We start from the raw sequence: 144,179 nt of genomic DNA, 5'->3' as shown, positions 1-144,179 counted from the left end.
CATAGTAAAAACAGGAAATCTCCATCTTAAAGATAAGATTGCATTTTAAAACCCAAGAGGTCAAAAAAATAGTTTTATTAACATAATAGACAATAACTCAGCCCACCTGGGGAGCAGGACTGGCAGTCTTGATTGATATGCTCCCAGACCAAAAAGCTGCTATTTTGGGGAAAAAAATCAAAGCAATAAATTTCTTGTGTTAAATTAACTCTGCAAAATAATCTGGAAAACTAATAAGAAATTTAGTGTCTCTTCAAACATAAGCATTTGGGGACCATTTAGTGGGTCTGCATCCCTAGCCCTTTGTCCGTTAACCACCTATAAATCCCCTAGATAATGAACCACTATGGACTCTCTTGTCCCCTCTGGGCACAAGCCAGGAGCTCTGTCCTCTCAGTTGATCTCTAAATAAAAGCCTCTCACTGGCTCTCCCATTTTGAGTGTTGGCAAAGTTCATTCTTTGACTCCATGAGCAAGAACCCCAGCATCACTTTGACTGATTTTGGTTTTAGAGGTATTCTGTCCCAGGATTTTCTCTCCCTAGAGTTACACTTGGTAAATATGACATGGTGATGATGCTCACATTAATGATGAAGGTAAATTTGATCATGATGGTGATGACAAAAGAAATGCAGTCTGTGAAATAAGTGTATTCCTGAGAGTTTTTGTTACGTGTAAGCAAAATATCATTTTTCTGTCCTAAGCCATTTGTTTACACACATTAATTCACTTAATCCTCACAACAGTACTGAGTTCTGTGATTATGTTAGCCCTGTCTGACACAAGAGTACTCTGAACACAAGAGAAATTAATGACTTACTTTAAGATCAAACCAGAATTCTATTGAGATAATATTTAGTTCTTTATATGTACTACCAATGAGAGATCATTTTCAATAATTTAATAAAACACTTAAGATAACCTCCTTAAATGGAAATAATCATTACTTTATGAAAACCATTCTTAGATGTTTGCCTGAGTATCATGTAATTTAGTGACATTTCTGCATGTCATTGACTAATGAATACCCAAGAAAAGGGGGTTCAGGAGGGCCTGCAAAGGAGACAGTAATCCAGTGTGTCTTCAGGTTCTGAATTGAGCAGATAGTGATGCTATTCACTGAGTTGAAATCAACAGTGGTTTGGTGAATGGAGAGCTAAGGAATGGATACATTGTAAGCTAAGATGAGGGTGCAACCCTTGATTGATTAAATCTAAGAACCCCAGCATCACTTTCACAGTCAAACGAACTACTCTTAAGCTCGTAAAACAGGTATAGATTTTATATGTTGACCAAGGAGCTATGTAGTCAAGAAACGTCTGTGCATACACAATATTCTATTATAGATACTGAAGAGATAGCAGTGGGCAAGATGGCAGGGTTATCTTGTATACATTGAAGTAAGAATTAGAAGGGCACAGGAAAAACGATGGCGGCATGACAGGTGAGACAGAGGCTTCCTCCTAAAACTGCATATAATAGGAAAATACAGTTAATACAACTAATCCTGAAAGAGCAACAGGAAAGAGGACTGTGCCAGACTGCATACACCTGGAGAAAAGAGCAGACCTCAGGGAACAGGGTAATGTACCAAAGCTGTGGCCTGGTGGGACCCAAGCCCTTCCCCCACCCCAGCTCACCAGCAGGAGGAACAGAAACTGAGCAGAGAGGGAGTGGAAGCCTGGAACTGCTGAAGTTCTGGAGATCTGCTTTGGGATCACAAACCTACATTTCACTGTGCTTTCATCACACTCTCGCAATAACATGGTTGGAAAGCTGAGACAGGCAGAGTTACTGGGGAGACTTGGATTCCAGCTACTTGTGGAAAGCAGGCATCCAAAACCAGCTGCTCTGGGACAAAAGCTTATACCTGTGTATTCGACCCACTGGTTCAGGCAGTGGAGGCAGGCATAGCAGCCAGGAAGCAGGAAACAGCTCTTTCCTCCCCCAAGGCAGCAATACCACTCCCCTATGACCCCTCACATTGCTTCAGGGGTTGAGCAACTACAGAGAGTAGAGCTTCTGGACATTAGAGAGCGCTATATACAAATATGAAACACCAAAGGAAGCTGGTCCAGAGTAAAATTATTAATACAACTCCTAAGAAAGATTTAAATGATATGGACCTCATGACTTTTTCTGAAAGGGAGTTCAAAATAAAAATCATTAACATGCTAATGGACCAAGATTACTTTATCCTGCAAGATTATCATTTAAATTTGAAGGAGGGATTAAACAATTTCCAGAAAAGCAAAAGCTGAGAATTTACCCCCCACAAACCATCTCTACAGTCTATTTTGGAGGGACTGCTATATATGGAAGTGTTCCTAAGGTTGAATAGCTGTCACCAGAGGTAATAAAACCACAGTAAAGAAAGTAGAACAGTTAATTACAAAGCAAATACAAAATTAAATTAACTGTCCCCAAAGTAAAACATGCCAAACGAGGTATGGAAAGATATGCAAGAACTCAGGAATGAATTCTGGTCAGAGATCCAATCATTGAAGAACACGAAGGAGGGTATTAAAAGTAGGTTGGATGCAGTGGAGGAGACAATAAATGAAATAAAAATCAGAGAAGAGGAATACAAAGAAGCTGAGGCACAGAGAGAACAAAGGATCTCCAAAAATGAAAGAATATTGAGAGAACTATGTGACAATCCAAATGGAACAATATTCGCATTATAGGGATACCAGATGATGAAGAGAGAAAGGGATAGAAAATGTCTTTGAGGAGGTAGTTGCTGAAAACTTCCCCAATCTGGGGAAGAAGATAGTCTCTCAGGCCATGGAGATCCACAGATCTCCCAACACAAGGGACCCAAGGAAGACAACACCAAGACATACAGTAATTAAAATATCAAAGATCAAGGATAAGACAGACTATTAAAAGCAGCAAGAGAGAGAAATAAGATCACATACAAAGGAAAGTCCATCAGGCTAACATCAGACTTCTCAGCAGAAACCTTACAGGCCAGAAGGGAGTGGCATGATATATTTTATGCAATGAAGCAGAAGGGCCTGGAACCAAGATTACTTTATCCAGCAAGATTATCATTTAAATTTGAAGGAGTGATTAAACAATTTACATATAAGCAAAAGCTGAGAGAATTTACCTCCCACAAACCATCTCTACAATCTGTTTTGGAGGGACTGGTATAGATGGAAGAGCTCCTAAGGTTTAATAACTGTCACAGGAGGAAATAAACCACAGTAAAGAAAGTAGAACAGCTAATTACCAAGCAAATGCAAAACTAAATAAACTATCCCCAAAGTCAATCAAGGGATAGACAAAGAGCACAGAATGTGATACCTAATATACAAAGAATGGAGGAGGAAGAAAAAGAAGGGGAAAAAGAAACCTTTAGATCATGTTTGTAATAGCATATTAAGTGAATTAAGTTAGACTCTTAGAGAGTAAGGAAGTTAACCTTGAACCTTTGGTAACCACAAATCTAAAGCTTGCAATGGAAATAAGTACATAAATATCAATAATCACCCTAAGTGTAAATGGACTGAATGCACCAATCAAAAGACATAGAGTAACTGAATGGATAAAAATACAAGACCTGAGGGCGGAGCCAGGATGGCGGCATGAGTAGAGCAGTGGAAATCTCCTCCCAAAAACACATAGAGCTATGAAAATATAACAAAGAAAAATCTTCCTAAAATAGAGACCACAGGACACAGGACAACATCCAGACCACAATCACACCTGCAAGAACCCAGCGCCTTGCGAAGGGGGTAAGATACAAGCCCCAGCCCAGCGGGACCCGAGCGCCCTTCCCCCCGGCTTCCGGCGGGTGGAGAGAAACCGGAGCGGTTTTTTTTTTGGCGAGTGCTTTTTGGAAGCCTTAAAGGGACAGGGCCCCCGTTGCTAGGGAGGCAGAGTGGCGGACCGGTGAGTGGGTGCCTGGGACCGGCGCCTGAGGACAAAGAATATCCCGCATTTTTCCCTGCAGGACCGGTGGGTGGGTGCCTGAGACCGGCGCCTGAGGATGGAGGAAATCACGCGTTTTTCCCCTTTTTTTTTTCCTTTTCGGCGAGCACTTTTTGGAAGCCTTAAAGGGACAGGGACCCCGGTGCTAGGGAGGCAGGGCGGCGGGACTGGTGAGTGGATGCCTGGGACCGGCACCTGAAGACAAAGAATATCCTGTGTTTTTCCCTGCGGGACCGGTGAGCGGGTGCCTGAGACCGGCACCTGAGGATGGAGGAAATTACGCGTTTTTCCCCTTTTTTTTTTCTTTTTGGCGAGCGCTTTTTGGAAGGATTAAAGGGACAGGGACCGCAGTGCTAGGGAGGCAGGGCAGTGGGACTGGTGAGCGGGTGCCTGGGACCGGCGCCTGAGGACAAAGAATACCCCTCATTTTTCCCTGTGGGACCGGTGGGCGGTTGCCTGAGACCGGGACCTGAGGACGGAAGAAATCGCGTGTATTTCCCCCCCTTTTTTTTTCTTTTTGGCGAGTGCTTTTTGGAAGCCTTAAAGGGACAGGGACCCTGGTGCTAGGGAGGCAGAGCAGCAGGACCGGTGAGCAGGACAAAGAATATCGTGCGTTTTTCCCTGTGGGACAGGTGGGCGGGTGCCTGAGACTGGCACCTGAGGACGGAGGAAATTGTGTGTTTTCCCCCTTTTTTTTCTCTTTTTGGCGAGTGCTTTTTGGAAGCCTTAAAGGGACAGGGACCCTGGTGCTAGGGAGGCAGGGCGGCGGGACTGGTGAGCAGATCCCTGGGACCGGCGCCTGAGGACAAAGAATATCACACGTTTTTCCCTGCAGGACCAGTGGACAGGTGCTTTTTGGAAGCCTTGAAGGAACAGGGACCCTGGTGCTAGGGAGACAGGGCAGCAGGACCAGTGAGTGGGTGCCTGGGACCAGCGCCTGAGGACAAAAAAAAATCGCGAGTTTTTACCTTTTTTTTTTTTCGGTTCCCTCTCTCCTTGCTGCTGTTGTTGTTTTGGTTTAGAGAGTGCTTTTTGAAAGTCTTAAAAGGGCAGGACAGGTCACTTAGACCAGAGGCAGGGAATCTGGGGATCTCTGGGCACTCCAACCCTCTGGGCAACAGGGAGCACAGAGGCCCCTTACGGAGATAAATAGCATCCCGGCCACTCCCCCTCCAACGGGGCTCCACCATTTTGGAGGAGCAGCCCCAGCCAGGCCACACCCACAGCAACAGTGGAGATCAACCGGGCAGGAAGCAGAAGCCCTGTCTGCACACAGCTGCCCAGCACAAGCCACTAGAGGTCGCTATTCTCCCAGGAGAGGAAGGCCACAAACCAACAAGAAGGGAAGCTCTTCCAGCGGTCACTTGTACCAGCTCTGCAAACTATCTCTATCACCATGAAAAGGCTAAACTACAGGCAGACAAAGATCACAGAGACAACACCTGAGAAGGAGACAGACCTAACCAGTCCTCCTGAAAAAGAATTCAAAATAAAAATCATGAACATGCTGACAGAGATGCAGAGAAAAATGCAAGAGCAATGGGATGAGATGCAGAGATAAATGCAAGAGCAGGGGGATGAAGTCTGGAAGGAGATCACAGATGTCAGGAAGGAGATCACAGAAGTGAAACAATCCCTGGAAGGATTTATAAGCAGAATGGATAAGATGCAAGAGGCCATTGAAGGAATAGAAGCCATAGAACAGGAACGTATAGCAGCTGACATAGAGAGAGATAAAAGGATCTCCAGGAATGAAACAACACTAAGAGTACTATGTGACCAAGCCAAAAGGAATAATATTCGTATTATAGGGACACCAGAAGAAGAAGAAAGAGGAAAAGGGATAGAAAGTCTCTTTGAAGAAATAATTGCTGAAAACTTCCCCAAACTGGGGGAGGAAATAATCGAACAGACCATGGAATTACACAGAACCCCCAACAGAAAGGATCCAAGGAGGACAACACCAAGACACATAGTAATTAAAATGGCAAGGATCAAGGACAAGGAAAGAGTTTTAAAGGCAGCTAGAGAGAAAAAGGTCACCTATAAAGGAAAACCCATCAGGCTAACATCAGACTTCTCAACAGAAACCCTACAGGCCAGAAGAGAATGGCATGATATACTTAATGCAATGAAACAGAAGGGCCTTGAACCAAGGATACTGTATCCAGCACGACTATCATTTAAATATGATGGCGCGATTAAACAATTCCCAGACAAGCAAAAGCTGAGGGAATTTGCTTCCCACAAACCACCTCTACAGGGCATCCTACAGGGACTGCTCTAGATGGGAGCACCTCTAAAAAGAGCACAGAACAAAACACACAACATATGAAGAATGGAGGAGGAGGAATAAGAAGGGAGAGAAGAAAAGAATCTCCAGACAGTGTATATAATAGCTCAATAAGCAAGCTAAGTTAGGCAGTAAGATACTAAAGAAGCTAACCTTGAACCTTTGGTAACCACGAATCTAAAGCCTGCAATGGCAATAAGTACATATCTCTCAATAGTCACCCTAAATGTAAATGGACTTAATGCACCAATCAAAAGACACAGAGTAATAGAATGGATAAAAAAGCAAGACCCATCTATATGCTGCTTACAAGAAACTCACCTTAAACCCAAAGATAAGCATAGACTAAAAGTCAAGGGATGGGAAAACATATTTCAGGCAAACAACAATGAGAAGAAAGCAGGGGTTGCAGTACTAATATCAGACAAAATAGACTTCAAAACAAAGAAAGTAACAAGAGATAAAGAAGGATACTACATAATGATAAAGGGCTCAGTCCAACAAGAGGATATAACCATTCTAAATATATATGCACCCAATAGAGGAGCACCAGCATATGTGAAGCAAATACTAACAGAACTAAAGAGGGAAATAGACTGCAATGCATTCATTGGAGGAGATTTCAACACACCACTCACCCCAAAGGATAGATCCACTGGGCAGAAAATAAGTAAGGACACACGGGCACTGAACAACACACTAGAACAGATGGACCTAATAAACATATATAGAACTCTACATCCAAAAGCAACAGGATATACATTCTTCTCAAGTGCACATGGAACATTCTCCAGAATAGACCACATACTAGCTCACAAAAAGAGCCTCAGTAAATTCCAAAATATTGAAATTCTACCAACCAATTTTTCAGACCACAAAGGTATAAAAGTAGAAATAAATTCTACAAAGAAAACAAAAAGGCTCACAAACACATGGAGGCTAAACAACATGCTACTAAATAATCAATGGATCAATGAGCAAATCAAAATAGAGATCAAGGAATATATAGAAACAAATGACAACAACAACAGTAAGCCCCAACTTCTGTGGGACGCAGCGAAAGCAGTGTTAAAAGGAAAGTATATAGCAATCCAGGCACACTTGAAGAAGGAAGAACAATCCCAAATGAATAGTCTAACATCACAATTATCAAAACTGGAAAAAGAAGAACAAATGAGGCCTAAAGTCAGCAGAAGGAGGGACATAATAAAGATCAGAGAAGAAATAAACAAAATTGAGAGGAATAAAACAATAGCAAAAATCAATGAAACCAAGAGGTGGTTCTTCGAGAAAATAAACAAAATAGATAAGCCTATAGCCCAACTTATTAAGAGAAAAAGAGAATCAACACAAATCAACATAATCAGAAATGAGAATGTAAAAATCACAACAGACTCCACAGAAATACAAAGAATTATTAAAGACTACTATGAAAACCTATATACCAACAAGCTGGAAAACCTAGAAGAAATGGACAACTTCCTAGAAAAATACAACCTCCCAAGACTGTCCAAGGAAGAAACACAAAAGTTAAACAAACCAATTACGAGCAAAGAAATTGAAACGGTAATCAAAAAACTACCTAAGAACAAAACCCCGGGGCCGGACGGATTTACCTCGGAATTTTATCAGACACACAGAGAAGTCATAATACCCATTCTCCTTAATGTGTTCCACAAAATAGAAGAAGAGGCAATACTCCCAAACTCATTCTATGAAGCCAACATCACCCTAATGCCAAAACCAGGCAAAGACCCCACCAAAAAAGAAAATTACAGACCAATATCCCTGATGAATGTAGATGCAAAAATACTCAATAAAATATTAGCAAACAGAATTCAACAGTATATCAAAAGGATCATACACCATGACCAAGTGGGGTTCATCCCAGGGATGCAAGGATGGTAGAACATTTGAAAATCCATCAACATCATCCACCACATCAACAAAAAGAAAGACAAAAACCACATGATCATCTCCATATATGCTGAAAAAGCACTTGACAAAATTCAACATCCATTCATGATAAAAACTCTCAGCAAAATGGGAATAGAGGGCAAATACCTCAACATAATAAAGGCCATATATGATAAACCCACAGCCAGCATTGTACTGAAGAGCGAGAAGCTCAAAGCTTTTCCTCTGAGATGGGGAACTAGGCAGGGATGCCCACTCTCCCCACTGCTGTTTAACATAGTACTGGAGGTCCTAGCCACGGCAATCAGACAAAACAAAGAAATACAAGGAATCCAGATTGGTAAAGGAGAAGTTAAACTGTCACTATTTTCAGACAACATGATATTGTACATAAAAAACCCTGAAGACTCCACCCCAAAACTACTAGAACTGATATCAGAATACAGCAAAGCTGCAGGATATAAAATTAACACACAGAAATCTATAGCTTTCCTATACACTAACAATGAACCAATAGAAAGAGAAATCAGGAAAACAATTCCATTCACCATTGCATCAAAAAGAATAAAATACCTAGGAATAAACCTAACCAAAGAAGTGAAAGACTTTTACTCTGAAAACTACAAGTCACTCTTAAGAGAAATTAAAGGGGACACTAACAAATGGAAACTCATCCCATGCTCATGGATAGGAAGAATCAATATTGTCAAAATGGCCATTCTGCCCAAAGCAATATACAGATTTGATGCAATCCCTATCAAATTACCAGCAACATTATTCAATGAACTGGAACAAATAATTCAAAAATTCATATGGAAACACCAAAGACCCCGAATAGCCAAAGACATAAGGAGAAAGAAGAAAAAAGTAGGGGGGATCTCACTCCCCAACTTCAAGTTCTACTATAAAGCCATAGTAATCAAGACAATGTGGTACTGGAACAAGAACAGAGCCACAGACCAGTGGAACAGATTAGAGACTCCAGAAATTAGCCCAAACATATATGGTCAATTAATATTTGATAAAGGAGCCATGGACATACAATGGCAAAATGACAGTCTCTTCAACAGATGGTGCTGGCAAAACTGGACAGCTACATGTAGGAGAATGAAACTGGACCATTGGCTAACCCCATATACAAAGGTAAACTCAAAATGGATCAAAGACCTGAATGTAAGTCATGAAACCATTAAACTCTTGGAAAGAAACATAGGCAAAAACCTCTTAGACATAAACATGAGTGACCTCTTCTTGAACATATCTCCCCGGGCAAGGAAAACAACAGCAAAAATGAGCAAGTGGGACTACATTAAGCTGAAAAGCTTCTGTAGAGCAAAAGACACCATCAATAGAACAAAAGGGAACCCTACAGTATGGGAGAATATATTTGAAAATGACAGATCTGATAAAGGCTTGACGTCCAGAATATATAAAGAGCTCACATGCCTCAACAAACAAAAAACAAATAACCCAATTAAAAAATGGGCAGAGGAACTGAACAGACAGTTCTCTAAAAAAGAAATACAGAGGGCCAACAGACACATGAAAAGATGCTCCACCTCGCTAATTATCAGAGAAATGCAAATTAAATCTACAATGAGGTGTCACCTCACACCAGTAAGGATAGCTGCCATCCAAAAGACAAACAACAACAAATGTTGGCGAGGCTGTGGAGAAAGGGGAACCCTCCTACACTGCTGGTGGGAATGTAAATTAGTTCAACCATTGTGGAAAGCAGTATGGAGGTTCATCAAAATGCTCAAAACAGACCTACCATTTGACCCAGGAATTCCACTCCTAGGAATTTACCCTAAGAACACAGCAATCAAGTTTGAGAAAGACAGATGCACCCCTATGTTTATTGCAGCACTATTTACAATAGCCAAGAATTGGAAGCAACCTAAATATCCATCGGTAGATGAATGGATAAAGAAGATGTGGTACATATACACAATGGAATACTACTCAGTCATAAGAAGTGGAAAAATCCAACCATTTGCAGCAACATGGATGGAGCTGGAGAGTATTATGCTCAGTGAAATAAGTCAAGCGGAGAAAGAGAAATACCAAATGATTTCACTCATCTGAGGAGTATAGGAACAAAGGAAAAACTGAAGGAACAAAACAGCAGTGGAATTACAGAACTCAAAAATGGACTAACAGGTACCAAAGGGAAAGGAACTGGGTAGGATAGGTGGGCAGGGAGGGATAAGGGGGGGGAAGAAGAAGGGGGATATTAAGATTAGCATGCATGGGGGGGAGGGAGAAAGGGGAGGGTGGGCTGCACAACACAGAGAGGACAAGTAGTGACTCTACAACATTTTGCTAAGCTGATGGACAGTAACCGTAATGTGGTTGTTAGGGGGGACCTGATATAGGGGAGAGCATAGTAAACATAGTATTCTTCATGTAAGTGTAGATTAAAAATTAAAAAAAAAAAAGAAAAAAAGAAAGAAAGAAAAGGGGGATTACTCCTTGATAGAATAAAACTATTGGTAAATCAAAGATCAACGCATGCTTTAAATATCTTTAATGTTGATCACTTAAAGGGTGTCAGATGATCAGCTATGGAGGTACTCTTTTCTGATAATATTCCTTTCTTTTAAAAAAAAAAAAAGCAGTTACTGTGTGCTGACCTCCAATGAGTTCTGCACAGTGGTATAGAGGGCATGTCAAAGTGTGGGCAAAGGGTCTGTTTGTTTCTATGCAGAAGATCAAGGCCTAGCTTGAATACCCAGAAAATGAACTAAGATACGATAGGAGTAGGAGCTTCCGGCATCAGCACTCCCTGGAGGACTCCACAGGGATCCGGATGATGCTGCGGTTGTGGCTGCATCCAGCCCACTGTCTCCTGGATTTGCCATAGGAATGAGGAAGGAGATGTCTAGGCTGGCATGTGCATACAGTGAGACAACGAATTTGACCGGATCTGTACTGTTGGAACTCAACCAGGAGTTGGGAGGAGTGCAAGTTGTAGCACTCCAAAATCTCATAACTATAGACTATCTACAGTTAAAAGAACATATGGGATGTGAACAGATCCCAGAAATGGGCTGCTTTAATTTGTCTGCTTGTTCAAGTACAGTTGGACAATATCCATCATATCATAGATAAATTTTCACAAATGCCTAGGGTGCCTAAATGGTTTTCTTGGCTTCACTGGAGATGGATGGTAATTATAGATTTGCTTTGTTTATGTCACCGTATTCCTATTATGTTAATATGTGTGTGCAACTTAGTTAGTAGTTTAAAACCTACACATACTTAAGGTACTCTACAAGAAGATATGTCAAAGAAATAATCAATCCTCCCATGTTTCCTTCCATATGCTACATCTATAGCTTTTCTTCTTCCTTCCTAATTACAACCCTTAAATAGAATATGTGCCTCATATCGAAGTTACCGAGTATCATAATTCCTCCAGGTGGTAAAGATACCTTGAGACAAGTGCTGGGCATAGAAGCCACAGGGCATAAATCTGCAAAGAAGTAAAAAGCTAACCTTTTCAAACAATATGGCTTCTCTCTCACTTACCAACTTTGCATTTCCCTGTATGGCCCCGGAAGATGACTGGTTAGCCAGAGACGGGTAAGATTCCTCAAGGGAGGAACAACCTAAGACAGGCACAGTCGCAGGGGGGCCATCAGGTGAGAATTTGGGGATCAACAGAGGTGAGGCTCAGAACCTCACCCCCACTGCTTTGAGAGAAATCTTCTGCATCTGTGGATGTCTTGCTGCCCTTGTCTAGCCTGGATTAATACTTAGTCCATAGGCACACACCTGATCATCTGATCATCTACATTTGCCCTCTTATAGCACTAAACTATGTTTTCTACCTTTATCTTGCATCTACCTACCACTTCAGCATTTTATTAAAAATGAAAATAATAATAATAATAGAGGGAGAAATGTGGGATCAACATATAAATCAAGTACAAAAATCAAACGAATATTCATATTTGACCTGATTGTTTATAGGTCATAATGCGTGATCAAAACCGAAAGTTTCTGTGATGAATGCCCTTGTACTGTTCACCATGTAAGAATTTATTCACTATGTAAGAATTCATTCACCATGTAAGAACTTGTTCGTTATGCTTCAGAAGATTGGAGACTGACGAGAATTAGGCTTGAGATGGATTAATGATTGTACATTGAGCATTGACCCTATACTGAATTTTATTGTTGTTAACAACCATTTGATCAATAAATATGAGAGATGCCCTCTCAAAAAAATAAAAAATAAAAATAAAAAAAATACAAGACCCATCTATATGCTGCCTACAAGAGACACACTTAAAACCCAAAGACATACACAAACTAAAAGTGAAGGGATGGAAAAAGATATTTCATGCAGCTAACAGAAAAAATCAGGAGTTGCAGTACTTGTATCAGACAAATAGACTTCAAAACAAAGAAAGTAATAAGGGACAAAGGAGGACATTACATAATGATAAAGGGGTCAATCCTACAAGAAGATATAACCATTATAGATATCTATGCTCCCAACACAGGAGCACCCACATATGTGAAAAAAATACTAGCTGAATTAAAAGGGGAAATAGAATGCAATTCATTCTTTCTAGGAGACTTCAACACTCCACTCTGAAGGACAGACCAACCAGATAGAAAATAAGTAAGGAGACAGAGGCACTGAACAACACATTAGAACAGATGGACCTAACAGACATCTACAGAACTCTACATGCAAAAGCAGCAGAAAACACATTCTTCTCAAGTGCCCATTGGAACATTTTCAAGAATAGATCATATACTAGGCCACAAAAAGAGCTTCAGTAAATTCAAAAAGATTGAAATTATACCAACCAGTTTCTCAGACCACGAAGGTATGAAACTAGAAATAAATTATGCAAGAAAATGAAAAATCCGAAAAACACATGGAGGCTTCACAACATGCTCCTAAATAAACAATCGATCAATAACCAAATAAAAACAGAGATCAAGCAATATATGGAGACAAATGACAACAATAATTCAACACCACAAAATCTGTGGGAAATAGCCAAGGCCATGCTAAGAGGAAAGTATATTGCAATACAGGCCTACTTCAGGAAAGAAGAACAATCCCATATAAGCAGTCTAAGCTCACAAATAATGAAAATAGAAAAAGAAAAAATGAGGCCCAAAGTCACTTGAAGGAGGGACATAATAAAGATTAGAGCAGAAATAAATAAAATCGAGAAGAATAAAACAATAGAAAGAATCAATGAAAGCAAGAGCTATTTCTTTGATAAAATAAACAAAATAGATAAACCCCTAGTGAGACTTATCAAGAAAAAAAGAAAGTTGACACACATAAACAGAATCAGAAATGAGAAAGGAAAAATTACTATGGATACCACAGAAATCCAAAGAATTATTAGAGAACACTGTGAAAAATTATATTCTAACAAACTGGATAACCTAGAAGAAATGGAAAACTTTCTAGAAAAATACAACCTTCAAAAGCTGACCAAGGAAGAAACAGAGAATCTGAACAGATCAATTACCAGCAATGAAATTGAACTGGTAATCAAAACACTACCTAAGAGCAAAACTCCTGGACCAGAAGGCTTCGCTGCTGAATTTTATCAAACTTTTAGTGAAGACGTAATATCCACACTCCTTAAAGTTTTCCAAAGAGTAGAAGAAGAGGTAATACTTACAAATTCATTCTATGAGGCCAGCATCACTCTAATACTGAAACCAGGCAAAGACAACACTAAACAAGAAAATTACAGACCAATATCCCTGATGAACATAGATGCAAAAATAGTCAACAAAATATTAGCAAACCAAATTCAAAAATACATCAAAAAGATCATCCATCATGATAAAGTAGGATTTATGGCAGGGATGCAAGGATGGTACAACATTCAAAAATCCATCAACATCATCCACCACATCAACAAAAAGAAGGACAAAAACCACATGTCCTTCTCCATAGATGCTGAAAAAGCATTTGACAAAATTCAACACCTATTCATGAAAGAAACTCTCAACACAATGGTTACAGAGGGCAAGTACCCTAACATAATAAAGGCCATATATGACTAACCCACAGCCAACATCATACTTAACAGTGAGAAGCTGAAAGTTTTTCCTTTGAGCTTGGGAACAAGACAAGGATGACCACTTTCCCCACATCTATTCAACATATACTGGAGGTCCTAGCCACAGCAATCAGACAACACAAACAAATAAAAGGCATCCAGATTGGCACAAAGAAATTAAACTGTCCCTGTTTGCAGATGACATGATAGTGTACATAAAAAATCCTAAGGAATCCACTCAAAAACTACCAAATAATGATAACTAAAATCTGAATTCAGCAAAGTTGCAGGATACAAAATTAATACACATAAATCTGTGGCATTCCTATACATTAACAATGAACTAGCAGAGAGAGAAATCAGGAAAACAATTCTATTCACAATTGCATAGAAAAGAATAAAAACACCTAGGAATAAACCTAACCAAGGAAGTGAAAGAGCCATACCCTGAAAACTACAAGAACTCTTAAGAGAAAATAAAGAAGATACCAATAAATGGAAACACATCCCATGCTCATGCACAAGAAGAATTAATATTGTTAAAATGGACATCCTGCCTAAAGCAACCTATAGATTCAATTCAATTCCTATCAAAATACCAACAGCATTCTTCAATGAACTAGAGAAAATTGGTCTAAAATTCATATGGAACCACAAAAGACCTTGAATAGCCAAAGCAATCCTGAGAAGGAAGAATAAAGTTGGGGGCATTACACTCCCCAACTTCAAGCTCTACTACAAAGCCACAGTAATCAAGATAATTTGGTACTGGCACAAGAACAGACCCATAGACCAATGGAAGAGACTAGAGAGCCCTGATATAAACCCAGCCATATATAGTCAATTAATATATGATAAGGAGCAATGGATATACAATGGGGAAATGACAGCCTCTTCAACAGCTGGTGTTGGCAAAACTGGACAGCTACATGCAGTAGAGTGAAACTGGATTATTGTTTAACCCCATACACAAAAGTAAACTCAAAAATGGGTTAAAGTCTTGAATGTGAGTCATGAAACCATAAAACTCTTAGAAGATAACAGAGGCAAAAATCTCCTGAATATAAGCATAAGCAACTTCTTCCTGAATGCATCTCTTCGAGCAAGGGAAACAAAATAAGAAATGAACTCATGAGACTACATCAAACTAAAATTTTTCTGTACAGCAAAGACACCATCAAGAAAACAAAAAGGTATCCTAGCATATGGGGGAATATATATGTAAATGACATATCTGACAAGGTGTTGACATCCAAAATAAATAAAGAACTTACATGTCTCAATACCCAAAAATCAAATAACCCAATTAAAAAATGGGCAGAGGATATGAAGAGACAGTTCTCCAAAGAAGAAATTCAGATGGCCAACAGACACATGAAAAGATCCTCCACATCACTAATCATCAGGGAAATGCAAATTAAAACCACAATAAGATATCACCCCACACCAGTAAGGATAGCCAACATTGAAAAGACTACGAATAGCAAATGCTGGCAAGGATGTGGAGAAAGGGGAACCCTCCTACACTGCTGTAAGCTAGTTCAACCACTGTGGAAAGCAATATGGAGGTTCTTCAAAAAACTAAAAATAGGAATACCATTTCACCCAGGTTCTCACTCCTTGGAATTTACCCAAAGAATACAACTTCTCAGATTCAAAAAGACACATGCACCCCTATGTTTATCACAGCACTTTTTGCAATAGCCAAGAAATGGAAGCAACCTAAGTGTCCATCAGCAGATGAACAGATAAAGAAGATGTGGGACATACACACAATGGAATAGTATTCAGCCATAAGAAGAAAACAAATCCTACCATTTGCAACAACATGGATGGAGCTGGAGGACATTATGCTCAGTGAAATAAGCCAGGTGGAGAAAGACAAATGCCAAATGACTTCCCTCATTTATGGAGTATAATAATGAACCAAAATTGAAGGGACAAAATAGCAGCAGACTCGGAGACTCCAAGAATGAACTAATGGCTATCAAAGGGGAGGGGTGTGGTGAAGGGGATTAAGGGGTATTATGTTTAGTACACATGTTGTGGGGGATCACGTGGAGAACAGTGTAACACAAAGCAGGCACATAGTGGATCTGTGGCATCTTACTACACCGATGGACAGTGCTGCATTGGGGTATGGTTGGGAACTTGATAATATGGGTAAATGTAGTAACCACATTGTTTTTTCATGTGAAACCTTCATATGTCCATCTGCTGATGGACATCAGGTATGATATCCATCATACCTTAATAAAAAAATAAATAAAAATAAAAATAAAATAAATAAAGTCACAAATAAAGCAAATAATAAACCATTTGTTGCTGGTAAGTGAAATGAAGGAGATAAAGCAGAATAATGTGCTTTAGTGACAGGAGACTGTTTTAGATTCAGGGGTCTATTACAGGCTTTCTGAGAAAGGGTATTTTAGCCATCAAAATGGCAAGGTTAACTGATAACTCAGGGATAGACAAGATTACCCAGGAGAGGTGAGGAGAAAGATGAAAGGGCAGGAGGTAAAAGTCTCAAATGCTGACTTACTGCATGAACTTAGGCAAATTTAACTTTTCTGAACCTCAATTTCTTGATTTATAAAATTAACAGAGAGTCAAAATGATATATTTTAAACAGTTGTAAGAATCAAATTAGAACATTATATAGGTTAACAAATATAATACAGTTTTTGGGGAAAAAAACCACAGGTGTATAGAACTGGATAAGTTGAAATTCTTGGACCATGACACGCTGTCATCATTGCTCCATACATGGTCACTTTAATTATTCAGTTTTTTTATCTGTACATCTGATAATTCATTAATTTTAATAATAAAAAGAATGGGGAACCAAGGATCCCAGTATGAAAAAGACAGATGCACCCCCATGTTTATTACAGCACTATTTACAATAGCCAAGAAATGGAAGCAACCTAAGTGTCCATCAGTAGATGAATGGATAAAGAAGAGGTGGTACATATACACAATGGAATACTATTCAGCCATAAGAAAGAAACAAATCCTAACATTTGCAACAACACCCATGGAGCTGGAGGATAATATGCTCAGTGAATAAGCCAGGCAGGGAAAGACAAATACCAAATGATTTCACTCTTCTGTGGAGCATAAGAACAAAGCAAAAACTGAAGGAACAAAATAGCAGCAGACTCACAGAACCCAAGAATAGACTAACAGTTGCCAAAGGGAAAGGTACTGAGGGTGGGGGGCAAGAGAGGGAGAAGGGGAATAAGGGGTATTATGATTCACACACATAATGTGGGGTAGCCACAGGGAAGGCAGTACAGCACAGAGAAGACAAGTAGTGACTCTATAGCTTCTTACTACACTGATGGACAGTGACTGTAATGGGGTATGTGGTGCAGACTTGATAATGGGGGGAATATAGTGACCACAGTCTTGCTCATGTGATTGTATATCAATGATGCCAAAATTTAAAAAAGAGTGGGGAACCCACCAAAATGAAAACTAGGATGTTGGCAGTAACCTACCTCTAACCACATGCTCCTGCCCCACAGAGCTCACCATGCTCCTACCCACTCAAGGTGTTTATTATTCCAAAAAGAGTTTTTATCCAAAGCTACTTTTTCATTTCATATAGCTTATTTCCAACCTTATGTACAACAGCCAAAGAGGATACATATTGCATTTTTAAACTTGTAAATAGTTTCATGCTGCACGTAAACTTTTGGGGATTGCTTTTTTCATTTATTTATGTATTTAGTATTGCTTTAGTTCATTCATTTGAAATGTTGAGTCCCAGGCCTTGTATGAATATGTAACAATGATTCGTCCATCTTCCATTTGATGTGTATTTGGCATGCTTCCAGGTATTTTGGCTATTGGGTGTAACACTAGCATTATTTAATTGATCACTTAATATAAGCAGTTGGAAACATTATTATAAAACTGGAGAAAACTCAGGTTTATTCACAAGACGTGAGCATCTCAAGTGGCAACTAGAAGATTAAAATGGCCCTTTGTTGGCTCCTCCCTGCCTCTGACCCATAGATTTGCAGGGAACACGATGGAATGCTGAAGATCTGAAAGGGCCAGCCAGAGGACTCAAGGCATCGCAGTGCAAGAGTAATGCTGAAAAGGCACTCCTCATGTTTATTGAGCAAATGAACTTAAACATCTGAAGAATTCTGAGTAACCTTGAGTCCAGCCCTAGGGCGTTACACTACTCAAGGACACCGAAACCACGTGAGGGTGGTCATGAGTTGTAGGAACTGTTTTGACTCTGATCATTCTGTTTTTTATCATGCAAGAGTTGTAGGAAAAATAATCAAGTCATATTTATTTGTACATTTGATTTCTATATTACTTGATTTATGTATTAATCCCATTAATCCCACACCCTTTTATTCAGGAAAGGCCAACAGAAGTCTTTCCAGGGATGTCCTATAAGTATAGACTGACCAGGTGACCCACACTACAGAGCTAGGATTCTATTCCCAAAAGAGATCAGGGCTGGGCCCCAATTTGCTAACACTGACCTGGGTGGGTGCTGCAGTCTCAGAAAGAAAGTTCTTATTATTTTATAATTCAAAAGAAGAAGGGGCCAGAAATATTTAGGAAAAAATGTATAAGTTTCCACTGGGAGATTTCAGCAGCTCAGTCAGCAAGGACAGGAAAAGCAGAGGGACAGCAGGCTGCTGTGGGTTCTCAGCACTTTGTTTCCTCCAGCTCTGCTTGTCAGAAATCCTCAGGCCAAGGCCAGCCACAGCCCCGAGAGCTGCGATCAGACCCCCATACCTATGGCAGCAGCTGAGCTGCCAGACACTCAGAGCTCTTGTGTCCATGGCCCAGCAGGAAGACACTGGAGGGGGACATGGGGTTGGGCACTGAGGTTGACACTTGGGAGGACACTTGGGGGACATATAGGGATAGGACACTTGGTGGGGGTCGGCACTGCTGCTGGCTCTGCTGACAGGACATTTTAGAAAGGCAGTCAATAAACCTAAGGAGAAATGCAAAAAACCATTAGTGTGCAAATGAGAAGCAGATGTGTCTGTTACCCTGGATTTCACTTAAACCTCACCCAAGGAAAACTACTTTGTGATCTCTAAACAGAACCTAGAATCTGAAAAGAAGTGAAACTGACTACAGTAAAGCTAGCTCTGTCTTCCTTTTTGTTCTTTCCCAGTCAAAGATGCAGGCTAATCTCCTATATGGGTCCTAGTGTCCACACTGCATAAGACTTCCCACCCACCTGGAAGCATCGCTGGCCATAATTCAGAATATTTCCTGTGAGGATAAGATTATGAAGCATTCCAGGCAGCACCTGTCATATCTGAGATCACTTGCTGGAGGAGGATGACCCAAACAGTAGGGGCACCCTCTGTCTGCTACTCTTTCCTTCTTCTCTTCCTCTTCTCCAGGGACCACAGTGCAGTTCTTCTTGTTGCCCTTCTCTCCTTAACCTAGAATATTTCTGGCTGGTAGTCTTCTTGTCACATATTTAAGTGACTGAGAAGTCAGGAGAGGTTATTGTGATTATACTGATAGGAGAAGCCCAGGCCAGGAGCATCTGTGAGTTGCAGAATCCCTCACGCTGCTCCTGCTTCCCCGACTCCTTCTGCCCCTCCCTCCTTGCAGTCCTACCCTCTGGAATCTCTTTCACCAAGTACTCACCTGGTCACTGGAGGAGGCAGAAGCTGTCTCTGACAGGGCTGAGGCCCAAGGAGCCCAGCCCTGGAGCCTTTTCATTCTGGGCTGCAAGAGTAAGGCACAAACCCTCTATGCTGGGCATTCCTTTTCCTACCCTGGGATTTGGTGACTTTCCTCACATTCCCTGCATAGGGCCAAGAAGAATGCTGGAAACCTAGAGACTGACAGATATCTGCTCCTCAGGCCTGCTGCAGGCCAGTCGTTCCACATTATGTATTCAGTCATTAGGTCAATAAATATGTATTGTTTATCTGGGACCCAAAATTTTACAAGATAGCAACACAAAAGTGACACAAGTTGTCTTTAGGAGCTTGTGGTCTTGGAGGAGGACTATGTAAACGATGAATGTGATTATGTGCCATGTGATCTTGATCTTTTGTTCAAGTTCCTGTATCTCTTACCTCGGTGTGGTCTCATGGTTTTTCCACATGTCCATCTGAGCCTGAGGACCTTTAAAGGCAGGACATGTTTGTACTCCTCTTTATTCCATATATGTGGTACAATATCTGGCACAACAAACTTAGGAAGAAAATCAGAAAAAGAACATCAGAAAAAGGAAGGCAGCTGCTTAGGAGGCACTGGGGTAGAATCAGGCAACAGCATGGCTACCTTTTGGCTTCCTGAATTTCTAGGGAGACAGAGTAAGACCGATTCCCAGGGAGGTATATTGTTGTTTCCACTAATACTGGGTATTGAGAGCATAGCCCTGTGGGAATGAGATTAGGTGGGCACAATGTAGAGCAGGAGGAATTTACAAGAGTCATGAAAGTAAAGGCCTTGAGAAGTCTCATGACCCTTGGAATTCATGGGCACATGGAGGCTACAGTGCTGCCATCTGAAGGAAGAGGGGTCTTGACATATGCAGGGGTTAAGAGTGAGACAAGTATTTTTTTGAGCTTGAAAATTCTAACAGGCTTTTTACTTCATAGTTGAGGGTGAAAGCTGAAAGTGCTTGGGAATAAGAACAGCTGTATCACTGAGCTATTGCATTCTACAGGTAGGTACTTGTAGAGACAAGACAAAAAACATCAATGGATTTCTTTAAGTTGACATTATTTGAACTTCTACTAATAAATAAACACAGGGTTGGACTGTTTTTAATAAAGACCTCATAAACTTTAAGGAGACCATATGGTAGCCAAGGCAGTTTTTAGAGAGCAGAGAAATCCTCTGATAGGGGTTTGCCAGGATTTAATGAGCGTATATGAAGGGCACCACCTAACTCAAACTGAATTGATTCCTTGGTAATTAAATAACTACTTGAAGACTTGTGAGTGGATAAGGTCACTATGTGAGAGCACATAGCTGAAAAGAAAAGTGAGACACACAAAGACAGTATGAGGCATAGAACACTGGGCATACTCCAGCTTTCAATGGGCAAAGATGTAAAATTTAGGGATGTAGTAAGGAAAATTGAGATACCTAACAGAAGAGTGAGGAGAAAATCATGGCATTGGAAAAATAAGAAAAGAATTAAAAAAACAAAGAGGGTACTCACACTGTCAAATGCTATAGAGGTGGAATCCATTAGCTTTAACAATGTTAAGAGTATTGGTGACTTTGGAAACAGCTTTATAATTTGGAAAGAAGGATAGAAAATGCAGAGATTACTATTTCAAGAAGCTTAAGAGATAGATGAATAACAAAGTAGAAAAAAAATAAAATGAAGTAAGCACCATTTCAATGTTATCATATAGGTCCAAATAAGGTCATGATGCAAAGTTGGCTATATGAGATGAATGGTATTGATTCAAAGAACTACAGCACTTCAAAGAGGGGAGACCTTGAATGGCACTGGGATTTTTAAGAAAGGCTTTTTCAAAAGCCAATGGTAATTAATGAAAGTGATGATGATACTGACTGTAATCATACATCCAGTCAAGAGAAGCTAGAGCTGACACTGGAGAGGCAAAGGACTGAAAGAAGAGGGCCTGACAGTTGGAGTCAAAGAGACTGAAATTAGCATCCCTACTGCTTTGTGGGCAAGCTATGTTGTCTTAAGCAAGTTAATTATATTTTCTAAGTTACAGTTTCTTTGTCTGCAAAATAGTTATCATAGTTCTGCTCATCTGTAAACATAAAATGAAATATTGCCCCATGAAACACTGAGCATAGTACTACACTTGTTGCTTGGAACTCAAAAACTGGTAGCACTTTCTACAACTGTATTACTACTATGCTGATTAATATGGTTATTTCACATGTTTTGGTATTTTAATGGGCATCATTCTGTCTAGCAAGATTTCCTTGTCATAGAGGAGAACTGATATTACAGAAGTCTTATTTTTCTTAGACCCAACTGGGTCCGTAGGTGGATAGTTCTGAAAATAAAGATGGAAAAAAGATGAGAGTTAGGTGTGTCTCATTCCACATTTATGAAACCCATTCTATGTGCAAAGTATTGCACTAGGTAATAAAGGGGATTCAGAGATTCAGAAATCCCTCTTATCTTCACATATGGTCTTATAAAATTTACCATCTAGAAGGCCAATAAACAAATACTCCACTAACTTTAACATGAGGTTCCAAATAAAGCTATTCTCTATGAAACAAAGGTGTGACTGGAGGTATGATATAAACAATGCAAATGAACAGAGGTGGAGATGGGAAAGGTGGATGAAGAAAAGTAGAGATTTACATTGATAGCTACAGAGAGACATAGAGATGTGCAAGGGAAGAAGTATCTGGGAGTGCAAAGTTTCTAGAGGAATATGAGAAAAATGGAGAAAAGGCAGTAATACAAAGTGATGTAGGTAAGAGATCTACACATATGCTTCTAACATAGAATTAAAGGGCCACATATTGCTTTCTAAGTGAAGGAATGATTTTAAGAGTTATAGGAGTTCAGAGAAGGTAATGATTCTCATGGGCATGTTTTTGTAACTAGTGAAAATTACAATGGGATTGAAATTAGTGATGGTTGCATGTCCATAATTTGATGGACGCAGCTAGGACAAGGATTGTGTAAAATGAATTTATGTTAATGACCATTTCCCATTACTTTTTATAATATTAAGGATTTATTTCCTTCTAAAATATATCTTTGTCAAACTCACAATTAAAAGTAGAATGATTCTTAAAAGGAGTGATTTTAAAATATAATTATAATGAAACTTTATAGTTACAATAAGTGAATGGTTTCCCCTGACACAAAGAGGCTTAATACACCCTTCTTAAAATATTCATGTGTGTTTTAAATAAAGGTTGAGAGAATGGGAGAATATATTTGTAAATGACATATCTGACAAGGGGTTAAACATCCAAAACATATGTAAGAACTCACATGCCTCAACAATCAAAAAGCAAATAACCTTATTAAAAAATGGGCAGAGAATATGAAGAGACAATTCTTCAAAGAAGAAATTCAGATGGCCAACAGGCACATGAAAAGATGTTCCACATCGCTAATTATCAGGGAAATGTAAATTAAAACCACAATGAGATATCATCACCCCACACCAGTTAGGATAGCCAACATAGAAAAGACTAGGAACAACAACAAATGCTGGCGAGGATGCAAGGAAAGGGGAACTCTCCTACACTGCTGGTGGGAATGTAAACTAGTTCAACCATTGTGGAAAGCAATATGGAGGTTCCTCAAAAACTGAAAATAGAAATACCATTTGACCTGGGAATTCCACTCCTAGGAATTTACCCAAAGAAAACAAATTCTCAGATTTGAAAAGACATAACCACCCCTATGTTTATCACAGCACTATTTACAAAAGCCAAGATATGGAAGCAACCTAAGTGTCCCATCAGTAGGTGAATGGATAAAGAAGAGGTGGTACATATACACAATGGGATACTATTCAGCCATAAGAAGAAAACAAATCCTACCATTTGCAACAACAAGGATCGAGCCAGAGGGTATTATACTCAGTGAAGTAAGTCAGGCAGAGAAAGACAAACACCAAATGATTTCCCTCATTTGTGGCGTATAACAATGAAGCAAAACTGAAGGAACAAAATAGCCACAGACTCACAGACTCCAAGAAGGCACTAGTGGTTACTGAAGGGGAGGGGTGGGGAGGGACAGAGAAGGTGATTGTGGTGTATCATGATTATTGCACATGGTGTGTGTGGGGTCACGGGGAACCATTGTAGCTCAGAGAAGACAAATAGGGACTCTGTGGCATCTTACTGCACTGATGGACAGTGACTGCAATGGGGTATGGAAGGGGACTCGATAATAAGGGTGAATGTAATAACCACATTGTATTACTTGTGAAACCTTCATAAGAGTGTATATCAATGATACCTTAATAAAAAAATAAAAATAAGTAAATAAATGTTGAGGGTTTCTCTCCTCATCTCACTCTGAATTATGCATAATACCTGGCTTTTTTTAAGACACTTGCAGGAATGTGAATTTGTATCAAGTCATGAACATGAGGATTCAGGAGAATGAAGGAAGGGCACAGGACAACAGTTGTACTTTCTCCCTTTTCTAAAGTCAGATGCCTGTCCTCACCCAGGAGACATGGTCAGAAAGCTCCACCCAGAAATAAAGAGTATATGTTCTTTTCCATTGCCCTCTTCATTCATTGTAGACACATGCCAGAAAATATGAAGTGAGTGAAGCAATTTTTTTCTGACCTACTCATGTAGCCAGCAAGTCTAAGAAGTCTGTTATTCACAGTAGCCAAGATCTGGAAACAACCTAATTGTCTGTCAATTGATGAATGGGTAAAATAAATGTTGCATACACACACACACACACACACACACACACACACACACACACACACACATACACACACACAATGGACTTTATTCAGCATTACAAATGAAGGAAATCCTGCCATTTGAAGCAACATGGACAAACCTGGAGGATATTATGCTGAGTGAAGTAAGCCATACACAGAAAGACAAATAGTGCATGATTTCATTCATATGTGGAATCTAAAAAAGTTGAACTTACAGAAACAGACTAGATTGGGGGTTACCAGGGGCTGGTGGGTAGGGAAAATGGGGAGATGTTGGTCTAAGGGTACAAATTTTCAGTTAAAAGATGAAAAAGTTCTGGGGGTCTAATGTACAAGATGGTGACTATAGTTAACAATACTGTCCTGTGTATTGAAATTTACAGAAAGAGTAGATCTTAAGTGTTCTCACCATATGCACACAAAAAATGGTAACTATGTGAGGTGATGGATATGTTAATTAGCTTGATCATGGTAATCGTTTCACTACACATCACATCAAAACATTGCTTCATACATTTTAAATATATACAAATTTTATTTGTTAATCATACTGAAATAAAGGTGGACAAAAGAACCTCTCCATTTAGGATATCACACAGAAGTGCTATGACCCTTTAAGCTCCTTTAAAGAGATTTTGACTCTAAGATCTGATAAAAGTTGAAATCAACGATTTCTTAAGGTAAAAGTTTGCATCAACCCATAGCTGTATGATAGATTCATAATGGATTTGGGACTGTATCTCCAATCCTTTGAGGAGGTTTGAGGAGCAACATAGAACGAATGCAAAATGACAAATGAATGAATATGTGATATAGTATCAATATATGGTCATTATTGACCATATATCAATAATAACATGGTCTAGGAAGAAAAATGAAGCCAGATAGGGTGGGGGTTGGGGCAGGCCACTCTGTGGATCTGGAGGTTAGAGCTGTGATAAATGGGGTCTTTGCACTGCACAGGTTCAGTGAACCATAGATAATATTTAACTTGGCATTTTTCTGTCTGAGAAGTCCCTAAGAGCTATGCCTCTGAGTCCTCTCTATTGTTCCTGAGGTAATCAGACTGGGTTCAGACAATACAGGAAATTCCCATAGGATGAACACATAAGTGAAGAATTTTTTTGGCCAGAATCTATTGAGCTACACCATGTGCTAGGCTCTGGGGACACTGAATCAAATAGAACTCAGTTCCCAGCTCCTATAAGCCCTAGTCTAGTAGGGAAGATGAACAGGTTTCCCAGTAAAGGTCCATGTAGATTGAACATGAGAGCTGGCCACGAGAATCTCTGAGAACATTAATCACTGTCTGCCTCTCTCAGCCTTTTGGAGCTATACATTCTATTCCGACCCCTCCCTCCACCCTGGCTGAGCCCCCTCCAACACCCAGCTGTCTCACAGCCAACTCGCTAAACAGGCCAGCAGCAACCTTCAGCTGGGTTACTGGGAGCTGCTTACAACAGCAACAAGGGATGACATCTGATTGTGACATTTTCCCCAGCTGACTTATGTCTGAAGACCTGGCCTGGACTGCCCCTTCTTGTCAAACACTAAGTCCAAAAAAAGAGCTGTTGTCTGGGTGCCCCACTGTCTATGCCCTTTTAAGGATGAAACTAGTTGCCCATTGAATCTCTGCCCCATTTCCATTTTCTTAGAAAGATACTCTTTCTGAACTTTGAGGAAGATTCAAAGTCTTGGAACTACAGACTGTCAGAACTAGAGAAGGCCCTTAGTGACCATCTCATCAGCTTCATTTATCAAGGGCCTACTATAGAGGATGAATCTAAGGGCCAAAGATGTGAAGTGGCTATTCAGTGTCACAGAAACAATTGTGGCAGAGCCTGGGAGAGGCTGGGAGATATTTGAAATGGCAGATTTCACATTTACATAATTTTATGCATAAAGAAAACCTTCTCTCATTGTATTTTATTTTAGAACTATAAAATTCCAAGCCATGAGGATTCTATAATATTTCCCATTGATATAGTTGCGACTTTCTTTTTTATTTTTGGTATCATTGATCTACAGTTACATGAGTGACATTATGGTTACTAGACTCCCCCCATTAACAAGTCCCCACCACAAGCCCCATTACAGTCACTGTCCATGAGCATAGTAAGATGCTATAGAGTCACTACTTGTCTTCTTTGTGTTGTACAGCCCTCCCCCTATCCCCCACCCCCTACATTATGTCTGCTAATCATAATGCCTCTTTCCCCCCTTGTCCCTCCCTTCCCATTCATCCTCCCCAGACCCTTTCCCTTTGGTAACTGTTAGTCCATTCTTGGGTTCTGTGAGTCTGCTGCTGTTTTGCTCCTTCGGTTTCTTCTTTGTACTTATTCTACACAGATGAGTGAAATCATTTGATAATAGTCTTTCTTCACCCAGATTATTTAACTGAGCATAATACCCTCTAGCTCCATCCAGGTTGTTGCAAATGGTAGGATTTGTTTTCTTCTTATGGCTGAATAATATTCCATTGTGTATATGTACCACATCTTCTTTATCCATTCATCTACTGATGGACACTTAGGTTGCTTCCAATTATTGGTTATTGTAAATAGTGCTGCAATAAACATAGGAGTGCATATGTCTTTTTCAAACTGGGCTGCTGCATTCTTAGGATAAATTCCTAGAAGTGGAATCCCTGGGTCAAATGTTATTTCTATTTTAAGTTTTTGAGGAACCTCCAAACTGCTTTCCACAATGGTTGAACTAATATAAATTCCCACCAGAAATGCAAAAGGGTTCCCCCTTCTCCCCATGCTTGCCAGCACTTGTTGTTATTTGTCTTCTGGATGGTGGCCATCCTAACTGGTGCGAGGTGATATCTCATTGTGGTTTTAATTTGCATTTCTCTGATGATTAGTGATGTGGAGCTTCTTTTCATGTGCCTGTTGGTCATCTAGATTTCTTCTCTGGAGAAGTGTCTGCTCAGCTCCTCTGTCCATTTTTTAATTGGATTATTTGCTTTTTATTTGTTGAGGTGAATGAGCTCTTTATATATTTTGGATGTCAAGCCTTTATTGGATCTGTCATTTATGAATATATTCTCCCATACTGTAGGATGCCTTTTGTTCTATGTCCTTTGCTGTACAGAAGCTTTTCAGCTTGATATAGTCCCACTTGTTCATCTTTGTTTTTGTTTCCCTCGCCCAGGGGGATATGTTCATGAAGAAGTTGATCATGTTTATGTATAAGAGATTTTTGCCTATGTTTTTTTTCTAAGAGTTTTATGGTTTCATGACTTACATTCAGGTCTTTGATCCATTTTGAATTTACTTTTGTGTATGGGGTTAATCAATGATCCAGTTTTATTCTCTTTCATGTAACTGTCCAGTTTTGCTAACACCAGGTGTTGAAGAGGCTGTCATTTCCCCATTGTATATCCATGGCTCCTTTACTGTATATTAATTGATCGTGTATGTTTGGTGTAATATCTGGACTCTCTTATGGTTGCCACTTTCTAAGTTGTCTTTCAGATTAATTGACAGAGCTCCCTCAACTAGGGACAGGAAAATGGTTTAACATATAGTAGACCTAATATGTGTACATGTGTGTCCAGCAGTATTTTAGACAGTGTTATGCAACATGACCCCTCTGGGTGAAAAAATCTTATTACTTGTCTGAAGTAATTGTGTCTAAAAGGACCTATCAGACTCAAAAGTCCCAGTCTTACCACAACACTGGCTGTTGCTCCCTCAACACTTGCAGGCAGTTTGGATCAGTCATTTCACTGCTTCAAGAGGAGAAGCATCACATGTAAAGTAACTGCACAGTGCCCAGCACATGGCAGGCTCTCAATAAATGAAACAGTTGTGTCTGTCCTTCTCCATAGGTATGAAGAATAAATAGATTTGAGTTGCTTTTCTTATAGGTATTAATAATATTGGCCATACATTCATAGTTAATACATATGATGTATTATAAGATACAAAAATTTGGATGTATATGACTATATTTTTATTTATTAATTTTGGGAAATATTATTAATTCTATATGTATGTGTTAACCTTGCTTCAGTAATTTTGGCAGATTTTTTCTTGAAAGAGAAAACATCATTAAAAATTATACTGCACAGAGAAGTGGGGTTAGGATTCTACTCAGTAGATTTTTTTCTACCCCAGAAAAATTGTGAAGGATGCAGACTCACAGGAGATGCCAGGAGAGCAGCCTCTCAGCCTGTCCAAGGACACTGTCCCAGTCTCCCAGGGGCTGGGATCCTGTTCTGGACTTGCCATTCCCTTTAAATCACTCATAGTAAGCCCTCTATAAATATTGAAGAGAGATCAGGAATCAGGAAATCGGATTATTTTACATGAGAAATGGTACATCAGATTTTTTTTAATTATAAAAAATAGGGTATGATAGACTTTTTGGTTAGCCTAAAAATGTCCTGAAACAATATTCTGAACCTTTCTACCCCATCAATTTTAGAGATAAGAGTATCTCTGTATCATGCAATATGAAGGTCCTTGTGCTGGGAGGCAAAGACCACCTGATGTCCACGCTTGAAGAAACCTCACTTACAGCCCTGCCCAAGCTGTCATTCGGCAGCTGTGTGCACTAGACTCAAAGAGGAGAGCTATGTCTGGCAGGGCTCAGAGAGAGCCAGTCACAGAGTGATGCGTCTGGGCAAGTGTTTCTAACTATTCTTTATATAGAGCAAAAATACGAGTTTATTTCTATACAGAGAAAAATAAACTTTAATAAGCACAAATCATATGGATCACCGGCCTACTTGAGACCTTGCAATGGGTCCATGGATGCCTTCACTATGCCAGCCACGGCAGGACCTGCCAGGCCCTCCTGCTGGCCTTCCCTTCCTCCCATCAGCTTCTTGCTCTTGTCAGGCTCCCTTCTCCCACACAGTCCTTGTTTGTGCTCTTGCCTCTGCCTGGAGAAGTCTTCCCTCACACTCTATAATTAACTCCTACTCAACCTTAGGATTAAACTGCACTTTCTCAAAGGAGACTTTTCTGATCTCCCTGACCAGGTAAAGTTTACATATTACCAGCTGTAAGGGCATCTGGTTCCCCTCCTATATAGTTGTGCATCTTTACATATATTCCCTAGATTATTTGATTATTTAATCTCCCTCTCTTCTATAAACTCCACCATAGTAGAGATGTGCCTGGAACAAAATAGATATTCAATAAATATTTATTAGATGAATGGATGAAAATCAGACACAGAAGTTACCTCTAAACCTTCCAACTTCATCAAGGTGCGTTAGGGTTTCTTAACCCTGAGACCTGTGAGAGGGGTCCTGTTTGCCATGGGGTCGGGTTCACTGGGAGATGCTCCTAGGTACAAACCCTGAATGTTTTGAAAGCCTAATGTTTGTGTTTACTCCTTTAACACACTACCTATCAAACAGAACTCTGTGTTTGCCTTTTAAGCTTTGTAAGCTTTCTCTCCTCCCTACACAAAATGAATACAATGGGCCAGAAAGAGTTATAACAACAGGAGAAAAAAGGAAAGGTTTCTGTTCCTTTGTCACTTTCTCTGGAGTGGAGAATCCAGAGTTGGGTAAACTATAGAGAAAAGTAAAAAGGAGTCAGACAGACTCAGCCTACACAACCAGGACCAGACCTGAACCAGGTAGGGAGGGCAGAGGAAGGGCCTGGGGAGAAAGAGATAAAAGAAGCCACATTGTCTGGATGTTAGAGAACATTTGGAGGACATTTAGTGAGAGGCTCCTAAGCATCTTTGGGATATGGGAGAATTGAAGAGGGGAGAAAGTGCAATTTTTAGAAGTGTGTTATTGAGACAGGGATTAGGCAGAGTAAGGTGAGGGCCTCAGGAGAAAAAGCAGAGCAAGATAATTACAGTAAGAACAATGTAGCAATGTGCAAAGAAGTCCCAATTTAAAGTCTGTGATAAGCATTACACAAAGTCAGAGTCACAGTAACTCTCTAGGGTAAGGATACCAGACTAGGAATATAGACATCTTCAGTGAGATCAGTTAAAATTAAAAGGCCACCGGAAGATGACTGGTTAGCCAGAGACGGGTAAGATTCCTCAAGGGAGGAACAATCTAAGACAGGCACAGTCGCAGGGGGGCCATCAGGTGAGAATTTGGGGATCAACAGAGGTGAGGCTCAGAACCTCACCCCCACTGCTTTGAGAGAAATCTTCTGCATCCGTGGATGTTTTGCTGCCCTTGTCTAGCCTGGATTAATACTTAGTCCATAGGCACACACCTGATCATCTGATCATCTACATTTGCCCTCTTACAGCACTAAACTATGTTTTCTACCTTTATCTTGCATCTACCTACCACTTCAGCATTTTATTAAAAATAAAAATAATAATAATAATAAAGGGAGAAATGTGGATCAACATATAAATCAAGTACAAAAATCAAACGAATATTCATATTTGACCTGAAAGTTTCTGTGATGAATGCCCTTGTACTGTTCACCATGTATGAATTTATTCACTATGTAAGAATTCGTTCACCATGTAAGAACTTGTTTGTTATGCTTCAGAAGATTGGAGACTGACAAGAATTAGACTTGAGATGGATTAATGATTGTACATTGAGCATTGACTCCCCTATACTGAATTTTATTGTTGTTAACAACCATTTGATCAATAAAAAGGAGAGATGCCCTCTCAAAAAAAAAAAAAAAAAAAATTAAAAGGCCAGCAGTAACTTAGCCTGGAATGTTTGAGTATTCTGCAGATAAAGAAAACTGTCTCAGCATAACCCATGACTTCACTGTATCAATTTAAATCATGACACTAAAATTTACCTTAGCCTGCTGAAAGGCCCATCTTATTTTAACCATACCTATATGCTATATTTCCTTCTCTGATCCTAACCAAGGAATCTGCAACCTAGGAAAATGACTAATTTAGTAAGCAAACCCAACTATAAACAGCCCAAGAAGTTAGGAAGTAAGATTCTTAACTTACTTCAGCAAACAGGCAACAACCCAGATCACCTTGGGGGCAGGGTAGGCGATCTTAACTGGCATGCTCCCAGAGGGAAACTGCTATCTTGAGAAAGAATCAGAGCTGAAAATCTCCTCATCAGGAATGAGCATTCTGGGACCACTTAACAAGTCTGCACCCCTAACCCTTTACCCTCATTCCTGAAAATTATCATTGCACATAAAACCCCTAGACAATGAGCCAACCACGGGCTCTCTTGTCTCCTCCTGGTGTAAGCCAGGAGCTATGTCCTCTCACTGTATCTCTAAATAAAAGCCTGTACCTTGCTCTCCTACCTTGAGTGTTTATAAAGCTCATTCTTCGGCTTCGTGAGCAAGAACCCCAGCATCATTATGGGTTATTGAATGGATTGCCTACATTATTTTTTGATAAATCAGTGCTGGGCTGGGCTGGGCTTTTGGGATGCCATTCTGTGCAGAAACTAGGCCACAGCAAGCTCCAGGAAGTTTTAGCTCTCTGTTGTTTATGTATAAGTAATACCTAGACAAAGGTCTAAATGAATATAATCCAAACTCATTATGGTCACATCCCTGGATAAGGGTGTGAAATTGGAAATCAAAAGATACTTTTAATTTTTATCCATAAATATCTATATTATTAAATGGTTTATATAACTCACAGTACTTATCTAATTTTAAATAATAAATATAAAAAAGCATCCCATGCTCATGTTAATTGTAGAAAAAGCAGAATTCTGACTTCCTACATTATAGGTACCACTTGGTGGTACAAGAGGAAATCATGATTCTAGTGTGGTAGGAAGCCAAGCCAAGAAAAGGGACAGTTTTTCTTTAAGGCTTTAAGAATGCAGAAAAATACCAGGGTGCTTGAGTTTAAAGCAGTGTAACAATGTATCCCCACTGGTTCCGCAGTTTCCCCAGCTCCTGCAACACTAGGCAAGGCTATTCCCAGTTCCAGTGACTAGGCTGCAAGTTCACAGAGTTTGGATGGAATGGTGGGTTGTGATTTATGGAGCCACTGGTGATTTAGATGTTCAGAGGCAGCACAAGTAATCCACATGACTTTCTGTGCATGTCCCAGGGTGACTAACAGAGAGTGCTTAGAAACAAACACAAGATTCCCTGCTCTTGTTTATATGTTCATTTATGCATTCACCAAACATGTTCTTTCCTCATGGACCAGGTCTTGTGAGGTTGTTTTGGACAACACTTATCCCTCTACCTATTTTAAAGTGTGGATTTATACTCTCTAGTTATAAGAATCCACCCCAAGCCCTCCAGTGTTAGCAAAGCAATGGAGAAAGAAATGGCAATGAAGAAGGGTGTCTTGAGATCTGGACTCTTGTCCTGTGAGGCTCACCTTTCTCTGGAGACCTCTCACTCACCACCAGTGCAGTCTCCCCAGGCCCAACACAGGGAATGTCTGCCTGCCTCAGGGGTCCCCGCCTCCCATCAGTCATTTACCGTGTGACCTCAGGAGGGCATATCAAATGAGAAAATGTGATCCATGAAGTCCACCATGAGTTCAAGCCACTCGCACAACAGCAGGGACATCATCATCACTTTTGAGCAGATGTGATTTCACAGTCCCTGCAACATCCAGAGACCTGAACTCTGAGTTTATCACAGCAGCATGCTATCACGAGTGAATTGTCATGGCCAAATCCTCTCCCCAGACTAATCAGAGGGTGAGGAGGCATCCTAGCCTCCAAAATTTCCAGCTAACTTGCATAGGGAAGTTAATTTACAGCATTCCAGAACACAAAGGGATCCCAGGCTGGGATTGCATCAGCTCTGTCTGCTTGCTCATGTCCATGCAGACTTTCCCTCTTGCTGAGAAAAAAGAGTAAGAGAGGAAGGCAGAAGAGTTTCTGTTAGAAAAGCATACACGTGGACCAAACAAGCAAACAGCAAGTCACTGTGAATTGCATTCAAAGCTTTATTGTTGCCAAAGTTTGGGAGTTACATTACCTCTGGCAGGCTGCCTAAATAAAGAAACAAAGCCAGGGGCTGGTGAATGTCTAGAAGGTAGAGCAGAGCTGGTCTTATGTATTTAACAGCAGCAATTATCCTCATGATCACAGCATGCTGGACCTCGGGACCTCATGGGAATGATTCCCAAACAGCAGCACCCAGGACCACAGTGACTGGAGCCGCAGTACCCAGAACTGGAGGGTGGAGAGCTGCAGCACCCAGATGCCACACAGCAGCCCGATGACCCTGATCTGCAGTCCTGAGGCTGTTGGACCCAGCGCCTCAGGGGACTCACCCCAAAGGTCTGGGGAGCCAGGCAGCAGTAGCTGGTGGAGCTGGGAGCAGAACATGGGTCAGGGGCACAGCAGTGGGCAACTGAGCCACTTGCAGGAGCCTGGACATAGGTCCGGCAAGGAGAAGGGCGCTGGACATAGCATGTCTGGGCCTGGCATGGAGCTGGGCGTTTCACATAGGTGGTCTGACAGGGAGTTGGGCATTTCACGTAAGTTGTCTGGGATGGAGTTGGGCATTTCACATAAGTCTGGCATGGAGTCACACATTTCACATAGGTTTGAACTGGGCATGGACCTGGGCATTTCATGAAGGTTTGAACTTGGCGTGGAACTGCATATTTTACAGAGGCACAGTTGCTACTTTTTCCAGCTCCCAACCCTGAACTTTTCACACAAGATGGAGGGAGCTGTAGCTGTTTCTGCTGGTCACACATCTTCCTGTGGCTTTGAAAAATCTGAAAAGAAAGGTCTCATCAGAGCTAGGAAAGTTTCCAGGGAAACCTGCTGCCTCCTGTTTGAATAGAGTGATGTGCAGCAATTTTGAGAAGGTCACAGACACCAGATCTGTCATTAGGGTGGGCTCAGAGCCAGGGATCCTAGGCTCAGCTCTTGTGCCTCTACCTGGCAGTGTGCTTTATGAACAAGTCACAGCTCACCTCTAGGCCTTAGTTTCCACAAGGAAAAAGGAAGAGGTTAAAAGAGTGATGTCTGCCTTTCTACTACCCAACTCTCCAAGCCTCTTTTTCTCACTGCATTGTCTGCACCGTGAATTCTCCTTTGGAAACTGTTTACCAGATGATTTCCCCTTGCTGCCAATTCTCTCAAGAGTGGCTTCCCTTCATCCTCCTGCCTGGCCAGGCAGTACCCAAGGAAGATGAATTCTTACCAGTAGACCCTGAGCCAATATGAGTTTCAAGATGAGCCTGACAAGGCCAAATTGAGAAGTTCCCACCATTTGCTCTTTGGATCAGCTGGACTGTCACTTCACCTCATTAATGGACTCAAGTGAGGGCTACACAACTCCACTCAGAGAGGGTGAAGGCAGCAACCCAGTTCTCTGAAAAACCCTTTTCACACAGGACTAACACTCTGCACCTCTGCCTCTCCTCACATTCTCCAGGCTCTACTCTTCCTACCAGCTGTTGCCATCTAGCTCCTTCAGCAGCTGGCCTCAGTGCCTAGTCCTGACCATGCTCATCCCACACTTCTCCACACCAATTTCACCAATGCTCTTTCTAGAAATGTTTGTTATCCCAGGCATAGACTTACCCTCTTTGCTGATAGGAGCAAGACTGGAAGAAGCCAGTGATCTGAGGAACTGGCAGTTACGGAGACCTTTTATAGGGCAGCAGTGAGGCAATTTAATGTCATATGAATGAAGCACCAGAGATCACGAGGATGAGGGCTAGCATTGCATTAGCAAAGATTCCTCCCTGGTATGTTTGGCTCTTTAGTCAGAGGCAGGGCATGTTTCTGCTTGACACTGAATTTTCTCACACACAAGATAAATGATTCCTGTTGCCTTCTTCATGAAATAAGTCAGTCTTCTTTTTCTAGAAGTTATGAGAGGTGAGACACCTATGAGATCTGTCCCTGTGAAGCTGGTTCTAGGTCACTTTAGTCTTCATGGACTTTTCCAAGATGTGGCTAGCATCTTAATTTTTCACTGTGTAGAAAGCGACACTGCATCCTCCCAGCCTAAGTGGTGTGTTCTTTCTGAGGGCTTCCTCAGAGGCTCCTGCTAGTCTAGGCTGCAGGGCACAGAGTTTGGCCCACTGGTATCTGCCTCCATACGGTAGCAACACCCTCAAGAAATTATTTGTTCCATGGACTGGCAGGCTGTTCAAAGTTTATTTGGGAACGTGGAGTGTTCTTGATGACCTCAGACCCCAGGCTCCACATCTAGGCTCTCTCTCCTCACCCACCCCATGACCTCCCCCATCTGCACTGTTAGTCCTATGATCTCTCCCATACCAGCTTTCTGGACCTCACTAACAGACTTCCCAAGAATCCAGTACAAGGGGCAACCCAGTCAAATGAACACTGTATGATAACAATAATAGGAGAATCTAATATGCAATCGAATGTTTTTAGTACCAAACAGTTCATAGGGTACATAAATTTACAATGGCCCTACAACTGAGGCCTTGAGGGATTAAGAAAGTTAACCATTGTCACAAAGCAAGTAAGTCAGAATTCAGTCTCCTCTCATAAGCCATGGTGTTTCTCACCACATTTTGCCTCTTATTTCTGACACAGCACTGTGCCTGAATCTCTGTCTCCAGTCCTTTCTCCAATGCAGCATATAAGGAGAAAGATGGGAATGACATATATTAAGCACCTATGTGCTAGTGTGCTGAACACTGTCCTAGCTTCTTTTCTTGTGTTATTTTACCTGATCTTCACAATAACCTTGTGAAGACTATGTTAACCCTATTTTTAAAGAAGAGGAAACTAAGTCCCAGAGGCCTATTTCACCAAAGTAACCCCATCGGTTGGCACTGGAGTATGATTTGGACCCAAGCCTGTCTGGTTTCAGAGCCCGTACTTTTCTCACAGAGCCATGTCAGGTTGCCCAGTGTGGAAGGTTATCTTGATCCTGAGCCTAGTACTGGTTCTCGCCTGCCACTCAGATCAGCCAGTCTAGGCCCCCACCATGCCCCATGGGCCTCTCAGGTAAATGGTGCTACTGCATTTGTCCATAAAGGATTCCCAGTTTCCCTAGGACCCACAAACTTCAAGGTTCCAGTTTCCTAAACAAAGAAAATGCAAGCCCCCAGTAGTCCACGTATACTTCCTTAATTCAAGTCAGGTCCTGCAAAGTCTGTCCCTGAACAATTTAGAGGACAAAAGAAGGGAAGATTCTTCCCCAGATGTGGAAAGTTTCCTACTTCCTCCTGTCATTCCTGTGTCTGGTGGGCTTGTAACACTCCCCAGCAAGGGTACCAATTCAACAAAACCTAACAGCATTTCCTTAGTACTTGCTCACATACTAGGCACATGCTTTGCTTCACATTGATATTTGCTGGGACTGTTCATTCAGAATATATTTATTAAGCCTAGTATGTCCCAAGAGCAGTTTTAAGATCTAAGAAAATAGATGTGAGCAAAATATAAAAATTCTTGCCTCCTTGAACTTATTCTAATAAGGAAATATAGAAGACAAACAAAATGAGTAAGAAATATACTATCTTCTCATCTAACAGGTCTATTTTGAGTATGCCAAGCCCTTGAATAAGGCACTGTGGATAGAGCAGTGAATGAGAGATGAAGATTCTTTTCTGACAGACTTTATACCCTGATGGGAGAAAACGGGAGATTTATATATATAAAATATGTAATGTGTTAGATGACTATAAACTCTATGGGAAAAAATACAGTTTGGAATAGGGACAGGGAGTGGCAGTGGGGGGTGAATTATCATTTTAGGCAGTGTCACCCGTGAAAGCCTCCCTGAGGTCATATCTGGACAAAGACTCAGAGAAGGTATGCAAGTTAGTCCCATGGGCATATGGGACAAGAACATTTTGTGTAGAGAAAAAAGCAAGAGCAAAGTATCCTAAAGGAGGAGTCTGCCTAGAGTGTCCAGTGAACTACAGAAGTGCATGCAAGGCAGGGGATTGTGGGGGCGAGAGTGTGGGACATGACGTCAGGGGAGTAAGCAGTTGGAGTCATGAGGTTGAATCTGTGGATCATTTTGAAAGCGACTATAAGAACTTGGGCTTTTACCAGGAACAGAATGAGAGGTCGTTAGAATGTTTTCAGCAGATGAATGACATTGAGATAGGGACCATGGGCTTAGACAGAGTAGGGTGAGGGCCTCCAGAAAAAACAAAGCAAGATAATCCATGTGGGATTTGCTTTGGCCTGCTGGGGGATCCAGCTTGTTTTTCTAACTTTACCCAGGTGCTACTTTTCTTCCTCCAGCCCTAAACAAATGATTTGCAACCTGGGCAATGTAGCAAGCAAGCCCAAAACAACGTAGTAAAAACAGGAAGGATGCCATATTGAAAATTAGATTGTATTTTAAAACCCAACTTGTTAAAAAGTACGTTATTCTTTAACAAACAGGCAATAACTCAGCCAAACTTGGAAGCAAAGCAGGCAGTCTTTTTTTATTTTTTATTAAGGTATGATTGATATACACTCTTATGAAGGCTTCACATGAAAACACAATGTGGTTACTACATTTACCCATATTATCAGTCCCCACCTATACCCCAATGCAGTCACTGTCCATCAGTGCAGCAGGATGCCATAGATCCACTATGTGCCTTCTCTGTGCCACACTGTTCTCCCCATGACCCCCCACACCATGTGTACTAAACACAATACCCCTCAATCCCCTTCTCCCTCCTTCCCCACCCACCCTCCCACATTCCTTCCCTTTGGTAACCACTAGTTCATTCTTGGAGTCTCTGAGTCTGCTGCTATTTTGTCCCTTCAGTTTTGCTTCACTGTTATACTCCACAAATGAGGGAAACCATTGGCATTTGTCTTTCTCCATCTGGCTTATTTCACTGAGCATAATGTCCTCCAGCTCCATCCATGTTGTTGCAAATGGTAGGACTTGTTTTCTTCTTATGGCTGAATAATATTCTATTGTGTATATGTACCACATCTTCTTTATCCATTCATCTACTGATGGACACTTAGGTTGCTTCCATATCTTGGCTATTGTAAAAAGTGCTGTGATAAACATAGAGGTGCATATGTTTTTTGAATCTGAGAAGTTGTATTCTTTGGGTAAATTCCAAGGAGTGGGAATCCTGGGTCAAATGGTATTTCTATTTTTAGTTTTTTTGAGGAACCTCCATATTGGCAAAGTAGGCAGTCTTGAGCCATATACTCCTAGACCAGGAAGTTGCTATCCTGGGAAGAAATCAGAGCAACAAAATTCTTGTAAATAGCCAGGAAGACTAATAAGAAACTTAGTGTTTCTTCAAAGGTAAACATTCAGAGACCACTTAGCAGGTGTACATCCCTAGCCCTTTGTCTCTCAACTGCCTATAAAACTCCTAGACAATGCACCAGCCCCGGGACTCTCTTGTCCCCTCCTGGCTTGAGCCAGGATCTCTGTCCTCTTGCTTTCTTTCTAAATAAAAGCCTCTGCCTTGTTCTCCTACCTTGAGTGTTTGTGAAGTTCATTCTTCAACCCTGCGAACAAAAACCCTGGCATCAACATGATCTAACTATTAATGTCTCTATTTTACACATAAGGAAACTGAGATTCAGAAGGGTTAGCAAATTACTTAAGATCACACAATAGGGAACTGGCAGAGCTATAATGATAACAGGGTACTCACTGGCAAGAAAAAGCATAAATTCATAGGATCGCAGCTGGCCCTTTGTGTGGAGGTTTTGGAGGCTATGCTATTTGCTCTGGGAGGATGGATGCAACAGCTGGGAGGTAGAGGTGCCAGAGGTGATTTGATCCAGTGGAATATGAGAAGAACACGGAACTTTCCTGTATCCCACTCAAAACACAAAGATGAGGCAGTTTCTACTGAAAATCTCAGGAGGTGGTTGTTTAGACCAAATGCAATTAAACAGCTCTACAAAGTGGACGGTAAGCCTGAGGGACTAGTTTCCTTATGTGGTAAGAGAATAAATGAGTTAGGGAAGGGCTGGCAGAAGTTTGAGGAAACCAGCCCCAATGGGCCACTCCCAGAAAAAAAGAATATTTGGGCATCAATGTTCACTGGCCTATGCAACCTAGTGCTGTCCTGCCCTGCGTTCCTGGCCCAGACACAGCGTGGGGACTGTGAGGCAGATGGGGCTGGGGTTGCCATGTTTCAATGACTCACATGTGCACAGTGGGAATCCTGCTTGACATTCCCCTGTCTATGTGAAAACACTGTTCTGTAGGGGATGCCCCTTAGAGAACTGGCACTGGTTCCACTGTGGCAATCTTGGTGGTGTTGGAAGGTGGGGAGGAAGACAAAGATGAGGCCAGGTGAGGGTGACTTGCTTTCACTAGCAAGCCTGTTCAGTGGCCACTGTTGTAATGGAACATGCCCTGGATGGGATTCAGAAATTCTTGTCTAGAGTCTCCTCCTGCCTGGATGTGTGGCCTTGAGCAAATTTCTTCCCTTCTCTATGGGCATCAGTCAAAATACAGGGGCTGAGCTCTGAGCTTATAAATGTCCCCGCCAGTCCTTTGGCCTGACATTCTACAGTATAATCTCCCAATGATCTAGGAGGAACCCTGGATTGTCACTGGAATAATGGTGCAGGGGATTTCTGGTGGAGGTCTCAGAGCTGAGCCTGGGACAAAGATACTCACTGGAACAGAGACGTGGGATCTAAGGGAGGGTATCTCTGCACTATCTTGTCAGACACAGAATTAAGATTACTTAATTCTCTTGAAAACATCAGGAAAGAGGGAGAAAGAGAGAAATATTGCCCTAAGATGATTGTATGAAATAGTAAGTATATTTTTATTTAATAAGATCTTCTATCCATACCACTTGAGCAACAGTTATTTTTCATGGCTAATATTTTTTCTAGCTTTATTGAGGTATAATGACATTAACAGTGTATACATTTAAATTATACAATTTGTTGATTTGATATACACTTATACATTGCAATATGATACCAACTGCAGTGTTAGCTAATACCCATTATGTCACATAATTACCATTTCTTTTTTATGTGGAGAACAATTAAGATCTACTCTCTTACCAACTTTTAAGTATATAGTGCAGTATTGTTAACTGCAATCATCTATGTCGTGCCTTAGATGCCCAGAACTTACTCATTTTCTAATTAGAAGTTTGCATTCTTTGACCAACATCACGTCATTTTCCCCCACCCACTGCCAATATACGTTTTTTGTTATACTTATCTTGGAATTCTAATCAAATCTTAGGTATTGGCTTCCCACATAAATTGCAGAATTGTAGATTTTCTTAGATGTGCACATATATTAAAAATTAATTAAAATTTCATTAATTGATTTTTCTCCAGTCCAGTAAAGGTCTGTCTTCCTATTCAGAGAAGACAAATAGAATAAAAACACCAATCAAGTCAAGACTTGAAAGTAAATCTACAGTTGCAAAGTACATTCTTTAGAATATTTTCAACAATCTGAAAAATGTAGATATTGGCATGAGACCAAAAGGAAAATCCAACGCATAGAGTTTTTGGCAAATCTTGCATGTTTATGCAATTGATTGGGGACCAGAAAGAGGAACTATGAGGGATAATGGGGTAAAACATCAACCTGCAATAGAACCTTTGTCTTCTGATTCTTCCAATACTGCTCCTCATGGTCCTCATGGTTGGAGCCAGCAGCAGCCCCAGAGCAGCAGCCAGAACCCCCAGACCCATGGCAACAGCTGAGCCATTGCCACTGGCACAGCAGGTAGCACTCTGGTGTCTGTGCCAGTGGGGCAAGCCCTGCCTTCCCGGGAGCTAGGCCACAGCAGGAAGAGACTACGGGGCACTTTGGGAGTACACCTTGGGGAGCATATAGGGGCAGGACACTAGGGGCCATGCTTGGGAGGGGGATGGCCTTGCTGCTGGTTCTGCTGACAGGACATCTTGGTGAGATTTTTGGTCAACTTAAATGACAAAAATAGAAGCATACCCAGAAACTCAATATCCAGAGCCATTAAAACTTCCCTGTTTTTGAAATCCTTCCCTGAAATTGGGGAGGATTATCTAAAATATGGGCATAGACAGAAAGCTATTTGAGACAATGAGTATGTCTAGTTTTGTGCCTCCAGAGTTGTCCACAGTCTTTCATTGTTAAGGGTTTAATAAATGTCTGCTGAACTAATAAATCAAGTGATATTTGAAATATTAGAATGGATATTTCATGTCATTTCAAAATCATGTTCAGTCTGTTGCAATATTAAGTACTTGAATATAACTAGAAATATTTTTCAAAAATTGGCAGAAGAGCTGTTATCCCCCGACTTGTGTGTAGATTATGATTTGGGATCTACACAGTCAGGGAAAAGCTTCCCTCAAAGCACTAAGCTCAGCACTAGCAGGCCAGTCATTGCAGGGCTACAGCAGTTCTGGGTCACTTATCACTCCGCTTTCTGACCGCAGGAACACGTGACTCAGGTAGTCCCTGCTTTGTCCAGAGCTAGCATTAGTCCTGACCTTCTGTCCTCCACCATTTTGTCCTCCTCGTCCATGCTCTACTCTGCCCCTGTCCCAGAGTGACTCCTCAGTTCTACGCTTCATGCTTCTCAGCACCGCCTGATTCCACTGAAATGCTCACCCTCATTTTAGGCACAGATATGTCTCTGATTGGATGAGCAGGTGAAATGCTGGCAGCAGAACACACTGTACATGGGTTCCAGGGCTGGGTTTCAGGTGAGCCATGCTTCTGGAAACAGCAGGATATGGCTGTTGTATAAGAAAAGCACATGCGGGTTCTTGCTGACATTCCCTTGACTTTGTTCTTTCCACACTGAGCTGGAAGTGGGAACTCTCGGACTGCCCACTTGGAGTTAGGACTTTAAGGGAGAAGTTCTGTGGCATTCTGTAAGTCATACTCTTTCTCTCAACTATGGCCTCCAGATAATTATCATGCTGTGTCCTCTGAAATTCTTTTTTTTGAGAAGTTGCAAATGCCCTTCTTTCCCACCACTGTCAAACTCACCTCAGGGATAGCCCTGAGAAAGAGCTTTTTAACCACATGGGGTGTAGACCTATACCTCTGTTTGGGCTCCAGTGAGTTTTAGGCAAGGTTTATTAGGTGCCATGAGGTTCCTCTTCCTAACAGGTCCAGTCACATGTGGGGTGGTGTCTCAGTGCCCAGTGGTGAACTGGACAGCCAGTTGATTGCATCCCTTCCCAATACTGCATTCAGTGCCATCAATTTGGTAACTTAAAACCTGCCATCATGGGGATATTCACACCACTGAAACTGGCAACAATTCATGTCTATTCTCCCTGCCCTCCAGGAAACCCCCTTGTTAAACATTTACCAACATACCACTTTCCAGGCCTCAGTCCACTCCCTTGGAGTAAATATTGCCCTTAATTTTAATTAGGTCAAGTCCATGCACCTGTATGTGGGAATATACTCCCTTAGTCAATACAGCAAAATCTTTTGTAGAACTGCTACTCTAAGAGTCCCTCAGATTGAATCTCACAGGCTAGCATATTTGTACTTGTACTTAGTTTATCCTATGGAGGTGAGGATATAAACTGGTTTTATATATGGGAGTGTGTTGACTTTTGTCGAGAGCTGTGCTACAACTCTGCCCTGTCTCATGAAGTCTACTAAGGGGCCTGGTCATCCTGTCCATATTTCTACTGGCTTATAACCTTTCTGAGAAAGTCTTTCTCCCTCCTCTTCCTTGTTTCCATATCATCTCTCTCTTTCCCTCCCTCCTTCTATCTCCCTCAATGTACCTCTCTCTTTCTCTTGTTCATGTGCATGCACATAGAGTCATCAACACACATACACTGTGGTAACCATAAAGAAAACAAGTGAGTTTTCTTAACATACAAGAAAGTGAGTATACAGAAGGAAATCCTCCCATAACTAAAAAGCAAAAACAAACAACAAAATGAAAGCAAGAACCTCACAAAAATGAAATCTTTCCTGCTACCCCAGACCATAGACACCTAGGTTGAGAAAATTTTAGTGCTGGCTGTTCCCACTTATGATAAGTTTCCTTTGGTAGCCAACTTTTTTCATACATTTCCCTAAGACATTTTTATTTATATACCTTCTCACAAGGCATACCTAGAAACATCTACTATGGAAAAGAGATGCCTAATGATGACAAAGTTGATGCTGGTGATGATGAATTTGATAATAAGCACAAGGATGATGACTAAATTCCAAGCTTGCATTCTCTCCTCTAGAGGACTAGGAACTAACTACCTTTGTGGTAAGTTCATCTACTAATTTAGAATGCCTGTGTTGGGCTGTGGGAGGGAAAAGAGTTTCCTGGGAAGTATCTTTCTATGATTGTCCTTCTGTCACCCCATCTCTCTTCACTAGTACAATGCCCCAATTTCATGGCATTCAAAACTCAGATGAGAGTCTCATGGAAATAGGAATAAAATCATGGCTATAGGGAACAATTGAACATAACTCAACCACATCTGGACCTTTAATCTGTGACCAACACTGCTCCAGTCTGTGAAAAAGACACATAACTTTAGCTCCTTCACTCAAGGAGCTCCCAAACTGGAGAGAGAAGCAGAAACATCTGAGAATTTAGATAGTAACACTGACCCTCAACAGAAGAGAAAACAGTAGACACGGTGTGACTGAAGGCAAATTCTTGGGTTTATCCTAATGTTTCTCAGTAGATAACCTTTAAAAATGATGCTGGGACACCAGAGTAGAACAATTGATTCTGAATTGTTGAGAATAGAGTTTTCTGCAGCAGTATTTTTAAAAGATAACCAGTTGGTTATAATGTACTGCCAGAGATAAAAACCATTGATCATTCTAGACAAAGAGGAAGAAATCACTGGTAGGTGAAGAAATCTGTAGACACTCCCTGGAAGAGGGAAGGCATCCAGTGAGTTTGAAGAAGGTACAAGAATGAGAGCAAAGGTTGTCATACTATGTTCCTGTAGGAGACTAGCATCATAGTGCATAAAGAAGTGCTCTGGCTTCTTAACAAAATGAGCATATAGCAGTCCTTTCTTCAATTCACAAAATAATTAATGCTCAACATGCTCTCAATTAAATGCTAAATTATTTTCATTTAAACCTTTGGCATTCACTAATGCCCACACAAGTAAGCATCATAAACAAAATAACTAATAAAAAAGAAAAAAATAATAGGAAAACTGGACTGTGACCACTTGCATACATGATTACTTCAGATGTTGCACAGTATTAACCAGTTAGAGTCCTATGGGAAAAATACAGAATCAGAGGCAGATTCTCCTAACAGAATGAACTCAGGGGAAACAATTAGATCTCTGATTTGACTGCTGTAGAGGATGGACCACAGGAGGAAGAGAAGATTGAGAAGGAAAAATGTGGGCACAGATCATAAGTAACTCATAACTCAATAACTGTAAGTAAGTTTGCCTCCTTTCTGTACATAGCAGAGGCCATGTGTGTGGGAGCGGAGTCCTGGCCCCTACATCATCACTGCCCACACTCCTGGCTTTGCATAAGTAACAACATCTCTCCACACCTCAGTTTCTTTGGTTATGCTCCTTCCCAACTAAGAATCTGTTTCAAAGACCTCAAATGTCAGTCAGCAAAATATATGCATAATTGTCCCAATAAATTCTTTAATATATTTTAATAAAATTTAAATATTAGATCTCAATAAAAAAGTCTTAGAAAATTTAGGGTGAAAGGATTATCTATAAGATGATGAAACAATTTGTTGTAATTGAACAAAATTTGTAGTGTACCAATCACTATTATAAATTCTAACAAATTAAATAATACAGACATATATGTATAAGAATGACACAAAGAACATTATAGACTTAGAGGGTAAAAGAAAATAATTCATTTGAAAGTGGTTAGAATTAGTAAGAAATTTCTCTGAATTGATCACATGTTATATATAAACAAATAGTAGGTTGAATTTATGAGCTGAATTGGCCCTTTACATAAAAGTTGCTAAATGAGAAATATTTGGAAATCACCTGAGTAAAAATTACACAAGACCCATATAAATGAAACTACAAAATGACCTATAAAAGAGTTGAATTATGGAGTCATGCCATTCACTTCTAAGGGAAGAACAATCTATGTAATTAATAAAACACCAAGCAAAATTTGTAGTGCTTGTTGGAAACATGTATGACTATATTATTTGAGTTAATGATAATTAAGAAAATAGAATAGTAGAGGTAAATGGGAAATAGTTATAAAAAACTCACAAAACAGGGAGCCAAGATGGCGGCGTGAGTAGAGCAGTGGAAATCTCCTCCCAAAAACACATAGAGCTATGAAAATATAACAAAGAAAAATCTTCCTAAAATAGAGACCACAGGACACAGGACAACATCCAGACCACATCCACACCTGCAAGAACCCAGCGCCTTGTGAAGGGGGTAAGATACAAGCCCCAGCCCGGCGGGACCCGAGCGCCCCTCCCCCCGGCTCCCGGCGGGTGGAGAGAAACTGGAGCGGTTTTTTTTTTTTTTTTTTTTTGGCGAGCGCTTTTTGGAAGCCTTAGAGGGACGGGCCCCCGTTGCTGGGGAGGCAGGGTGGCGGGACCGGTGAGGAGGTGCCTGGGAACGGTGCCGGAGGACAAAGAATATCCCGCGTTTCTCCCTGCGAGACCTGGGGGCGGGTGCCTGAGACCGGTGCCTGAGGATGGAGGAGGTCGCGCGTTTTTCCCCTTTTTTTTTTTTTTCTCTTTTTGGCGAGCGCTTTTTGGAAGCCTTGAAGGGACGGGGACCCCAGTGCTAGGGAGGCACGGTGGCGGGACTGGTGAGCGGGTGGCTGGGACCGGCGCCTGAGGACAAAGAATATCCCCCGTTTTTCCCTGCGGGACCGGTGGGCGGGTGCCTGAGACCGGCACTTGAGGACAGAGGAAATCGCGCGTTTTTCCCCTTTTTTTTTTCTCTTTTCTGCGAGTGCTTTTTGGAAGCCTAAAAGGGACAGGGACCCCGGTGCTAGGGAGGCAGGGCGGCGGGACTGGTGAGCGGGTGCGTGGGACCAGTGCCTGAGGACAAAGAATATTGAGCGTTCCTTCCCTGCGGGACCGGTGGGTGGGTGCTTTTTGGAAGCCTTGAAAGGACAGGGACCCTGGTGCTAGGGAGACAGGGCAGCAGGACCAGTGAGCGGGTGCCTGGGACCGGCACCTGAGGACAAAAAAAAAAAAAAAAATAGCTTGTTTTTTCCTTTTTTTTTTCTCTTTCTTTCTGTTCCCTCTCTCATTGTTGCTGTTGTTGTTTTGGTTTGGAGAGTGCTTTTTGGAAATCTTAAAGGGGCAGGACAGGTCACTTAGACCAGAAGCAGGGAATCTGGGGATCTCTGGGCACTCTAACCACCTGGGCAGCAGGGAGCACAGAGGCCCCTTACGGAGATAAATAGTCTCCTGGCTGCTCCCCCTCCAACGGGGCTCCACCATTTTGGAGGAACAGCCCCAGCCAGGCCAAGCCTACAGCAACAGCGGAGATAAACCCCAAAGCAACTGGGCAGGAAGCAGAAGCCCTGTCTGTGCACAGCTGCCCAGCACAAGCCACTAGAGGTCGCTATTCTCCCAGGAAAAGGCTACAAACCAACAAGAAGGGAAGCTCTTCCAGCGGTCACTTGTACCAGCTCTGCAAACTATCTCTATCACCATGAAAAGGCAAAATTACAGGCAGACAAAGATCACAGAGACAACACCTGAGAAGGAGACAGACCTAACTAGTCCTCCTGAAAAAGAATTCAAAATAAAAATCATGAACATGCTGACAGAGATGCAGAAAAAAATGCAAGAGCAATGGGATGAGATGCAGAGAAAAATGCAAGAGCAGTGGGATGAAGTCCGGAAGGAGATCACAGATGTCAGGAAAGAGATCACAGAAGTGAAACAATCCCTGGAAGGATTTATAAGCAGAATGGATAAGATGCAAGAGGCCATTGAAGGAATAGAAGCCAGAGAATAGGAACGTATAGAAGCTGACATAGAGAGAGATAAAAGGATCTCCAGGAATGAAACAACACTAAGAGAAATATGTGACCAATACAAAAGGAAAAACATTCGTATTATAGGGATACCAGAAGAGGAAGAAAGAGGAAAAGGGATAGAAAGTGTCTTTGAAGAAATAATTGCTGAAAACTTCCCCAAACTGGGGGAGGAAATAATCGAACAGACCATGGAATTATACAGAACCCCCAACAGAAAGGATCCAAGGAGGACAACACCAAGACACATAATAATTAAAATGGCAAGGATCAAGGACAAGGAAAGAGTTTTAAAGGCAGCTAGAGAGAAAAAGGTCACCTATAAAGGAAAACCAATCAGGCTAACATCAGACTTCTCAACAGAAACCCTACAGGCCAGAAGAGAATGGCATGATATACTTAATGCAATGAAACAGAAGGGCCTTGAACCAAGGATACTGTATCCAGCACGACTATCATTTAAATATGATGGTGGGATCAAACAATTCCCAGACAAGCAAAAGCTGAGGGAATTTGCTTCCCACAAACCACCTCTACAGGGCATCCTACAGGGACTGCTCTAGATGGGAGCACCCCTAAAAAGAGCACAGAACAAAACACACAACATATGAAGAATAGAGGAGGAGGAATAAGAAGGGAGAGAAGAAAAGACTCTCCAGACAGTGTATATAACAGCTCAATAAGCGAGCTAAGTTAGGCAGTAAGATACTAAAGAAGCTAACCTTGAACCTTTGGTAACCACGAATCTAAAGCCTGCAATGGCAATAAGTACATATCTTTCAATAGTCACCCTAAATGTAAATGGACTTAATGCACCAATCAAAAGACATAGAGTAATAGAATGGATAAAAAAGCAAGACCCATCTATATGCTGCTTACAAGAAACTCACCTTAAACCCAAAGATAAGCATAGACTAAAAGTCAAGGGATGGAAAAACATATTTCAGGCAAACAACAGTGAGAAGAAAGCAGGGGTTGCAGTACTAATATCAGACAAAATAGACTTCAAAACAAAGAAAGTAACAAGAGATAAAGAAGGCCACTACATAATGATAAAGGGCTTAGTCCAACAAGAGGATATAACCATTCTAAATATATATGCACCCAATACAGGAGCACCAGCATATGTGAAGCAAATACTAACAGAACTAAAGAGGGAAATAGACTGCAATGCATTCATTGTAGGAGACTTCAACACACCACTCACCCCAAAGGATAGATCCACCGGGCAGAAAATAAGTAAAGACACACAGGCACTGAACAACACACTAGAACAGATGGACCTAATAGACATCTATAGAACTTTACATCCAAAAGCAACAGGATATACATTCTTCTCAAGTGCACATGGAACATTCTCCAGAATAGACCACATACTAGCTCACAAAAAGAGCCTCAGTAAATTCCACAATATTGAAATTCTACCAACCAATTTTTCAGACCACAAAGGTATGAAAGTAGAAATAAATTCTACAAAGAAAACAAAAAGGCTCACAAACACATGGAGGCTTAACAACATGCTACTAAATAATCAATGGATCAATGAACAAATCAAAATAGAGATCAAGGAATATATAGAAACAAATGACAACAACAACACTAAGCCCCAACTTCTGTGGGATGCAGCGAAAGCAGTCTTAAGAGGAAAGTATATAGCAATCCAGGCACACTTGAAGAAGGAAGAACAATCCCAAATGAATAGTCTAACATCACAATTATTAAAACTGGAAAAAGAAGAACAAATGAGGCCTAAAGTCAGCAGAAGGAGGGACATAATAAAGATCAGAGAAGAAATAAACAAAATTGAGAAGAATAAAACAATAGCAAAAATCAACGAAACCAAGAGCTGGTTCTTTGAGAAAATAAACAAAATAGATAAGCCTCTAGCCCAACTTATTAAGAGAAAAAGAGAGTCAACACAAATCAACATAATCAGAAATGAGAATGGAAAAATCACGACAGACTCCACAGAAATACAAAGAATTATTAAAGACTACTATGAAAACCTATATGCCAACAAGCTGGAAAACCTAGAAGAAATGGACAACTTCCTAGAAAAATACAACCTCCCAAGACCGACCAAGGAAGAAACACAAAAGTTAAACAAACCAATTACAAGCAAAGAAATTGAAACAGTAATCAAAAAACTACCCAAGAACAAAACCCCGGGGCCGGACGGATTTACCTCGGAATTTTATCAGACACACAGAGAAGACATAATACCCATTCTCCTTAAAGTGTTCCACAAAATAGAAGAAGAGGGAATACTCCCAAACTCATTCTATGAAGCCAACATCACCCTAATACCAAAACCAGGAAAAGACCCCACCAAAAAAGAAAATTACAGACCAATATCCCTGATGAATGTAGATGCAAAAATACTCAATAAAATATTAGCAAACAGAATTCAACAGTATATCAAAAGGATCATACACCATGACCAAGTGGGGTTCATCCCAGGGATGCAAGGATGGTACAACGTTCGAAAATCCATCAACATCATCCACCACATCAACAAAAAGAAAGACAAAAACCACATGATCATCTCCATAGATGCTGAAAACGCATTTGACAAAATTCAACATCCATTCATGATAAAAACTCTCAGCAAAATGGGAATAGAGGGCAAGTACCTCAACATAATAAAGGCCATATATGATAAACCCACAGCCAGCATTATACTGAACAGCGAGAAGCTGAAAGCATTTCCACTGAGATCGGGAACCAGACAGGGATGCCCACTCTCCCCACTGTTATTTAACATAGTACTGGAGGTCCTAGCCACGGCAATCAGACAAAACAAAGAAATACAAGGAATCCAGATTGGTAAAGAAGAAGTTAAACTGTCACTATTTGCAGATGATATGATACTGTACATAAAAAACCCTAAAGACTCCACTCCAAAACTACTAGAACTGATATCAGAATACAGCAAAGTTGCAGGATACAAAATCAACACACAGAAATCTGTAGCTTTCCTATACACTAACAACGAATCAATAGAAAGAGAAATCAGGAAAACAATTCCATTCACCATTGCATCAAAAAGAATAAAATACCTAGGAATAAACCTAACCAAGGAAGTGAAAGACTTATACTCTGAAAACTACAAGTCACTCTTAAGAGAAATTAAAGGGGACACTAATAAATGGAAACTCATCCCATGCTCATGGCTACGAAGAATTAATATCGTCAAAATGGCCATCCTGCCGAAAGCAATATACAAATTTGATGCAATCCCTCTCAAATTACCAGCAACATTCTTCAATGAATTCGAACAAATAATTCAAAAATTCATATGGAAACACCAAAGACCCCGAATAGCCAAAGCAATCTTGAAAAAGAAGAATAAAGTAGGGGGGATCTCACTCCCCAACTTCAAGCTCTACTACAAAGCCATAGTAATCAAGACAATTTGGTACTGGCACAAGAACAGAGCCACAGACCAGTGGAACAGATTAGAGACCCCAGAAATTAACCCAAACATAAATGGTCAATTAATATTTGATAAAGGAGCCATGGACATACAATGGCAAAATGACAGTCTCTTCAACAGATGGTGCTGGCAAAACTGGACAGCTACATGTAGGAGAATGAAACTGGACCATTGTCTAACCCCATATACAAAGGTAAACTCAAAATGGATCAAAGACCTGAATGTAAGTCATGAAACCATTAAACTCTTGGAAAAAAACATAGGCAAAAACCTCTTAGACATAAACATGAGTGATCTCTTCTTGAACATATCTCCCCGGGCAAGGAAAACAACAGCAAAAATGAGCAAGTGGGACTACATTAAGCTGAAAAGCTTCTGTACAGCAAAAGACACCATCAATAGAACAAAAAGGAACCCTACAGTATGGGAGAATATATTTGAAAATGACAGATCTGATAAAGGCTTGACGTCCAGAATATATAAAGAGCTCACATGCCTCAACAAACAAAAAACAAATAACCCAATTAAAAAATGGGCAGAGGAACTGAACAGACAGTTCTCCAAAAAAGAAATACAGATGGCCAAGAGACACATGAAAAGATGCTCCACATCGCTAATTATCAGAGAAATGCAAATTAAAACTACAATGAGGTATCACCTCACACCAGTAAGGATAGCTGCCATCCAAAAGACAAACAACAACAAATGTTGGCGAGGCTGTGGAGAAAGGGGAACCCTCCTACACTGCTGGTGGGAATGTAAATTAGTTCAACCATTGTGGAAAGCAGTATGGAGGTGCATCAAAATGCTCAAAACAGACCTACCATTTGACCCAGGAATTCCACTCCTAGGAATTTACCCTAAGAACGCAGCAATCAAGTTTGAGAAAGACAGATGCACTCCTATGTTTATCGCAGCACTATTTACAATAGCCAAGAATTGGAAGCAACCTAAATGTCCATCGGTAGATGAATGGATAAAGAAGATGTGGTACATATACACAATGGAATACTACTCAGCCATAAGAAGTGGAAAAATCCAACCATTTGCAGCAACATGGATGGAGCTGGAGAGTATTATGCTCAGTGAAATAAGCCAAGCGGAGAAAGAGAAATACCAAATGATTTCACTCATCTGAGGAGTATAGGAACAAAGGAAAAACTGAAGGAACAAAACAGCAGCAGAATTACAGAACCCAAAAATGGACTAACAGGTACCAAAGGGAAAGGAACTGGGGAGGATGGGCGGGCAGAGAGGGATAAGGGAGGGGAAGAAGAAGGGGGGTATTAAGATTAGCATGCATGGGGGGAGGGAGAAAGGGGAGGGTGGGCTGCACAACACAGAGAGGACAAGTAGTGACTCTACCACATTTTGCTAAGCTGATGGACAGTAACCGTAATGTGGTTGTTAGGGGGGACCTGATATAGGGGAGAGCATAGTAAACATCGTATTCTTCAGGTAAGTGTAGATTAAAAATTAAAAAAAAAAAAGAAAGAAAGAAAGAAAAGGGGGATTACTCCTTAACAGGATAAAACTATTGGTAAATCAAAGATCAACGCATGCTTTAAATATCCTTAATGTTGATCACTTAAAGGGTGTCAGATGATCAGCTATGGAGGTACTCTTTTCTGATAATATTCCTTTCTCTTAATTAAAAAAAAAAAAAAAGCAGTTACTGTGTGCTGACCTCCAATGAGTTCTGCACAGTGGTATAGAGGGCATGTCAAAGTGTGGGCAAAGGGTCTGTTTGTTTCTACGCAGAAGATCAAGGCCTAGCTTGGATACCCAGAAAATGAACTAAGATACGATATGAGGAGGAGCTTCCGGCATCAGCACTCTCTGGAGGACTCGTGCCGGGGGATGATCATCAAAAAGCCTCCACAGGGATCCGGACGATGCTGCGGTTGTGGCTGCATCCAGCCCACCATCTCCTGGACTTGCCATAAGAAGGAGGAGGGAGATGTCTAGGCTGGCATGTGCATACAGTGAGACAACGAATTTGACTGGATCTGTACTGTTGGAACTCAACCAGGAGTTGGGAGGGGTGCAAGTTGTAGCACCCCAAAATCTCATGACTATAGACTATCTATGGTTAAAAGAACATATGGGATGTGAACAGATCCCAGAAATGGGCTGCTTTAATTTGTCTGATGGTGCAAGTACAGTTGGAAAATATCCATCATATCATAGATAAATTTTCACAAATGCCTAGGGTGCCTAAATGGTTTTCTTGGCTTCACTGGAGATGGCTGGTAATTATAGATTTGCTTTGTTTATGTCACCGTATTCCTATTATGTTAATATGTGTGTGCAAATTAGTTAGTAGTTTAAAACCTATACATACTTAAGGTACTATACAAGAAGATATGTCAAAGAAATAATCAATCCTCCCAAGTTTCCTTCATATGCTACATCTATAGCTTTTCTTCTTCCTTCCTAATTACAAACCTTAAATAGAATTCGTGCCTCATATCGAATTTACCGAGTATCATAATTCCTCCAGGTGGTAAAGATACCTCGAGACAAGTGCTGGGCATAGAAGCCACAGGGCATAAATCTGCAAAGAAGTAAAAAGCTAACCTTTGCAAACAATATGGCTTCTCTCTCACTTACCAACTTTACATTTCCCTGTATGGCCCCGGAAGATGACTGGTTAGCCAGAGACGGGTAAGATTCCTCAAGGGAGGAACAACCTAAGACAGGCACAGTCGCAGGGGGGCCATCAGGTGAGAATTTGGGGATCAACAGAGGTGAGGCTCAGAACCTCACCCCCCCTGCTTTGAGAGAAATCTTCTGCATCCGTGGATGTCTTGCTGCCCTTGTCTAGCCTGGATTAATACTTAGTCCATAGGCACACACCTGATCATCTGATCATCTACATTTGCCTTCTTACAGCACTAAACTATGTTTTCTACCTTTATCTTGCATCTACCTACCACTTCAGCATTTTATTAAAAATAAAAATAATAATAATAATAGGAGAAATGTGGGATCAACATATAAATCAAGTACAAAAATCAAATGAATATTCATATTTGACCTGATGGTTTATAGGTCATATTGCATGATCAAAACCGAAAGTTTCTGTGATGAATGCCCTTGTACTGTTCACCATGTAAGAATTTATTCACTCTGTAAGAATTCGTTCACCATGTAAGAACTTGTTCGTTATGCTTCAGAAGATTGGAGACTGACGAGAATTAGGCTTGAGATGGATTAATGATTGTACATTGAGCATTGACCCCCCTATACTGAATTTTATTGTTGTTAACAACCATTTGATCAATAAATATGAGAGATGCCCTCTCAAAAAAAAAAAAAAAAAAAAACTCACAAAACAAAGACTTCAAAAGAACAATAAATATTTGGGAAAACTTTCACTCTTACAAATAAAGAAATACAAATAAAATAGTGAAATACAATTTAATACCCATTATTGATTCTTTTAAAGAGATACTATCCAATTCTGGACTAGATGCATTAAAATAACATTTTTACATATTTCTGTTACAACAGTTTTATAATCAATTCTAACCCTCGAAATTGAATTTAGATAATACCCTAAAACTCAAACAAAAATTCAGGATTTTAAGATATTAATTTTTGTTACTTATAATCATAAACACACACAAACTCTAGAAACAAAGAATAATAAAATATTGATGAAATAAGCATGTTGTATCTCTATAGTATTATCTTCACTGGGAAGTGGTCATGATATAGGAGGTAGTTTCTAGGAGACTCATGAAGGTACCATTTTACCACTATGTCTCTGAGTCTATCAACCCATCAGCTATACCCTCTGCCCTGACAGATGGATCCCTAGCACACTTTTGTTACCAGCATCAGATGAAGCTTTGGCCTGAACATGGGACTGATCATCTGAAAACATAAAGTGACTAGCTGCAGAGCTGTGCAAGGACAAGGTATCATCCTGAGGGCACAGAGCTGTTGCTCTGAGTGGGTTATCATTAGATTGAGGCTCAAAATGATCATAAGATACTTGGTAATAATGTGTATGTGCTGGCTAAATGATGAAATCCAGTTATTGAGTTGCAGGGTCTCTGACCATGAAAATACTATAGTAGATGAGATGTTCCAAGAAAACAGGAAAAGCTAAAGGAACTTAACTTTAGATCCCTGAAGTTTCCAGGATGGGTCCTCTGCAGATTTATCTTCCTTTCAGCTTTTGTCCTTTCTCCCTTGTGCTTATCACCTTCAAACTGATTCCCTGAACAGTACTTCCTTTTCTCTGAGGAGCAGATCAGGGCTTCCCTCTTGTTCTGGTGACTGGTGCAGAGTGGGGGTGAAGACAGCAGTAACCCCACACTGTCCGCTGTCACAGGTGTCCCTATCAATAAGGCCACTTCTGGATGTCTGCCTCCAGGGAGCACTACAGCATGCTGAAGTGATATGGTGAGTCAGCCTTTCATAAGAGCTTTCTGAGAGTCCCAGTCTGGATGCCATACCTGCCCTTCCCCTCGGATTCACCTCAGAGCACTTGGCCTTTGTTATTGTTAGAGCCCCATGGAGTTGCCAAATGGGCACAAATGTATGAATTTTTATGTTGAAAGACACCCCTGTGACTCTTCCCTGTGTACTGGGCACAGCCTGTTGCATTTATTTTTATGATGTGATAAATTGGTCCTAGTCAGTCACATTATTTTATGAATATCCTTATTTTTTGTCACTATTCCCACCATCTTTGATTGTGCCTTCAATCTGACAGCTCACCTTCAGTCCATTGCTGAAGCTTCCACTGACATCACTTAATGGGCTAGAGGTCATCTTCTACATATTTGCTCAGAAATAGCTCATCAAGCCAAAATCAAGTTTAAAACCATTTCCTTTCTACTTGAAAGACATCTGGGCTGAATCTAAATTTCTTGGTTCACACTTTGTCACTGAAATACCTTATACCTGGTTTTCTTTCCCTTACAGTGACTTGATCTTTTTGTCTAACCAAAGGATTCTTCATTCTTAAAGTGTAATAATTTTACTAGGAATTTGTCACATTACCTTATCATAGTGTTATCATTTGAAATAAGGATCCAAATCCTCTTATACTTCAAAACAGATGTTTTGAATTCTGTTTAAAAATATTTATTGTGTCTCTTCTTTTGACTTAATTCTTTGGAGAAACTAGTACATATGTGCTAGATTTCCTTTGCTTGTCTTTTCTATCCTTTCTCTATGATCTTTTTTAAAGTAATTTTTAAATTTCTGGATTTTTTAAATCCTCAATTTTTCTATTGTCCTTTCTGTTGTTTTCTGTCCTCTTTTAAGCTCTTTGTCATCTTGTCTTTGTAAGATAAATTCTAAAATGTAAGATAAATTCCAACCGAAATAAGCAACAAAGGGCCAGGCAGTTTATTTGAGCACAATTCCTGGGTGATGTTCCCCAGTCTGGGTATCACAGGCCAGGGAAGTCATGCTCAGGAGGGAGTTTTTAAGAGAACAGGGAAGGGAGGGGGAAGTGGACCATGTTAGGGGTATGTGGGGAATTTTTTATTGGCTCAGGGTCAGGTGATGGACAGCCAGGGGTCTCCTCCTTCCCAATGGAGGGGGTCTGCATCCGGAGTTTGTCAGCATGTCATGGGACTGGAATCCAGGAAGAGCTATTTGTTCCTTCCCCATATGGCACAGAGCTACTTGGTGCTGTCTCTGCTCTGCCTGCATTATCCTCGCCCTTCTCCCTCCAGTGCCTCTAGCCTTACATTCCAGCCTTTTGGTCATAATGGGCAATGACTCGATCTGGCTACTTCCAGCTAACAAGAGGTATTGTGGGTGGAGGGGGGAGGTTTCCTAGCATGTAGTTACATTGCTCTGACTGCAAATATCCTGCTTTGCTTTTCCTAGAGGATCTCACCTTATTCTGACTAAGCCTATGGTTCCTGTCTCATTTTCTGCTCTACAGATAGAGACTCTAGCTGCTGCTAGGGAAAAGGGGGCGATGACTGCTCTGGCTGCTTCATGCTGAGAGGGGGCACAGTAAAGGGTGCAGCTAGGTCTCCATCACTGGTCAGTTGAGAGGGCCTCGGAAGGTTGGCGCTTCTATTCTGGACTTCATTTCTATTGCTATTTGCAGTTTTGTGGCTTCGAGGCAAGACAGAACAAATTGTTATTAGGTTAAGTAGCAACATCTGGAGTTGGATTTTCCATTCTGGAAGGACAAACATGATGAGATTAAGAATGCATGGCTGAATATGAGAACTAGAAATATGAAGAGTCTAACTGAGAATCATAGCCAGGTATCATGGGGAAACTAGAATTCTGGATCGAGTTTAGATCTCAATGACTAGTATTAGGATTTAGTATAGATAAGACTGCATTATTGAAACAAACTAGTATTAGGATTTAGTATAGATAAGACTGCATTATTGAAACAATAATTTTCTCTAAAATCACCCTCATTTTTATTAGAAGTAGCCAGATTCAGAAAATAATTAACAGTTGGCTTGATTATTTGCATAAGTGCAGCAATAGTAATTGATTACATGGGATCTTTTAAATATGCTTTGCTGGAACTTTTTGTAAGGAAATTCAGATTGAACTTTTAAGTGCTTCTTGAGGCCAGAAAGCTAAGCCAGACTTGCCATCAGGTTATGCCTGCAGTACCTGTAGATTTGGGTGAATTCCTCTCTTCTTGAGGTTCCCGAGACATTCCTGAGGTTCCGGCACTTGCCAGTAAGTGACCTTCCTTACTCACCTGGTAAGGCTGCTGGGAACTCTGTAAGCAAGGTACTAGGCCAGTTCTTCTAAGGGGCTTTGTTGGCTTTATAAAGTCAATCTTAGTTCCTTAAAGCTGTCTGTTTGTATCTGAGTTTACATACATATCTGTCAGGTATGACATTCCAGTCAAAGCCATGGTAATATAACCAGTGTTTTTAATTGGTCCTCTTACAAGGAAAGCAGATTCTTATTGAACTTATGCAAATAAACATACTGCCATGAAATATAAAAAGTCACTGAGAGTTTTTAAGTTCTGGAGGGATCAGGTAGAGAGAAAGATAAAGTTTCAATTCTGCTTATAAAGGCAGTCATTTACTAAACTGTTGTCAGCTTAAGAGAAAAAGCTTAACATATTTTATCAACAACATTTGAAACAAAAAGCCACAAAATTATCTTCCTTAGTTTACTTAATCCTATGTAACTAATACCTGTTCTGCAGAAATCTATTTTACTAGTTTAGGAGTAATAAAACAGTGACTATAGATGACAAAAGACTTACAAATGACAATGGTTAAAGATCTGATGAGAGCTTACTGTAAGACAGTTGTCATAGGGAAATTTGGATATTTTTGTGACATAAAACATTCAGTAACAAAGTTTAGCATCATTCCCTTTGACAGTGCTTTCCAGGTAATTAAGCAGGTAATTATATATTGGATAAATAAGCCAAATTAGCCAAATACTTTCTCCAATGAGAAAAAATTCCTCTGACATGTTCTAGGGGCCCTCTGGAAAATATTAAAGTTAACTAGAGGTAAAAGCACCTTTTTGCATTTGATTTTGGGAAGTTGTTAAAAGTTTTAAGGCACTTGCTTAAATAGTTACATTAGACAAAGCTGCACTTCACTTTAAGCATTTTTCTTTGAAAGATTTAACAGATACCATTAACTTAAATGAGTTTAGGTAAACTTAGGCAGCTGATAACCATAAGGACATGTCCATTCAGTTCAACTTAAATTAGCATTAATGCTTAATATCTTCTATTAGAATTTTCTGGAAATTTTAGAATGCCCAATTTTCACAAGTGCTTGTTTCTAAATCAATTTTTATTAATGCTATTGGAGGTAGGAAAATATTTTTTATTTACACACTTAGACACACAAATATACAAATTGAGACATAACAACTACAGTTAGCAACACTCTTCATATAAAAACATATACACAGACAGACAAACTGATATAAAGATTTGAGTTACTGATATTCAATTGCTTTCTTTATTTCTTTTTTAGCTTCTTGTCCATGGCTTCTGGAACTGGAGGGCGGGAGGAGGGTGTTCTGGTGGGGGAAGAGGGTGGTGAAGGTGGAAGGAGAGGGGGAGGGGGTTGTGCAACCACTGAAAGATGAGAGCAGGACAGCGGCATGGTTGAGAATGTAGGGCTTTAAGATGCCGGCAACACATGGGAGGACAAAGAACTTAAAGATGGTGGTGGAGAGAGGTGGGGGTAGCGAGCTGAGAGAGGTGGGAGACTAAGGTCCTCTGGTGGATCTGTAAAGGAAGAAGGACTGGGCAGAGTAAGAGGCTGACAATCTTTAACTGGAGATTGGGCTAGGAGAGCCTGAGTCATTGAACACTTAAAATAAAGGTCTGGTCTGGGCCGGAACGCAATGTCCAAAAAGTCTGCACATGTGGGATTTCAATCCACTTTCTGCTTCGGTGGCAATAATGAGTCAAGTCGGTGAGGAGGCCAAAATCAAAAGTTCCCTCAGCAGGCCAGCAAGATTGTTTGTCCAAGGGATACTGAGGCCCAGCCTCAGAGCAAAGAAAGACTAAGTTCCATATGCGAACTTCCCAGGGCAAATATAGAGTAGCCAAATTAGAAATGAGACACCACAATGGGGTCTGAGCCTCTGCTTTTGAGGGCTGGTTCCCCATGTCTGTGTTACCCTCCCAACTAATCCCACTGAGAGGACCGCCCAGTGTCCCAAGCACACCAAGACAGGGGAGAATTCCTGGAAGCCTGGATGAGGGACGTCTCCCACACCACAGGGCCAGGGGTGGGCTGGATGTCCGCAGACATCCTGGTAGCCTGGTTTAGGGACATCTCCCACACCGCAGGGCCAGGGGAGGGCCAGATGCCCGCAGAAGGTGGCCTGGATGCCCAGGGGCTGAATGCCTTAACCTGGACGTAGCTACAATTTCAAATGGACCAGGTGAAATGGAGTTAGGAAGGGAAACAGACTGGGGGAAGCTGAGGGACTCACCGGAAAATAGTCCACACAGAGGAGAGCAGGCTGAGATCCCAGTTCGGGGAAGGAGGGGGCAGGGCCACTGGTGGCTGGTTGGGGCCCCACGCTCATGCTCCTTCCCGGGTTTTGGCACCAAATGTAAGATAAATTCTAAAATGTAAGATAAATTCCAACCAAAATAAGCAGGTGATGAGAGGCAACAAAGGGTCAGGCAGTTTATTTAAGCACAATTCCCAGGCAAGGTTCCCCAGTCTGGCTATCACAGGCTGGGGAAGTCACACCCAGGAGGGTAGGTGGGGAGTTTTTAAGAGAACAGGGAAGGGAGGGGGAAGTGGGCCATGCTAGAGGCATGTGGGGAATTTTTTATTGGCTCAGGGTCGGGTGATGGACAACCAGAGGTCTCCCCCTTCTTAATGGAGGGGGTCTGCATCCGGGGTTTGTTGGCACCTCATGGGACTGGAATCCAGGAAGAGCTGTTCATTCCTTCTCCATACGGCACAAAGCTACTTGGTGCTGTCTCTGCTCCACCTGCATTGTCCTCACCCTTCTCCCTCCAGTTTCTGAAATGGTTTTGTCCTTTCCTCCCTCCCACCTCTCTCACCTTTTCTTTCCTGTTTTTGCTCCTGAGTGCCATCAGTGTTTGTTTTGTTCCCACTTTCTGGCCACATCTGCCCTAAGTTGCTGTTGTTATTCTTCATGGTCTTTATAGCTTCACCTATTTCATGAAAACATTAATGCTTATGTTCATAGGATTATGTTATTTTTTTCATCAGCTTTGCTGCAACATTTGTCTGCTGTGTATTTTCATAAGAACAGACTTCCAATGCACTTTTTCACAATGTTTTATGGTGTCTGAACTCGTGTCTTTTTTTGTTACCCATTTTTGCAAAATTGGATTTTCCTGGGCCATCTTTCAGCAAGAGGTTCCTATGGAGTGGGTAGAGGTGGCAAAGAACCTAGTAAATAGTTTTCCAGATTTCTCAGCTCAAAGGCACCCCTTCTGTCACTGCAGTGAAGGACTGTGAAGCTGTATCCCCTGGACTCTGAGGATCTGAGATTCACATGTGGTTCAGACGGGGTTTGAAGCCAGCTCTGAGACCTCCATCTCCCCTGCAGCTTCATATTTCCACAGGCCTCTGACATTGTGGAACCTGTCTCTGCTTTCCAAAGGTTCACACTACCTTTGCTAAAATGCTGCTTCTGATATCAGCTACCCTAAGCTGCCCTGAGCAATTGAAGAGCCTCACAGACATCTCCAGTTCCAGCTTAGTTCTGTTCATTGATATTCCCACTCAGGGTGGAGCGCTCTCCTGGAAGCGAGCACTGGCAGGTGACTTCATCCCTGATCTGCTCCATAGCTCCATCACAGCTGCCTGTGCACATGTGCGGGCCCTATCACCTTGATCACACCCACATATTCACAGGCTGTAGGTTTTCCTTTCAGTTTTCTTCCAGTATCACTGTATTTGTAGTGTGTCTGTATTTATTATGTGTATGTGTCTCATGCTCCTTCTTGCTTTCTATGGCCTCCTGGAAGAAAATTGGCTAAGATTTTAAACTAAGCTTCCATCATGTTTTACAAAATAAAAAGTGCTGCTTATATAAAATAAGTGAACAGAGCAAGATAAAATATTGCATTCATCTTATAATCACAGCTCTATGAAAACACAAATAGAAGGAGAACAATAACCCCTAGAGTTAACAATGGCCACAAATGTCTGGTCATTTGTATTTTCTAGTCTATATATTTTCCACAAAAAGCACATTTACTTTTCATTTCTCAATAAAACAAAATAAATGTTTCCATTTACACATACACACACAAACACACACACACACACACACACACACACACACACACACACACAGAGGAGGCTACTCTGATGGGAGGGAAGACAGATCAGAGGAGAAGCGCCTGTGGGAGGGAGGCCAGTCAGCCAGCTGTTTCTTCTTGCTAGTAAGACAAGCAGGAAGGCCACAGGCTAGCGGCCACACCCCTGTATACTTGGAGCTCATTCTGACATTTCTGGCTCTGAATCCCCATACTCTACTTAAGAAAGTGTTTTGCATAAGGTTTGCACTGACCCTGCCTTTGGAATGCACTCCCCTCTCCTCCCCTCCCCTCCTCTGTCCTCCCAGGCCCTTGGCCCTGCTCTGTGCTACCTAAAGGTCCCTTTGCCACACCCCACCTCACTCACAGTTCCTGAGACCTCCTCCCTCCCCAGCTCTCCCAACACTGTCCTGGCTCTGTGCTTTTCTCTTATTCTCTTACCCATTGTGAGCTCCCACTCCTTTCTCATTTCATATTTTTGGGACAATGATCTAGCAGGCTTTTTTAAAGGCAATGATGGAGAGAAAGGCTTTAAATTTCATTTAGTGGAAAAATGTTGTCTGACCTTAAAACTGATCATAGAAGACAATAACATAAATGGAAGCATGCTAATTTTTCAACAAGCAATTTAACATAAAACACAAACAATACGTTTTAATGTCAACTCACCTAAAGCCAATTTGATAAGTAAAAATTTGACTTTTGGAAAATTGGCATTAGTTGACTTTCTTTATAAGTGCAAAGCCCATAGTGAAGTTGAGGGATTTATGACATCTTGAGTTTTCATTGCATACTTTCAATTTAGGTCTCCCAAATTTCCTCAATTGCAGATTTACCTGAAGGTTAATATCGACCATAAAGTATGATGGGCTCCTTGCTTCTTCAGGATTAGCCCTTCTTTTCAACTCCCATCCCTGATTTCCCAGAGAACTGGTTAGAAATGGGATGAGGAAGCGTCCAAGTGAGAAATGAAGAAACTCCCGTGAGTGACAGGACAGGTCCTCAAGGCAGATAGTGGACAGAGGTACAAAACATCTGACAATTATGCGAGATGGAATACCTGGAAGCCTGCCCTGCGGTCCTGCATCACAGCTCCTCCAGCCAAAGCAGGGACTGTCATCCTGCAACAGATCATTGCTGCTGAGATGCCATCAGTCAACAAGAGAGCACAAACATTTTCAGGTACATCCAGCCTATGGTACTGTCTCTCAATCAATTTTTAAAATTAGTTCACTTGGAAATAGTGAATAAAGTCTAAAAGTATATGAGAAAGTACTTTTTCTGTTTGGGGAATTTGATGCAAAAAAATATTCTTTTTCTATCTCCTGTTCAGTCATATGTATGTGCACAGGGAATTAAGGAGAGAAGGTATGTGCTTCATGCTTCCTCCAGACTTGTAAAGAGCTTGGTGCTTGGACATAGAGGGAAAACCCCAGGGACCTGGACAGCACCTCCTCAGGAACCAGGCTGCAGACAGTTACAGACCCTTCTGTAAGTGCCAATTTTCCCTCTCCCAGAAAAGAAGACATGTACACTAGACACCCAAAAGTGTTTGTAATGCAAATACCTCAGTTTCATCAGGGAATCATATAGCTATTGAATTTCTTTCTGGTGGGGCTGGGTCTCACTCCAGAAAAACTTTGAACAAACCTAATTTGCAAAGTATTTTTTTCTTCATATGCCAAGCTTCTCCTGGGCTCTTTCTCAACTGATGCTCCCCAGCCCCCACTTCTTCCTGCTCTTTCTCGCAACACCTTCACCCTGCTTCACTCTTGACCACAAACTCACCTTTGAGAAGTTAACATGAAGGACAAGAAAATTTCAGGAATACCTCCAGAGGATGCAGGGATTCCAGAGTGAGGTACTATGGCTCTGACAATAGCAGGAGGTGACTCTTGCACAACTGATTCATGCCAGATCACTGTTGGCATTCCTGTACCTCTGCTGTCTCCAGGAAGGCACTCATGGGAGCGACCAGAATTCCTCTCAGACTAGCATTGTAGATTGAGCTCTTTCTGAGGTCAGAGTCCGACAGAGTATTCGGGGTATCCCTAGGTCTTGGGATCAGGAACTTTTTGCTCAGGTCAACATTATGCTAAGAAATCAAGGATGTACTGACCCCTTATCCTGCTCCTGGGTGAAATGTCTCTGCTCAGAGGCCCAGCCTAATCTCCACTTTGGTCACCCATAGTTCCAGACTGTTCTATCTCTTGGCTCCTCCCCTCCCTCCACTCTTCTCGGCCCTTTCCTGGGGACCTAAGGCTCTGCTTCCCTCTTTTGCAGTCCCTGAGAGACTGCCAGAGACATGGGTCCCTAACGCCTGGTAGCAGTGATGGGAAGAGGAAGGGGGAGTAATGCTGAGTACTCCATTTCCACAATTTGTCTCCTCCCCACCCTGGGTTCTTGGCTGTTGTTGATAATACAGAGGTTCTAAAGTTAAGGAAGAGCAGGAAATGAATATTGGGGGCAACTAGCTCTTTTGATTACCATATGAGTTTCTAGGAAAGAATGGATGGACTGCTGGGTATCTAGAAGCAGATGAGCTTGGTGTGCTGCATTGTATCTGACAGAATCATACCTGTGACGTCCATTACAAAAAGTGAGGAAACTCATACCTACAATGCCACTTCCGTGGATCCAGACATGAAGTGATGCCAGTGTCCTGGGGTGAGGGTAGAAAAGTCAATTAGGCAATCATCATAGGAGTTTCCAAAAGTGTGGCTCTGAAAAGGGTGTGCACTGCATTTTGAGATGCTGTGGGACACTCTCTGGGGGGCAAACCACTGACTTGATGCCTTCTAACATAATTTCCTTAATTATAATTGAGGGAAACTATGAAAATATCCAAAGTGAAGCTTTAAGAAAGCCCAATGAAGGGCTTCACCAAGCTGGTGGAGACCTTTTCCCATGCCTCTTTTCTTCCTGCCTGAGTCCCAGACATTGCAGTTGGAGCCCCAGTACCCTAGTAGTCTGGCAGAAGCCACCTAGTATCCAGAACTAAAGATGGAGAAGGAGCAAAGGAAAGGAGCTCCGGTCTTTGATGACATAGAGCTACCAAACAGCTTGGATTACATCCCTTCAGATTTTCAACATTTGAAATAAAATTAATCCTCTCATTTATTTAAGGGCTGCTATTTCAGGTTACTGTTACTCAAAGCCAAAATGAATTTCTAACACAAACACAAAAGCAAGGTATTATACAAATATAGACATGCCAGAGCTTATACCATACATATATGGAAGAGGCAGATAAAGGATCTTTTAATCACAAAGGGATCCCAAGAAGCTCCACATAACACTAGAGAGGAAAGGCAGGCTGCTCTCACTTAAGACAGAAGTCCCTGAAAGTAGACCTGGTGATCCAACTCCTTTTATACTGACCTCAGACCAGCTTAGATTCCTCATGAAGTGCTTTTACATACAATCTTTATGGTAACTATTTAAGATGGCTGTCTTTCCCACTGGTCTAAAAGCTTCATATTCAATACACAATGCCTATCTCAACTGAGGTATCCAGTGCATATTTGGTTAATAGACAAATAATAAAAGTATGAAAGAGCTTTACATTGTGTGTACAGGAAAGCAAGTTTGCAAATTAGATGTTAAGTTTGTCGGTGCTGCACCTACTGATGATGAAGATGGTGGTGATGATGTTAGTAACAGCAGTGACCATATCTCTTATCCTTTTAACTCCTGTTCTCTTAGGCCAACTCTTCTTTACATCACCTGATGTGGCAAAGGGCATGCTTATCGAAAGTAATGGCCTTGGCAATTACCCCCTCTTTCTCCTTCCCTTACCTTCATATTCCTTGAATAAGATGTCAGGGTTTATGAATCTATTCTCTTAATGCTGGACATTTAGACTGTAACTGATTTTTCCATAATTCTAAATGCTGCTCTAGACCTGCTTTAATGTGCATATAATGTCCTTGTATGCATACACAAGTGTTTGAATAGTTAAGATAGGAAAATTTTAAATTGTTGGGACAGAGAGTATGTCAGGTGTTGTAATAGTTACAGAAAACTTACCTCCCAGTGACTGCATGTCATTTGATACTCTCACCACAGTCTATACAAATATCTCTTTCCCAAGTTTAGTTAGCTTTTAATATTTTAAAACAGTTGTTTTTAATATTTGCCAAGTTGAAGGGCAAAAATGATATCAAATTATTTATTTAACTTGTATTTCTCCAAATACCTATGAGGGTTACCATCTCATTTTGCACTTATTTGTTACATGAATTTCTTCTTTTGTAAGCATCCTGCCCATACATTTGTCTAGTTTTCTAAAGATAATTTTTATATTATCTTTATTCTTTTTTATATTATTTATGTAAGTTATTTCTATATTCTGAATTTATTTCCCTGATTATTATGTGTACTAGACATTTTTTTCTCTCAATCTATTGTTCATCTTTCAGTATTTTAAAGAATAGCATTGGTAACATAGAAAAAATTTTAATGTAGTCATCTTTATTAGCTTTTTACTTTATAATGTTTTATCTTGTATCTTATTTTTAAAAGTCTACATTACTCCAAGTTTATAAAGATATTCTCCTATGTTTTATTCCATTATTTTAGGGCTTTGATTATTCATTTAGGGTTTATTTCTGAAAATATTAAGGGCTTTGGCATGTCTATATTTGTATAATACATATTTGGTTATTCATGAGACATTCATGAATTTGGTCTTCATCAACAGTTCCTGAAAACTCCACAGTTTTAAAGGAGAAATGTGTGTTTTGGTCATGTTATTGAGAGACTTTTGGACTCCACCCAAGGAGGCTGAATCAGCCAATGGTCAATAATTTAGTCAATCATAACTTCACAATGAAGCTCTCACAAAACCCCTGAGAAGAGCTTATTGTTCACTGCTCTGCTCAGTTGTATCCTGCTTCTCAGTAAGAGGAGCTTCTAAGCTTGAGTAACCCGAACACCTCCACATACCACTGAGTCAGGCCCCAAGCTCCACCAGGATGAAGGCTCCTTTATTTAGGACCTTGCCCTATATATCTGGCTGTTAACCTGTATCCTTTATTAAACTGGTAAATCTAAGTGGTTTCCTGAGTTCTGTGAGCCGCTCTAGCAAATTAACTGAACCTAAGGGGAAGGTCATTGGAACCTCTGATCTGTAGCTGGTAAGTCAGAAGCACAGGTTAACTGCCTGGGGCTTGTGACCAGCCTCTGGAGTCAGGGGTGGAGGGCAGTCTTGCAGGACAGGGGAATTTGGTCATGTCTCCAGGCAGATAGCATCAGAATTGAGTTGCATTCTTGGATACTCTGCTGATGTTCAAAAATTGCTTGGTGTTAATATGTGTGGGAAGACTCTCCCCCATACTTACACACCCTGGAATTGAATAGGGGAACCTGAATGGAGTTATACCACTATTACTGCTGTGTATAATATATATATATATATGTAGGAAAAGAAGACACCTTCTCAGTCATATATTAACATATATTCACAGCTGTAACTCTGAGGAGAGGAAATCCCAGGGCACCAAAATACCTCTAAAACCAGAATCAGTCAAAGGTAGAAATAAAAATTTAAACCCGCTTATTACTCACAAACTGCCATCTGATGAAATCTCTTTTCTGCTCCCGCAGAAGAAAGAAAGACCTCCCCTCAACTTCTCAGGTTCAGGTAAGCCCTTGGTCACCCAGGTAATTATCTGTTGATACGGAGATGAACTACTTTCTCTCTACCCCTTAGGAATGCCTGTTAATATGGATATGCACTAAATCCAGGCAAGAAATTTTGAAAATCCTTCCATTTTACCCACAACAGCTCTGTTCCCAGAGCCACCTGAGCTATGGCAGTAGCTAGAGCCACCAGAGGGCTCACACTCACAGAATTTGGCGCTTCAGTGGTGGTGCCAGTGGAAGAGTTGGGGCCTTTGTTGGTTCAGGCTGCAGCTGCCACCCACAGAGCTGGAGCCAAAGAAGCCTCCAGAGTGACAGCAACCCCCAGAGCTAGGGCCAAAGCAGGAGACTGGATGTGGGCAGGGCACTGGGTACTGGGGTGGGCATTTTGGAGGGCACTTTGGTGGGCATTTGGGGGGGACACTTTGGAAGGCGGTGGCACTGCTGTTGGTTTTCCTGATAAGACATCTTAGCAGGATTTTTTCCATCTGAAAATGAATCATGAAATTATTTAGCTATGTGAAACCACACATGGTAATTTCACTTCTTTTAAATGACACGTTTAATGATATCTAGCTTGTATATATTAGTAAATAAAAAGAAACATCTTAAGTCTTTCCCCTGAATAAAATGTTATTTGAAAAATCAGATATAATTCTACATATGAATTATCATGTCAGATATATCTCTATATATGAATTTATCTGAAAAATCAGTTTCTTATTCTATTTTTCAATAGATAACTAGTTTTCTTAATCATTATAAGCTTAACAAATGTCCATACCCCACTGAAGTGCCTATTCCCTTAATATCAGAATAAATCTCTAACAAAATTGTGAGACCCACACTTCTCCAAGCCCATGGCAAGATTTCCAGAGACTTGGTCAGACTAAGTCTTATTTCAACTCATTACTACACAGAATCAAAGATAACAACTCTTACCTCAGCCTCCCTCCTTCTTCCACACCCTTCTGTTTTTAACCTTCCAACTACCAACTCCTCCCTTGTCCTGATCAGAATCTCCTCTCAGGCTCCATTTCTCATTCCCCCTGGTCACTGGTGGGACCACAGGCTCATCCATGGGGAGTCAGAGCAGATGGAGATGCTGGAGCTGGGATGTCTTTTATAGGCCCAGGCTGGTGCAGAGAGGGGCAGGAGGTGACCCTTGCATAACCAGTTATGTGCTGGGTCATTCCTGACATTCCCCTGCCTCCCTGTTTCTGCCTCTCAGGAGGCTTTGGGATCCCTCAGGACCCCTCTGGGGCTGGAGTCCAGAGCTGCTTTAGCTAGTCACAGTTTTCCTCATGTTGAGTCAGAGCTGCTCACTGGGGATTCCCAAGGAGTCAGTGCCTGAACAAAATCTCAGGGAATGACTTGAGGAATCCAGAGGTCCAGACTACAGCTTTTCTGTGGAAATGTTTTTTTTTTTTTTTTTGAGAGGGCATCTCATATTTATTGATCAAATGGTTGTTAACAATAATAAAATTCAGTATAGGGGGGTCAATGCTCAATGTACAATCATTAATCCATCTCAAGCCTAATTCTCGTCAGTCTCCAATCTTCTGAAGCATAACGAACAAGTTCTTACATGGTGAACGAATTCTTACATAGTGAATAAATTCTTACATGGTGAACAGTACAAGGGCAGTCATCACAGAAACTTTCAGTTTTGATCATGCAATATGACCTATAAACAATCAGGTCAAATATGAATATTCGTTTGATTTTTGTACTTGATCTATATGTTGATCCCCCATTTCTCCTAGTATTATTATTATTTTTATTTTTAATAAAATGCTGAAGTGGTAGGTAGATGCAAGATAAAGGTAGAAAACATAGTTTAGTGCTGTAAGAAGGCAAATGTAGATGATCAGATGATCAGGTGTGTGCCTATGGACTAAGTATTAATCCAGGCTAGACAAGGGCAGCAAGACATCCACGGATGCAGAAGATTTCTCTCAAAGCAGGCGGGGTGAGGTTCTGAGCCTCACCTCTGTTGATCCCCAAATTCTCACCTGATGGCCCCCCTGCGACTGTGCCTGTCTTAGGTTGTTCCTCCCTTGAGGAATCTTACCCGTCTCTGGCTAACCAGTCATCTTCCGGGGCCATACAGGGAAATGTAAAGTTGGTAAGTGAGAGAGAAGCCATATTGTTTGCAAAGGTTAGCTTTTTACTTCTTTGCAGATTTATGCCCTGTGGCTTCTATGCCCAGCACTTGTCTCGAGGTATCTTTACCACCTGGAGGAATTATGATACTCGGTAAATTCGATATGAGGCACGAATTCTATTTAAGGGTTGTAATTAGGAAGGAAGAAGAAAAGCTATAGATGTAGCATACGAAGGAAACTTGGGAGGATTGATTATTTCTTTGACATATCTTCTTGTATAGTACCTTAAGTATGTATAGGTTTTAAACTACTAACTAATTTGCACACATATATTAACATAATAGGAATACGGTGACATAAACAAAGCAAATCTATAATTACCATCCATCTCCAGTGAAGCCAAGAAAACCATTTAGGCACCCTAGGCATTTGTGAAAATTTATCTATGATATGATGGATATTGTCCAACTGTACTTGAACCATCAGACAAATTAAAGCAGCCCATTCCTGGGATCTGTTCACATCCCATATGTTCTTTTAACCATAGATAGTCTATAGTCATGAGATTTTGGAGTGCTACAACTTGCACCCCTCCCAACTCCTGGTTGAGTTCCAACAGTACAGATCCGGTCAAATTCGTTGTCTCACTGTATGCACATGCCAGCCTAGACATCTCCCTCCTCATTCTTATGGCAAGTCCAGGAGATGGTGGGCTGGATGCAGCCACAACCGCAGCATCGTCCGAATCCCTGTGGAGGCTTTTTGATGATCATCCCCCGGCACAAGTCCTCCAGAGAGTGCTGATGCCAGAAGCTCCTCCTCATATCGTATCTTAGTTCATTTTCTGGGTATCCAAGCTAGGCCTTGATCTCCTGCATAGAAACAAACAGACCCTTTGCCCACACTTTGACATGCCCTCTATACCACTGTGCAGAACTCATTGGAGGTCAGCACACAGTAACTGCTTTTTTTTTTTTTTTTTAATTAAGAGAAAGGAATATTATCAGAAAAGAGTACCTCCATAGCTGATCATCTGACACCCTTTAAGTGATCAACATTAAGGATATTTAAAGCATGCGTTGATCTTTAATTTACCAATAGTTTTACCCTATTAAGGAGTAATCCCCCTTTCCTTCTTTCTTTCTTTCTTTCTTTTTTTTTTTTTTTTAAATTTTTAATCTACACTTACATGAAGAATACTATGTTTACTATGCTCTCCCCTATATCAGGTCCCCCCTAACAACCACATTACGGTTACTGTCCATCAGCTTAGCAAAATGTTATAGAGTCACTACTTGTCCTCTCTGTGTTGTGCAGCCCACCCTCCCCTTGCTCCCTCCCCCCCATGCATGCTAATCTTAATAACCCCCTTTTTCTTCCCCCCTTTATCCCTCCCTGCCCACCCATCCTCCCCAGTTCCTTTCCCTTTGGTACCTGTTAGTCCATTTTTGGGTTCTGTAATTCCGCTGCTGTTTTGTTCCTTCAGTTTTTCCTTTGTTCCTATACTCCTCAGATGAGTGACATCATTTGGTATTTCTCTTTCTCCGCTTGACTTATTTCACTGAGCATAATACTCTCCAGCTCCATCCATGTTGCTGCAAATGGTTGGATTTTTCCACTTCTTATGGCTGAGTAGTATTCCATTGTGTATATGTACCACATCTTCTTTATCCATTCATCTACCGATGGACATTTAGGTTGCTTCCAATTCTTGGCTATTGTAAATAGTGCTGCGATAAACATAGGGGTGCATCTGTCTTTCTCAAACTTGATTGCTGCGTTCTTAGGGTAAATTCCTAGGAGTGGGATTCCTGGGTCAAAAGGTAGGTCTGTTTTGAGCATTTTGATGAACCTCCAAACTGCTTTCCACAATGGTTGAACTAATTTACATTCCCACCAGCAGTGTAGGAGGGTTCCCCTTTCTCCACAGCCTCGCCAACATTTGTTGTTGTTTGTCTTTCGGATGGCAGCTATCCTTACTGGTGTGAGGTGATACCTCATTGTAGTTTTAATTTGCATTTCTCTGATAATTAGCGATGTGGAGCATCTATTCATGTGTCTCTTGGCCATCTGTATTTCTTTTTTAGAAAACTGTCTGTTCAGTTCCTCTGCCCATTTTTTAATTGGGTTATTTGTTTTTTGTTTGTTGATGCGTGTGAGCTCTTTATATATTCTGGACGTCAAGCCTTTATTGGATCTGTCATTTTCAAATATATTCTCCCATACTGTAGGGTTCCTTTTTGTTCTATTGATGGTGTCTTACGCTGTACAGAAGCTTTTCAGCTTAATGTAGTCCCACTTGCTCATTTTTGCTGTTGTTTTCCTTGCCTGGGGAGATATGTTCAAGAAGAGATCACTCATGTTTATGTCTAAGAGGTTTTTGCCTATGTTTTTTTCCAAGAGTTTAATGGTTTCATGCCTTACATTCAGGTCTTTGATCCATTTTGAGTTTACCTTTGTATATGGGGTTAGACAATGGTCCAGTTTCATTCTCCTACATGTAGCTGTCCAGTTTTGCCAGCACCATCTGTTGAAGAGACTGTCATTTTGCCATTGTATGTCCATGGCTCCTTTATCAAATATTAATTGACCATTTATGTTTGGGTTAATTTCTGGGGTCTCTAATCTGTTCCACTGGTCTGTGGCTCTGTTCTTGTGCCAGTACCAAATTGTCTTGATTACTATGGCTTTGTAGTAGAGCTTGAAGTTGGGGAGTGAGATCCCCCCTACTTTATTCTTCTTTTTCAGGATTGCTTTGGCTATTCGGGGTCTTTGGTGTTTCCATATGAATTTTTGAATTATTTGTTCCAATTCATTGAAGAATGTTGCTGGTAATTTGAGAGGGATTGCATCAAATTTGTATATTGCTTTTGGCAGGATGGCCATTTTGACGATATTAATTCTTCCTAGCCATGAGCATGGGATGAGTTTCCATTTATTAGTGTCCCCTTTAATTTCTCTTAAGAGTGACTTGTAGTTTTCAGAGTATAAGTCTTTCACTTCCTTGGTTAGGTTTATTCCTAGGTATTTTATTCTTTTTGATGCAATGGTGAATGGAATTGTTTTCCTGATTTCTCTTTCTATTGATTCGTTGTTAGTGTATAGGAAAGCTACAGATTTCTGTGTGTTGATTTTGTATCCTGCAACTTTGCTGTATTCCGATATCAGTTCTAGTAGTTTTGGAGTGGAGTCTTTAGGGTTTTTTATGTACAGTATCATATCATCTGCAAATAGTGACAGTTTAACTTCTTCTTTACCAATCTGGATTCCTTGTATTTCTTTGTTTTGTCTGATTGCCGTGGCTAGGACCTCCAGTACTATGTTAAATAACAGTGGGGAGAGTGGGCATCCCTGTCTGGTTCCCGATCTCAGTGGAAATGCTTTCAGCTTCTCGCTGTTCAGTATAATGCTGGCTGTGGGTTTATCATATATGGCCTTTATTATGTTGAGGTACTTGCCCTCTATTCCCATTTTGCTGAGAGTTTTTATCATGAATGGATGTTGAATTTTGTCAAATGCGTTTTCAGCATCTATGGAGATGATCATGTGGTTTTTGTCTTTCTTTTTGTTGATGTGGTGGATGATGTTGATGGATTTTCGAATGTTGTACCATCCTTGCATCCCTGGGATGAACCCCACTTGGTCATGGTGTATGATCCTTTTGATATACTGTTGAATTCTGTTTGCTAATATTTTATTGAGTATTTTTGCATCTACATTCATCAGGGATATTGGTCTGTAATTTTCTTTTTTGGTGGGGTCTTTTCCTGGTTTTGGTATTAGGGTGATGTTGGCTTCATAGAATGAGTTTGGGAGTATTCCCTCTTCTTCTATTTTGTGGAACACTTTAAGGAGAATGGGTATTATGTCTTCTCTGTGTGTCTGATAAAATTCCGAGGTAAATCCGTCCGGCCCCGGGGTTTTGTTCTTGGGTAGTTTTTTGATTACTGTTTCAATTTCTTTGCTTGTAATTGGTTTGTTTAACTTTTGTGTTTCTTCCTTGGTCGGTCTTGGGAGGTTGTATTTTTCTAGGAAGTTGTCCATTTCTTCTAGGTTTTCCAGCTTGTTGGCATATAGGTTTTCATAGTAGTCTTTAATAATTCTTTGTATTTCTGTGGAGTCTGTCGTGATTTTTCCATTCTCATTTCTGATTATGTTGATTTGTGTTGACTCTCTTTTTCTCTTAATAAGTTGGGCTAGAGGCTTATCTATTTTGTTTATTTTCTCAAAGAACCAGCTCTTGGTTTCGTTGATTTTTGCTATTGTTTTATTCTTCTCAATTTTGTTTATTTCTTCTCTGATCTTTATTATGTCCCTCCTTCTGCTGACTTTAGGCCTCATTTGTTCTTCTTTTTCCAGTTTTAATAATTGTGATGTTAGACTATTCATTTGGGATTGTTCTTCCTTCTTCAAGTGTGCCTGGATTGCTATATACTTTCCTCTTAAGACTGCTTTCGCTGCATCCCACAGAAGTTGGGGCTTAGTGTTGTTGTTGTCATTTGTTTCTATATATTCCTTGATCTCTATTTTGATTTGTTCATTGATCCATTGATTATTTAGTAGCATGTTGTTAAGCCTCCATGTGTTTGTGAGCCTTTTTGTTTTCTTTGTAGAATTTATTTCTACTTTCATACCTTTGTGGTCTGAAAAATTGGTTGGTAGAATTTCAATATTGTGGAATTTACTGAGGCTCTTTTTGTGAGCTAGTATGTGGTCTATTCTGGAGAATGTTCCATGTGCACTTGAGAAGAGTGTATATCCTGTTGCTTTTGGATGTAAAGTTCTATAGGTGTCTATTAGGTCCATCTGTTCTAGTGTGTTGTTCAGTGCCTGTGTGTCTTTACTTATTTTCTGCCCGGTGGATCTATCCTTTGGGGTGAGTGGTGTGTTGAAGTCTCCTACAATGAATGCATTGCAGTCTATTTCCCTCTTTAGTTCTGTTAGTATTTGCTTCACATATGCTGGTGCTCCTGTATTGGGTGCATATATATTTAGAATGGTTATATCCTCTTGTTGGACTGAGCCCTTTATCATTATGTAGTATCCTTCTTTATCTCTTGTTACTTTCTGTGTTTTGAAGTCTATTTTGTCTGATATTAGTACTGCAACCCCTGCTTTCTTCTCACTGTTGTTTGCCTGAAATATGTTTTTCCATCCCTTGACTTTTAGTCTATGCTTATCTTTGGGTTTAAGGTGAGTTTCTTGTAAGCAGCATATAGATGGGTCTTGCTTTTTTATCCATTCTATTACTCTATGTCTTTTGATTGGTGCATTAAGTCCATTTACATTTAGGGTGACTATTGAAAGATATGTACTTATTGCCATTGCAGGCTTTAGATTCGTGGTTACCAAAGGTTCAAGGTTAGCTTCTTTAGTATCTTACTGCCTAACTTAGCTCGCTTATTGAGCTGTTATATACACTGTCTGGAGATTCTTTTCTTCTCTCCTTTCTTATTCCTCCTCCTCCATTCTTCATATGTTGTGTGTTTTGTTCTGTGCTCTTTTTAGAGGTGCTCCCATCTAGAGCAGTCCCTGTAGGATGCCCTGTAGAGGTGGTTTGTGGGAAGCAAATTCCCTCAGCTTTTGCTTTTCTGGGAATTGTTTAATCGTGCCATCATATTTAAATGATAGTCGTGCTGGATACATTATCCTTGGTTCAAGGCCCTTTTGTTTTATTGCATTAAGTATATCATGCCATTCTCTTCTGGCCTGTAGGGTTTCTGTCGAGAAGTCTGATGTTAGCCTGATGGGTTTTCCTTTAAAGGTGACCTTTTTCTCTCTAGCTGCCTTTAAAACTCCTTGTCCTTGATCCTTGCCATTTTAATTACTATGTGTCTTGGTGTTGTACTCCTTGGATCCTTTCTGTTGGGGGTTCTGTGTAATTCCATGGTCTGTTCGATTATTTCCTCCCCCAGTTTGGGGAAGTTTTCAGCAATTATTTCTTCAAAGACACTTTCTATCCCTTTTCCTCTTTCTTCCTCTTCTGGTATCCCTATAATACGAATGTTTTTTCTTTTGTATTGGTCACATATTTCTCTTAGTGTTGTTTCATTCCTGGAGATCCTTTTATCTCTCTCTATGTCAGCTTCTATACGTTCCTGTTCTCTGGCTTCTATTCCTTCAATGGCCTCTTGCATCTTATCCATTCTGCTTATAAATCCTTCCAGGGATTGTTTCACTTCTGTGATCTCTTTCCTGACATCTGTGATCTCCTTCCGGACTTCATCCCACTGCTCTTGCATTTTTCTCTGCATCTCATCCCATTGCTCTTGCATTTTTTTCTGCATCTCTGTCAGCATGTTCATGATTTTTATTTTGAATTCTTTTTCAGGAGGACTAGTTAGGTCTGTCTCCTTCTCAGGTGTTGTCTCTGTGATCTTTGTCTGCCTGTAGTTTTGCCTTTTCATGGTGATAGAGATAGTTTGCAGAGCTGGTACAAGTGACCGCTGGAAGAGCTTCCCTTCTTGTTGGTTTGTAGCCTTTTCCTGGGAGAATAGCGACCTCTAGTTGCTTGTGCTGGGCAGCTGTGCGCAGACAGGGCTTCTGCTTCCTGCCCAGTTGCTTTGGGGTTTATCTCCGCTGTTGCTGTGGGCTTGGCCTGGCTGGGGCTGTTCCTCCAAAATGGTGGAGCCCCGTTGGAGGGGGAGCAGCCAGGAGGCTATTTATCTCCATAAGGGGCCTCTGTGCTCCCTGCTGCCCAGGGGGTTTGAGTGCCCAGAGATCCCCAGATTCCCTGCCTCTGGTCTAAGTGACCTGTCCTTCCCCTTTAAGACTTCCAAAAAGCACTCTCCAAACCAAAACAACAACAGCAACAATGAGAGAGGGAACAGAAAGAATGGGAAAAAAAAAAAAAAAAAGGAAAAAACAAGCGATTTTTTTTTTTTTTTTTTTTTTTTTGTCCTCAGGTGCCGGTCCCAGGCACCCGCTCACTGGTCCTGCTGCCCTGTCTCCCTAGCACCAGGGTCCCTGTCCTTTCAAGGCTTCCAAAAAGCACCCACCCACCGGTCCCGCAGGGAAGGAACGCTCGATATTCTTTGTCCTCAGGCACTGGTCCCAGGCACCCGCTCACCAGTCCCGCCGCCCTGCCTCCCTAGCACCGGGGTCCCTGTCCCTTCAAGGCTTCCAAAAAGCACTCACCAAAAAGAGAGAAAAAAAGGGGAAAAACGCGCGATTTCTTCCGTCCTCAGGTGCCGGTCTCAGGTACCCACCCACCGGTCCCACAGGGAAAAACGTGGGATATTCTTTGTCCTCAGGTGCCAGTCCCAGGCACCCGCTCACCAGTCCCGCCGCCCTGCCTCCCTAGCACCGGGGTCCCTGTCCCTTTTAGGCTTCCAAAAAGCACTCGCAGAAAAGAGAAAAAAAAAGGGGAAAAACGCGCGACCTCCTCCGTCCTCAGGCACCGGTCTCAGGCACCCTCCCGCCGGTCCCGCAGGGAGAAACGCGGGGTGTTCTTTGTCCTCCAGCGCCGTTCCCAGGCACCTGCTCACCGGTCCCGCCACCCTACCTCCCCAGCAACGGGGGCCCGTCCCTCTAAGGCTTCCAAAAAGCGCTCTCCAAAAAAAAAAACAAAAAACCGCTCCGGTTTCTCTCCACTCGCCGGGAGCCGGGGGGAGGGGCGCTCGGGTCCCGCCGGGCCGGGGCTTGTATCTTACCCCCTTTGCAAGGCGCTGGTTCCTTGCAGGTGTGGATGTGGTCTGGATGTTGTCCTGTGTCCTGTGGTCTCTATTTTAGGAAGATTTTTCTTTGTTATATTTTCATAGCTCTATGTGTTTTTGGGAGGAGATTTCCACTGCTCTACTCACACCGCCATCCTGGCTCCGCCCTCGGAAATGTTTTATTATATTTTCCTCTAGTCCCCAAGCGTGGTCTTCAAGTTCTGCATCTGTAGCCAGGCTGGTTTTTCTGAGGTACTAAATTGTGCCATTTCCTTCCTAGGATATACTTCTCCCCACTCCATCTTTTCTTGGTCCACTCCTCATTCCTGAGGACCAAGTCCTTGGGTAGCCTTAGGTCTCTGCTAACAGGATCATTGGGTGGATCAACATGGTTTCTGCAGATTCCTTTGGTGGTGATAATTGTGACTAAAGCTTTCCTTAGAAATCAAAATGCCTATGTTTTACAAAGCAGTTTTCATTATAAAGAAATAGATTCTTGAATTCAATCAGGAGATGAGGAATCAAATTATAGCTCTAGGATTTATGATCTGGGTGACCTCATTCCATTTGGATAATGCAAATCCTCAAATATAAAGTGGGCAGATTAGTACTTTCCTCATAAGATTTTTGGGACCATTAAAAGGGGCTTAGTGAATGACAAGGCACAAGGAAGATGCTTATACAAGGTCAATTTAAAAAAACACTGTATGTGGGGGAGGAGCCAAGATGGCAGCATGAGTAGGGCAGTGGAAATCTCCCAAAACCATATATATTTTTGAAAACACAACAAATACAACTATTCCTAAAAGAGAGGCCAGAAGATAGAGTACAATGGTCAAGCTACATCTACACCTGTGAGAATTCAGTGCCTCATGAAAGGGGTAAGATACAAGCTGCAGACTGGCAGAACCCAAGTGCTTTCCCCACACCAGCCTACTGGCAGGAGGAGAGAAGTTTGATCGGGGAGGGAGTGGGAGCCCAGGACTGCTAAATACCCAACCCTAGTCACCCACACTGGGAGCGCAGACACACATTGTGTGGTGTGCTGGATATTAGGGAAACAGAACAGTAAAACCTGTGAGCAGATCCCTGCAGCCGACTCCCCCAGGACAAAAGAAAAGTGAGTGCTTTTTGAAAGTCTTAAAGGGATGGGGGCCCACAGCTGGATGGAACCATCCCGGCACACTCAGTCCAGCAGCTGGGAATCCCAGGGAATTTCAGGTGCCCCAGCCCCCTGGGAGACAATGCAGCTCTGAATCCCTTCAAGGCAATAAACAGCCTCCTGTCCATTCTCCCGCATGGCCCTGACACAGCAGGGGAGCAGCCTGATAGCAGCCATGCTCACAGCAGCCACCCAGAGCTTCCTCCGCAGCTGCCAAGCCAGACTCAGAGGCCCTGCCAGTGCGCAGCAGCCCAGCACAGACAGAGGAAGCTGGGACAGGGTGCAAACAGTTGCCCTTCTCGCAGGAGAGCACACTCAGCACACCTGCCACACCCCCACGGGGCTCTGGGCTGCCCCGACAGCTGCCCTGCCTGTGGCAGCTCAGTATATAAAACTGGAAGCTGCTCTCCATGTGTGGGAAACTGGCACAGGCAGTGGAGAAGGGAAAGGCAAAGGAAAGGATATTTTTCTCCCAGCTGACACACGTGCCAACTGCCTAAAACTACCTCTATAGTCATGAAAAGGCAGAAGAATTTGATCCAGTCCAGAAGTACACAGGCAAACCCTGAGAGAGGGCCTGAAGAGATAGATATAACCAATCTTCCTGAAAAAGAATTCAAAATAAAGGTAATAACTATGCTGATGGACCTGCAGAGAAATATGCAAGAGCTAAAGGATCAAGTTAGGAGGGAAAATACAGAAACAAAACAATCTCTGGAAGGATGTAAGAGCAGACTGGATGAGGTGCAAGAGACTGTTAATGGAATAGACATCAGAGAACAGGAACACAGAGAAGCTGAGGCAGAGAGAGATAAAAGGATCTCCAGGAATGAAAGAATATAAACAGAACTGTGTGACCAAGCCAAACAGAACAATATTCACATGATAAGGGCACCAGAAGAAGAAGAGGAAGAAAAGGGATAGAAAGTAACTTTGAAGAAATAATTGCTGAAAACTTTCCAAAGTGTGGGAGGAAATAATCTCTCAGACCATGGAAGCCCAAAGATCTCCCAACACAAGGGACCCAAGGCGGACAACACCAAGACACATAATAATTAAAATGGAAAATATCAAGGACAAAGACAAAGTATCAAAGGCAGCCAGATAGAGAAAAAAGGTCACCTACAAAGGAAAACCCATCAGGCTATCATCAGGCTGCTCAACAGAAACCTTACAGGCCAGAAGAGAATAGCATGATATATTTAATGCAATGAAACAGAAGGGCCTTGAACCAAGAATACTGTATCCAGCTCAATTATCATTTAAATATGTAGGAGGGATTAAATAATTCCCAGAAAAGCAAAAGTTGAGGGAAGTTGTCTCCCACAAAACACCTCTACAGGATATTTTAAAGGGACTGTTCTAGATGGGAGCACTCCTAAGGCTAAATAGATATCACCAGAGATAGCAAAATCACACGAAAGAAAGCTGACCAACCAAATACTAACTAAAGGCAAAAAATAAAATCAACTACTCACAAAAGCAGTCAAAGGAAACATAAAAGAGTACAGAATGAAACACCTAACATATAAAGAATAGAGGAGGAGGAATAAGAACGGACAGAAATAAAGAATCATCAGGCTGTTTATAATAGCTTAATAAGTTAGTTAAGTTATATGGTTAGATAATACAGAAGCTATCCTTGAACCTTTGGTATTCACGAATCTAAAGTCTGCAATGGAAATAAGTACATATCTTTCAATAATCATACTAAATGTAAATGGACTGAATGTACCAATCAAAGGGCACAGAGTAATAGAATGGATAAAAAAGCAAGAACCATCTATATGCTGCTTACAAGAGACTCACCTCAAACCCAAAGACATACACAGACTAAAAGTCAAGGGATGGAAGAAGATATTTCATGCAAATTATAGGGAGAAAATAGCAGCTGTTGCAGTACTTGTATCAGACAAAATAAACTTCAAAACAAAGAAAGTAACAAGAGGTAAAGGACATTACATAATGATAAAAGGTTCAGTTCAACAAGAGGATATAACCATTATAAATGCATATCCACCCAATACAGGAGCACCAGCATGTGTGAAACAAATACTAACAGAATTAAAGGAGGAAATAGAATTCAATGCATTCACTCTAGGAGACTTCAACTCACCACTCACTACAAAGGACAGATCCACCAGACACATAATAAGTAAGGACACAGAGGCACTGAACAACACACTAGAACAGATGGACCTAACAGACATCTATAGAACTCTACACCAAAAAGCAGCAGGATACACATTCTTCTCAAGTGCCCATGGAACATTTTCCAGAATAGGCCACATACTAGGCCACAAAAAGAGCCTCAGTAAATTCAAAAAGATTGAAATTCTATCAGCCAACTTCTCAGATAACAAAGGTATAAAACTAGAAATAAATTGTACAAAGAAAACAAAAGGCTCACAAACACATGGAGACTTAACAACATGCTCCTAAATAATCAATAGATCAATGGCCAAATTAAAACAGAGATCAAGCAATATATGGAGACAAATGACAACAACAGCACAAAGCCCCAACTTCTGTGGGATGCAGTGAAGGCAGTTCTAAGAGGAAAGTATATAGGAATCCAGGCCTATTTTAAGAAGGAAGAACAATCCCAAATGAATAGTCTCAAGTCACAATTACTGACACTGGAGAAAGAAGAACAAATGAGGCCCAAAGTCAGCAGAAGGGGGGACATAATAAAGAGCAGAGAAGAAATAAATAAAATTGAGGAGAATAAAACAATAGAAAAAAATCAATGAAACCAAGATCTGGATCTTAGAGAAAATAAACAAACTAGATAAGCCCCTAGCCACAGTTATTAAAAGATAAAGAGAATCTACACAGATTAACAGAACCAGAAATGGGAAAGGAAAAATCACATTGGACCACACAGAAATACAAAGAATTATTAGGGAATACTATGAGAATTCATATGCTAAGAAGCTGGAAAACTTAGAAGAAATGGACAACTTCCTAGAAAAATACAACCTTCCAAGACTGACTAAGGAAGAAACAGAAAATCTAAACAGGCCAATTACCAGCAATGAAATTGAATCAGATATCATAAAACTACCCAAGAACAAAACCCCTTGGGAAGATGGATTCACCACTGAATTTTATCAGACATATAGAGAGAAGCAATACCCATTCTCCTTAAAGTTTTCCAAAAAATAGAAGAAGAGGGAATACTTCCAAACTCATTCTATGAATCCAGCATCACTCTAATACCCAAACCAGGCAAAAACTCCACAAAAAAAGAAAATTATAGACCAATATCCCTGAAGAAAATAGATGCAAAAATAGTCAACAAAATATTAGCAAACTGAATTAAAAAATACATCAAAAAGATCATACTCCATGACCAAGTGGAATTCATCCCAGGGATGCAAGGATTACATACAAGTACAACATTAGAAAATCCATCTACATCATCCACCACATCAACAAAAAGAAGGAAAAAACCACATGATCATCTCCATAGATGCTGAAAAAGCATTCGACAAAATTCAACATTGATTCATGATAAAAACTCTCAACAAAATGGGCATAGAGGTAAAGTACCTCAACATAATAAAGGCCATATATGATAACCCCAGAGCCAATATTATACTTAACGTGAGAAACTGAAAGCTTTTCACCTAAGATCAGGAAAAAGACAGGGATGCCCACTCTCCCCACTCTTATTCAACATAGTCCTGGAGGTCCTAGGCATGGCAATCAGACAAAACAGAGAAATACAAGGCATCCAGATTGGTAAAGAAAAAGTGAAACAGTCACTATTTGCAGATGACATGATATTGTACATAAAAAACCCTAAAGACTCCACTCCAAAATGACTAGAACTAATATTTGAATTCAGCAAAGTTGCAGGTTACAAAATTAATACACAGAAATCTGTGGCTTTCCTACACACTAACGATGAACTAGCAGAAAGAGAAATCAGGAAAACAATTCCATTCACAATTGCATCAAGAACAATGAAATACGTAGGAATAAATCTAACCAAAGAAGTGAAAGACCTGTATCCTGAAAACTAGAAGACACTCTTAAGAGAAATTAAAGAGGACACTAACAAATGGAAACTCATCCCATGCTCTTGGCTAGGAAGAATTAATGTTGCCAAAATGGCCATACTGCATAAAGTAATCTACAGATTCAGTGCAATACCTATCAAAATGCAACAGCATTCTTCAACAAACTGGAACAAATAGATTTAAAATTCAAATGGAACCACAAAAGAACCAAAATACCCAAAGCAATCCTGAGAAGGAAGAATAAAGCATGGGGTATCTCAGTACCCAACTTCAAGCTCTACTACAAAGCCACAGTAATCAAGACAATTTGGCACTGGCACAAGAACAGTCCCACAGACCATAGGAACAGAATAGAGAGTGCAGATATTAAACCAAACATATATGGTCAATTAATATATGATAAATGAGCCATGTACATACAATGGGAAAATGACAGTCTCTTCAACAGTTGGTGCTGGCAAAACTGGACAGCTACACATAAGAGAATGAAACTGGATCACTGTCTAACCCCATACACAAAAGTAAATTCGAAATGGATCAAAGACCTGAATGTAAGTCATGAAACCATAAAACTCTTAGAAAAAAACATAGGCAAAAATCTCTTGGACATAAACATGAGCATCTTCTGCATGAACGTATCTCCCCAGGCAAGTGAAAGAAAGGCAAAAATGAACAAGTGGTACTATATCAAGCTGAAAAGCTGCTGTACAGCAAAGGATACCAGCAATAGAACAAAAACATATCTTACAGTATAGAAGAATATATTCATAAATGATAGATCTGATAAAGGGTTGACATCCAAAATATATAAAGAGCTCATGCTCCTCAACAAACAAAAAGCAAATAATCCAATTAAAAAATGGACAGAAGAGCTGAACAGACAGTTCCCCAAAGAAGAAATTCAGATGGCCAACAGACACATGAAAAGATGCTCCACATTGCTTGTCATCAGAGAAATGCAAATTAAAACCACAATGAGATATCACCTCACACCAGTAAGGATCACCACCATCCAGAAGACAAACAACTACAAATGTTGGCAAGGTCGTGGAGAAAGGGGAACCCTCCTACATTGCTGGTGGGACTGTAAATTAGTTCAACCATTGTGGAAAGCAGTATGGAGGTTCCTCAAAAAGCTCAAAATAGAAGTAACATTTGACCCAGGAATTTCACTTCTAGGAATTTACCCTAAGAATGCAGCAGCCCAGTTTGAAAAAGACAGATGCACCCCTATGTTTATCACAGTACTATTTACAATAGCCAAGAAATGGAAGCAACCTAAGTGTCCATCAGTAGATGAATGGATAAAGAAGATGTGGTACATATACACAATGGAATATTACTCAGCCATATGACAAAAACAGATCCTACCATTTGCAACAACATGGATGAAGCAAGAGGGTATTATGCTCAATGAAATAAGCCAAGTGGAGAAAGACAAGTGCCAAATGATTTCACTCATTTGTGGACCATAAGAACAAACAAAAACTGAAGGAGCAAAACAGCAGCAGACTCACAGAACCCAAGAATGGACTAGCAATTACCAAAGGGAAAGGGATTGGGGAGGAGGGGTGGGAAGGGAGGGATAAGGGGAGGGAAATAAAAGGGGCATCATGATTAGCATGTATAATGTGGTGGGGTCCCAGGGAGGGCTGTACAACACAGACAAGAGTAGTAGTGATTCTACATCTTATTATGCTGATGGACAGTGACTGTAATGGGGTAGTGGGGGGACCTTAGTGATGGGGGGAGTCTAGTAAACACAATGTTCCTCATGTAATTGTAGATTAATGATACCAAAAAAACTCATCAGCATTCTCTCTGATGACTCCATGGAGCCACATGGCAGCCATGAGATGCTTAATTCTAAATTCATAATACGTGAGTGAAGAGAGTCTGCTTTCTATTTGAAGTAGCTGTAATTTGCAATTTCTGTTTTAGCAGCAGAACATAGTTTCTAACACAAGTGAACATATGGTATGATGTGAGAAAAACTCAAGGTGAGTGGTCACTAATGACAAATGATTAGATTGGAAAATCTGTATATGGAAGGCGAGTTAAAGCAGGGGTTCTATTCAATGTGAAAGGGGTGTGAGGAGGCCCTATTATATATCCTGGGGAAAGGAGGAGCAGTGAAGTGCTCTTAAGGCATTTAAGGACCCTGAAAACAGACTCAGGGGAGCACCTCCCCATAAGCCTTCCCCAACCCCAGCCTAACCTAGGTCGCCTGCTTGGTGGGTCTCTTTTATATTCTTTTATTTTTGATGGGGCAGGGTTTATTTTGTTTGCTGATATGTGAACAGGAAGGACAAAGGAAAACAATGAGCTAAAAAAATCCTGATGCTATAAAAGCAAAGAAAGGCACAATTTATTATATGGAAACTAAAAATGTTTCTGTAACAAAAGATACTATAAATAAGTAAAATCTGATACATTAAATATTTTTAAGACAGATCAAAGGTAATATCAATGATTTATCAAGCTCTTGAGATTTTAAAAGAAAATAAAACAATATAATAAATTTTGTAGAGGTGGCCAATAAACACACCTTTAAAAGTTCAAAATTACTATTCGTCAGGGACTTGAAAATTGAATAATAGTGAGACTGACAAAAATAATGAAGAGCATAAACAAAAAAAGGTGACAGTGCAGAGGGTGATTTACAGTGGGAAAGAGAAAGCAGCTCAGGCCAGTAAGACAACTTTGCTTTTTCCTGTGGCAGCAGGGAGGGTGGAGAGTGGACCAGACATCTGAACTAGAGACCCCACCTCAGTAGGACCTCACAATTGAATCTCTCTGCCTCCAGCCTGAACCTGAAGAGCTTCAGTTCTTGGTCCTTCTGCTGCCTTCCCCTCCTCTGTTACACCTACGAATGCCACATCCTGGAGCAAGTGCTTCTCGGCCCTGGGGTCTGGGTGAACGACCTAAGAGACAAGTGTTAAGGATGGGAGCCTCCTTATTCTCTAGAGTTCATCCACGCTTTTGTTCTATTATTTTCTTGGTTAAATTAGTTTTATTTCCAGTAAGAATCCCTTATCCCCACTGCTCATCACTTATTATTCACCTGATGCCAGGTGCACATGAGCTAGATAACAGGACCGGGTCCTGGGACAGCAGAGCACCTACAAGATGAAGAACTGTGAATCCACTGCAGTTAGTCAAAAGGGTCTAAACCAGACCCTCTCCTAGAAGGGAGTTCAGTGATCACATACTGGATTTGGGGGGGAGAGTCTCAACATAATTCAAGTATTTACCCAAGTATTTATTCTAAAAGGGCAGTTCTGTGAAATGCGAATTTGTCCCACATCCCAAGTTCAAACAAGTCTATGCAGAAGTTCTTCCCAACTGCTTTCAACCTCTTGAACACACAGACAATGAGAACATTTGTACAGTTTAGTGGGGAAGACAAAGATGCTGGAGTCATAGGAGATGCTTTTAGAGCTCCACCCACGCTGCAGTCCTCAGAGAAGATTTTCCTTATCACTTCTCAAGTCCTGATCTTGCATCATGAGGCCCTGAATTTGGGGGTACATTGGAGATCACAGAAAGGAGGGGAGTGACATATGTTTGTGAGAAGGCGGAGTTTTTTTTTTCATTGAAAATGTTTATTTCAGTTTAAAAAAGCAGAGTCTAGGAATTGTTATGGATTACAGATAGTAATCCATTAAAAGAATCTTAAGAAGAAAAAAAGCCACCTTTATATATTCAGAATAAGATATTACAACAATATCCACATTGACATAGAACATTAAAACAATATTCCAAACAGATTATCATGAATTTTCCTTATAAAGGCATTCAATCCTATGCAGCTAATTCTTGTTCTGCTGGGTCTGGAGTTAGCAGTCTCATGAAGCAGTCTGTTTTTTGACTGAAAGGAGTTCTGGAAATCTTGACTCAGTCCACTAGTTTGCTTTGAAACTTGTCTAAGTGACATTAACCCAAAAGCCTATACTTAAGAATCTATGCTTTAAAGTGTCAATAGTGTGAAATATCTGGTACAGTACTTTTTCATGAGGCTCTAAGACTCTCCTTTATTGAAGACACAGATTCTGGCCTGTAGTTTATAGCAGAGCTTTCAGGCAATCATTAGAGTAAAACAAAAACTGTAGGTGACAGACACTTAAAAATGCCTGTGGTTCATTTTTATCTATAATTCTCAAATGTGAAAGGTTATGAAGCTTCATAATAAGGTAATGCAGCTTTTAAGGAAATTTGGTTGTTTCTTTGGCATGTAAAACCAGACAATGAAGCCATTTCAAAAAATTTTTAGACAAAAAATGTCTCTAAAGATAATTATTAAGCCCATTACCAAAAAGTCAGTGAATGTTACTTAACACTGTTTGATAAAAGTGGATGACATAATTTTTATAAAGGATGCAACCCAGAATGTCAGTGAACTGGGATCTTTCCTGGCAGAGGTATATAAGCTGTGAAAAGACAGAGAACTTGGTAAGAGGGATTCATAGGTTAGCTGTAATTTGTGTGTGTTGGGGGTGGGGGTGGGGGGCTCCTCCTATAGATTTTGTTGGATCTGGACGTTCCTGTTGCACCAGAGTGGGCTGGTTGTGGTCTTTTTATTGATCATATGTTATTGACAAAACTCCTCCAACAATCCAGAAGTTGCCAAAATCAGTCAGTCAGAAAGAACAAGACATAGCGCATAAATTCCCCGGAGGGTCCCCTGCCAGATGGACCCCTGGCTCTGCAGGGCCTGAACAAGTAAAAGCCCAAATCAGGGCCCTGCTGGGATCAGAGAGAGGATAAAAGGGGTCTGAGGGTGGGAGGCCTGGCAGAGGTCAGAGAGGTTAAGTTCTGTAGGTTGTGAGCCAGTTTGCTGAGTTCATTTTATAAATGGGAATTGTTATGATTCTAAATAATAACTGAAAATATCCACTTATGTATGCAAAGTGTTTTGTCATTGATTGTAACCAACTGTTCTCTAGATCCTTGAGGAAAGGACCTCAACTGGAATAGACTGTTACGGGCAAGGCAGATTGTAAGAGAAGGAACAATGCCGGGGAGTCTTTAGATCAGGGGCCTATTCCTGTTCTCCATCCACTATTTAGTGGCCTTGGGCAAGTCACTTAGCACCTTGAGGCCTCTCTTTTGTTGAAAAGCAGAAGTAATTCTAGTTCTTACTTCATGGAGAAGCTGTAAGGGTCATATGACATAATTTATTTGAAAATGAACTAAAATGTAAAGCTTTCTATTTAGGTCTCCAGAAAACCTATGTGCCTCTGTTTGGTGAATGGGAGGAAAAGCCCCTTCGTCTGGGTGAAGTCAGCCATGTGCCCGTTTGTATAGTTTGTTGAGCAAAGCTTGGGTTAGGTTTCAGTCTCCACCATTGAGCACAGCATAATCTTCAGAACTATTTCTGTGAGAAGAATTACCCCACGTAATACCATAACGAAGCATATTGCCAAATATCCTTAATAGGCTGCATCCCTTTGTGTTTGGTGGGTCAGGATGTACAGACATGATGCTTGCTCTGCACGCAGCTGAGCACTCTGGGATCCTAACCGAGGTCAGTGTTTGATACTGGGTTATTTCAAATGCTGCCCCTGGTCTGAAATTTTGTGTTTCTGGTGAGCATGTGAGTGACAAAACCCTGGAAAAAAAGCTGATGGGTCATTTGGGACCCACAGCAGAGCTGGATTTCTTATTGGTAAAGCATTGTTCAGCATCCTTTCTCTTTTGTTTATGTGTCTCCCATCCTGAGAAACTCCTCATAACTGGAGAGCCTCCAGTCCAAAGCTGGGCTGGATTCTGCATCCAAACATCTGCCACTGGGGCAGGAGTAGAGTGCAGAATGGAGGAAAGGTCCTATGTGCATCGCGTAGCAAGTCCCAATCACTAAATTCTTGTAAACTAGTGGTTCTCAACCATTTCAACCAGACCCAACCCTTCAGAGCAAAGTGCTATGCCCCCTTTACTATCTTGCAGTGTAATTTGTAGATAAAGTAACACTTTAACCACTTCTGTTAGCACACTTCAGCCCAGTCAGGCCATCTTCAGAGTCTGAGCTCTCAAAAATCATTATTCCAACAGTTCTGTCCTTTCTCTCCTGCATTATAAGTTTCTCCTCTCTTAACACTGTTTGATAAAAGTGGATGACATAATTTTTATAAAGGATGCAACCCAGAATGTCAGTGAGCTGGGATCTTTCCTGGCAGAGGTATATAAACTGTGAAAAGACAGAGAACTTGGTAAGAGGGATTTATAGGTTAGCTGTAATTTGTGTGTGTTGGGGGTGCGGGTGGGGGTCTCCTCCTGTAGATTTTTTTTGAGAGGGCATCTCTCATATTTATTGATCAAATGGTTGTTAACAACAATAAAATTCTGTATAGGGGAGTCAATGCTCAATGCACAATCATTAATCCATCTCAAGCCTAATTCTCGTCAGTCTCCAATCTTCTGAAGCATAACGAACAAGTTCTTACATGGTGAACAAATTCTTACATAGTGAATAAGTTCTTACATGGTGAACAGTACAAGGGCATTCATCACAGAAACTTTCGGTTTTGACCACGCATTATGAACTATAAACAATCAGGTCAAATATGAATATTCGTTTGATTTTTATACTTGATTTGTATGTGGATCCCACATTTCTCCCTTTATTATTATTATTATTTTTATTTTTAATAAAATGCTAAAGTGGTAGGTAGATGCAAGATAAAGGTAGAAAACATAGTTTAGTGTTGTAAGAGAGCAATTGTAGATGATCAGGTGTGTGCCTGTAGACTATGTGTTAATCCAAGCAAGACAAGGGCATTAAAACATCCACGGATGCAGAAGATTTCTCTCAAAACAGGGGGGTGGGAGGAGGTTCTAAGCCTCACCACTGTTGATCCCCAATTTCTCACATGATGGCCCCCGTGCAACTGTGCCTGTCTTAGGTTGTTCCTCCCTTGAGGAATCTTACCCGTCTCTGGCTAACCAGTCATCTTCCGGGGCCATACAGGGAGATGTAAAGTTGGTAAGTGAGAGAGAAGCCATATTGTTTGAAAAGGTTAGCTTTTTACTTCTTTGCACATTTATGCCCTGTGGCTTCTATGCCCAGCATTTGTCTTGAGAGAGTTTTATTACAACATAAAAAGGAGGACAGGAGATGAATATTCAAGCTGAACACTTGGGTTGCCTGATCAGACACACAGCCCTTCCCAGGAATCTCCATTGAGTCTTTTTGGCCCCTGGAACCCATTGTTGGGTGAGAGAAGTGGCAAGAGGGAGGTGCCAGGCTGCAGCAGGTCTTTATCATTGGGTTCCCCAGTAGCTCCTCCAGGGCCCCCAGGTCAGCAGAAGCCCCCAGAGCCCTGGCCAGAGCCAGCACCAGATGGCACGCTCTCACAGCAGCCCGGGCTCTGCGGGTGGCAACAAAGGAAGGGGGGTGCCTGTAGGGGCTCAGGTAGCCACAGCCTTCCCCAGAGCTGCAGCAGTCCCCGAGCCAGGGCCACAGCAGGAAGAGACTGGAGGGCATTCTGGGGGGCACCTGGGAGGTGGCTGTTCCTGCTGCTGGTTCTGCTGGCAGGACATCTCAGCAGGACTTTGGTCAACCTAAAAGACAATGAAACTCTACACACTCAAAGTCAAAACTCATGATTATACTTCTTTTGAAATCAATGCATATATGAAGGAGAAACAATCTTTAGATCAGTTAAACCCATAATCTGAAAGAAACAACTGTGCCTTTCCTCCAGCTAAAGGTACATGGATTAACAAGTCAGAAGATGAGCTTCGTACCCTTCCTTTCAGAGGGAAGCTGGGCACGCTCCACCCTCACAAGACTACTTAAAGTATTCACAGCCCCTACCCCAAAATCTCATGACTATAGACTATCTATGGTTAAAAGAACATATGGGATGTGAACAGATCCCAGAAATGGGCTGCTTTAATTTGTCTGATGGTTCAAGTACAGTTGGAAAATATCCATCATATCATAGATAAATTTTCACAAATGCCTAGGGTGCCTAAATGGTTTTCTTGGCTTCACTGGAGATGGCTGGTAATTATAGATTTGCTTTGTTTATGTCACCGTATTCCTATTATGTTAATATGTGTGTGCAAATTAGTTAGTAGTTTAAAACCTATACATACTTAAGGTACTATACAAGAAGATATGTCAAAGAAATAATCAATCCTCCCAAGTTTCCTTCATATGCTACATCTATAGCTTTTCTTCTTCCTTCCTAATTACAAACCTTAAATAGAATTCGTGCCTCATATCGAATTTACCGAGTATCATAATTCCTCCAGGTGGTAAAGATACCTCGAGACAAGTGCTGGGCATAGAAGCCACAGGGCATAAATCTGCAAAGAAGTAAAAAGCTAACCTTTGCAAACAATATGGCTTCTCTCTCACTTACCAACTTTACATTTCCCTGTATGGCCCCGGAAGATGACTGGTTAGCCAGAGACGGGTAAGATTCCTCAAGGGAGGAACAACCTAAGACAGGCACAGTCGCAGGGGGGCCATCAGGTGAGAATTTGGGGATCAACAGAGGTGAGGCTCAGAACCTCACCCCCCCTGCTTTGAGAGAAATCTTCTGCATCCGTGGATGTCTTGCTGCCCTTGTCTAGCCTGGATTAATACTTAGTCCATAGGCACACACCTGATCATCTGATCATCTACATTTGCCTTCTTACAGCACTAAACTATGTTTTCTACCTTTATCTTGCATCTACCTACCACTTCAGCATTTTATTAAAAATAAAAATAATAATAATAATAGGAGAAATGTGGGATCAACATATAAATCAAGTACAAAAATCAAATGAATATTCATATTTGACCTGATGGTTTATAGGTCATATTGCATGATCAAAACCGAAAGTTTCTGTGATGAATGCCCTTGTACTGTTCACCATGTAAGAATTTATTCACTCTGTAAGAATTCGTTCACCATGTAAGAACTTGTTCGTTATGCTTCAGAAGATTGGAGACTGACGAGAATTAGGCTTGAGATGGATTAATGATTGTACATTGAGCATTGACCCCCCTATACTGAATTTTATTGTTGTTAACAACCATTTGATCAATAAATATGAGAGATGCCCTCTCAAAAAAAAAAAAAAAAAAAAAAGAAAAGTATTCACAGCCCCTGACATGCCCATCCTCTCAGCACAACCATAGGCCCCCAACCAGATGTGCAGGACACACTAGGGGTGCTCCAGAAAGTGTGCAACAAGCAGCACTCAAGAAAAAAGGTCTGGTTTGAAGCACTTGCCAAGTTTTATGGTGTAAGTATTCCCAGTGTGGCTGTTCTCAAGCTGCCGACCTGAAGACATGGAGCACAGCTGGGAAAGACATTCGCGGTTAGTGCCCCCGGCCCCTCTGAGCCACTCCAGCAAAGCCCAGACACAGCGCCACAGACGCAGGGCAGAGTAGTTCTTCTTCCTGCTCAGGTGGCACGTGGCACACACAGCTCTTTCCTCAGTCTGCACCTCCCCCCAGTCCTCTGTTCTGGCCTTCTGCTCGCAGCCTCCCCTGCACCTCCCCACTCCTCTGTTCTGGCCTTCTGCTTGCAGCCTCCCCTGGGCTCCTTAACTTCCTCCTCCCTTGTCCTGCTCAGAGCCCCCTTGAGCTCCATTTCTCACTTGCCATGGTCATGAGTGGGGCCACAGTCTCGTTCGTCGGGAGTCAGAGCAGAGGGAGATGCTGGAGCTGGGATGTCTTTTGTAGGCCCAGGCCAGTTCTGGGAAGGGTGGGAGGTGGCTCTTGCACAACCAAGAACATGCTGGGTCATTCCTGACATTCCCCTGCCTCCTGCTTCTCAGGAGGCCTTAGGAGCTCTCAGGAACCCTCTGGGGCTGGAGCATCACGGGCTTTGCCAGTCACCACCTCCCTGAGGCTGGAAGCCTGGAGAGGTGACTGGGCCTCACAGGGACCAGCCTGAAGTCAGGACTCATCTCTGCAGTTCCTCCCTGCCCCTCAATTTGGTCCTCTGAGTCTCGGCCTCCTCTCAGACTCACCTTGAAAAGCTGATTAAGTGGATTATATTGGAGTCTATTCTGCAGTCTGGGCTAGGGAGGGTGACTGAAAATGAACTCTCGCCCTAAAATCTGAGCACATGCTATAGTCAGAGGCATTGAACTGTGGTTTAGTCAGAGAACTGCAGATTGGCTACTGCAATTAAACCTGCCATTCACCAAATGGGCAATCATGAAAAACTGCTTGAACCTTATGTGATATGTAAAATGGGCAGGATAGTCTCTGTCTCACTGACTTGTTTTGAATATTAGGTGAGAAGTGGGAAAGGGCTTAGCACATGTGGTTAAAATTGTAATATTCCCAGATATATTACTGCATCTGCATTTCAACAGGCACTCCTCAGGGGTGGAGAGCAGTTCATCTCTGTATCAGTGGATAATTGCCTGGGCAACTGAGGGCTTATCTGAACCTGAGATGTAAGGGAGAGGTCTTGCTTGCTTCTGCTGGAAAAGGAGAGAGAGATGGCCCTGGACTGCAGTTTGTAAGCAGAAAACAGGTTTTAAACCTTATTTCTCCCTTTGACGGATTTTGGTTTTAGAGGTATTTTGCCCCAGGATTTCCTCTCCCTAGAGTTACATCTGGAGGTAGTCAGCAGGACCTCTGAAGCTGAAATCTGTCATAATGGCTGTGACCTTTGGGAGGGCTGCCTCTAGAGATGATGATGGGGGAGAAGTGGCACTCACATGAAGGGACATGTGTCTGCACTCTTGTGGCCATGGAGGCGCCCCCACCGCTGCTGGCCGTGCTGACCCCGGCCCATGGCCTGAACCAGAGGCTTTGCTGCTGCCCTGCTTCCTTGCTGCTGGCTGGAGCCCTGCAGGCCAGGGAGACTGAAGAGAGACCCTGAGCCCACAGAGAGGGTTGCCTCATGTGCTCTCAGCAGGAATTACAACGAGTCCCACAACAGCATGGGACAATAGTGAGGGGGTCGATACCCTTCCTTAGGCGGCAGATAGATGGTACTGGTAAATAAATGTCACAATACTTTTCACCCTGTCTGAAAAGTCACTAAGTGGCTGGCTTCTCTGGATTTGTAGTTCCTGGATTTGTCCATCTGAAGGTCTTCCTATGAGTTTGAAGTTAATATATCCTGGAAACCTCTTCCCCACAAAATACTGAAACTTTATTTTAGCCATACTGATGGAAAACATACCCCTCCTTGCTGTATCTTCTCACATCTGTTTGTTCATCTACCAGAGTCACTAATCCATATGTCCTTACACCATGTATGTAGCCCTTTCCATCCTCTTTTGCTGGGCAGCACCATCTGGGAAGGTCTCTCCCTGCACACCAAGTGAAACCTCGACCCAAACGGGGAGTGAAGGGGCTCTTGACTGTGATCAGGGAAAGGACTCTCCATCAGGTCGGACAAGTGCCAGCAAGGAAGGGATTCAGCGAAGCAAGAGTAGAAGTGAATGTCAGCAGCCATGCAGGCAGCAGAGAGCAAGGAAGAACAGAGGAGAAAAGGAAAGTTTATTGAACTCCTGATCAGCATAGGGCAGATCTCTTGCCCCCTCCTAAAGCCAAGGTGTGGGTAAAATTGCAGTATTTCCAGAATCTCTTGCCTGGCTTTGTGCATCTCCATACAATGGGTATTTCCAAGGGGTGGAGAGAAGTAGGCATCTCCATATCAATAGGTAATTACAAGGGCCAGGAATGGCATTAGCACACCACCTAAGAGATGTCCTGGCACCACCCCTCATCAGCTTTGCCTCAGCCAGGACCTGTGATTGTCCTGGACTGGTTAGCAGTGTGACTCTACCTGTGGGAGCTGAGGAACTGGGTTCTAAAGAGCACCACCGTGAGCGTGGAGCACTCAGGGAGAAGGGAGGGGAAAGAGACTATCAGAGGTGCTCTGGGCACAGCACAGCATGAGCCAGCTGGGAGCAAAGGCCTTGGGGGAGGGGCAAGGTCCACAAACACAGTGTAGTACCCAGAGAGCATGGGTGGGCCCTGTCCTCACTGTAATTCACCTATTCGGACACACTCGTTTTACATTTTAACAGCTCTGAAATCAGGATGCACCATAAGCTTGGTGGCATGTCATAATGGAATTGGCAGCTTTTTCCTTCTTCATAGTGCACAAACTAGTGCGACATGTATATGACAGTGTTGGGCTGCAGGCATCAGGGGAAGGGGTGAGCCTGATGGACAAGCTCAGGGCCTCACCAAATGAAGCGAAGAGACCAACAGGTTCCGGTCTGACAACATTCCAGAGCCTGATCGGATAACACTCCCAACTAGAGCCCTTCCCCCAAGCTAAAGGATTAGTTTTAACTTTTTAGTACCTGGCTAAAGGCCAATAAGAGACTCTCACGTACCCTAGATGAGCCAATCCTGGCCCCAATGTATACCTTTGCTCTCCCTCCCCCTTTGCCTTCTTTAAAAACTTGCTGCCTGGCCCTGCTGGGTGTGACTTCTCTGGCTTGTAGTACCCAGGCTGAGGGAACATCACCTGGGAGTGGCATTCAAATAAACTACCTGGCCCTTTGTTGCCTCTCTTCACCTGCTTATTTCAACTAAAATTTATCTTATAGACAGGATGGGTGTGTAGGCAGGAAATGTGAACGAAATGCTGACAGGCTAAAACTGGCATTGACTCAGCATGCATTCCATGAGCAGGAATACTAATCCTAACACTCTGAACATGGAGTAAGTTTCCTCATGGATACCAATGTTATGTATAAATTACTTATCAGCACATGGCACATAGCTTAATGGGCAGAATGATCCCTGGCCTGCGTTTGCTTCACCTGACTTACCAACTCATTCTCAGGCTGCTATGCCTTGTCAAACATCCCCAGCAACACCTGTGCCTTCACAATACCCCTCACAGGCTGCCCAGGGCCCAGCCCACCCACATTCTCCCCCATCACTTGTTGTGAGAGCTCATTCCTGAGGCAGCAAGGCCTGAGCCAGCACAAGTCCCAGAGACCCCCTCCTGGGTGGCAGTCCACAGTCCGGGCTGTGGCTGCTCCCAACCATGGCTCTGAGGGCCACAGTGTGCACCAAGGGATCCCAGCCTCGGGACTGCTTCTGCCTTCCTGACCGCAGCTTTGTTGGGAGAGGGGTTCCTGGGATGAAGTGCCTGTGTCCCCGAGATGGTCTCCAAGGGCCTGTACAGAAATCGGCCTTCAGCCCAGGTGAGATAGAACTCATTTCATGTTCCCAGGGTGTTCCGGTCACTGTCAGTCTCTCTTCTTTCTCTTGGTTCTTATTTCAAATGACCTCTGCTTGGTATTTCAGTTCCCAGTGCATATGCCCCACTCCTCCATGTCTGCTCCAAGGCACAGGTCGAGTGGGACAAGGGCCTCCTCCACATTTCCTGACTCTTTAAGATGAGACTTTGGACACCAGCCTCCTCCTCAGAGTTTCAGAGCAATGGGGTGCCAGGGCCCATCCATCTGAGGGCTTCCCAATGTCTTCCACACCTGTCTTCCCAGCCTCAAGGTAGACTGAGGTCAGCATTCACACTTGGCTGGAAACGCTGAGGAGTTTTCACAGTGTTCACCATCCGCTGGTATTTTTGGCTTTTCTTCCCTATCCACTTGGAGTTTTGTTATGGGTCTCAGATCGGGCATGCCAGAGCAGGAGGAAGGAAACAGGTCCTCAAAGAAAAGCAGATTATAAAAAGGGAGCCTTTATTTTAGCCAGCTGGCGATGGCCAAGGAGCAATCTCTCCAAGTGCAGCCAGAGACCCTGTTACAACATCCTTTTAAGCATTTTTACCACATCCGGCTTAGTTTTTGCAACTTTTCTGCCTTTGCCTAAATTCAGCAAGCTATATTCCTTGTTTAATGCTTGGGGGGCTTAAGCATCCTGTTTTGCCCACCTGCTGCAGGAAACATGTGATACTGCTGGTCTCCAACAAAGCAATGTACAGAAGCAAAAATAGCCTGGCATTAGTTGAACATCCTGTTTCTCATGGGATTTATACCTTTTCCCTTAGTTTCTCAGAAGTTGGTATGTGATTAGGGTCTGAGGCTAACTTTACAGAGAGCTTTGTGTCCTATTTTTATGTCTGAAACTGCTTCAGCCCATCACATTGCCTCCCTCCTTGTAACAGAGTCAAACCATTGACTCCAGTTTTTTTTAGGCTTGGTAACGTTCTCTAATGAAAAGTAGCTTTACTGCCACTACTCTCTTCTGAATATAACTCATCAGGCAAATCACAACGCAGGGCCCTACAGTAACTATAAGCAGAAGGAGAGCGAGGGGACCTGCAAGGACTGTCAGGAGGGTCATTAGCTAAGGGGACCATGAGAACAGGCCTTGATACCAGTTTGCTGCTGCTTCCCTCTGAACCTCTCTTTCTTTGAGGTTCTGTCTCACCATAGCCAGGGTATCCCAAATAATGCCTGATTTGTTTGCATAGAAACAGCAGGTTTCACCTAATGCCATGCAAAGTCCTCTTTGTTTCATTAAGAGGAGGTCCAGCCCTTTCCTATTCTGCAAGACTGCTTCTGCTAGGGAGTCTACAGCTGACTCTCACTGATGGACGGAGCTCTCTAACATCCCTAGATCTTTATCTACTTGTTTACTGAGCACTTTGAAATTGGCATCATTTACAACAAAAGAAGCAGTTCCTACTGCTCCTGATCCTGCTATTCCCAGCCCAACTAGAAGCGGCACTAAGATGGGGCTGCTCTTTTTGTTCTAAGGGAATATACTAAGCCCATGTGTTCCCTACTAGCTTCTCTGTTATAGAGGTAGAGTTGAGGGAGGATGTGAACCAAAATACAGAGCTCGGGTATCCTTAGGTCCCCTACAACAGCTGTTAGTAATTGCTCAGACAAACAAGGGGTTAATCTGCTGGTACAAGCAAACTACATGGAAGATGGGCTGTTTACAGTGAAGTCATGGGTTATGCTGAGATACCCTTGTGGAACACTCAAACATTCCAGGCCAAGTTGCTCCTGGCCTGTTGACTTTTAACTGATCTCACTGAAGATGTCTATATTCCTAGTCTGGTATCTTTACCCTAGAGAATTAGTGTGACCTTGAGTTTGCCTAATGCTGAACACAGAGTTTCGATAGGGACTTTACATTGTTACATTGCTTTGACTGTAAATATCTTGCCATGCTTTTTCCAGAGGCCCTCACCCTGCTCTGTCTAAGTCCACAGTCCCTGTCTCATTTCCTCCTCTACAGATAGAGACCCTAGCTGCTGCTAGGGAAAGGGGGCAATGACCGCTCTGGCTGCTTCATGCTGACAAGGGGTGCAGTAAAGGGTGCAGTTAGGTCTCCATCAGTGGTCAGTTGAGAGGGCCACGGAAGATGGGCACTTCTATTCCAGGTTCCATTTCTATTACTATTTGTAGTTTTATGGCTTATAGGCAAGATAGAACAAATCGTGTTATTAGGTTAAATAGCAATATCTGGAGTTGAATTTTCCATTCTGGAAGGACAAACTTGATGAGATTAATAATGCATGGTTGAATACAAGAACTAGAAATAGTAAAACTTTAATTGAAATCATGGGAGAAAACTAATACATTTGGAGAATCATAGATATTTTGGGGAAACTAGAATTCTGGATCTAGTTTATGTCTCAATGACTAGTATTAGTATTTAATATAGATAAAGGCTGCATTATTGAAACAACACTTTTCTCTAACATCATCATTTTTATTAAAGTAACTAGATTAAGAAAATAATTAACACTTGGCTTGATAATTTGCATAAGTGCATCAAGAAGAGCAATTGATTACATAGGCTTTTTAAAATGTGCTTTGCTGGAACTTTTTATAAGGAATTTCAGATTGAACTTTTAAAGGCCTCTCAAGGCCAGAAAGCCAAGTCAGACTTACCATCAGGTTTTGCCTGCAGTACCTGTAGATTTGGGTGAATTCCTCTCTTCTTGAGGTCTCCAAGACATCCTGAGGTTCCTGCACCTGCCAGGAAGTGACCTTCCTTACTCACCTGGTAAGGCTGCTGGGAACCTTGTAAGCAAGGTACCAGGCCAGTTCTTCCAAGGGGCTTTGTTGGCTTTATAAAGTCAAGCTGTTCCTTAAATCTGTCTGGTCATATCTGAGTTTACAGATGTGTCTCTCAGGTATAACATTCCAGTCAAAGCCTTGCTAATATAACCAGGGTTTTTCATTGGTCCTCTTACAAGGAAAGCAGATTCTTACTGAACTTATGCAAATAAACATACTGCCATAAAGTATAAAAATAGTCACTGAGAGTTTTTAAATTCTGGAGGGATCAGGTAGAGAGAAAGATAGTTTCAATTCTGCTTATAAAGACAGTCATTTACTAAACTGTCAGCTTAAGAGAAAAAGCTTAAAACACTTTAACAGCAACATTTGAAACAAAAAGCCACAAAATCATCTTCCTTAGTTTATTTAATCCTATGTAACCAATACCTGTTCTGCTGAAATCTAGTTCTTTACTAGTGTAGGAGGAATAAAGCAGTGACTATAAATGACAAAAGACTTACAAATGACAATGGTTAAAGAGCTGATGAGAGCTTACTATCAGACAGTTGACGTAAGGAAATTCAGTATTTCTGTAACAAAAAAACATTCAGTAACAAAGTTTAGCATCATTCCCTTTGACAGTGCTTTCCAGGTAATTAAGCAGGTAATTATATATCAGATAAATAAGCCAAATTAGCCAAAAACTTTCCCCAATGAGAAAAAATTCCTCTGACATGTTCCCGGGGCCCTCTGGAACATATCAGTTAACTAGAGGTAAAAGCACCTTTTTGAATTTGATTTTGGCAAGTTGTCAGAAGAAAGTTTCTTTGGCACTTGCTTAAATAGGATTATAGGTTGCCATGAAGCAATACTTGTCCATTTAACCAGAATGACAACAAAATATCTCAAAGACAAATACAGAAGGTTACAGTTGTTAGAAAAGTTTAGCTATTAGTCCTTTTAATATTAAGATCTAATTTTCTTAAATACTCAGACAACTCATTGAGACTTTAAGCATGAGAAACTGCTTTGATAAAAGTTAGAGAACCCTTTGCAATCTTTCAACATTAAGAGCAGACTGTTTAAGAAAACTTTGTCCTTGCAACTGAAAACAAAATTCTAATTTTGCTGTATACTTGATATTGAGAATTATTTGCTTTAATTTTACATAGCATGACCATATCAATTCTTCCACAAACTTTCCACTTCCTTTTTACATTCAGAGTTGTTCCTCTTTAAATAAACAGCTGTACTTTAGAACAAAATTACATTCTTTTAACAAAAGACACATTCTTTAGCATGCAGAAATGATTTCCTTGCTACTTTAAGTAGTTTTATTAGAACTTAAAACCAATAGGAACTTTAATTTTCAGTGAACACCGAGAAGTAGGCTATTGTAAACTGTTACACTAGCATTCTTTAGACTGACAAATTTGTGAACACATTTTTAAATTTCTGGAACCATGTGCTTTGCAGCACAGCCTCACTAAGCACAAAATATGTCTAGACTTTAAGGGTTTAGGTTACTACAAAAATTCTCAGGCTGTTTGTAGGTATACATAGTGTAACACACTGTAACACAATTATTATTAAGATGTTCATGTGCTACACTTAGTTTACTCATTCCTAAAAACTATGCTAGATTACTTACAAAACCTTTACTGAATATTAGACAAAGTCAAGCCTCTAAGTATTTTATTCTTGAAAGATTTAGAAGGTAACATTAACTTAAATGACTATAGGTAAACTTAGGCAGCTGATAACCATAAGGACATGTCCATTTCAGTTTAACTTAAATGTAGCATTAATGCTTAATATCTTTTATTAGAATTTTGTGGAAGTTTTAGAATGCCCAATTTTCACAAGCACTTGTCTTTAAATCAATTTTTATTAATACAATCCAGAAGTAGAAAAATATTTTTCATTTACACACTTAGACACACAAACACACAGATTAAGATGTAATGACTACAGTTAGCAATACTTTTCATAAAAGAACATATAAAAGACACACTATACACCTTGCGCACGTCAGGTGGCCACCACAGAGAACCAGACAGATGAGGAGGGTGATGTCTCACCTCTGCCCCTGACTCGGGGAGTAATGCTGTGTCCAGCCTCCCCATTGAGTCAAATGAGCGCTCAAACCAGAAGCAGACTCAGCTCCCGTGGATTTCCAATTGGCTCCTTAGAAACTCTGACAGGTGAGGACTTGCTGATACCCGTGGGCCCATGGGTGGTCAGCAATCTCAAGGTCTCAAAAGAACTGCTCAACGATCGTGCCCGATCCTGAACGAGCTCCCAAATGTAATGGATCTCAGATCGGGCATGCCAGAGCAGGAGAATGGAAACAGGTTCTCACAGAGAAGTAGATTATAAAAAGGGAGCCTTTATTTTAGGTGGCGGGTGACTGCCAAGGACCAAGCTCTCCAAGTGCAGCCAGAGCCCCTGTTACAACATCCTTTTAAGCATTTTTACCACATCCAGCTTAGTTTTTGCAACTTTTCTGCCTTTGCCCAAATTCAGCAAGCTATATTCCTTGTTTAATGCTCGGGGGGCTTAAGCATCCTGTTTTGCCCACCTGCTGCAGGAAATGTGTGATACTTCTGGTCTCTAATAAAGCGATGTACAGGAGCAAAAATAGCTTGGCATCAGTTGAACATCCTGTTTCTCATGGGATTTATATCTTTTCCTTTAGTTTCTCAGAAGTTGGTACATGACTAGGGTCTGAGGCTAACTTTACAGAGAGCTTTGCATCCTTTTTTTATGTCTGAAACTGCTTCAGCCCCTCACAGTTTCACTCTGTTCCCTGAGAGAGCAACATCATCTAGCACTTGGGAGATTTCACAGCATCCTCCCCCGATGGGCCTCCGGAAGGCTACTAAAACAAGAACAGGCAGATGATATAGATTGGACATAGATGTCACATATACATATACCTAACATATAAAATATACATTTGCCTCACATATATATGCTAACAGGTGACAGAAAATAATAATATAATAACTAATGACAATTGGCCACTTGTTTTGTTTATATATTGTTTTAAGTGCTTTACACATATTATCCCACTAATCCTCATAACAGTCCTATGCTGTGGGTGCTATTAATAGCCCCACAACACCAATGATAAAACAAGATCCAATGGGGAAGCAGATTCTCCAAGTTTACACAGCTGGGAATGAACTTCAGACAACTGGATCCCCAGAATGAAACTACAACAACCCTATTTCAATCATTTTGATATAATACCAATAGGCTTCTCAATCTGCAGTGATAAACTGAAACTCAGAGTAGATACACTAACATCCACAAAACCCATCTGTAATAATACTACGAGGAAACTGAAAGCCACTAAGCATTGTGGATGTGACCATCACAGCAAGTCCCAGAATGTCAGTCTGTCTGTATGGCCTGTATTGTCAATTCTTTTGTTTAGTGGGGTTTCCAGATCCCTGGTCCCTCCCTCATATGAAGTCTGACAACTTAACTGTCTGCTTCAGCCCTGCTTTATGCAACATCTGTGCACTCGATTCTCATTTAAGATAAGATGGAGCTGATCGTTGTTCATGACCCAGGCAGCACTCTCCATAGGTTATTATGGAATTAAACTATCTCAATTAGATGCCATCACTATGGCTAATGGTCAATGACCTATGACCATTCATATCAGTATTGGTATCTTCTTAATCACTGAGACAAGAAGACGGTTTAGCTGAACAAGTCAGCATTAAGGAAACATTTACCAACCACCACATATCTGTACTTTGGAATGCCCTTGACCAAGGCACCCTCCCCAAAGACTATGAGCTGAGCAAATCGAATGAAGATCCAGATAGGGACTACACTAGTTGGGGTGAGGATTTAATAATATGGGTAACTGGTGAACCACTGTGTTGTATACTTGAAACTAATATAAGCTTACATATCAACTATACTTCAATAAAAAAAAAAAAAAAAAAAGATCCAGCACATCTCATGTGAGTAAAAGAAAGAAGGATACACTAGGTTCAAGTAAAGAGCAAAGATTCTCCAAGGGGAAGAATTCAAGGACTTTCTTAGACTGTCCCCACTAGAAGGTGAAGAATAGAGTTCATTAACTCACAGCCACACACACTCAGCAAGTATTTACTGACTAGGTGATCTACTCTGCAGACACAACATAACATAAATGAAATACAATCTCCACCTATATTGACAGAATTCCAGTGGGGAGACAGAAATCTGACAAGTAAGAGAAAATATGCAATTACTGATTATAGGCATTTGGGTGGGTAGCCGCATTCCCCTGAGTCTTCAGATAGTGCTGGGAACTCCCATGGATACTGAACCCTATTCCTCAAGGCTTTCCCTGAGTGACAGTTCTGTATCCAGCAAAGACTGAGATTGCTGCACAGCTCATTCCACCTCCTCCATGAGGGGATGTATAAGCTTGTGAAGCTGGGTCTGGGAGCACTCCCACTCTGAGGTTGGAGAGAGGGATGACAATGAAGGGCCACACAGGCATCCTCTCCTGATCACTGCACTCCTGAAATGGGCTTCTATTTCAATGTGTGGATGTCAAGAGGGCTTAACCCAATTAACCACCTCCATGTATCAAGAAGGGCCTGAGAATCAGGACTTCTCTGCACAAATCCTCTTTTAAATAACAATCAACTCAACATCAAAGGTTGGGCACAAACTTATCAATCAACATCGTATTTTATTGAAAGGCTCTTAGAAAACATCTAAATTCATGTCTTTTTTACATAGAAGGACACTTTCTGTCATAGTCACTTCAGAGGCGATTATTTAAAGGGACAGTTTGAACACATTTTTTTTAGTAAGATTCTCCCTAATAATCCAGTATATTCAGAATAAATTTCTTTCAGTAATGTGTCCACATTTTAGGTTTGTTAATGTATCCACTTCATTTTAAAAGTTAATTCCTGTTTGGTAGGTTTATTTTTCTTCTATTCAGCCAAAGTTCAGAATCCTGCCATCTATTGAGACATCTATGTCAAGAGGACAAGGTAGGGAAAGTAGAAACATGAATGAAAAAAATCACAAGATCAAGGGCATTTTAAAGATATTTATTGTAACAAAGTAGCTCATTCAGAACAATCACATCCAAGCATCAGGATGCAAGTCTTGAGCCCAGTCTCAAAGTTGTGCCAATGCCTATTCCCAAGGCATAGCTCCAGCATGCTCATGTCCTGCAGTTGACACTCAATGGGATGAAAAAGGGCTTGGGGACAAGAAGCACAAGACATGCTGGTTCTTGTTGGCCTTTTGGTCCCTCAACTGATGCTCAGAGCCCAGGTGGAAAGCAGCCCAAAGTGGGGTAACAGCTGGAGCTCTGATGCCTTGGACTCCTGAGGCCACAAGGCCCTGGGGCTAGGGCCTCACCAGGAAGAAACTGGAGCAGGGTGTCTTGGGAGGACTCTTAGGGGGACACTTTGGGGGGCACTCAGTAGTGAGCCCTTTCAGAGGAGGCTGGCATAGCCGCTGATCTTGCTGGCAGGACATCTAAGTGGAAGTTCAAGTAACCTGAAATTCAATACAGTCGTTGTAGAATCCTGTGAAATCTTAGGTCATTCTCTGTGTCCTTCTTTGGAATCTACCACAAGGCTCATGATATCTGGGACTAATCATAAATGCACACAGACACACACATGAAGCCAAAGCTTGGATCTTGTTCATTTTTATATCTCTGAGGTATGGCACATATATCTCTTATGTGGAAGATGTCCAATCAATGCCGATCCCGCACTAAAATGGAAGTCTTTTGCACACTTCTATGTTCCAATGTCTAGAACATCATCAGGTATTTGGTAAGAGCTCAAGAAATAATCATTGAACATGTGAATAAATAAATGAATGAGAAAAGAAAGAAAGGGAGTCAAGAAGGAAGGAAGGAAAGAAAGAAATTATATTCAGGGAGGGGAAGGATGCCAGGTGGCATTTGATGATCATACTGGCTGTCCCCATTTTCTCTGTGTGCATCTGCCATCCTCTCTAAGCCCCCATAAATGTGCCTGGGATAGTAAATGGCCTAGGTTACACCCTCCCCGACCAGCTGTCTCAGTTGCCAGAAGTCAGACATCAGCAAGAATTTAGGCTGAACAGGCACTCACCATCCAGTTTTAGGGGCTATCATCCAAGGACTGGATCCTGCTAGACCCAAGGCAGAAATCTCTCCTCCCGCTCCCTCCTTTCCTTCCCCATGAAACCCAGCAGCCCTTCATCTGAAAGACCCACTCACCCTGTCAGATCCAGAAGTGGACAAGTTAGTGCTGGAGGTTTAGGGCGGTTGAAGAGTGGGTGTCTGAGAGGTGTTTTATAGGCTCTGGCCGGACTAGGCTGCGGGTGAGCCTTTGCTCTGTCAGGAGCAGGCAGTGGCTCCGCCCATACCCGGGCACCTGCTGGGTGACATTCCTCTCGGTACCTCTTCAGTCAGCCCTTTCCAGGGAGATCCTGAGTTATCTTCTGAGGCTGGACACATGAACCTCAACAAACTGTATTCTTCCCTAGGCTTGGACTGCATGAAGTAGCATGAGGATTCCTGGCCCGTGGCTGAGAATCTGGTTTCTCATGATTTTATGATCCTGTTCTTTCTTGGAAACAAACAAACAAATGAAACAAACAGACTCTTCTCTCGTCCCAGTTCAGCCCATGACCCAGCTTCCTGTGCCCTCCAGGAAATGCCCTTCTAGACTTTTGGGACAGTTCTGAGCTCACACAGTTTTCAGACACATTCCTTTGCAGGTGTCTCTTCTCTCCTTCCCTCTGTCTCTCTCTCTCTCACACACATACACACAACAAAAAGTGTAGCTCTTTAAACAGTACTTCTTTTTTACTCAAGATAGAGGATTTGTTACATTCATTGAATACTGTCTCTGTGTCTATCAAAGGGGATCTATAAGAATTGGATACTTATAGTTTTATCCCTTTACAAATTTTTCCAAACTTTAAGGAATTGTAAGTTTTGCTCCTGTACCTTACTTAAACATTTAACATTTCAGTGGCTCTCTGTTGGTAAGTGCTAGCAGTTAATAAAATTAATTAAGTAAAAAGGAAAATTCAGAAGTGCAATATTTAAAAATATATCAGGTACAATTGTTTTTTGAAATATATAGCCCTATTTTCATTTAATAACAGTCATATTTCTGCCAGTAAAATTACTAGTTTATAATAGGGAATGAGAGTATGACTCTTTCAAGATTTTCTTTTTTCCCTGTTGTTCCATTACATTAACCTCTTAGAGATGTTATCAGTTTGTGTCCATGCAGGAAAACAGAAAACATGGCTTTTATTGATGGAAATAATAAAAATAGTATTGGGATTGGAGCATTAAAAAAAATGGGGAATTCTGTTATAATCAGAGCAGCTGCAACAACCTGAGACTGGGGGATTGAGGCAAAGAGCTTGCGGTTCTTGGAACCCAGAAATCAAGGAGCTGAATCCCAGCTGTGTGAGGAGGGGCACTCGCTAGTGGTGTTGGTGTTCCCAAGGGAACAAGAAGAGGCTAGTTCTGTATGTAAAACAGAGTATAGACTGTGAATATAAATCTATAGAACATAGAGAACACAATGTATATAGGATATATGCATAGATGATATAGATACAGATAATAGAGAGTGTAGAAAGGTAGGTGTGGAGCTGAAAGACAAAATTGTAATAATCAAGAGAGAATGCCAAGGTGGGAGGAGGAGAAGAGGACAGTGCTTCAGGCAGACATGCTAGGATAGGAGAGAAGAGACACCTGCAAAGGAATGTGTTTGAAAACTGCATGCTGTAAAAGTGCAAGAGAAGTCAGAGGATGTAGAGTAAGTAGATATGTGTGATTCTAACTGAGGGTTTGCATAGCTGAAAAATGAGAGTGGGGGTGTGATACTATGGGAAAACCAAGTCATAGTCAGCAGGTGAAACTAAAGATCAGTGCAATAGTTTTACTTCATTGGTTTCTTTCTATCAATATCAAAGAGACGCCACAGGGTTTTGTACAGGCCTCAGAGTGTTTAGGGTCCAGCAGTAGACTGGTAATCAAAAGGATTGGGTTCCAGCTCTAAGTTTGCCAGCATGGTCATCTTTGATTGTGGACAAATCATTTCACTGCTGGAGCATCTGCTTCTCCATCTAAGGTCCATCTGACTTAAAAAATTTATAATGATAATGGAATGAAAGCAGTTTTGTAAATGAAGTGCTTATGTGTTGCGCCAATAAGGAAAGCATGATCATCCTAATATATTTTGAAACATCTTTGAGAAGAAAATTGGTGGAATAAAATTCTGTTGTCAGGCAAAATTAAGAAGAAGAAAAAACTTGATTATATAGGCCTCTGAGTTCATATTCCCCTGGTGAGTATTAGAGATTCTGAATGGAGATTATAGAGGAAATGCTCCAGACCCAAGTCTGTCAAAGTCCAAAGGAGGTCAAGGCCAGATGGTACACAGTAAGCCCTACTTTATAAAGTTCAGGTGCCAGAAATTCAACTCATCAGGTCAGGGATTTACTCACACCACTCCTGTCCAGTCCCAAGCAGAAAATATTACCCACCTTTTGTACTATAGTCCACCACTCCTTGAGCAGCAGCAGTCCCCAGAAGCATCCCAGCCATGGAGCCCCCAGCTGGCTCACTCTCACAGCACTCAGTGCTTTGACTGGTGGTGGCTCCAGTGCAAGGGGTGGGGCTCTGGAGGTTCAGGCAGCCCCCACCTCCCTCAGAGCTGCAGCAGCACCCAGAGCTGGGGCCACAGAAGGAAGGGACTGGAGGGGGACGTGGGTCTGGGCACTAGGTCAGGCTCCTGGGTGTGAACTTAGAAGAACATTTAGGGGTGGGGCACCTTAATAGGCCCTTGGGAGGGGGCCCACTGCTGACAGGACATCTCAACTGGAGTCCAAGCAAGTTAAAGCAGTTCAAATGAAACTAAAACCAAATAAAATGCATCAAGCATAGAATAAGAAGTTTTCAAACCATTATCACTGTGCTAGTAACATGTTTGTGAAATGTACTCCCATTCCAGAACAAAAGTCCCATAAACGTGTGCAATTGGCATTTAAGTTCTGTGCACAGAAAGTCTGCTATGTACAAAAATCAGTTTGTCACTATTTTATGCATATGCCTGTGAAATGAACTCACAATTAGGCAGAGGACCATCTTCTTTAGTGGCATCAAGCATATGTGGGAAATCTGATGTCCAGGGAACAATCAATAGAGACTCGGAGGAGCTGCTCCCTTTCCCTCTGGCCTCAAGGACTGTGCTCCCCAAGGCTGAACCTTGTGGTCCCCAGAAATCTCACTGTGCTTCATCCCCTGACCCCTCCTCCTTACTCTGTCCTATTCTGTCATTTGCCACATCTGGAATATTCTCCAGACCCTTCTCCATGAAACCCAGAGCCTTCCCTTGGGCTTGCACAGACTCACTTATCAGGGCCAGACTCAAACGTAGCTTGAAGAAGTTCCTGAAGTGTCAGAGAGGATGAGAAAGAAGGGCCAGGGAAACCATTGATAGGGAATCCCCAAGGCTGTCTCTGCGAGCTGCAAGAGCAGCTCTTATGCAGCCGAGGAATGAGAGAGGCCACTGCCAACATTCCCCATCTCCAAGACCCCTCCTTCCCAGGAAGACACAGTGGTGCCCACCCTTCTCACTAGTGCCCAAGACCCGGAGGGGACTTCAACAAGTCACACCATGTCCTGAGATGAACCTCAGATGGCCTGAGATTTCCAAGAAGCTGGTCGCTGGGCTGAGGTCCCAAAGCCCTGGATCACCGTGTGCCAGTCTGTTCTCTGGAGATGGAGATCACAATTTTCATTCCAGGCTCTATGAGGTGGGGCATAGAACGGGAGGAACAGGAATGAAGGGACAGAGACGTTTAAGAGAAATTCTCAGGAAGAATCTATAAGAGTTGGTACCTCATTTATGTGTACAGTGGAAAAAATGGACAAGTCAAGGATTCTACCAAGATATCAAACCCCGTGCCAGGGAAACAACCATGTGATGGAGAGAGAACACCCACTGGGGGGCATAGATCTGAGGTCCAAAGGAGACCTTGCAGTGAAGAGATCCAGGAGACATTTAGAGATTCCAGCCAGAGGATATCAGTGCCTGAGCCAAAGAGACTAGGAGGCAAGCTCACCTGGCATTCACTATTATTTGTATGCACATCGAATACGTTTGTTTGAATAGCCACGTGTGCCACGTGTTCTGCAGGACCCCAGGAGGACAAGAAGAGGGTTTTTTTTACTCAGCGGCTCTCCCATTCTGATGGGATCCAAACTGTGGAGACTGATACAAATACTTAGACCACTTGTAAATACTCATAACAGGGCGTGCGGAGCAGGGACCACTTATGACATAGCATGGTGTGTGGCACTCATTTCTGGTACCAGGATGGAGAATGAGCACGCCAGAAGGAACTTGGACACCTTAACATATGGTGAAGTGCTTTCCTATCCCCAGCCCTGACAGCTGGGGCAATTAGCTCTTCTGTGCTTGTGTATCCAACCTCCAATCTAAGTATATAATTGTGTGCATGCACGTGCACAAACACACCCTCACATAAACACATGTACAGACCTACCCTACTCTCATTCCATCTTGGTTACAGGCACCTCTTCTCAGAAAATGAGGAAACTCAGATGCCAACAGCCAAGATAGAGTGGACTAAATGCCCACGGATCCCACTGGAAACTAGTGATTCAGGAGATGAGATTCAACACCATCTTCTTTGGATCAGGTGGACTGGTCTCATGCAAAGAATTCCAAAAAGTCCAGTGGACTATGAGCTTCTCAGAGAAGACGTTGGGTCTGATTTCCCTCTGAATCTCAAATTCCTGACAGATGAGTGGAGACATCATGCAATGTGCTAAATGAATGTCCACTTAGCTAAATACTTTGTTCATGTGTTAAATCATTTCACCCTTTACCTGAAAGTTCTTGGCGGGCAGGCTGTACCCCTAAAAACAGATGGTAAGTAAATTTGAGATGGGCACCTCTGGGCTAAGGGGAACTTAGCGGCCATGCACACCCTTCCTTCTACTGGGACCTGTGTCAGGAATGCGTCATGTCTGTTTTGTTCGTGGTTCTACCCCTGACACTAGGACAATGAGCGGCATGCAGTCTGCTCTCGACAGTGAATAAATTAAAGTAATCTGTCTAATCCAGACTCTTCTCTGATGACAAACTGAACTCAACCCCTTATTTAATAGCACTCCTCTCTCCTGTCAGAGGAAGAATCATACTCAGGCCCCACTGAAAGGCAGGCCCAGAGGGATGGATGGATGGAGGAGATTCTTTCCAATTCGAGTCTCTTACACAACCAGCCTAGGGATGGTGGGTACCTAAAAATGACCTAAAAGATAAGCCTGGATTGTGGGAAGGAGTCCAAATGGAGTATTTCCATGATGACAAATGAAAAATAAAAATGCTTTAATCCTAGAGACTCCAGAGGACACAAAGAGTCTTTGTCCAGGCAGTGTCCCAAGTCAAGTCTCCAGGATTCCAGCCTATGGAACATTGTGAGTTGTAAAGTCCTGGTTGATGCCAACCCCCAGGGATGGAGGGCAAGAGCCAGGAATGTAGAAATAACCCAGCCTGTGGTCGTTAGGTAGAAATAGATGTTAGGGCAGTGTTGTGTATTTTCTTCGATCGTTGCCCAGCTGCAACAAAGAATTATAGGGCAGAGACACAGTAGTGAAGCAGAGTAAAGTTTTATTTAAAGTTACTTAAAGAGAGAAGTGCACCACGCAACCTCAACAAGGACAGGTGCCCTGAAACGTTAGAGAGGGAAAGTTTAAGGTTAAAAGGTTACACACTTAGAAAATGTGGGTGACCTCAGAGAGAGGAGCTCCCCCTGAAAGGTGGAAAAGAGTTTAAAGTTAAAAGGTTGTGCACTTAAAGTGTGGGCAACCTCAGATAAAGGAGCACCCTGAAAGGTTGGGGGTTCCCCCTTTTAATGATTCCTTAGAAATGTGACTAAGGTCTGGTGGTGAAGATTTGTTAAGAGGTCCCTGAATACTTAGAACCAACTTAACCAATGAAGATCCTCCCCTGATTTCTCCCTGGGATCCCCAGCGTCTTGGTCTGGAAGCAGATCAAACAGGCTGGCTGCCCAGCCCCCATGGTGGGCTGAATTATTGTCTGTTTGCTAAAGAGTAAGTTAAGAATCTTACATTTTTAACTTCCTGGGTATTAAAATACAATCTTTAAGATGGAATACTTCCTGCCTATCAGTGTGTTGTTTATGGCTGGGCCTGCATGCGAATTTAGTTGCATAGGTAAGAAAATACTTAATTAGGGCTGGAAGAAGAAAAAAACAGCATATAGTAAAGGTAACAAAATAAGCTGCGCCTGCATGATTCACACAATAAAGACCTGGGTTATGCTGAGGATATTATCTCAGATATCATCTGGGGAATATTCAAACATTCTAGGTCAATGAGACAAGGACTGTGGGTGTAGTCAGAGTAGGGTGAGGGCCTGGGGGGGGAGTGGGGAAAGCAGCGCGTAATATTTACAGTCAAAGCAATGTAACAATGGGCAAAGAAGTCACTATTGAATGTCTGTGCTAAGCATTATGCAAAGTCAAAGTCACACTAGTTCTGTAAGGAAAAGATATAGACATCTTCAGTGAGATCACTTAAAGGTCAAAAGGTCAGGAGCAACTTGGACTGGAATGCTTGAGTGTTCTGCAAGGGTATCAGCATAACTGGTGACTCCACTGTCAGCCCTGGCAACAGACTGTGACCCAGCCCACCTTGAGGACAGGGCAGGTGATGCAAGTCCACACCCCTAAGTTTTTTCATGTTCTCGAAAAATCCTCAACTACCTATAAAACCCCCTAGACAATGCACCACTACGGGCTCCCTTGTCCCCTCCTGGAGTGAGCCAGAAGCTCTATTCTGTCACTTTATTTCTAAATAAAAGCCTGTACCTTGCTCTCCTGCCTCAAGTGTTTGTGAAACTCATTCTTTGGCTTCGTGGACAAGAACCCTGGTATCACCAAGTTGCTCCCGGCTTTTGAGATATATTAATTAATTTTGGGTCTATTTAGTGGACTTTCTGGCCTTTTTATCTTTCCACCCTGCTCATATCTATTTTCCTGCCTAACAGACAGAAATGAGTGGTATGGAAAAGAGAGACGGTCCCCCAAAGATGACTCAGGGAGTTGATCAGATAGAGCCAGAAAGCCAGAACTGACTCAGAGAGTTAATCAGATGAAGCCACAGGGTCCAAGAGTGACTCAGGAAATGTCCTGGGTCCCCCCAGACAAGAAACATCAGACGCACAGGCACAGCAGAGCCCCTGTCCCCATTTCACCAGTCTAGAGAACTGACAGCTGTCAACCAAAGACCTCTCTGCTCTGCCAACACCACAGAAAAGCACCCTCAGTGTGAGCATCATGGCCTGTCTTATCTTAGGGCAGGCCCGCTCTGTTGCTCTATGTGGAGTGTATTAAACTTTACTTTGCTTTCTTGACTTACTTCCTTGTCTCACTACATCTGACTTCCCTGTGACACCGAGCCGAGTCCTTTCATTCCTAACAGTTGTACAAGAGCCACTTCCCACCCATCCCAGAGCCAGCCTGGGGCCTATAAAAGACACCCCTGCTGCAGCATCTCCATCTGCTCTGACTCCACAAAGACAATTCTGTGCTCCATCTGTGAGCAGGGTGAGTGGGAAGCGGAGCCAGAGAGGGCGCTGAGCAGGATAACGGAGGAGTAGGCAGCTGGGAGAGGAAGAGCAGAAAATGGTAAGGAGGAGGAGGGAGGCTGAGCAGTGAAGTATTAGATTGCGGCCACACTTAAGCAGGAACAAAATTACAAAGAGGAAAAGATTGTACTGTGACCTAAGTGGTCATTGACACTGAGACAGGGACCACTGATGTAGTCAGAGTAGGGCGAGGGCCTCCGGAGGGGCAGGGCGGGATATTTGCAGTCAGAGCAATGTAACTACATGCAAGGAAACCCCCCCCCCCACTAAAACTCTATGTTAAACATTAAGCTCTAGAATCATTCTTCAGTGAGATCAGTTAATGTTCCCCAGATAAAGAAGAGTAGCACATGTTTTATTATGCTAATCATTTGTAATCCTATGTAAGACTCACTTTAGGATACTAAAAGGCCCAGGCCTATGTGCTGTCTTTCCTCCTTCAGATATGATGAGGTTGTTTTTTAAACTGAGAGACTAACTTAGCATGCAGACCCAACTGTAGAATGCATGGTAAAACACAGGAGGAATTCCATCTTAAAGATGAGATTGCATTTTAACACCCAGGAAGTTCAAGAGGTAAGATTCTTTAGCAAATAGACAATACCTCAGCCACCTTAGGGGCTGGGCAGGCAGCCTTTTGATGTACTCCCAGAACAAGAAGCCGGCATCCCACAGAGAAATCAAGGCAGGAAATTCTTTATGTTGAGTCAATTTTTAATATTCAGGGACCACTTAACAAGTCCACAACCCTAAACTTTTTCACATTCCCAAATATCCTCAGCTGCCTATAAAATCCCTAGACAACGCACCACCATGGACTCTCTTGTCCCCTCCTGGCGTGACCCGGGAGCTCTGTCCTTTCACTTTATCTCTAAATAAAAGCCTGTATCTTGCTCTCCTACCTTGAGTGTTTGTGAAGCTCATTCTATGGATTCATGAACAAGAACCCCAGCATCATATTTGGGGGCTTGTCTGGGATAACTTCGGAGATGAGTATCAGCATCCAAGCCTGCCTTTTCTTTCACTGTCCCTGTAAAAGGAAGCTGTCTGTGGCACACAGCATTGGGCGCTCGCCAGCCACTTAAATGGGACTAGCCTGGCTGCTGATCTCAAAGTCTTGAGCGACAGGGTCCCCTGCGTCTCCCTCAGTGGATCCCCCATATCCCTTGGGAGCCAGGAAAGTCAGCTGAGTGGAGGCCAGGATTCCCCTTCAGAGGCATCTCCTTGGATGCGAGGGACTGAGGAAAGCCATGGGCAACTGCGAGAGTCTAGGCTGAGGCTACACTTCTGCGGCTTTTCAAAGGCCCGCATGTCTGGAATCAGACCCCAACAGCCCAACTGGGTATCCTGAGGAGTGCCTCTTTTTCTGTCTCTGACTTCCAGCCTGCTTCTTCAGGCCGCCCTGGACTCAGTGAGGCAGGAGGCGTTCCTAATTCCATAACTCCCTTCTAACTTCTTCAATTTCACGGAACCAGATGCTCACCGTCGCAAGGTAGGAGAACTACACTTCGCTCTCACTCCTGACTAAATGCTGTACTTTTTATCTCATAAAAATGTGTCTGCAGCCAGCATTATACTGAACAGCGAGAAGCTGAAAGCATTTCCACTGAGATCGGGAACCAGACAGGGATGCCCACTCTCCCCACTGTTATTTAACATAGTACTGGAGGTCCTAGCCACGGCAATCAGACAAAACAAAGAAATACAAGGAATCCAGATTGGTAAAGAAGAAGTTAAACTGTCACTATTTGCAGATGATATGATACTGTACATAAAAAACCCTAAAGACTCCACTCCAAAACTACTAGAACTGATATCGGAATACAGCAAAGTTGCAGGATACAAAATCAACACACAGAAATCTGTAGCTTTCCTATACACTAACAACGAATCAATAGAAAGAGAAATCAGGAAAACAATTCCATTCACCATTGCATCAAAAAGAATAAAATACCTAGGAATAAACCTAACCAAGGAAGTGAAAGACTTATACTCTGAAAACTACAAGTCACTCTTAAGAGAAATTAAAGGGGACACTAATAAATGGAAACTCATCCCATGCTCATGGCTAGGAAGAATTAATATCGTCAAAATGGCCATCCTGCCAAAAGCAATATACAAATTTGATGCAATCCTTCTCAAATTACCAGCAACATTCTTCAATGAATTGGAACAAATAATTCAAAAATTCATATGGAAACACCAAAGACCCCGAATAGCCAAAGCAATCCTGAAAAAGAAGAATAAAGTAGGGGGGATCTCACTCCCCAACTTCAAGCTCTACTACAAAGCCATAGTAATCAAGACAATTTGGTACTGGCACAAGAACAGAGCCACAGACCAGTGGAACAGATTAGAGACCCCAGAAATTAACCCAAACATATATGGTCAATTAATATTTGATAAAGGAGCCATGGACATACAATGGCAAAATGACAGTCTCTTCAACAGATGGTGCTGGCAAAACTGGACAGCTACATGTAGGAGAATGAAACTGGACCATTGTCTAACCCCATATACAAAGGTAAACTCAAAATGGATCAAAGACCTGAATGTAAGTCACGAAACCATTAAACTCTTGGAAAAAAACATAGGCAAAAACCTCTTAGACATAAACATGAGTGATCTCTTCTTGAACATATCTCCCCGGGCAAGGAAAACAACAGCAAAAATGAGCAAGTGGGACTACATTAAGCTGAAAAGCTTCTGTACAGCGAAAGACACCACCAATAGAACAAAAAGGAACCCTACAGTATGGGAGAATATATTTGAAAATGACAGATCTGATAAAGGCTTGACGTCCAGAATATATAAAGAGCTCACACGCCTCAACAAACAAAAAACAAATAACCCAATTAAAAAATGGGCAGAGGAACTGAACAGACAGTTCTCCAAAAAAGAAATACAGATGGCCAAGAGACACATGAAAAGATGCTCCACATCGCTAATTATCAGAGAAATGCAAATTAAAACTACAATGAGGTATCACCTCACACCAGTAAGGATAGCTGCCATCCAAAAGACAAACAACAACAAATGTTGGCGAGGCTGTGGAGAAAGGGGAACCCTCCTACACTGCTGGTGGGAATGTAAATTAGTTCAACCATTGTGGAAAGCAGTATGGAGGTGCATCAAAATGCTCAAAACAGACCTACCATTTGACCCAGGAATTCCACTCCTAGGAATTTACCCTAAGAACGCAGCAATCAAGTTTGAGAAAGACAGATGCACTCCTATGTTTATCGCAGCACTATTTACAATAGCCAAGAATTGGAAGCAACCTAAATGTCCATCTGTAGATGAATGGATAAAGAAGATGTGGTACATATACACAATGGAATACTACTCAGCCATAAGAAGTGGAAAAATCCAACCATTTGCAGCAACATGGATGGAGCTGGAGAGTATTATGCTCAGTGAAATAAGCCAAGCGGAGAAAGAGAAATACCAAATGATTTCACTCATCTGAGGAGTATAGGAACAAAGGAAAAACTGAAGGAACAAAACAGCAGCAGAATTACAGAACCCAAAAATGGACTAACAGGTACCAAAGGGAAAGGAACTGGGGAGGAGGGGTTGGCAGGGAGGGATAAGGGGGGGGAAGAAGAAGGGGGGTATTAAGATTAGCATGCATGGGGGGGAGGGAGAAAGGGGAGGGTGGGCTGCACAACACAGAGAGGACAAGTAGTGACTCTACAACATTTTGCTAAGCTGATGGACAGTAACCGTAATGTGGTTGTTAGGGGGGACCTGATATAGGGGAGAGCATAGTAAACATAGTATTCTTCAGGTAAGTGTAGATTAAAAATTTAAAAAAAAAAAAAAAGAAAGAAAGAAAGAAAAGGGGGATTACTCCTTAACAGGATAAAACTATTGGTAAATCAAAGATCAACGCATGCTTTAAATATCCTTAATGTTGATCACTTAAAGGGTGTCAGATGATCAGCTATGGAGGTACTCTTTTCTGATAATATTCCTTTCTCTTAATTAAAAAAAAAAAAAAAAAGCAGTTACTGTGTGCTGACCTCCAATGAGTTCTGCACAGTGGTATAGAGGGCATGTCAAAGTGTGGGCAAAGGGTCTGTTTGTTTCTACGCAGAAGATCAAGGCCTAGCTTGGATACCCAGAAAATGAACTAAGATACGATATGAGGAGGAGCTTCCGGCATCAGCACTCTCTGGAGGACTCGTGCCGGGGGATGATCATCAAAAAGCCTCCACAGGGATCCGGACGATGCTGCGGTTGTGGCTGCATCCAGCCCACCATCTCCTGGACTTGCCATGAGAAGGAGGAGGGAGATGTCTAGGCTGGCATGTGCATACAGTGAGACAACGAATTTGACCGGATCTGTCTGTTGGAACTCAACCAGGAGTTGGGAGGGGTGCAAGTTGTAGCACCCCAAAATCTCATGACTATAGACTATCTATGGTTAAAAGAACATATGGGATGTGAACAGATCCCAGAAATGGGCTGCTTTAATTTGTCTGATGGTTCAAGTACAGTTGGAAAATATCCATCATATCATAGATAAATTTTCACAAATGCCTAGGGTGCCTAAATGGTTTTCTTGGCTTCACTGGAGATGGCTGGTAATTATAGATTTGCTTTGTTTATGTCACCGTATTCCTATTATGTCAATATGTGTGTGCAAATTAGTTAGTAGTTTAAAACCTATACATACTTAAGGTACTATACAAGAAGATATGTCAAAGAAATAATCAATCCTCCCAAGTTTCCTTCATATGCTACATCTATAGCTTTTCTTCTTCCTTCCTAATTACAAACTTTAAATAGAATTCGTGCCTCATATCGAATTTACCGAGTATCATAATTCCTCCAGGTGGTAAAGATACCTCGAGACAAGTGCTGGGCATAGAAGCCACAGGGCATAAATCTGCAAAGAAGTAAAAAGCTAACCTTTGCAAACAATATGGCTTCTCTCTCACTTACCAACTTTACATTTCCCTGTATGGCCCCGGAAGATGACTGGTTAGCCAGAGACGGGTAAGATTCCTCAAGGGAGGAACAACCTAAGACAGGCACAGTCGCAGGGGGGCCATCAGGTGAGAATTTGGGGATCAACAGAGGTGAGGCTCAGAACCTCACCCCCCCTGTTTTGAGAGAAATCTTCTGCATCCGTGGATGTTTTGCTGCCCTTGTCTAGCCTGGATTAATACTTAGTCCATAGGCACACACCTGATCATCTGATCATCTACATTTGCCTTCTTACAGCACTAAACTATGTTTTCTACCTTTATCTTGCATCTACCTACCACTTCAGCATTTTATTAAAAATAAAAATAATAATAATAATAGGAGAAATGTGGGATCAACATGTAAATCAAGTACAAAAATCAAATGAATATTCATATTTGACCTGATGGTTTATAGGTCATATTGCATGATCAAAACCGAAAGTTTCTGTGATGACTGCCCTTGTACTGTTCACCATGTAAGAATTTATTCACTCTGTAAGAATTCGTTCACCATGTAAGAACTTGTTCGTTATGCTTCAGAAGATTGGAGACTGACGAGAATTAGGCTTGAGATGGATTAATGATTGTACATTGAGCATTGACCCCCCTATACTGAATTTTATTGTTGTTAACAACCATTTGATCAATAAATATGAGAGATGCCCTCTCAAAAAAAAAAAAAAAAAAAATGTGGAAAATGAGGCTTAGATTGACTTGCTCAAGACCACCCAACTATTAAGTGGTGGGACCTGCATTGGAAATGAGGGGTACAGTGGTGAACAAGACAGGCAAGGTCTCTGCCCTCACAGAGCCTGCGGTTTAATGGAGCAGGTGAATGTACCATCCATGAGACACAGGGGAAACTAGCATGCTTTGCCCAGTAATGAGTTCCCTACAGCACCGATTCTCCACTCAGGCTGCCAGGTAGGATCATGTGGGGAGCTAAAGAAACTAGCAATGCCACAGCCCCACTCCAGACCAATGGAACCCAGACCACTGGGAGGAGGCTGGGCAGCCATTGGTGTGCAGCACAAACTCTCCAGGTGACTGCAGTTGACTACAGGTTGAGGACCACCACTGGCCAACAGCTACCAGAACCCCTGAACGAAGCAAGCACAGAACATGTGTTTTAAACTAAAGAATTGGGGGAGTGTTATGACCATCAGGGCTGCTCCTTTGGAAGAAGCAGTGCCCCTCAGAACATGAGTGGAAGGCAAAAAGGGCTACTGGGGAGACCCCAGACAGATACACCCCCACCAGGCTGCCCCAGATAACAGAATGGTGGTGGCAGAGCGACAGGCTAATATGAATTATCTCAAGGCCCCTGGCTGTCATCTGCCTGAGAGATTTTATTTATTTATTCCAGTTTCCAAAGAGGGTCCTTTTGCTAGACTGCCTTGAGATTTAAGTGTAAAATGTAAAGCACTAATTAAAATACATAAAACATGGCATGGAGCAATTAGAGTGGCAGGAAGTAGCACAGAGAAAGCTCATCAGCCGTGAGTGTCTGAGACTGGGTGGGAAAAGGCTATTTACTGGATTGAGACTGCCGTGCCCCAGGCATTGGCAGGCAGGGGTGAGGGGGCGAGGCCGTTACAGGAGCCCCGCTCCTCCAAGCTGGATGTGGAGAGATGGTCTTTAACCATAAGGAGCCCCCGTCTGAGGGGAGACATGGCCCTGCCCTCGGGGAGCCCCAGTCTGAGGGGAGACACAGCCCTGCCTTTGGGGAATTTCTCATCAGTGTCTGGGTGTCCAGTGAGTATCTTCGTATCACCTGTGTGTAGTCAGTTGATTTTGTGTGAAAGTGCCAGCTGAGTAATTGTGGTTATTCTCAGTCCCACTGGAAACTTTTTAGTGTGTGAAAAGAGTTTTAATTGGACCTGTGTGCTATCACTTATACAGTTGTGATTTTATAAACATTTTGTCAAAGAATATCTTTTATTCCTGTATCTATCTCTACCAGCTGATGGCCAAAGAAGACCCATAATTTATATGTTTACTACTACTAATAAAAGCTGATAGTTACAAAAAAAAAAAAAAAAAAAAAAATGTGTCTGGGCACTCGTTAGCCACTTAAAAGGTGATTAGCATTGGCTACCAGTCTTAAGTCTCGGGTGAAAGGTTTCCTGGTGTCTGCTGCTCCTTGATCCCCCACCTCTGGATGAACAGGAGTGTCAGGGAGTGGCTGAGCAGATTTCCTACTTTCCTACCCTAATCTGTGGACTCTGACAGCAGACTGGACTAGTAGACAGTGGTCCTGAGATCTTGGCTCCAGACGATTGATCCAACGGCACTGAGTGAACCTCCTGCTTGGCTGCTGCCTATGCAAGATGACACCTGACCTCTTGTCTCAGAGATAAGATTTCTTACAGTGGGTGACTAGTGGCATAATTCCCAGGAAGTGGCAGAAACTGTTGTTTGAGAGTATAGACCCTCCCCCATAAGTGTCCATGGCAGCCCCTGAATTTTATTTCTGGCCTTAACAAAAAGTTCCCTTGCTCCCCATTCAAAGCAGTCCTCTTAGGCCTGTGCCACTTTCTCCTGTGTAATGTAAATGAAGTCTGCAAAGTGATCAAGCTGAAACCTGAGACCAACATGTAAATGGCTCCATGCTATTGATGTCCTTTCCTTAGAGGCAGTCACCCTGGGGCTAGGCATTTCCTTTTCTGCAGCCCCAGGGAAAGCAAAACAGGCTTGTGACTTAGATCAAGGCTCTGGCAGCAAGAAGTCACACTGTCCCTGCGCTTATCAGACAGGCAGGGGGCTCTCAAGGAAAACTCATGTAGAGAAAACTAGGGAAACTCCCAAAAGGCATAAGTAGGAGCACACTGGTAAGGTCCCACTAAATCCAGAGCTCCGAGGTGGCTCATGCTTAGTGGGAAGGCAAGAGGGGAATCGAGGCAAGGTGCAGGCCATGATGGTAAGGGGTGGTTAAATCCAGTAGGCCTGGCAGAGGGCGTGATTGACCACTGTCACCTAAGCTCCAAGGCGAGGGGACGCCATCACGGAGAGAGAGGCTGATCAGGTGCTTGACACCCATCTTTCTCTCTCTCTTTCAGATGGGAGCATCCTCTTCAAGGTTAAAGCCAGACATGCTTCTGGCATACATTCTGAGGAACTGGGAGCAATTTGATCCCCAAACCCTGTAAAAGCAGTGCCTTATCTTCTTCTGTACACAAGCCTGGCCTCAATACAAACTCTCTGATGGAGAGTCTTGACCCTCTGAGGGAAATATGCTATATAATAAAGATTAACTTTGCCACAAAGAAGGAAAATGGTCAGAAGTCCCTTAGGGAAAGTAAAAGACTATGCCAAAAAGGTGGATTAATTCCAGACCCTACTCCAAACCCTAATTGTCCCCCATTAGCTCTGCCATGCCCACCTTATCCAGATCTAAGTCCACTTGCCAAGAACCTCAGAAGTCAGACCACAGGAGAACTACCACCCCAAGCATCCTTGCCCCAATCACCCCTCCAGGCTCCCAAGGTGGTGAAGAAAAGACAGTTATACCCATCCTTATTGCCCTTATGGGAAGTAGTCAATGGAGAGTGGGGACTGGCTTTGGTCCATGTCCCCTTTTCCCTCCAAGACCTGAGGCAAATTAAACAAGACATGGCTAAAATTTCAGACGACCCAGACAAATACATAGAAGACTTCCAAGGGCTTACTTTAACTTTTGAACTGGCTTGGAAGGATGTTATGCTTCTATTAAATCAAATCCTCACTGCAGGAGAGAAAGAAAAAGTATTCAGAGGAGCCTTAGAGTTTGGAGATGAATGGTATACTACAAATGTGAGTGGCAAATCTCCAGAAGAGCTCACCTGAGTCCCCACTGGCTGTCAGGCAGTGCCATTCACTGACCCAGAGTGGGGCCAAGATACAGATGATGCCGATAACTGGTACAGGAACCACATTATAACTTGTATTTTAAAAGGGCTGAAAAGAGCATGAGTAAAACCTATAAATTAGTCTAAATTATCAGCCATGATGCAGGAAGAAAAAGAAAGCCCCTCAGCCTTCCTGGAATGGCTCAGGGAGGCACTACTGAAGCACACATATGTCCCCAGAGGGCCAAGTCATTCTCAAAGATAAATTCATCACCTAATTGGCCACAGATATCAGGAGGAAGTTACAAGAATTGGCATATGGCCCAGAGCAAAATCTGGAAAGCCTCCTGAATGTTGCCACATAAGTTTTCTATAAAAGAGACAAATATGAAGAGAGGGACTGAGACAGGAGAGATAACTTGTGACTTAGAGGCATTAGTGATAGCCTTATAGAGAGTCAACTTTGGGCCTCCAAGGTTAGAGAAAAGGAAACCAGCCCCACAGAGTGGGCCCCGGGCAGCCTGTTAACTCTGTGGCAGAGAGGAGCATTTTAAGCGAGAGTGCCCTATGGATGGTGCTCCAAACCATCAATGCCCTGCCCACTCTTTCAAGGAGACCACTGGAAGCAGGATTGACCTCAGAGGCATAGGCAACTGGGGTCAGACTTCCAACCATGTGGTCAGGACTGAAGGGGCCCGGGGCCACCCGTCCTGGCTTCTGTCACCATCATAACCCCACAGGAGCCCCGCATGGTTCTCTCTATAGGAGGCCACACCATCAATTTCCTGCTCGATACAGGAGCCGCCTATTTGGGCCTCCTCCATAATCCCAGCCCTCCCTCCCTCCTCCCAGTCAGCTACTGTTAGAGGCATATCTGGGAAGCCCAGGACCAAATATTTTACTCAGCCTTTAAGTTGTGAATGGGACTCAGTGCTATTTTCACATGCCTTCCTAGTAATCCCAGATGGTCTGACACCGCTTCTAGGCCATGATATACATTCTAAAGTAAAAGCCTCTGTACATACTAATGCAGAAAAAGATAAGCAAAATCTTCCCCTAGTGGAAGTAGTCATTAACCCTGAAGTCTGGGCAACTAATGTAATCATTGGAAAAGTGGTGGTAGCCATGCTGCTCAAGCTGTGTAGCAAAGCTCAGGCTGGAGGAAGACCCCCACAAAGCAGGGGCCTTTGCAGCTGGCTCCCCCTATTACCCACCTTGATTTTGTTATTCTCCATTATACTATTGGCTTTGCTTTTGCTTGTATTGTTGCCAAGGGCTAGGCTAACCTTTGATAAGCAGCATGGAAAGGAGGAGAACATACTCTTCCCAAAAGCTTTTCAGGACAGTGAACATGAAGAATAGAACATGCAGGGGCCAGATGATGATCTTGGCATGGATACCAAAACCTGCAGGGAGGTAGTCAATCATTGACTACCCCATCTCCACCTAAGTGGGAATGCCCCCCTTGTTTGCATGCTAGTGAAATTAGTGATGAAGAGTTTTATAGGAAAATTAGAGAAATAGAGTTATGGGGGAATACTGAATGGAATAACCCTGTCTGATACTTAATCCATCTTCCCATGTTTTCTTCCATCTGCTACTTCTATAGCTTTTCTTCTTCCTTCCTAATTACAGCACTTTACTAGAATTAGTGCCTCATATGTGAAATTATCAAGTACCATAATTCTTCCAAGTGGTAAAGATACCTCAAGACAAGTGTTGGGCATAGAAGCCACGGGGCATACATCTGTAAAGAAGTGCAAAGCTAACCTTTTCAAAGAATATTACTTCTCTCTCACTTACCAGGTTTACATCTCCCTGTATGGCCCCAGAAGATGGCTGGTTAGCCAGAGACAGGTAAGATTCCTCAAGGGAGGAATAAAATAAGACAGGAACAGTCACAGGTGAGCCATCAGGGGAGAAAATGGGGGCCAACAGAGGTGAGGCTTACAACCTCGCACCCCCAGTTTTGAGAGAAATTATCTACACCCATGGATGTTTTGTTGCCCTTGTCTAACTTAGATTAATACCTAGTCTATAGGCACAGACCTGATCATCTACACTTGCCTTCTTACAGCACTAAATCGTGCTTTCTATCTTTATCTTGCATCTACCTATGATAGAATAAATACTATGAGGGGATAAAATGTACCCATTGCATTAAAAATATAGATGATGATACCTGCCTAGCTAACTGTGGCAGTGGGTTACCTGTATTTCACCCTGAGCTGATAGACTCCATAGTCACTGCTACATACTGCACGCTCCTGTGGTCACATCCACTACTTAGAAATTGCATTGCATATGCACATAAAACACGATACTGTACATGTTGCTAGGAAACCATTAGGGCAAGAAACCAAAAAAAGATCACCTAACACTTGACTAACCATGTATAGATTAGAAAGAAAAAAGCTTGCCTATGCTTCTTAATCAAAAGAACAAATAAAAAACAATCATATCCTTGTGCAAAATGGTATAAATAAAGATGCCATCGGCACTTTGTCGAGAGACCACCTCCATCCGACTCTGTGTCCTTTCTCTTCTTTCAGGCAACAACCCCCCATGGGAGCTGGACTCAGGCAGAAAAGCAAAATCAACCCAACCAGTACAAGTCCATCTTAAAGACCCTTATTGCTTCCCTCATAAAAGGCAGTATCCCTTAAAACCAGAAGCTCGTGAAGGTTTAAAGCCAATTATTAATGACTTAAAGGCTCAAGGCCTCTTAATAGCCTGTAACAGCCCTTGCAATACTCCCATATTTAGAGTACAAAAGCCAGATGGAAGCTGGCACCTTGTACAAGACCTGCGAGCCATTAATGAGGCAGTTGTGCCCCGATGTCCTTTAGTAGCTAATCCCTATGCCCTATTATCCAGGATTCCTGAGGGAGCAGCATGGTTCATTGTGCTAGACCTAAAAGATGCTTTCTTTTGTATCCTTCTTGCACCTGAGTCCCAAATTCTCTTTGCTTTTGAAGATCCTATAAATCCCTCAGCCCAATTAACCTGGACAGTCTTGCCCCAAGGATTTAGAGATAGCCCACATCTATTTAGGCAAATCTTAACTAAAGACCCAGCTTCCTTTAATTCAGGGGAAGCAGAAACCATCCAATATGTGGATATACTGCTCTGTGCCATCACTAAAGCATAGCGTCAGGAAGGTACTCAGAAATTACTAAACTTTCTAGCTGACTGTGGCTATAAAGTCTCCCAAAAGCACAGATCTGTGAGCAGCAAGTAAAATATTTGGGCCTTAACCTCTCTCAGGGAACCAGAGCCCTGGGAGAAGAGAGAATATAACCCATTCTCTGCCACCCATTACCCTCTACTATCAGGCAACTGTGGGGACTTTTGTGCACCACTGGATATTGCAGAATTCAGGTCTCCAGATATGGAGAGTTAGCCAAACCCCTCTACCAACTCCTTAAAGAAGCCCCAAAGGAAGGCACCATAAAACTCCAGTGGGAACCTGATGCCATTAAAGCTTATGAAGCTTTGAAGAAAGCCCTACTTCAGGCCCCGCCTTAAGCCTGCCCACCGGAAACCGGTTTAACCTGTTCGTTACTGAGGGATCAGGAGTGGCACTGGGAGTACTGACTCAACCTCGAGGAGAAATGCAGCAGCCCATAGCCTATCTAAGGAAAGAGCTGGACCCAGTAGCTACGGGCTGGCCACACTGTGTGAGGTCTGTGGCAGCCGTAGCCCTGCTATACCTGAAGCCACAAAGCTGACCCTGGGGAAAGATTTAATAGTGCAGGCACCCCATAACATCACCAGCTTATTGAACACCGGGGGGACCTGTAGCTGTCAGATAGCAGGCTACTAAAATATCAGTCGCTCCTCCTTGAGGGCCCTGTCACCCAGCTTCGGACATGCTCCACCCTGAATCCAGCTACCTTTCTACCTGAATCCATGAGTAAAGGACCTGAGCATGACTGCCAGCAGGTCCTTGCCCTAAACTATTCTGCCAGAGAAGACCTAAAAGACAGCCCCGTAGGGAGCCCAGAGTTGTCCTCTTCACAGACGGCAGCTCCTTTACTGAACAAGGCCAGTGGAAAGCTGGCTATGCAGTTGTCACTCTCTGGGATACTACCGAGTGCCAACCATTTCCACCAGGCACGAGTGCCCAGCTGGCAGAATTAATAGCCCTCACTCGGGCCATTGAAATAGGAAAAGGAAAAAGAGTCAATATATATATATATACTGACTCGATGTATGCCTACCTAGTGCTGCATGCCCATGCAGCCATATGGAAAGAAAGAGACTTTAAATTCTGAAGGTTCCCCTATCAAATACCATAATGAAATTAACCAGCTATTACAAGCTGTGCATTTGCCTAAAGAAGTAGCAGTTTTCAGTGCAGAGGCCAGCAGAAAAGAATAGATGAAATAACAGAAGGAAACAGGCGAGCTGATACAAAAGCCAAAGAGGCAGCTCGAGAAACTTATAAGGCACCTATCCAAGCCCTCTCTTATGGACAGGTGTGCCGGCTAATATTATCCCCAGCTAAAGTAAAAAGGAGCTGCAAGATGGCCTCTCCAAAGGCGGTTCTCTCCTTCCCTCTGGTTGGCTTCAGACAGAAGATGAGGAAGTTTATTTACCTCAGAGTACAGAATGGAAAGTTCTTAAAACTTGACACCAGACTTTCCATTTAGGTATAGAAAATACCTATCAGATGGCCAAAAGTATTTTTTGCAGGCAGTAGTCTATTAAAGAAAATAGAGCAAATCACTAAAGCCTGTGAGATCTGTCAAAGAAATGACCCACTAAATAAAAAAGCCACTCATCCTGGGTTACAGCGAGCAGGCAGATACCCAGGAGAAGACTGGCAAATAGATTTCCAGATATTCCAAAGGCAAAAGGACTCCAGGATCTCCTCGTGTGGATAGATACATTCACAGGATGGGTCGAGGCCTTCCCCTGTAGAGCTGAACAAGTAAAAGAAGTAGTAAAGGTCCTCTTACATGAAATTGTTCCTTGATTAGGGATGCCCCAAGGATTACAAAGTGACAATGGCCTGGCATTTAAAGCAGCCTGTCACTCAAGGAGTGTCCGGGGGCCCTTGGTATTCAGTATAATTCACACTGTGCCTGGAGGCCACAATCCTTAGGCAAAGTGGAAAAGACTAATGACATCATAAAATGACATTTAAGGAAACTGTCACAAGAAATTTACTTGCCCTGGCCTGACCTACTACCATTAGCCATAATAAGAAAAAGAAACACTCCCAAAATTCTGGGGTTAAGCCCCTTTGAAATGCTCTGTGGAAGACCTTTCTTAAAGAATAATTTAATCATGGACAGAGAAGTCACAGAAATAATCCAGTATGTGACACACCTTGCTAAATTCCAGGCACTCCTTCAAAATCTATTTGAAGGACAAAATAGAACCCCTGGGGTACCCCTCTTTGAACCAGGAGATCAAGTCCTAATTAAGTCAATTCCTTCTAATTCTCCAACTCTTAATCCAGTCTGGGAAGGGCCCCACACTGTTATACTCTCTTCTCCTACTGCTGTCAAGGTCACAGGTATCGAAGCCTGGATTCACCACTCCAGAGTAAAGGCCTGGGAGAACTCTTCCCAAGACCTCCCAGACAACACAGATAAAGAAGAACCCATTGTACAGAGCACCAAAGCTCAAGAACCTGAATATGCCTGCAAACCTTTAAAAAACTTGAATCTACTATTCAAAAAGAAGAAAACCCCAACTAAAGATGCTTAAGATAAGCACCCCATGACTTCTGAATATGACATAGTTTTTCTGTACTCATAAATACAGCATGCCCATCTCTTTATGTTATTAGAAATCTCCTCCTGTAAAATCAATATGAAGTCTATATTATTCTTCCATTTGCTACTCTCTAATACTCCTTTCATAATAAATGAATCTAACTCCTTTTTAACTTAAGCTGAAGATTTAGCTAAAGTAAGTGGAAGTTCATCCTGTTGGATATGCAGATTACTTCCTATTTCTAGTACCTCAGGAATCCCTTAGTGGGTGTCTCCTCTTCAGAGACATAATTAGTTACAATTACAAATTCTTAAATATGATGTGTACACTGCCCACACAGTATTAAGTTTTGAAATAACTAATTGGAATGTAAAATTCTGGCCCATTAATAATACCTTGAAAGACAAAAGGCCTTAAATGATACTATCTAAAGAATAGCACTAGACATCTTAACAGCAGCACAAGGAGGGACCTGTGCCATAATCAAAATTGAGTGTTGTGTGTATATTCCAAATTATTCACAAAATGTCTCTGATTCACTCCAGGACCTCCGAAGGCAAGTCCAAGCTATGTCAGACCCAGAAGTCCCATGGACTACTACAATATAGAACTGAGTTTCTAAATCTTTTCGGTGGAAATCTATTCTACTTATTGAGCTCACCATTCTCCTGATGTTAATATTTGGCCACTGTTTACCTAATCTAATAACACGAGGTATTCTTTCTCACCTAGAAGCCATAAAACTACAGAGTGATGGCAATAGAAACCAGGATGGAAGCTCCCATCTTCTGAGGCCCTCCTGACCGACCACTGATTGAGACCTATCTGCACCTCTTACTGCACACCCTCTCAGCATGAAGCCACCAGAGTGGTTATCGCCCCCTTTCCGTAGCAGCAGCTAGGTTCTCTATCGGTAGAGGGGGGAATGAGTCAGGGACCATTGATGTAGTCAGAGTAGGGTGAGGGCCTCTGGAGGGGGCACGGTGGGATATCTGCAGTCAAAGCAAAGTAACTACATGCAAGGAAATCCCCCCTACTAAAACTCTATTTTGAACATTAAGCTCTAGAATCATTCTTCAGTGAGATCAGTTAATGTTCCCCAGATAAAGAAGAGTAGCACATGTTTTATTATCCTAATCATTTGTAATCGTGTGTAAGATTCACTTTAGGATACTAAAAGGCCCAGGCCTATGTGCTGTCTTTCCTCCTTCAGATCTGATGAGGTGATTTTGGAAACTGAGCAACTAACTTAGCATGCAGACCCAGTTGTAGAATGCATGGTAAAAGACAGGAGGAATTCCGTCTTAAAGATAAGATTGCATTTTAACACCCAGGAAGTTCAAGAGACAGGATTCATTAGCAAATAGACAATACCTCAGCCACCTTGGGAGCTCGGCAGGCAGCCTTTTGATATGCTCCCAGACCAAGACACCATTATCCCAGAGAGAAATCAAAGCAGGAAATTCCTCATGTTAATGTCTAATATTCAGGGACCACCTAACAAGTACACACCGCTAAACTCTTTTCACGTTCCCAAATATCCTCAGCTGCCTATAAAACCCCAAGACAACGCACCACCATGGAATCTCTTGTCCCCTCCTGGCATAAGCCAGGAGCTCTTTCCTTTCACTTTATCTCTAAATAAAAGGCTGTACCTGGCTCTCCTAACTTGAGTGTTTGTATAGCTCATTCTTCAGCTTCGTGATCAAGAACTCCCAGCATCAACACTTTGTCACTCTTGAAATGGCCCTAGGCTCGAGGGTAAGTATGCTGATGTCATTTAGACTAGGGCCTTATTTGATATTAAGGTTTTGCCTTTCAGAGACTTTTGAATACTGCATGCAGAGTAACAGAATATTTCCTACATCAGTATTTAAATCTATATACTTTTAACTAGAGGGAGGATTTATATTTGTTTGTTATTTAATTTCTATTTAAAAAATTTTTTTTGTTGTCATCATTCATCTACAATTACATGAAAAACATTATGTTTACTAGGCTCTCCCATACCCCAAGTCCCTCCCACAAACCCCATTAGAGTCACTGTCCATCAGCATAGTAAGATGTTGTAGAATCACTACTTGTCTTCTCTGTGTTGCACAGCCCTCCCCTTTCCCCCACCCCCATATATACACGCTAATCATAATACCCCCTTTCTTCTTCCCCACCCTTACTCCTTACTACCTTCCCATTCTCCCCAGTCTCTTTCCCTTTGGCAACGGTTACTCGCCATTCTTGCGTTCTGTGATTCTGCTGCTGTTTTGGTCCTTCAGTTTTTCTTTTGTTCTTATACTCCACAGATGAGTGAAATCATTTGGTATTTGTCTTTCTCCACTTGGCTTATTTCACTGAGCATAATACCCTCTACTTCCATCCACGTTGTTGCAAATTCTAGGATTTGTTTTCTTCTTATGGCTGAATAATATTCCATTGTGTATATGTACCACATCTTCTTTATCCATTCATCTACTGATGAACGCTTAGGTTGCTTCCATTTCTTGGCTATTGTAAATAGTGCTGTGATAAACATAGGGGTGCATCTGTCTTTTTCAAACTGGAGTGCTGCATTCCTAGGGTAAATTCCTAGAAGTGAAATTCCTGGGTCAAATGGTAAGTCTGTTTTGAGCATTTTGAGGAACCTCCATACTGCTTTCCACAGCGGTTGAACTAATTTACATTACCACCAGCAGTGTAGGGGGGTTCCCCTTTCTCCACAACCTCGCCAACATTTGTTGTTGTTTGTCTTTTGGATGGTAGCCATCCTTACTGGTATGAGGTGATATCTCATTGTGGTTTTAATTTGCATTTCTCTGATAACTAGTGATGTGGAGCATCTTTTTATGTGTCTGTTGGCCATCTGTATTTCTTATTTGAAGAACTGTCTGTTCAGTTCCTCTGCCCATTTTTTAATTGGATTATTTGCTTTTTGTTAATTGAAGTGCATGAGCTCTTTATATATTTTGGATGTCAAGCCTTTATTGGATCTGTCATTTACGAATATATTCTCCCATTCTGTAGGGTACCTTTTTGTTCTATTGATGGTGTCCTTTGCTGTACAGAAGCTTTTCAGCTTGGTGTAGTCCCACCTGTTCATTTTTGCTTTTGTATTCCTTGCCCAGGGAGATATGTTCATGAAGAAGTCACTCATGTTTATGTCCAAGAGATTTTTACCTATGTTTTTTTCTAAGAGTTTTATGGTTTCATGACTTACATTCAGGTCTTTGATCCATTTTGAATTTACTTTTCTGTACGGGGTTAGACAGTGATCCAGTTTCATTCTCTTACATGTAGCTGTCCAGTTTTGCCAGCACCAACTGTTGAAGAGACTGTCATTTCTGCATTGTATGTCTATGGCTCCTTTATTGAATATTAATTGACCATATATGTTTGGGTTAATGTCTGGAGTCTCTAATCTGTTCCACTGGTCTGTGGCTCTGTTCTTGTGCCAGTACCAAATTGTCTTGAGTACTGTGGCTTTGTAGTAGAGCTTGAAGTTGGGGAGTGAGATGCCCCCAGTTTATTTTTTTTCTTTCTCAGGATTGCTTTGGCTATTCGGGGTCTTTGTTCTTTCCATATGAATTTTTGAACTATTTGTTCCAGTTCGTTGAAGAATGTTGTTGGTAATTTGATAGGGATTGCATCAAATCTGTATATTGCTTTGGGCAGGATGGTCATTTTGACTTAATTAATTCTTCCTAGCCAAGAGCATGGGATGAGCTTCCATTTGTTAGTGTCCTCTTTAATTTCTCTTAAGATTTTCTTACAGTTTTCAGGGTATAGGTCTTTTTTCACTTCTTTGGTTAGGTTTATTCCCAGGTATTTTATTCTTTTTGATGCAATTGTGAATGGAATTGTTTTCCTGATTTCTCTTTCTATTGGTTCATTGTTAGTGTATAGGAAAGCCACAGACTTACTTGTGTTAATTTTGTATCCTGCAACTCTGATGTATTCCAATATCAGTTCTAGTAGTTTTGGGGTGGAGTCTTTAGGGTTTTTTATGTACAGTATCATGTCGTCTACAAATAGTGACAGTTTAACTTCTTTACCAATCTGGATTCCTTGTGTTTCTTTGTTTTGTCTAATTGCCATGGCTAGGAGCTCCAGTACTATGTTAAATAACAGTGAGGCGAGTGGGCATCCCTGTCTTGTTCCTGATTTCAGAGGAAAAGCTTTCAGCTTCTTGCTGTTCAGTATGATGCTGGCTGTGGGTTTATCATATATGGCCTTTATTATGTTGAGGTACTTGCCCTCTATACCCATTTTGCTGAGAGTTTTTATCATGAATGGATTTTGAATTTTGTTGGATGCTTTTTCAGCATCTATGGAGATGATCATGTGGTTTTTGTCTTTCTTTTTGTTGATGTGGTGGATGATGTTGATGGATTTTCGAATGCTGTACCATCCTTGCATCCCTGGGATGAATCCCACTTGGTCATGGTGTATGATCCTTTTGATATATTTTTGAATTTGGTTTGCTAATATTTTATTGAGTATTTTTGCATCTATGTTCATCAGGGATATTGGTCTGTAATTTTCCTTTTTGGTGGGGTCTTTGCCTGGTTTTGGTATTAGGGTGATGTTGGCTTCATAGAATGAGTTTGGGAGTATTCCCTCCTCTTCTATTTTTTGGAAAACTTTAAGGAGAATGGGTATTATATCTTCTCTGTATGTCTGATAAAATTCCGAGGTAAATCCGTCTGGCCCAGGGGTTTTGTTCTTGGGTGGTTTTTTTATTACTGCTTCAATGTCTTTGCTGGTAATTGGTTTGTTCAGATTTGCTGTTTCTTTCTGGGTCTGTCTTGGAAGGTTGTATATTTCTAGGAAGTTGTCCATTTCATCTAGGTTTTAGAGCTTCTTAGCAAATAGGTTTTCATAGTAGTCCCTAATAATTCTTTGTATTTCTGTGGGGTCCATCATGATGTTTCCTTTCTTTTTTCTGATTTTGTTGATGTGTGTTGATTCTCTTTTTCTCTTAATATGTCTTTCTAGGGGCTTATCTATTTTATTTTCTCAAAGAACCAGCTCTTGGTTTCATTGATTTTTTCTATTGTTTTATTAATCTGAATTTTTTTTATTTCTTCTCTGATTTTTATCATGTCCCTCCTTCTGCTGACTTTAGGCCTCATTTGTTTTTCTTTTTCCAATTTTGGTATTTTTGTCGTTAGACTATTTATTTGGGTTTGTTCTTCCTTCTTTAAATATGCCTGGATTGCTGTATACTTTCCTCTGCTGCTTTCACTGCATCCCACAGTAGTTGGGGCTTTGTGTTGTTGTTATTGTTGTTATTGTTTGTTTCCATATATTGCTGGATCTCCATTTTGATTTGGTCATTGATCCATTGATTATTTAGGAGCGTGTTGTTAAGCCTCCATGTGTTTGTGAGGCTTTTTGCTTTCTTTGTACAGTTTCTTTCTAGTTTTATGCCTTTGTGGTCTGAAAAGTTGGTTGCTAGGATTTCAATCTTTTGGAATTTACTGAGGCTCTTTTTGTGGCCTAGTATGTGGTCTATTCTGGAGAATGTTCCATGTGCACTTGAGAAGAATGTGTATCCTGTTGCTTTTGGATGTAGAGTTCTGTAGATGTCTATTGGGTCCATCTGTTTTAGTATGTTTTTCAGTGCCTTTGTGTCCTTACTTATTTTCTGTCTGGTGGATCTGTCCTTTGGAGTGAATGGTGTGTTGAAGTCTCCTAAAATGAATGCATTGCATTCTATTTCCTCCTTTACTTCTGTTAGTATTTGTTTCACATTTGCTGGTGCTCCTGTGTTGGGTGCATATATATTTATAAAGGTTATATCCTCTTGTTGGACAGAGCCCTTTATCATTATGTAATGTCCTTCTTTATCTCTTGTTACTTTCTTTGTTTTGAAGTCTATTTTGTCTGGTACTAGTACTGCAACACTGTCCTTTCACTTTTAGTCTGTGCATGTCTTCGGGTTTGAGGTGAGTCTCTTGTAAGCAGCATATAGATGAGTCTTGCTTTTTTATCCATTCTATTACTCTCTGTCTTTTGATTGCTGCATTCAGTCCATTTATATTTAGGGTGATTATCGATGTACTTATTGCCATTTCAGGCTTTAGATTCGTGGTTACCAAAGGTTCCAGGTTACTTTCCTTACTATCTAAGAGTCTAACTTAACTCACTGAGTATGCTGTTACAAACATAATCTAAAGGTTCTTTTCTATTTCTCCTTCTTTTTCTTCCTCCTTCATTCTTTATATATTAGGTATCAAATTCTGTACTTTTTGTCTATCCCTTGATTGACTTTGGGGATAGTTAATTTAATTTTGCATTTGCCTTGCAATCAGCTGCTCCACCCTCCCTACCATGGTTTTACTACCTCTGGTGACAGCTATCCAACCCTAGGAACACTTCCATCTATAGCAGTCCCTCCAAAATAGACTGTAGAGATGGTTTGTGGGAGGTAAATTCTCTCAGCTTTTGCTTATCTGGAAATTGGTTAATCCCTCCTTCAAGTTTAAATGATAATCTCACTGGATAAAGTAATCTTGGTTCCATGCCCTTCTGTTTCATGGTATTAAATACATCATGCCACTCCCTTCTGGCCTGTAGACTTTCTGCTGAGAAGTCTGATGTTAGCCTGATGGGATTTCCTTTGTATGTGATCTTATTTCTTCCTCTGGCTGCTTTTAACAGTCTGTCCTTATCCTTGATCTTTCCCATTTTAATTACTATGTGTCTTGGTGTTGTCTTCTTTGGGTCCCTTGTGTTGGGAGATCTGTGGATCTCCATGGCCTGAGAGACTATCTCTTTCCCCAGATTGGGCAAGTTTTCAGCAACTACATCCTCAAAGACACTTTCTATCCCTTTCTCTCTCTTCTTCTTCTTCTGGTATCCCTATAATGTGAATATTGTTCTGCTTGGATTGGTCACACATTTCTCTCAGTATTCTTTCATTTTTAGAGATCTTTTTTTCTCTCTGTGCCTCAGCTTCTTTGTATTCCTCTTCTCTAGTTCCTATTTCATTTACTGTCTCCTCCACTGTATCCAACCTACTTTTAATACCCTCCATCGTGTTCTTCAATGATTGGATGTCTGACCTGAATTCATTCCTGAGTTCTTGGTTGTTTTTCCATACCTCCATTAGAATGTTGATGATTTTTATTTTGAACTCCCTTTCAGAAAGTGTCACTAGTTCCATATCACTTAAATCTTTCTCGGGAGTTGTATTAACAATTTTAACCTGGACAAGATTCCTTTGGCATTTCATGTTTGTATATGGCGCCCTCTAGTGTCCAGAAGCTCTATTCTGGAGCTGCACAGCCCCTGAAGCAATGTTGCGTGTCACAGGGGAGTGGTACTGGTGCTTGGGTGGAGGAAAGAGCTGTTCCCTGCCTCCCGGCTGCTGTGCCTGTCTCCACTGCCTGAGCCAGTGGACCGGGCACACAGGTATGTTTTTGTCCCAGAGCAGCCAGATATGGATCCCTGCTTTTCACAAGCAGCAGGAATCTGTCTCCCCAGGACCTCTGCCTGTATTAACTTTCCAACCTGGTAGTCATGCGAGTCTCATGAAAGCACCGTGAACTGTAGGTTTGTGCTCACAGAGCAGATCTCCGGAGCTAGGTATTCAGCAGTCCCAAGCCTTCCACTCCCTCCCTGCTCCGTTTCTCTTCCTCCTGCCAGTGAGCTGGGGTGGGGGAGGGGCTCGGGTCCTGCAGAGCCACAGCTGTGGTATGTTATCCCATTCGCTGAGGTCTGCTCTTTTCTCCAGGTGTGTGCAGTCTGATGCTGTCCTCTTTCCTGTTGCTCTCTAAGGATTAGTTGTGCCCGTTAAATTTTCTAATTGTATCCAGTTTTAGGAGGAAGCCTCTGTCTCTCCTCTCACGTTGCCATCTTTATAGGGAGGATTTATACTGTTTCTGCACACTTTGCCCCACATATTCTAGAAACTTTATGCCACGGATTGATTCTACAGGAGGTAAAAATCAACCCTCGATTTAACTTACTGAAAACAGATAATATTTCTTTTCAGGTTGATTGAACTCCTGCCAATATGTCCTGCCAGCAGAACCAGCAGCAGGGCCAGCCCCTCCCAAGTGCACACCCAAGTGTCCTGCCCCTAAATGCCCCCCAAGTGCCCTCCTGTCATCCTGCTGTGTCCTGGTTGTGGGGCTGTGCAGCTCCGGGGGAGGTGGTGGCTGCCAGTGTACCACAGCCCCGCGCCTTCCACCGGTGCTGCCCCCAGAGCCTGGCCACTGTGAGAGTGAGCCCTTGGGGGCAGGTGAAGCCAGGGCTCTGGGGGCTGCTGCTGACCTGAGCCCTGACGACTACCTGAGAGCAAAGGAGAAAAGCTCTGGATTGTTTGCTTCTTCCACTCCCGCTCCCTGTCTCGGACCTACTGGGTTTCTGGCACTGACAGGTCTTAAGCTAACTCTGGCCCTTCTAGATATACAAATTTCTGCTTCTCCTCCTTTACCTTCACAATAAATGAAGTTTCTATTTCCTACTCAGAAGGTGCCCTGGCCACTCCCTCATCCCTTCCACAGCCAGCTCTTCTCTGGGGATTCTTGGGCACAAGCAAGGTGTGGCTGAGGGTGGGTAAGTGGGGCAATTCCCTAGGGTTTCATTGGGTCAGATGCAGAAAAACATCACCAAGAGTGTAATGAAAGAGGAAAATGTACCTACTGGAGTATGTCTGGAAGAAAGGATTGAGTCTAAGTTGCTGAGAGAAATGGGGAAGCAGGTAAAACTGAGAATGAGCTGTTTGATCACACTACGTTGTCCTGAACGTCCTCCTAGTTAACTGTAGAGGTTTATTTTTATGAATTGTGATTCATTCTTTTTCTTAAACACTCCTCTAACATAGAACTCATTCTCTCTTCTAAATCTTGTTGAACAAGTAAGTACACAATATCAGGTTGGACCAGACAAAGTGGACCAGTAAAGAGTTGCGCCAGATACTTACATGTCTTTGCAGAGCCTGGCACATCGCCTGGTGGTTAAGAGCATAGACTCAGGACCAAACCTCTGGGTTAAGTACAGCCCTGCCACTTACTAGCTGTGTGAATAAGGCCAGTAAAGCCCACTAGAAAGGACTCAAAGAGTTAACTGGTTAAAAATAAAAAGCTCAGAAGGCCAGGAGCAACTTGACCTAGAATGTTCAATACTCCCCAGATTAAGAAAAGTATCTCAGCATAGCCTATGTTTTCACTGTGTCAATTAGAACATACCAATGTAAGATTTACTTTAGTCTGCTCAAAGGCCCAGCTTATTCGGGAAGATTCTACCTTAAAGCTAAAATAGCAGTTTAATCAAACAGACAATAAACTCAGCCCACGTTGGAGGCATGGCAGGAAGTCTTGATTGATATGTTTCCAGACAGAAACTGATATCCTGGAAAGGAATCAACAGGAAGTTTCTTGTGTTAAGTTAGAAAAAGAAACAACATCTTATCAGAGATAAGCATTCAGGGACAATTTGACCAGTCTGCATCTGGCACTTTGTTGCTTTCCTGAAAATCCTTAACCACCTATAAATTATCCCCAGACCGTAAACCCTCAGGCACACTCCTCTCTCTCTGAAGTCGCCAGTACTTTCTAAGTGCACAGCTTTTCCCCAATCTTTCAGTGCCTCTTCTCTCAGGTAACCCACCCTCCCCTTTCTCCAAGTGTGCACCTTTTTGCTTTAAATAAACTCCTCACTGTTCAACTCACAACGTTTTGTCTCTGCGCCTTTCCAGTGTAAATGTTTTTGTTACTTTTCATTGTCAATCTAATCCTCTGGATTTAAGCTCAAACCTTCACTAAGTATGCAACCTCAAATAATAACTTTTACTCTGCTTCACTACTGTGTCTCTGCCCTTCAGTTCTTTGTTGCAGTATGGACAAGAACCGAGGAAAATACACAATGCTCCCCTAACAAAAGGGCTAATATATGTAGTGTGCTAAGAGCAGTGTCTATCTTCAAATGAAGCCTGTGTGTTAGCTGTTGTTCTTCTGCTGTTTTTTTTTGTGAAAAGTGGTCTGGGTTGCCATAGGGACTGGACCAGGAGGGTGGGCCAATGTTCTGTTTCCATTTAGGTATCCAGGCCTCCCACAGACGGCGGTAACTTAGTGCCATCGTCCCCATTGCCTTCTCTGCTTACTCGGGCCTAGAACAGATGAAAGGTGAGGATAAATTGTTAGAACACTGCAACCCCAAGGACCCAACCAGAGTCTCTCAGCGTTTCCTTCCCCAGTTTCATCCTCAGGGACCAGGGCCCCATGATGCAGGAGAATGTGGGAAAAGGCTGCTCAAGCACCAGCAGGGAGACAAGGACAATTCTCCTTAGTGTCAGACTGAGAAGAATCTTTCAGGGGAATATTCTAGACTCAAAGTGAACAGAGACCCTGATAACCAAGTGGCTCTGCATACAATGCAGCTGTCTGCTCCCCTTCATCCTCACGGCCACCAGCTACAGCCTCTGTTCACCTCCTGAACTAGGTGGGTGGCCCGCTGCCTGTGGGATTACCCAAAAAATAAAACCTCCATTTAGGTTTTCTTTTCATCAGTTTTAACAGTGTAAAAATAATTTGTGCTCAAAATAAAACAACTGTAAATTACGGGAATACAGGGAGATTGGATTATTTTTCCTCACGTAGCCCATGACCCAGGTAATACCCCTGACATCCCCACTCTGCTCCTAGGGAGCACATTGCAGTCAGCTGCCTCCAGGCCCATGCTCATACTCTCCGTGGGCTGTGAAGAGCCTCCTTTCTCCTTCCTCTCCATTATTATCAGAATTATCCTTCCTCCTTCCCCTCCGTACTATCCAAGAATTGTTGGAATAATTCTGATGGAACACCTGAAAGAGTATGGCACCATGCTGATAAAATTCACTCGGTATGAGCATGGTGTTGGATGGGATTCCCCTGAGCATACCTGAAGACAAGGACTTCTGTGCCAGTGACATTTCAGGCAGGACTCTCAAAAGAAACTTGGAAGGGAGTGGGGAAAGCAAGACTGTTAGGCAGGAAAATAGATATGAGCAGGGTGGAAAGAGAGAGTAAGTCCACTAAAAAGACCCAGAGTTAATCAATTAAAACTCAAAAGCCATGAGTAAGTTGGCCTGGAATGTTCGCATATTCCCCAGAAAAGGAGGGTACCTCAATATAGCCCATGTCTTTATTGTGTTAATCATGCAGGTCCAGCTTATTTTTTAACTTTACCTATATGCTGTTTTGTTTTCTCTTTCAGCCTTAATCAAGTAGTTTGTAACCTAGGCAACTAATTTAGCATTCAGGCCCAGCTGTAAGCAACATTGTAAAACCAGAAAGGATTCCATCTTAATTACTGCACTGTAATACCCAGGAAGATAAAGATTCTTAACTCACTGTTTAGCAAACTGACAATAACTCAGCCCACCTCGGGGGCTGGGCAGGCGGCCTTGCTTGATATGCCCCCAGACCAGGATGCTGGTTATCTCAGGGAGAAATCAGAGTAAATTCCTTGTGTTAAGCCACTTTTAAATATTCAGGGACCACTTAACGAGTCTGCACCCCCAGCCATTTGTTACATTCCTGACAAATTCTGAAAAGGGGGAACACCCAACTTTTGGGGGCACTCCTCTCTCTGAGGTCGCCCACACTATTTAAGTGTGTAAACTTTTAATCTTAAACTCTCTCTCCAACTTTTCAGGGCACCTCTCCTTGCTGAGATGGCCTGTACTTTTTCTCTCTTTAAGTAACTTTAAATAAAACTTTTACTCTGCTTCACTACAACCTCTGCCCTTCAATTCTTATTGCAGCTGGGATAAGGACTGAGGAAAATAAACAATGCCCCCCCAACAAAACTAGGAAGGGAAGGAGGCCACACGTGATGATAGAATCCGGACAGGAGTACCGCCTTTTGAAAAATCCCACCCGCCATCTCAGAGAGACCTAGGTGTCATCTTACCTGCGCTACAAGCATTCTCCAGAGGACACGTCAGCAAGCCACAGGCCCCCCTTTCCTGACCCCTCCCTTCAAAGAGCCCACCATAAACCCTGGCTATAAAAAGCCTCTTGACCTATTAGAGACTCTCTTTTCCTTGTTCTGCTGGCCAGGATAGATAAACCTGCTTGGACTGTTGAGTTCGCATCCCCTCTCTTCTTTCATACAGTGCCAAATCTCAGGAGCGGGAGCCAAGAGCAGGAGCTCTTTTGCAGCCTAAGAAGAAGTGGGCAATGACAGCTCATCCTGAGCTTAAGCCCAGATCCTGAGAGCCTCCTGTGTCTCACCCCGTTTCCCTTCCATCCCTCACCCAACACACACCTTGCAAACTCCAGTCCAGGGACCATCTTGCCAGACCTCAATCTACCCATCCACCACAGGCTATCAATCCTTCGCAATTCCCAGGAGGGTAAGATTTTGGCTTGTCATCAGCTCTCTCTGATGGGAAAGTTAGTCCTTTCCCTTCCAATCTGTTCTCCGGTTGAGAACACCACAAGGGGACCTTCTGCACTCTGACTGGGGGGCTGCTTCCTTTCAGTGTGCAGGACAGTCCAGCTCCAGGAGCCTCCAGGTGGGAAACTGATTGCAGGGAAATGCCCCAGCGGCATGCTTCCCAAAGCCTGGCCACCCTCCCACAAAGGACAATTCTGCCTCAAAAACATTGGGGGACACCCCCTCAACTCTCTCCTAATCCCAATTGGGATTAAAAGGACACATTAAACGAAAAACTGGTCTTTCACTCTTCTTCCATGTGGCCTCAACATTAACTTAATAATGGGTCACACAGGCCAAAATCTTAGTAACTTCCTCTAGAGGACTGGCAAATGGTCAGAGGTTCCTAAATCCAAGACTTCCCTCTCCCTAAGCAATCTTCCTTTTGTTTCTTCTCTTCTTTTTTTGTCACAGCTGCCTGCCTCAGCCCATGCAACTCTCCTAACTAGTTAGTAGTCTCCCAGGTACCTTAACTTCCTATTGTCCCCGGATCTCAGGGAGGCTTGCCAAGCCAAAACACCCCCTTATGCCTTTCGCATACTCTATGCCTTTTCCTGATTCTAAGAACTCAGGTGAGAGCTGAACAAAAACCCTCTACAGTACTCCTCGCCGATCAAAAATTCCCTACCCATACCCTGACAGCATCGCACATTTCTCCCCCTCTTCCCTCTTCTTTCACCCTCCACCTTATCATCCTCTTCCTCCCCAACAGCCTCAGCAAAATCCAAATCCCTTCCCTATTGTCGGCTTCTTCTGACCACCCCTCCACCTCGGGGATGTCCGCCTACACGTGTGCCTCTTCTAACCCAATCCCACCCACCAGCCTCAAACATGCCCTTGCACACTCGCTTCCCACCCAATACCTCCCCAGACCACATCTCACCCTATCCTACCTCTTTGTGAGGTAACAGGCACTGAAGGGCCCATTTGTGTTCGTATCTCCTTTTCAATTAATGATCTGGAGCATATAAAACAAAAAATGGGTCCTTTTCAAAAAACCCTGATCAATTCAGCTATGAGTGCCTCAGGGAAATTACCCAGAGGGCAGATGAAAACCCAGCCCTCTTTATAAATCGCCATTCAGAGGTACACAAACACCAGCCCTAAGTCCCCTGAGGGCCTTACTCTCCTACACCTCCACTTCATTTCCCAGTCTTATGCAAATATTTGTAAAAAGCTCCAAAAATTTAAAAATGGAACCCAAACACCCCAGAAGGAGCTTGTAGACCTTGCCTTTAAAGTTTTTAACAACTGGGATAAGAAACAAAACCTCAGAAAAACAGTCTAAAGCCAAATATCAGATCCTGGTCTCCCTAGTTTGACCACCCACTGACAAACCTGCAAAAGGCTCCACCCCACACCTGCCTAGCAACTGTTTCCATTGTGGCAGTCAGGGCCACTGGGCAAAAGCTTGCCCCAATCCCGTTCCTCCTACAAAGCCATGTCCACACTGCACACAGTGGGGTCACTGGAGAGTGGATTGCCCTCTAGGGAAGTCAGCCCCTCCCTTGAGTTCTCTCCCCTCCTGGAGACCAGACACATCTAGAGAGGACCTGGCACTCATGGCCTTGTCTTCACAGACCAATTGAGGTGGCCTGGATCCCAAGGCCCCCTCCACAACGACACCAGCGGATCCCCGGGTAACAATGGTGGTGGCAGGAAGTCAGGTTTCCTTCTGGGTCAACATGGGGCCAGCCCATCTGTGCTTACTAAATACAAAGGGACCTTTGCTCCCTTCCTCTATCTTGGTTGTTGGAATGAAAGGCTTAATAGAAACATCAGCCCAAACCCCTCCTCTATATTGTTCCTTGGTAAATATTGCTTTGCCTCACTCCTTTCTAGTAATCCCCCACTGCCCCACCCCGCTTCTGGGAGGAGATAGCCCCCACTGCATGGGGGCACGGTGGCCTGCCTTGACTGATATGCTCCCAGAGGGAAGCTGCTATCCTGGGAGGGGACCAGAGTAGTAAAATTCTTATGCTAATTTTGCAGAATTACCCAGAGGACTGATAAGATACTTTTCTACCTCCAGATAATACTACTAAAAATTAATTGATTTAAACACAAGCACTTATAAAAACTGGGCATTCCAAAACTTCCAGAAATTCTGATAAAAGTTACTCAGCATTAATGCTACTTTACATTTAACTAAAAAAGGCTTGTCCTTCCAGTTATCAGCTGCCTAGGTTTACCTAGTCATTTAAGTTGATGTTATCTGTTAAATCTTTCCAAAAAAATGCTTCAAGGGAGACGACTTTGTCTAATGCTTGATGAAGGTTTGTGAGTAATCTAGCATGATTGTTAGGAACGAGTGAACTAAATAAGTGAAGTAAGTAAACTTCTTAATAATAATTGTGTTACGTATACCTAAAAACAGCTTAAGAATCTTTGTAGTAACCTGAAAGCTTAAAATTTTGCTATGTTAATTAAGTCACTCCCAAGTCAGATAAAATCAAGAAACGTTCATTGCTGATTGCCAATCTAAAGAATGCTAGTGTAAGTTTACAATAGTTTACTTCTCAGTGTTCAGTAAAAATTAAACTTCCTGATGGTTTTAAGTTCTAATTAAAACTCCTTAAAATAATTAAGAAAACATCTCTGCATGACAGAAAAGATGTGTGTTTTGGTTAAGAGAAGGTGTAAGGAATAGAAATTCATTTTATTGTGGGTAAAAGAAGGTAACTTCTAAAGTACAGCTGTTTATTTAAAGAGGGAGAACACTGAATGTAAAAGAAAAGCTGTAGAAAGTTTGTGAAGAATTTGGTGTGGTCATGCTATGTGAGATTAAAGCAAAAGAGTCTTGTTATGAAGTAAGCAGCGAAATTAGAATTTTGTTTTCTGTTTGTTAAAAGGACAAAGTTTTCTTGAACTATTAGTCTGCTTCTAATATTGAAAAATTGTGAACAGTTTTTCTAATGATTTCTCATGCTTAAGGTCTCAATGAGTTGTCTAAGTACTTAAGAAAATTAAATCTTAATATTAAAAGAGCTAAAAGCTAAGTTGGTGTTACAGAAATACCCAAACATCCTTATGTCAATTGTCTTAAAGCTCTCATCAAATCTTCAACCATTGTCATTTCTAAGTCTTTTGTCATTGATAGTTACTGTTTTACTCCTGAACTAGTAAAGAACCAGTTTCAAGCAGAGCAAAAATTAGTTACATCAATAAGTAAACTAAAGAAGATGCAAAAGAGAATTTCAGCCCACCCTAATGCTGCTCCACAACTTAGCTGCATCCTTCTTGCATGTTCCCTTGTCCATGTCTGCCTCTGCTACTCATGCCAGGATTCTTGTTCACGAAGCTGAAGAATGAGCTTCACAAACACTCAAGGTAGGAGAGCAAGGTACAGGCTTTTATTTAGAAATAAAGTGAGAGGACAGAGCTCCTGGCTCATGCCAGGAGGGGACAAGAGAGCCCCAGGGTGGTGGGTTGTCTAGAGTATTTATAGGCAGTACAGGATTTTTGGGAATTGAGGGCTTAGGGTGTGGACTTGTACCACCTGCCTTACCCTCAGGTGGGCTGGGATATTGTCTGTTTGCCTGGGCTGTTTACAGTGAAGTCACAGGTTATGCTGAGATACTCTTGAGGAACACTCAAACATTCCAGACCAAGTTGCTCCTGGCCTTTTGACCTTTAACTGATCTCACTGAAGAGGCCTATATTCCTAGTCTAGTATCCTTACCCTAGAGATTTAGTGTGACCTTGACTTTGCATAATGCTGAACACAGAGTTTCAATAGGGAATTTACATTGTTACATTGCTTTGACTGTAAATATCTTGCCTTGCTGTTTCCAGAGGCCCTCACCCTGCTCTGTCTAAGCCCATGGTCCCTGTCTCACTACTATGGCTCCATGAACCCTCCTCTCTCTGACAGACAGCAAGGAACTGCTGGACCCACAGGCAGGGACAATGCCACTACTCAGCAGAAAGCAGTTACAGAAGAGGGACTGACACCCACTTTTCCCTGAAAGATGTCAAGGTTCCTCATTCCTTGAGGGGTGAATGAGATGGGGCAGAGACATGGAATAAGCATCATGATCTAACCCTAACAAACCTTTCTGTTCTTAACCAGCAAAAAGGGACAAACATTAGGGCTTCTTGCACAATCAGCTGGAGACACCCTCCAGCGTGTTGCCCCTCTGCCCAAACAACTCGACCTTGTGATAAAAGGCTGGCTCTCTTACAGGTTCTAGCATCAGTTGCACTCTTTATCCGTGAAGGTCAAAAATTGCCTTGCACCAGTCCTTATAAGTACACTCCTCACACAACCTCTCTGACCTTCTCAGCCACTGGGCTCTAACCCTTCTCTCCCTGTCCTGAAACCAAGTATTAAACTCTCAGCTTCTACAACCTTTACATTCTACCCCTCCTGGCCCCACTCGCCTTCATCACCCTCCTCTTTCTTTCCTTCCCTGCTTAAGTAACCAATTCCAAAGATTTTTACAGGATCAAAAGGCAGCCGTCTCCTGGGCAACTACTCAAGAACACCTCCAAATGGCTTTTATGCTTCAAAATATCAGAAAACTGGGGGGGGCGGAGCCAGGATGGGGGCATGAGTAGAGCAGTGGAAATCTCCTCCCAAAAACACATAGAGCTATGAAAATATAACAAAGAAAAATCTTCCTGAAATAGAGAACACAGGACACAGGACAACATCCAGACCACATCCACACCTGCAAGAAACCAGCGCCTTGCAAAGGGGGTAAGATACAAGCCCCGGCCCAGCGGGACCCGAGCGCCCCTCCCCACGGCTCCCGGCGGGTGGAAAGAACCTGGAGAGGTTTTTTTTTTGGCGACTGCTTTTTGGAAGCCTTAAAGGGATGGGCCCCCGTTGCTAGGGAGGCAGGGTGGCGGGACCGGTGAGCAGGTGCCTGGGACCGGCGCCTGAGGACAAAGAATATCCCACGTTTCTCCCTGCGGGACCGGCGGGCGGGTGCCTGAGACCGGCGCCTGAGGACGGAGGAAATCGCGCGTTTTTCCCCTTTTTTTTTCTCTTTTTTGGAAGTGCTTTTTGGAAGCCTAAAAGGGACAGGGACCCCGGTGCTAGAGAGGCAGGGCGGCGGGACTGGTGAGTGGGTACCTGGGACCTGCGCCTGAGGACAAAGAATATCGAGCGTTCTTTCCCTGTGGGACTGGTGGGTGGGTGCTTTTTGGAAGCCTTGAAAGGACAGGGGCCCTGGGGCTAGGGAGACAGGGCAGCAGGACCAGTGAGCGGGTGCCTGGGACCGGCACCTGAGGACAAAAAAAAAAATCGCGTGTTTTTTCCTTTTTTTTTCTTTCTGTTCCCTCTCTCATTGTTGCTGTTGTTGTTTTGGTTTGGAGAGTGCTTTTTGAAAGTCTTAAAGGGGCAGGACAGGACACTTAGATCAGAGACAGGGAATCGGGGGATCTCTGGGCACTCTAACCCCCTGGGCAGCAGGGAGCACAGAGCCCCTTACGGAGATAAATAGCCTCCCGG

At 42.1% G+C, this 144,179-nt stretch overlaps 1 protein-coding gene and 3 long non-coding RNA genes across 11 annotated transcripts; 1 reads left to right on the top strand and 3 right to left on the bottom strand.

Annotated features, from left to right (window-relative positions):
• Positions 1-33,444: 33,444 nt before the first annotated feature.
• Positions 33,445-35,171, bottom strand: KPLCE (KPRP N-terminal and LCE C-terminal like protein). Its single transcript, XM_017673436.3, has 2 exons — positions 35,056-35,171; positions 33,445-34,241 (listed from the first exon to the last, which is right to left on the bottom strand). The coding sequence occupies exon 2, from the start codon at positions 34,218-34,220 to the stop codon at positions 33,573-33,575; it is 648 nt and encodes a 215-aa protein (XP_017528925.2). The 5' UTR covers positions 34,221-34,241; positions 35,056-35,171; the 3' UTR covers positions 33,445-33,572.
• A 3,472-nt stretch (positions 35,172-38,643) lies between these two features.
• Positions 38,644-106,624, bottom strand: LOC118972192 (uncharacterized). 7 transcript variants are annotated; one of them, XR_012130383.1, is made up of 5 exons: positions 106,610-106,624; positions 104,316-104,667; positions 98,590-103,600; positions 97,958-98,041; positions 86,624-89,713 (listed from the first exon to the last, which is right to left on the bottom strand). It is a non-coding gene; the product is annotated as an uncharacterized lncRNA (long non-coding RNA). The 7 variants fall into 7 exon arrangements; XR_012130385.1 differs by having other exon boundaries at positions 100,150-103,600; XR_012130386.1 differs by lacking the exon at positions 86,624-89,713 and adding an exon at positions 95,741-95,755.
• On the bottom strand, positions 58,601-70,414 carry LOC140848994 (uncharacterized). Of its 2 annotated transcripts, XR_012130379.1 has the most exons (4): positions 68,143-70,414; positions 67,409-67,688; positions 64,173-64,219; positions 58,601-62,678 (listed from the first exon to the last, which is right to left on the bottom strand). It is a non-coding gene; the product is annotated as an uncharacterized lncRNA (long non-coding RNA). The 2 variants fall into 2 exon arrangements; XR_012130378.1 differs by having other exon boundaries at positions 58,601-64,219.
• Positions 106,625-111,667: 5,043 nt separating the features above from the next.
• On the top strand, positions 111,668-127,023 carry LOC140848993 (uncharacterized). Its single transcript, XR_012130377.1, has 4 exons — positions 111,668-111,805; positions 113,149-113,257; positions 122,375-122,425; positions 123,121-127,023. It is a non-coding gene; the product is annotated as an uncharacterized lncRNA (long non-coding RNA).
• The last annotated feature ends 17,156 nt before the right edge of the window (positions 127,024-144,179 follow it).

The sequence above is a fragment of the Manis javanica genome, chromosome 4, assembly GCF_040802235.1.
Source record: "Manis javanica isolate MJ-LG chromosome 4, MJ_LKY, whole genome shotgun sequence".
Taxonomy (NCBI): domain Eukaryota; kingdom Metazoa; phylum Chordata; class Mammalia; order Pholidota; family Manidae; genus Manis; species Manis javanica.
This window is presented reverse-complemented; position numbering and strand designations above follow the sequence as displayed.

Bases quoted from the DNA above. Each gene is read 5' to 3' on its own strand.
- KPLCE (XM_017673436.3), bottom strand. From the start codon at position 34,220: ATGTGTGACCAGCAGAAACAGCTACAGCTCCCTCCATCTTGTGTGAAA.